The sequence below is a fragment of the Channa argus genome, chromosome 9, assembly GCF_033026475.1.
Source record: "Channa argus isolate prfri chromosome 9, Channa argus male v1.0, whole genome shotgun sequence".
Classification (NCBI taxonomy): Eukaryota; Metazoa; Chordata; class Actinopteri; order Anabantiformes; family Channidae; genus Channa; species Channa argus.
The window spans coordinates 36,768-180,946 of record NC_090205.1 but is presented as its reverse complement, the minus strand read 5'-3'; the positions used below and the strand labels follow the sequence as shown (position 1 = coordinate 180,946).

General features: G+C 41.6%; 4 protein-coding genes across 10 annotated transcripts; 3 read left to right on the top strand and 1 right to left on the bottom strand.

The window, feature by feature from the left end:
- The first annotated feature begins 38,816 nt into the window (after nt 1-38,816).
- On the top strand, nt 38,817-59,697 carry acvr2aa (activin A receptor type 2Aa). 3 transcript variants are annotated; one of them, XM_067515667.1, is made up of 12 exons: nt 38,819-39,756; nt 42,924-43,173; nt 46,033-46,154; nt 46,606-46,760; nt 47,880-47,903; nt 49,597-49,740; nt 51,704-51,847; nt 52,743-52,888; nt 55,989-56,103; nt 56,411-56,549; nt 58,879-59,009; nt 59,101-59,697. In XM_067515667.1, exons 1-12 carry the CDS (start codon nt 39,702-39,704, stop codon nt 59,293-59,295), a joined length of 1,620 nt encoding a protein of 539 aa, XP_067371768.1. In that variant the 5' UTR covers nt 38,819-39,701; the 3' UTR covers nt 59,296-59,697. The 3 variants fall into 3 exon arrangements, with proteins under 3 accessions (XP_067371770.1, XP_067371768.1, XP_067371769.1); XM_067515669.1 differs by lacking the exon at nt 59,101-59,697 and having other exon boundaries at nt 38,817-39,756; nt 58,749-58,885; XM_067515668.1 differs by lacking the exon at nt 47,880-47,903.
- A 16,521-nt stretch (nt 59,698-76,218) lies between these two features.
- epc2 (enhancer of polycomb homolog 2 (Drosophila)) lies at nt 76,219-91,979 on the top strand. Of its 4 annotated transcripts, none has more exons than XM_067515059.1 (14): nt 76,219-76,627; nt 78,865-79,024; nt 81,413-81,558; nt 81,650-81,856; nt 82,140-82,288; nt 83,276-83,357; nt 83,789-83,986; nt 84,104-84,187; nt 84,637-84,758; nt 85,233-85,537; nt 85,716-85,843; nt 86,856-87,000; nt 88,192-88,405; nt 91,388-91,979. In XM_067515059.1, exons 1-14 carry the CDS (start codon nt 76,451-76,453, stop codon nt 91,455-91,457), a joined length of 2,187 nt encoding a protein of 728 aa, XP_067371160.1. In that variant the 5' UTR covers nt 76,219-76,450; the 3' UTR covers nt 91,458-91,979. The 4 variants fall into 4 exon arrangements, with proteins under 4 accessions (XP_067371160.1, XP_067371159.1, XP_067371158.1 ...); XM_067515058.1 differs by having other exon boundaries at nt 83,276-83,405; nt 85,719-85,843; XM_067515057.1 differs by having other exon boundaries at nt 76,222-76,627; nt 83,276-83,405.
- A 133-nt stretch (nt 91,980-92,112) lies between these two features.
- LOC137132506 (kinesin heavy chain-like) lies at nt 92,113-117,387 on the top strand. Its single transcript, XM_067515056.1, has 26 exons — nt 92,113-92,799; nt 101,306-101,393; nt 102,052-102,125; nt 102,223-102,327; nt 103,170-103,218; nt 103,307-103,362; nt 104,694-104,781; nt 105,583-105,707; nt 105,958-106,062; nt 106,227-106,375; nt 107,879-108,027; nt 108,136-108,305; nt 108,387-108,455; nt 108,547-108,753; nt 108,895-109,041; nt 109,222-109,410; nt 111,243-111,360; nt 111,513-111,589; nt 111,777-111,886; nt 112,147-112,248; nt 112,589-112,649; nt 112,733-112,804; nt 112,978-113,082; nt 114,862-115,078; nt 115,341-115,496; nt 115,722-117,387. Exons 1-25 carry the CDS (start codon nt 92,656-92,658, stop codon nt 115,487-115,489), a joined length of 2,925 nt encoding a protein of 974 aa, XP_067371157.1. The 5' UTR covers nt 92,113-92,655; the 3' UTR covers nt 115,490-115,496; nt 115,722-117,387.
- Nucleotides 117,388-117,599: 212 nt separating this feature from the next.
- arhgap15 (Rho GTPase activating protein 15) lies at nt 117,600-130,241 on the bottom strand. 2 transcript variants are annotated; one of them, XM_067515062.1, is made up of 13 exons: nt 130,138-130,241; nt 126,604-126,775; nt 126,474-126,530; nt 124,119-124,262; nt 123,630-123,719; nt 123,037-123,135; nt 122,770-122,905; nt 121,310-121,444; nt 120,891-120,989; nt 120,725-120,802; nt 120,097-120,231; nt 119,142-119,247; nt 117,600-119,000 (listed from the first exon to the last, which is right to left on the bottom strand). In XM_067515062.1, the coding sequence occupies exons 1-13, from the start codon at nt 130,167-130,169 to the stop codon at nt 118,817-118,819; spliced, it is 1,467 nt and encodes a 488-aa protein (XP_067371163.1). In that variant the 5' UTR covers nt 130,170-130,241; the 3' UTR covers nt 117,600-118,816. The 2 variants fall into 2 exon arrangements, with proteins under 2 accessions (XP_067371163.1, XP_067371164.1); XM_067515063.1 differs by lacking the exon at nt 126,474-126,530.
- Between the last annotated feature and the right edge of the window lie 13,938 nt (nt 130,242-144,179).

Below are 144,179 nucleotides of genomic sequence, written 5' to 3'. Positions count from 1 at the left end.
TGTCACAAAGGACAGAAAGTAAAATTTAATTTAATTGTGTGTTAACTGCCTTTACCAACAGTGACCTTTGACCCTTAGATTTTATTAGGTGTAAGGTTTTCCTTCACCCTCACTGACCCTATGACACACAGAGAAGAGTGGTGGCTGTCCAGGGTTGTCCTCAGGTTCTGTAGTGAGCATGTGTGGATCATGTCCATGTCCAACCCCCGTTAGACCTAGAGGAGACAATGAAGAAATTGCATCAGACACAGATAAATAAAAGGCTCAGAGTCTTTCACACAGAACCAAATCTGCATTCATGGAATCAAGACATTTAGTGGTGGACCACCCGAATGGTCAGGTCCTCTGTCACACAACCACTGACTGGTCAGCTCCTCCGTGATGATGTTGTCACCCATCTGAACACCTAGACGTGTCATCATCACATGTATGGGAAAAAGAGGCAAAACAATATGGAAATACAAAGGAGACGTCCCTCAGACTTGAACAAATTTGACCCGCTTTCTCATCTACAGTTTATAATTTGAAGGGGACTAAAATCCTTTAGAAATGATCATGTTTTTATTTAAAGTGGCTTTACCCAGATTATGTACGTTTATTTTTCTGAGTTAGAGCTAAACTTTCAGCTTTGTTTCAGTTTCTTCATGTTCAGCTCTCATGTCTTCAGGTGAAATTTCTGGTTTATTCAGATTCAGGTCTATATGACTTTGGGTGAATTGTATCAAAAGAGCTTTTCCTGTGATTTTGGCACTCTGAACAAAACTTTTATTGTCTTCTTCACCAATCACAGAAAAGAGGTTCAGTATCCCTTAAACTAACCCTGAACTTTTGACAGGAACTGTTTTATTTTGACATTTCTGGGCTTGTGTACAGTAACAGCATTTTTAACCCTGAGTTTTGGCTCCTGACTTTGAGTTGTGATTGTGGTAGCAGACTAAAAATATCTCCATAAACTGCTAACAAACCTCTGGCATACTTTCCCTTGCTCCCTGCTCATCGTCTGTCAGGAGGAGGGCAGCAGTGGTGACGGGACAGCAGCACTGCAGCGTGGGAGAGGAGTGCGGGGGAGGCGTAAAGCTTGGACTGTTATAAAAACATTGATGGGCCCTGAGCGATATCGTCAGCACATCTGAAGAGCACCTTGGGGGTCAGGACTTCCTGTGTGAACGGTGGGAAGCTGCTCTTGTCTCATCTGTTTGACCTTTACAGTCTGATTTCACAGAAGCAGGGTTTCAAAAAGAAATTCTTGTCATGAAACAACACTTCAGGCCCCAGCAAGGGTGGTTTCCTCCTCTAATGACCCTCTGATGGTTTTTTAAAGGAGAGAATATGACTGTGTGTACTGGATACACTCACAAAATGATAGAGGAAAATATAAAAAATTAAGACTCTGGTAAAAAGAAAATGCACAAACTGAAAACCTACATAAGCAATGGATACTGTGCCAAATAAAACCTTCAATCCAACGAATTGAGATAACTTCTAATCAAAAATTAGTTTAGGAAGTACAGATGTTAAAATGTTAGTTAGTTACAAAATAAACAATGAAGATAAAGTTACAGACCCAAATACATTTTAAAATATATAAAAACTGGGTAAAAATTAAAGATTTAAGTAAAAAAAAAAAAAGACACCAGAAAGACACCAAAAAATGTTTGACTCTTCTAAATTTAAAGTAGGACTAACCCTTCACCTAAATATTTTGGTGAAGTTGTGAAAATCTTGATCCAACTCTGTGAATGACATGATATGTGTTGCATGAACCAAATAATCAAATCCAACAAAACCTGGAAGAAAACTGTAAATAAGCTCTAAGACTTGTGTTTGCTTTTCACCAGGACACACTCAGGTTTGTTTTCTCCACAGTAGTCCCCGAGTATCTCTGGATGAGCAGACTTCAGCAGGGCCCACTTCCCCTGGGGGGCCCCAGTGAGCAGGACTTATTACTATTCAGGCTGCAGATCTGATCTGAATCCTTCACTGAGATTTGTTAATGTGCAGACAAATGTAAATAAAGGAAATTATGTTTATTTTCCTCACGCTCATTTCAGACCTGCTGACATGTTACACATTTACATAGTATTTCAATCTGATGAAATACTGTCTTCAGATCATAATTTATCATTTAATGACTTCAGATTATAATCATGTACACCGAGCAGGCATACCATTAGGACCAGCTGTACAATCTAATCCAATCCAATACAGCAGCTCCACCATAAATTCGACTTTTACAAGGTTATAATTTTTCAGTTTTAAGGTTGACACTGTCAGAAAGGTGATAATTCTACTCTCTGTAGAATTAGAGAGTAGTAGTAGTAGTATCGAGGTTAAAGTGGGTGGTGGAGTTGTGGTGGAGTACAGTATAAGAAGAATGTTCTGGCCACCCTATTTAAAATGAAGGAGGGGGGCCAAAACATTAGAATTATCACTCTTCTGACAGTTTAATAATCTCACAATAGTATATATGATTACGATCTGAAGAAAGTATTTCATCAGATGTAAATGTGCAACATGTCAGCAGGTCTGACACGTTGCAGATGAGCGTGAGCAAAATAAATATATTTGTCTGGAAATTAACAAACCTCAGTGAAGGATTCAAATCAGACCTGCAGCCTGAATAGTAATGAGTCCTGCTCACTAGGGCCCCCAGGGGATGTGGGCCCCACTGAAGTCTGATAATTCAACTGTTTTGGCCACCTCATTCATTTTAAATAGGGTGGCCATATTATAACCTCTTCTTATAATGCACTCCACCACAACTCCACCACCCACTTTAACCTCGATAATAAACATAGAGTAGAATTATCACTTTTCTGACAGTTTCAACCTAAAAACTGAGAAATTATAACCTTGTAAAAGTTGAATTCATGATGGAGCTGCAGCATTGGATTGGATTAGATTGTATGGGTGGTCATAATGTAATGCCTGATCGGTGTATATGTTTGTATGCGTTTTCAGATTATGATTTTATGATATAATGTAGTTATATTAGATTACAATTCAGTAACATGAAGTAGTCAAAATACAATTGTATCGTGTTCCAACACTGACAAACATCAGACTTAGTGTTTGTACTGAACTCTGCAGCTCTATTAGCTAATGCTGTTGCTTTGAACAAACTCATAGCTCCTCAGAAATATGTGGACCCATGCAGACCTGTGGTGTGGGGTTAAATACTGTAAAATTCTTTTTGTTATAACTTCATGTTTCAGTGTATGTCAGAACTGGACATCCTGGACTCCACACTGGGGGAGGAAAAATAAATACAGGAACGCAGAAAACGCGTCTGGGATCTGAGGCAGGAATGCAACGAGGGCATGGGAACAACACTTCCCCAGAGTCCAAGTGCACACATCTACACAACAGCACATCAACACACATCTATGCACATCTGCACAGAACACAGACGTACAACACAGTCATTAATAACCACACTTATTATAAAATGTCACACACAACCCCCCACAGCCATCTTGAGAAAAAGTGTGTGGGCGAAACTTTGGTTTATATGTTTGTGTGTTCAGGGACCGTGGTATAGTTACACCCCAATCACACGAACACACACACACACAGTTCTGTCCAACAGCAGTGAGGGCTTGAGAGTCAGACCTGCAATACACAGTTATTGTGCTAAGCTAGGCTAACAGTTTCCCTGTACTTCCAGAGTTCAAGATAAGCTAGGCTAACAGTTTACTACTGCTTCCAGACTTTGTGATAAGCTAGGGTAACAGTTTCTGACTGCTTTCAGGTATTGTGCTAAGCTAGCGTAACAGTTGCCTTGTACTTAACGACTTTGTGCTAAGCTAGGCTAACAGTTTCCCTGTGCTTCCAGACATTGCTTTAGCTAGGCTAGTAGTTATTCCCCTACTTTCAGACTTCGTGCTAAACTAGGCTAACAGTTTCCTCCTGCTTCCAGACTTTGTGCTAAGCTATGCTAGCAGTTTCCCCCTGGTTCCAGTTATTGTGCTAAGCTATGCTAGCAATTTCCCCCACATTCCAGTTATTGTGCTAAGCTAGCTATCAGTTTCCCACTACTTCCAGCACTAAGCTAGGCTAACAGTATCGTCCTGCTTCCAGACTTTGTTTTAGCTAGGCTAACAGTTTTGTGCTAAGCTATGCTAGCAGATTCCCCCAACTTCCAGTTATTGTGCTAAGCTAGGGTATCAGTTTCCCACTACTTCTAGCTCAGTTTAGCACAGTGGAAGTAGTCTGGATGAATGGTAACCTAACTGAGGGAAATCTAACTAGCATCAGAATCCAATTCATAACAGGGTCAAAACACTACGTAACATTAATGATTTTTCTGACTCTCAGTTTTTCCTTCATGTTGATCGTAATGTAAAGGGCAATAACTGAGAGTTCTTCTAAAACTTCAGCTCTAATGAAATTAAAAGCTTTGGTTGTCGTCATCAGAACACAATGTGATGAGAAGCTGTGAGTCAAACAGCAGATCGTTAAACCAGGTGAAATCAGACAGTCAGTTGATAATGATCCTTCTCATGATTATGTTACTAACCTTCCTCAAACACAGCCAGCTAATTCACTGTTTGATGTGTCAGCCTTGTTCAGCAGGAACTCCACATCTTATCATCCTCCCATCATCCAACATCGAAGCATTCATAGACACAAGCAGAAAATCGGTTTGAGCCACAGTGTATAGATTCTGGTCTGACAGGAAACACATTTCTATTATAGACAAAAAAATTAAATATTTGAGACTTTTCTCAATAAAATTTCAGTTGTGGATTCAAAGCTGTTTAAAGACCTTTTGGGACCTACAGAGCCACCCATCATCCCCATCACCACTGTTTGTGTCACATCTCTCTCTCCCAGCTCAGACTCTCCGGGGGGAACGTTGCCCCAATTTCCTAAACTGATTTCTCTGAAGCTCGTCTGTAGGAACGCCTTCGCTTTAATTTCACCGTTTGTGTCTGAGATCACCTCCAATACACACACTGTTTTTATCACGAGACAATCTGGAACCACAGCAAACACATCTTCTCTGTTTGTTTCTCTCACAATCCAAAACAATAGAAACACCTATGGTTTTCCTGGAGGACAGGATGAGGACAATGAAGCAGACAAATGTAACAGTTCTTTGTCAGTGAGTTAAACACTTAAGGACACAATGAAGTGATGAACATTTCCACACTGAAGCTGAACACAAAGAGAAAAAAATAAAACTATACCATATGTCCTTTACTGTGTGAAGTTTAGATTTGAGGAGACACCTGAAGCTGGAAATTAAAACAAAGACACTAGTCAGCCAAAAGTAAACAGACAGCTGAATGTCACTTATAACTAAAATAATATTCAATGATTTCTGGCTTTATAGCCTTTATATACAGTTTTGAATAACATCTTCAAATCAAGTTATTTAGATGAATCTATAACATGGTCCAAACTATCTGGACACATGACATTTTTTCTGAATGCTATTATATGATGTTTGTGACCACATATTTTTGGCCACATATTGTATTATACTTAAACAAGATTTAGTTTATTCTACAAAGTTAGTTCATTGTAATCCACAACATGTACATAAATAAGTATGTTAAAAAAGTTTGCAGACGACACAATTGTTACCATCCGAGATGATGATGAGACTGGGTACTGATGGGAGGTTGATCAGCTGGAGCTAAACATGCTCATGACAGTGGATTTTTGTAGCTGTAATTGTCATATTGTCTTTATTTGTCACTACTTCTGGCAATATTTAGTGGATTCAGCAGAAATTCTCTTATTCCAACAAACTACATGGCCTGTAGTTTTTGTACAGCTTCAATTACAGCCATGTGCATAACTTTGAATCCAAAGTAATGCAAATGGGAAAGTTATGCAAACATTGTCCAGCCTTATCACACTGACTCAGTTATGTCCTCGGTTCCACTATGCAGCATGTCTGATGTGTGACATTATTCGATATAATTAAACTGCTGTGGAGCAGATAGAACAATAGATGCAGACGAATCAAACGTGACATGTATCATCCCTGCTGGTGGATTTTCCCATCATGCCCCTGTTTGTTTGGCTCTCGATGGCATCATCAGGTGAACGCTGGCAGCAGATTGTTGTTTTTACCTTTTAAGTCGGGTATTAGTATAAAAATAAAAGCCTCTTACAGGCTGAAATCCTCTGAATGTTTGAGCTGCAGCCAACAGTCTGTGTTCAGGTATCAGTTCAGTTTCAGCCCCACGGGCCACGACGCCAATGATGAAACATCCTTCCCCCTCCTGCGGTTTGGACACAGCGTCTTGGCACGCTCACTAATTAATTAAAGACTTTACGTGGGAGAGCTGAGCGGGGCGCTGCAGGCGCCACTCTGCTGTAGGTGGTTATTTTTCCATGAGGATGTGCGGACGCAGATAAACCCTGATCCTGTCATCTCTTCATCCACTCGGACAAATGTATCAAATATATCAGAGAGCAGGTCTGCGAGTGCAGAGGTGAGCTCACGCAGAGCGGCTTAAAGCTGAAATCCTCGGTGAGTGGGAGCACTGTGCAGTGGCGGAGGCATAAAAAGAGGAAGTGGACGCAGGAGGCGAGGTGACTGCATTAAGAGCCCGTTAATAGTAGGGAAGCAGTTAAGCTTCAACAGATGTGTCTGGGTGTTGACATTGTTTGGATCTGCAATCTGATAGATCAAAATGTTTCACTGCTAATAGGCTTTTATTTTGGGACATTTTGGATTACAGCTCCCACCCTGTCCCCACAACCCCACCCAGTGTGGATGTAAAGCCTTACTGAACTCGGTTTACAGGCCACACATTGGCCTGTCTGTGAAAAGCCAGCTCAAGATCAGGACTCAAAAAACTGGCTAAAAATCTTGAGAGAGAGTCAGAAACTGTCTGAGACTCGAAACCACCAGAGATACTCAGAAACTGTCAGACACTCAAAACCTCTTTCATAACCCCTTCATATCTATGAGAGCTGGTTTTTACTCTGCCCACTTCACCTCATATTAGCATTATTAAGGTATCAGAAAACAGGTTTACCCAAAACAAGGACGGTGGATTGTGTCTCCACTAAAGAGCTTCCGAAAGGCTTCTGAAAATTCCGTCCTGTTGTCCTTGAAAAGGAGGGAAATGATTTCCAGGAAACAGGCCAGTTTTCATCATCCAGAATCAGCAGTGTGTGTTTTATGTGCAGCCTTTAAGGAGCAGTTTCGTATTGTGGCTTTTAAGAAATTAGACCCTGAACACGTTCAATCCAATCTGTTGTCAGCCTTGGCCTCTAGAGTCCATCACTGTCTGCCTGCAGTCACGTCAAGGTTAATAAAAAAGTCCTGTGTGTTGAAACTGGTCTGACCTTTGACCCCTGTGCTGTGTAAAGACTTGAGGACACCAATTCGTCTCCTGAGGTTTTCAACGTTTGCCCTGTGGAATCACATGACATGTTTGGGGGTTTCCACTTAGTCTGGTTTAAAAAAGGAAGATGAATCGATGAGTCATTGGAGCTTCACACTGAAAGTTTCCTGGAACAGGAACCAAAAGGTTCTACAAGACGTGATCAGGATTTCAAATCGTCTGGAAGAAACTGTTCAACAAAAGTAGCCTAACAATGTGAAATGGTTCCATGTTGTAATGGGGAGCACTCTGGGCTTTGAATCCAGTGATCTGAGTACAAATCTCGGTGGAACCTACCGCTGGCTAGTTGTAGGTTTTTTTGCCCCAATGAGTGACTCAGTTACTCCACCAACTGGGAGACACACAGTGGCATTGTCAACGAGCTCATCTTGTTCCAGAGACATAGAGTACTTTGTGCAATCAACACTCATGGCAAGTGTTTAAAGAACTAATACAGGGAGAGAGATGAGGCAAAGGTTGCACAATGGTTTACGATAGACACACTCTTAAGTAAATATCCTTGCGGATCTCATTCAGATAATGCTAAAAACACATTTTGGGCATGAAGTGCGATCCCAGACACAATCCCAAATTCCTAATTTATAACCCTACCCCTCGTTTTCAAGTGCTTCCCTATTTTTGTGTTTCACACCAAACAGATTCATAAGGTCTAGTAGTTGAAATATCTCCCTGTGAAATGCAATAAGCCTTGAAACCCCAGTCAAGCATCTGAGTGTTCAGGACTGCTCAGTAATCATCACAGATAGACAGCAGGAGCTTTTCCCACTGTGCTGCTGGTTCAAATAAAAACCTGTATAACAAGGAAAATTGGCTTAAAGTGTTCACAGTGCACTTTAATATAATACAACACCAAACAAGTATCAGTTAACAGTCATCTAGGAGAGCACATATTCAAAACCAAGCAGCATTATGTGTTTTCTCAGGTTGTCAAAAGTGTATTTTAAACATTATGTGTTTGTTGTTGGCTTCATGTACATTTTTTCGATATGAGGCTGATGATTATCTTTCATCTTTGCTCCAACAACAGGTTGACAGTTTGCCTCCCTCCTCTCCATTAGTCAGTGCTTGATTGTCCAGCTGCAGCAGCAGGTAGTTGCAATAATTGTTGTTGTTGTAGATAATTTTGTTGCCGTGGGAACATGTGGAAGGTGGAACTGGACGCAAATGATGTTAATGTCTTCCTCTAATTAAGTGAAGCAGCAGAGCGCATATACTCTGCCTGGATGTAAATGAGCAGCTCCCTCTCCTTGTCCCCGTCGCTCTAATAAGCCTCATTCCATCAAATCTGTTCCAGTTGTTTCACTTAATGGACAGTTTCCTCTGAGAAGACCCCCCCTCACTGATTCCTGTACCTGTCAACACGCTCTTACTGAATGTGAATCAACATGAATCTTTCATCCGGCCGACTGCTACATTCATGAGTCTGTCGCTTTGATCCCAGACAGTTGAAGAGCTGCAGCATTGCTCCCTATATCAGTCCAGCCTGATCCTCTGGTTTTATGCACACAGCCTTCAGTATCAAAACTGCCATGTTAAAAGACTTACTTTGTCTGTAATTCTGATGTTGTTTTCCTGTGGAGAATGAATGTATTTCATTACAGGTAAATTATTAAGCAAATTTCAACAACCACCAGATGATTCTTCCTGCTTTACATCCAGTCACTGAGAAATGTAAAAATACTCCATGCATGAGGATAAAAATATGAATATAATCAATGTCTTGGGATTTTAGAAACATCGATTTGTTATTTAATGATATCTGTGAATCCCATAGAATGCATGGTGAATCCTAAATTAAAGATAGTTAAACCCTGAAATGTACAAATTTTTTTGTTCATTTCATCATCATTTTTTACAGTAAAATTACAGAATCCTGAATTCTGAAACTTTTCATTAAATGTAGAGCTGACAATCATATTCAGAGTAAATCTGTCAATATCTGCAGTGAAACAGAAGCTCCTTCACTAAATTTCTTCTCAGATGTTGTTGCAGGTGTTATCTGAGGAAACTTTGTGTTAGTACAGCAGCAGATTATCTGTGCTCATCAGCACATGTGTGTGAGAATAAAAATGTTTGCTGGGATGTGGGTGAGGAGGCCTCAGGGCTCCTCAGTCAGAGGAGGAGAATTGGGGGGGGGGGGGGGGGGGGGGGGGGGGGGGGTCTCAGCTGCTTGAAGATTCCTGCACTACCTGCAGAACAGCAGCTAATCTGCTTACAGAGACACTGTGGGATAGTGGGCGTGAGCAGAAACATTTGACGCTGGAGACGATACTGTCCCCGTTTTTTCTTCCTGCTTCTCTGTGGCTTCTTCCAAACCAAACACCTCAATCTGTGTAAAGCAGAAATATCACTCCTTTTTGGATAACTTGTTTTTAGTTTCTATCAGTGGACATGGCAAAAAATGTGGGACTGGTTGGACGAGACAATCTCCATTGCTCTGAACTGTTGACCCTACGTAATTAAAGTCCTGCACCTTCATCACCTCTGCTCCCTGTAACCTCACTGTTCCGTTTGGGGCCTCCTCATTGACACGCATGTTTTCTGTCTTAGTGCGGCTAAGCTTCATTCCTCTGAGCAGACCTTCACCTCTCTAGATTTTCCTCCACCTGCTCCCTGCTCTCACTACAGATCACAATGTCATCTGCAAACATCAAAGTCCATTGAGATTTCTGTCTAACCCCACCTGTCATCCTGTCCATCACCAGAGCAAACAAGAAGGGACTCCAGCTGATCCTTGATGCAGACCCACCTCCACCTTGAACTCCTCTGTCACACCTACAGCACACCTCACTGCGGTCTTATAGCTCTCATACGTCCTGCACCACTCTAACATACTTCTCTGCCACTCCAGACTTCCTCATACAATACTACAGCTCCTCTCTATGCACCCTGTCATACACTTTCTAAAAGGCAAGTTACGGTAAAATTATGAGAACGAACACATCCTCCTTAATAAAATAAGGAATACATTTCATTTTGTACTGGCCAAATGTTCAGTAAATATTATTTTATAATGTAAAAATATCATTATTTTAAGGTTTGCAATAGACTGTGGACTGTAGGTATTTATGCTAAACACAGGAAAAAACGTCTCAAACCGGACAGGCTAGACACCTGTCTTCTGATGCTCTTGTCTGATGTGGACAAACTTACACAAAGCCACATGTATTTAAAGTAGCAAAGACCAATATCAGCTATTGTTTCTGCTGTAGCTTGGTATGAGGAGGTCAGTGTCGATTCTTTGTCTCAGTATGCAAGATCTGCTGAACACAATGTTGGGACAGTGACAAGTCCAACAGGGCGGACACTGAGGTGTCATGTCACCTGAGGAATGAGTACATTGCAACTGCCAGTGTTTCACTCCCTCAAAAGAAGTACAAGTGCTTACTTACCTGATGAAGCAGTAATCACTGTATTTCAACATTACTGTTTTGACCTGTTGGATGTGTATGTCCCTGACAGCGCCCTGCAGGCCCCCCCTCCCTGAGGTCAGGATCAGGGCCCCTCAGTGTGTTGGGGGAACAGGGCGGCATTGATACTGGGACACATCTGGACTCTGCGTCAACAAGCAGCTCAGTGTGATCAGATCCTCTGTCACTTTATGAAATCAAACGCACATTCATATCCAGCCTCAGCTCCTCTGTCCCCCCAAGCTCCCTTTCATGCCACATGGGCTCCTGGGGGTGGGTGTGTGTGTGGGGGGGTGCTGGGGTGGGGGGGGCACAGGGATCAAGTCTTTATCTGTTTGCTGCTAAAAAACATGTTTGTTTGTCTCCTGTGGATGTCTGTCTGTCTGTGCTGAAGACGGAGAGCTGACGACAACGAGGCTGTGTGAGCATCGGGAGAGCTGAAAGAGGGGTTACAGTTTACTCACAGGATAGGGGAGCTGCTGCAGAGTTCTTACTGCTGCTTTAAAACACTAAGACTAGCTCTGGGTCAGGGTCTCTGGTCCTTCAATAGTGGTAAACTCTGAAATCTCTGAAACGGTCTAAATTTAAACTCATTACTGTCTTAAATAATAATTTTACAGTTGATATTATTTCTCTAATGGCCCATCGGACTGTAGTTGTCTCTCGCTTGTTTTCACACTGAAACAAAAACTGAACTGAACTAAGGTTTGGACTCTTTGAGGGGGTTGGAAGATGATGGGGGGGTCATTTAGTTAGTGAGAGAAACCCGGAGGGTTCATGTGTTCGACTTCTCTGCTGAGATCAGACCTCAGCCATGTTGTCACATGCTCCAACTGTACCGCTGCTCTGATATGACAATTACATCAGTTTGTTCCTTAATCATCAGCATGTGGACAGAACCACGAGAAGGCTAAGTCATCCCGGATCACTAAATCCAGTTTTTCTGAGCCACTTCTTAACTGACAGAGTCAGATAATCCAGGACTGGAACATCCACCATTACTTGTCTGATCCTGGATCTGTTGAGTGACAGTAACCAGCAGACATGTAGACATGCGATCAGACCTCCACCTGAGATCAGACGCTGAAGAGCCAAATTCCTGTCTTCTTCTGCTGATTTCAGAGACAACATGGTCGAGCTCAGTAGGACAAACCTGAAAACCAGAATTCAATTCAATTCAAGTTTATTTATATAGGGCCAATATACAACAAAGTCATCAACAATTCCAACAATTCCCCCTTGAGCAAGCCCTAGGCAACAGTGGAGAGGAAAAACTTTAACGGAAGAAACCTCCAGCAGAACCAGACTCAGGGTGGGTGGCCTTCTGCCTTGACCGGTTGGGGTGAGTGGAAAGTGGAGAGAAATATCACCACCGTCTTGAACACCTTTCCTTTCATTCTCGCTGATACTCTTTTATCACACAACACACCTGAAACTTTTCTCCACCCGTTCCAACCTGCCTGCACTCGCCTCTTCCCCCCTTTTCTCAATCACCGTTGCTCTGAACCGTTGACCCTAAGTACTTAAAGTCCTGCACTTTCTTCATCTTTGCTCCCTGTTACCTCATCGTTCCCCCTGGGTCCCCCTCATTGACACACATGTATTCTGTCTTGCTGCGGCTAAGCTTCATTCCTCTGTTTTCCAGAGCAGACCTCCACCACCTCTAAATTTTCCTCCACCTGCTCTCTGCTCTCACTACAAATCACGTCATCTGCAAATATCATAGTCCATGGAGATTCTTGTCTAACCTCATCTGTCAGTCTGTCCATCACCAGAGCAAACAATAAGGGGCTCAGAGCCGATCCTTGATGCAGACCCACCTCCACCTTGAACTCCTCTGTCACACCTACAGCACACCTCACCACTGTCTTACAGCTCTCATACATGTCCTACACCACTCTAACATACTTCTCTGCCACTCCAGACGTCCTCATACAATACCACAGTTCCTCTCTCGGCACCCTGTCATACACTTTTTCTAAATCTACGAAGACAATGCAACTCCCTATGACCCTCTCTGTACTTCTCCATCAGCATCCTCAAAGCAAATACTGCATCTGTCTTACTCTTTCTAGGCATGAAACCATATTGCTGCTCACAAATGCTCACCTCTGCCCTTAGCCTAGCTTCCACTACTCTTTCCCACAACTTCATTGTGTGGCTCATCAGGTTTATTCCTCTGTAGTTGCCACAGCTCTGCACATCTCCCTTGTTCTTAAAAATTGGTACCAGTACACTTCTCCTCCAGTCCTCTGACATCCTCTCACTCTCCAAGATCTTGTTAAACAAACTAGTCAGAAACTCTACTGCCACCTCTCCTAGACACTTCCATACCTCCACAGGTATGTCATCAGGACCAACTGCCTTTCCACTCTTCATCCTCTTCAACGCCCTCCTCACTTCACTCTTACTAATCTTTGCTACTTCCTGCTCCACACCAGTCACCTCTTCTACTCTTCGTTCCCTTTCATTTTCCTCGTTCATCAACTCTTCAAAGTTCTCCTTCCATCTTCCCATCACACTCCTGGCACCTGTCAATTAATTTCCATCCTTACCTTTAATCACCCTAACCTGCTGCACATCCTTCCCATCTCTATCTCTTTGTCTGGCCAACCTGTACAAATCCACCTCTCCCTCTTTAGTGTCCAACCTAGCATACAAGTCCTCATATGCTCTTTGTTTGGCCTTTGCCACCTCTACCTTCACCTTACGCTGTATATCCCTGTACTCCTGTCTACTCTCTTCAGTCCTCTCAGTGTCCCACTTCTTCTTAGCTAACCTCTTTCTCTGTATACACTCCTGAACTTCCTCGTTCCACCACCAAGTCTCCTTGTCTGCTTTCCTCTTTCCAGATGACACACCGAGTACCCTGCTACCTGTCTCCCTGATCAAATTAGCTGTAGTAGTCCAGTCATCTGGAAGCAACTCCAAACCACCCAGATTCTGTCTCAGCTCCTACCTGAAAACTACACAACATTCTTACTTTTTCAACTTCCACCACTTCATCCTCTGCTCTGCCTTAGTCCTCTTCATCTTCCTCACCACCAGCATCATTTTGCACACCACCATCCTGTGTTGTCTGGCTACACTCTCAACTACCAATACTTTACAGTCACTGATCTCTTTCAGATTACAACATCTACACAAGATGTAGTCTATCTGAGTGCTTCTACCTCCGCTCTTGTACGTCACCCTATGTTCCTGCCTCTTCTGAAAGAAAGTGTTTACTACAGCCATTTCCATCCTCTTTGCAAAGTCAACCACCATCTGACCTTCTGCATTCCTGTCCTGAACACCAAACCTGCCCATAACAGTCTCATCACCTCTGTTCCCTTCACCTACATGCCCACTGAAATATGCACCAATGACCACTCTCTCACCTCTGGGGATGCTCTGCATCACTTCATCTAACTCACTCCAGAATTTCTCCTTCTCTTCTAACTCACATCCTACCTGTGGGGCATAACCACTCACAACATTGAACATCACCCCTTCAACTTCCAGCTTCAGACTCATGAACCTGTCTGATACTCTTTTCACCTCTAGAACATTCCTCACAAAATCCTCTTTCAGGATAACTCCTACTCCATTTCTCTTTCTATCTGACCTATGGTAGAACAACTTGAACCCTGCTCCTAAGCTTCTAGCCTTGCTACCTTTCCACCTGGTCTCCTGGACACACAGTATGTCCACCTTCCTTCTCTGCATCATGTCGATCAACTCTCTAGCCTTCCCTGTCATAGTACCAACATTCAAAGTCCCTACTGTCAGTCCTACATTCCTCTTTTCTCTCTGCCTACGAACTTACCTTCCTCCTCCTCTTCTTCGTCTTCGACCAACAGTAGTCCAATTTCCACCAGTACCCTGTAGGTCAACAGTACCGGTGGCGGTCGTTGTTAACCCGGGCCCCGACCGATCCGTTATTGAAGTCTTTGTAACGATTCGCATGTTTGACTTGGCATGTGTTTTACGTCGGATGCCCTTCCTGCCACAACCCTCTGCATTTATCCAGACTTGGGACTGGCAAAAGAAGACACTAGCTTGTGCCCCCTTGCGGTTGCATTAAAGAGTTAATGTCATACAGTGGTGACAATTGTGGGGTGAGAGGAGAGGAGAGAGGGACAAGGGAGGAAAGGAGCTCAGTGCATCGGCAGGTGGCTCCCCCAGCAGTCTAAGGCTGTAGCAGCATAACTATAACTAACTATAAGCTTTATTAAAGAGGAAGGTTTTAAGCCTAGTAGAGAGGGTGCCAATCTGAACTGGGAGCTGGTTCCACAGGAGAGGAGCTTGATAGCTAAAGGCCTCTCATTCTACCTTTGGAAATTCTGGGAACCACAAGTAGGCCTGCATTCTGAGATCAAAGTGGTCTACTGGGATGATATGGTGCTATGAGGTCTTTTATATATGATGGAGTCTGAGCATTCATAGCTTTATATGTAATAAGAAGGGTTTTAAATTCTATTCTAAATTTCATGGGAAGCAATGGAGAGAAGCTTGTGAAGGGGAAATATGATGTCTCTTCCTAGTTCCAGTCAGTAATCTTGCTGCAGTATTTAGCAGGCTTTTTAGGGAGTTACTGGGGCACCTCAAAGGGAGAGAATTACAGTAGTCCAACCTAGAAGTAACAAATACATGGACTAGTTTTTCGGCATCACTTTGAGACAGGATGCTCCTAATTTTGATAATGTTCCGTAGGTGAAAGAAGGCTGTTGTAGAGATTTGTTTTATATGTGAGGTAAAGGACAAATCCTGGTCAAAAATAACTCCAAGGTTCCTTGCAGTAGTACTGGAGGCCAAACTTATGCCATCTAGAGTAACGATATGGTTGGACAGCATACTTCTGAGATTTTTGGGCCCAAATACTGTGACTTCAGTTTTGTCTGAGTTTAGAAGTAAAACATTGCGGGACATCTTGGGTTTATGTCTTGTAGGCATGCTTAAAGCTTGATTAACTAATTTTTTTCATCTGGATATAGCTGGGTATCATCAGCATAGCAATGGAAATTTATGGAATGTTGCCTAAAGCAGACATATATAAAGTAAAAAGTATTGGTCCTAACACAGAGCCTTGTGGAACTCCATAGCTAACCTTTGTGTGCATGGAGGATTCATCATTAACATGAACAAATTGAAATCTATCAGATAGATAAGATTTAAATCAACCTAGTGCAGTTCCTTTAATCCCAATTTCATGTTTCAGTCTCTGTAATAAAATGTTGTGATCAATGGTGTTGAAGGCAACATTAAGATCTAACAGAACAAGTATAGAGACGAGTCCATTATCTGATGCCATGAGAAGATCATTGGTGACTTTTACCAGTGCTGTTTCTGTACTATGATGAACCCTAAATCCTGACTAAAAGTCTTCATACAAATTATTCCTTTACAGGTGGTTGCATGATTGCTTTGCATCTACGTTTTCAAGGATTTTAGAAATAAAGGGGAGATAAGATATTGGTCTGTAATTGACTAAAACACCTGGGTCAATACAGGGTTTTTTAAGTAGTGGTTTGATTACAGCTACCTTATAGGCCTGTGGTACATAGCTTGTTTCTAAAGATAGATTGATGATATTTAATACGAATGCGTCTATTAAGGGTAAAGGTTCCTTGAGCAATTTAGTTGGAATAGGGTCTAGCAGACAGGTTGTTGGTTTAGATGAGGTAATAATTAAGTTTGCTCAGTGAGATCTATGGGTAAAAGGCAGTCTAAGAGGCATAGGGGCCTTATTGATAATTCTAGCAGTGTTGTACATGAAGATCTGTCTGTAATATTTCGGGCGAGGATCTGGTGAATTCTTTCTCTAATAGCTACAATTTTATTCATAAAGAAAGTCATGAAGTCATTGCAGCTCAGAGTTAAGGGAATAGTAGGCTCAACAGAACTATGGTTCTTAGTCCGCCTGGCTACAGTGCTGAACAGAAACCGGGTTGTTCTTGTTTTCTTCTATTAATGATGAATAATATGCTGTTCTGGCATCACAGAGAGCTTCTTTGTACATTTTTAAACAGTTTTTCCAGGCTTAATGAGATTCTTCTAAATTTCTTGAACCCCACTTCCTTTTTATCTTTGGTGTTGCCTGTTTTAAGTTGCGTGTTCGCGATCTATACCATGGAGGTTGCCCTCCTCTGGTTTACTGTTTTCTTTTTCAGAGGGGCAACACTATTAAGTGTTGTACGTAGTGAGGCTGCAGAATTGTCAACAGGATAATCAACTTGTGCAGGAGTAACATTAAGGTAGCAACTTTTTATTGTATTGAAATATGGTGAACCAAACGATGAAAGAATAATTTATTTAAATTTGTTGACAGCTTTTTCACTTAAGCATCTGCTATAGTGGAATTTTTCCCTAACTGCTGTATAGTCTGTTATTGTAAATTCAAATGTTATTAGAAAATGGTCAGACAGAAGAGAGTTGTGAGGAGATATTGTTACATAATTTGTTTCAATGCCATACGTAAGGACAAGGTCTAAGGTGTGACTAAAACAGTGAGTGGGTTTGTTTACATTTTGGGAAAAAAATATTGAATCTAATAAAGAATTAAACGAAGTGCTGAGGCAGGTACCGTCAGCATCTACATGAATGTTAAAGTCCCCCACTATAATAACGGTGCTGAACACTGAATCAGATGGAAAATCAGAAAATGCAATCAAAAACTCTGAATAAGGGACTGGAGGATGGTACAAGATAACAAATAGAAGTTTTTGTTTTTTGTTTTTTCCAGTTTGAGTGTGAAAAGCTAAGAGTAAGGTTAGTAATACCTTACTCTTAGCCTTACATAGTTATAATTCAAATGAGTTATAACTATGTTTAGGTTTAGGGTTTATTGGTAAGCTTGAGTGGAAGATTGCTGCTACTCCTCCAACTCGCTTCTAGGAATATGATAATTAATATGATTTGGGGGGGGTCTGACTCATTTAGACTAACATATTGTTCCTACTGCAAAGAACTTTCAGTAAGACAAAATAAATCAAATTGATGATTGCTTATTAAGTCATTTACTAGCAGAGAGTTAGAAGAGAAAGATCTGATATTTAATAATCCACATTTAATAGTTTTGGGGCTTTGCTCTTTAAGTCTACAGTTTCAAAGTTGAAGCTATAACTTAAAAAAAGTTTTAATCAAGACAATTTTCATAATGCAGCTTCTGTGACCCAGACTGTGTTTGACTAATCAGAGGAGATAACGTGACGTCATGGAGGTGCACAGGGTCAGTTCTTGGCCCCAGGTGGGTCAGTCCTTTTTACTCGGCACAATCCAGAACTGGAAAAGCTGAGTGAAGGTAAAGAAAAAACATCCCCCAAGTCAGAGCATAGATCGGCGTTTGGAGGCTTAGAGTCTTCACACTGTCTCAGCTTCTTGTGATGACTGTCTGTGTTTGTGCCCTGTCCCCCGTCCACGTCTCTGATTTATTGCCTCTGACCAGGAGTTTTCCTTACAGGCATCTTCTTCATCACAGCACTGTCAGTGTCCACACAGCTGTAACCAACACTCTCCATCCGAGGATGCTCTAAACATGCTACAGTTACAGGGTGGAGCATCTGAGTTCAGATTTTTAGGTGGATCTGCAGTTCCTGTTGTGTTAGGACAGACATACTGACACAGATGCAACAGGAAAATGAAAAACTAAACACTACCATCCGAATTGTGGGTTATTTTATACACAGATCTGTCTATTTCTATACCGTGTCCATTCAGTCAAGTTTTACAGTTAGACTCCAGTTTCTTCCAGAGACTTAATGGGATGAACCTGGGGCCACAGCAATGTCAAAATCCTTTAGAAATAACAGAAATTACTTTATTTTCTTAGTAGGTCGGGGTTTAAACATGGTAAATGTGTCCATTGGAAATGATGTCCACAGTCTATGTAGATACAGACAAGTAGTGAAGGCTGCTAGTGTGATGTTGAGATGTGTGTGTGTGTGTGTGTGTGTGTGTGTGTGTGTGTGTGTGTGTGTGTGTGTGTGTGTGCGTGTGTGTGTGTGTGTGTGTGTGTGTGTGTTTACAGATTATCTCTGCTGGATTAACCCCCAGTGACTGTGTTTGAAATTAACACGGTGATGAAGACAATAAGAGCCACAGAGCTCTTTGTCTCAGCGTGTTTATGCCTGAGGAAGAGTTCGAGGACTGATGGAGGAGGAGGACACCATCACATGAGGGGACAAAGACAAAGACAGGATGAGACCAACAACAAACACACACAGGAACAATATACCCGCATAATTCCAACATTCACACTGAGAGTCTGCTGATGGACTTAATCCAGAGACAGCAAACAATGTGGAGGCCTCACAGATCAAACCCACACACGGCGAGCAGCCAACGCATCACTGCGCATCACCGATTAGTCCAGTTCAACAATATTCGGATAACGCCTGTTCACAACAAAATCATCTGAAGGCAGTTACAGTACATAACAAGGAGGTTTAAAACCCAACAGCACTGAAGCAGTCTCAAAGTCACCAATCATGTAACAGGAGGTGGAGCCTTGTGTGGTGGCTCAGCATGCAGCATCACAAAGGAGCAGATCATAGCAGAAGCTTATCTCAGTTCAGGAAGTTAAGTTTGTTTTTGATCTTTCTGGGGTAATGTGGACATAGCTTTAACTGAAGAACACAGAGTTGGGAGAGGCCCATGGTTTGGTGAATGATCTGTACCTAGACCAGCTCCACCTCTTGATGCCCTGATAGACGACACCTGGTAGACGACAACTGTCTTCACCAGAGTGAGATGGACACAAAGTAAAGGACAGTGCAGTGATACAGGGCTGTGCTAGTGTGAATAAACTAATTAAATACTAATTGTCTAGGTTCAGGTGTCTCACAGCTGCTGGGACTTAATGGAGGACGTCATGTTCTTGTTTTAGTTGGTCATGTTCTGATTGCTTCTCATCCTAGTTTGAGACTCATGTCTGTTTTGTCCATCTCTGTTTAGTTTGTCTGCTCACTTTCTCTCGCTGTTTTTGACACTAAATATGAGCATGAACACTTGTGACACAGGTAACAGCTTGTGTCACACCGAGAGGGGAAAATCAGAGCTTCTACTTTGAGACTGGTCAGAGTTTGTTCACTCTGAATGAAACATGTACACAATGACAAGAAACTATGACTCACCATGGGAACGTTTCCGTTTCAGTGTAGTTGTTAGAAATACCCATGTGTGACATTAGTGCACTTTTATCTTTTAAAAGCAACAGCAGAGTCAATGAGTGAACTCAGTGTAATGTTTTAACTCTAATCTGAACGGGGAAAAAAACTTTCGGCCGCACACAGCGGTATTAATCATTTGACACAGAGATTTCCAGACTAGTCTGACCTTATAATAATGGAAAGGTGATGGTACAGCCTGGTAAAAAGTGATGTGTGTTTTTCACTTATGAAATTACGTTTTTCTCCTGCCAAAACAACCCCCTTTGACTTCGCCTATGCTCCCAGCTGTCAATCAAACTCCACTGTGTCTCTGTTCACATTAAAATCTAAAAACATATTTGAAGTTGTTTTCACAGTCAGCCAGACTGAAACATCCAGCGTGTGCATGTTAAATCCCAGTTAAAATTTGATCATGCACAGAAATCTGGCCCAGATTTCTGCTCAGACATGGCTCAGAGCGCAGCAGCATGTTTTTGTTCTGTCAGGCTGAAGTTACCAATATGAATTCATCAACCGTTTATGATCCACACTCTCTTCAACCAGAGTCTAGTCTTAGAGGATTCAGCTCATCTGCTATAGTCTGGAAAGGTTCAAATGTGAAGTCCAGAGTAAACAACTGCTCAGTGCCATGAGTTGCTGTTTAGTTTTTACCTTTTTTATTTCCTCACAGCACCCCCTTTGCAATTTAAAGCATCACAGCGTGAATCAGCTTTTTAAAAAAAAAATTTAAATGGGGGCGGCGAAATCAAAGATTTTTAGGCCAGACACTGGAGACCCATCCAGGGGTGTATACATCACTGTTTGCTCATGTATAGCAGACAGAGTTTTATGGGAGGGGGGCAAAGACAAAAAGTCCAGGTTAACAGTCAGCTAGAGTTTGTCAGAGAACCTTTGGTCTGAGACCATTGTTGAGCCAGATGCAGTCTGCAAGTCTGGAGAAAAGATTTGTTTTCCAGCAGTGGTTATAAGAGAAGAAGGTTAATATTCTAAGCCAGTCCAACCCAGTCCAGCCCAACTGGAGTGTCTAGACCAGCAGGAGCTCCTACTGCTCCTACTGTGAGTGCTGCCTCCACCTCTCACATTGTTGTTGGGGAAGAGGAGGAGGAGGTGGGGGAGAAGCTAGCTGCTGGTTGGGTAACAGCTGTTTGACTCACCCTGTCTGTGCTGCATGTTTCATCACTGCTGGGTCTGTTTATAGGTAACGCTGGCCCTCAGCAACTTCCCCTCAAGCCAGTTTCATCGCAGCACAAAGAGGAAGATGTTGACCTGCAACTTTGCTGACCTGTAGATGTGTCTTCCACCCACACTGTGCTTCAGTCCACCCCTCCCTGCTGACCAGAGAAATGTCATATGAATCATTTTTCATTAGTGCTGGGAGCTGATGTTTTAGGAGGGGGACACACTAACATAAAGAGAGAGACTGGAAAAGACCACAGAGACCCCCTGTCTGTGGCTCTTACTGAGGTTTCCTCCACTTTTCTTCATTAAAGGGATTAGGGGGAGTTTCTTCTTAGTCAATCTGAGGGTTTAAGCAGAGGGGGTGTTGTTGTGGAGACTGTAAAATCGTAGGACATCCTAGGACTATTTTTGTTGGTTTTCATCAACGAGTCTCCATACCGTCCAACCCAACCCGTTGTGATGCTTGCTGCAACTCTAGAGGTTTGTGTCCCGACAGCAGCAGCAGCTGGATGGGAGAAATCTGTGTGCAGCCACCAGGCCTTTCTACCTACCACCAAAAGGCCCACAGGGACCAGGCTGAGCCCACAGCTCCCCGGATGTAGGAGCCAAGGCGGAGCAGCTTTGACAGACATGTTGGCTGGTGTCATGTGGATCCACCCTGCAGCAGAGGCCATGCCATGGGATATGTAAATCAATCCGTGACACATACAAAACAAAACAAAACAAAATCCAGTGGATCCACTGGAGTCAAATAACAATGTATTTATTTTGAGTTATAAAAATGAATAGACACTAGTTGTTAAAGTATTCATGTTATACTGTAGTAATATTAAATGCGGTGCTCAGCCTCCATCAGTCCTGGTGCTGTTAAATGCACAAAAGTTCTTCAGGGAACTGTGAGCTGAAAGTTAAACACGTCTTCATATCTTTGTTTCTTTTCTTTGTTTGTTCTTCAGTTCTTCATTATTTCCCTGATATGCAAATGGCTGTGAACTTTTCCCCAACAGACATGACTGATTTATTGACATACTCTGTAGTGCCGACTTATGTCCTGGAAACTGATCCACATCCTCAGTTTGTAGTGTGGTGCTCTCACAGTGGAAATGTCCTCAGTCTGAGAGGATGTCTAATGGAAGTTTGGCTTTGGTTGTATCACAGAGAGTAAAGTCACTGTGGACCAGAGTGCGTCTTGTCCTCACATTGGACCAGAGTATGCCTGCGCATCCCAGTGGACCAGCGTACGTCTTTACGTCACAGTGGACGAGAGTACACCTGTACTTTACATTGGAACAGAATATGTCTGTGCGTCTGTATGTCACAGTGGATAAGAGTATGCCTGTGTGTCACTTTGGGCCAAAGTACGTGGCAAATGGAGGTAGAGTGGTTGTCCACCACTCCCGCAGTTGTTGGTTCAATCCCCGGCTCCTCTGGTCACATTTCGAAGTGTCCTTGAGCAAGACACTAAACCCCATCTTAGTTTCTCCAAGTGAGTGTTGGGCAACTGTATAACAGCTCCCCTATCGGTGTGTGATTGTGATTGTGAGTGCGAATGGGTAAATAAGAAGCAGTGTAAAGCAATTTGAGTGCCAATAGGTAGAAAAGCGCTATATAAGTGCAGACCATTTACGTCTGTGTGTCACTGTGGACCAGAGTATGCCTGTATTGTTTTTACCCCCAAATTGTAGGAAAGGTGATAATTCTACTATTTCAAAGTGTTGATTACTCACAATATTAAGAGGTAGTTCTAATGTCCCTCAATAATTTATATATAATATTAATTATTAATTTATACCATTAGAACTGCTAATTGAAAGAGAAACTCTAACTTTGTAAAAGTAGAATTTCAAGCAGAGCTGTCTTGTTGGACTGTATTAGACTATACAGGTGTACCTAATGAAATGTACTGCTGTGTACTGAGTGTATTGCTGAACTGGATTCAGGGATTAGCTGTTCCAGGAAGGAGGAGGTTGTTGGCTCAATCTGTCCCCTAGACAATCCCAGGAATGAGCAACAACAGTGCCCCCCCATCTCTGTTTGCCTTTGATTGTCTGTCTCCAATGTTGGTTTCACCAATGTTGGTTTGCAGAGAGATGGCAGGCGACCACAGCCTGGGACCAGCTCCGTATGTAGGATCAACGTTGCCAGAGAAACAACTGAAAAGTGAGGAATAATAAAACAAAAAATACAAAAAACAATTTTAGCAAAATGTTCAGGCAATTCATTAAAAAACTTAAATTCAAATGTGTTAATATGAACTTAAACTGTGTCCTAAAATTTTAATTTGTTGTTTTAAAATTAACAAACTTAATACAAATACAATGATGAAAACTAAACTTTGGAAGGAATTCATTCTAATTTGCAGTAGAATTGTTTCAGCTTTGTGAACACTGGATGTGTTCAATAAAGACATGAAACATCATGACTGTGTTTTATCAGATTAGAAATGTGTACTTTGTTGATCTTTGTCAATTTGATGAATGTCAAATCGTGTGCGATGACCAGTTTTTCCAGAAACCAGGAAATTGCAGGCAGTGGCATGACTTGTAGAGTTGAGGGTTGCACCAGTGTGGTGACTAGTCAAAAACAGGGTGTTGTAGAGGAGATGGAGGAGTTTCCTGTGGAGAACAGTTCCTCTCATAGGACAAATAGGACAGACACATTCAAAATTATGTTTATAAAAACATCTCCACAAAAAGCTGAAGTTCAGCCTAAAAAATCTGTGGAAACTCCCTCAATCCCTCAACAACCACTGACCAGCTCCAAACTTTTTATATGCTGTCAGGACTTCAGCAACATGGAAACCATTGATGATTCTCAGAAACAGGAAAATAAAATTAGAGCTGTTCAAAAAAATCCTGTAGAGGTCTGGGACAACATTGTATGGTCAGATATGGATGATTATTCTGTTACTGTGCTGATGATATCTCACACCTTGTTCCAGTTTAGTACTAGTGTAGTACTACTATACTGCAGTTCAGGTTATATAATAACTAGTGGATAATCTGCAGCTGCACCTGCATGTTGCATGTCTCTAAACCCTAAAAACTAAAAGAGGACTGTTTATGTTCCCATGATGCCATTAACCCTAAACCTAGCAGTAAGAATCGGTGAGGAGGAGAAAATCTGTGTTAATCTGATAAAAGGGTCAGATTAGGTGGAAAAAAAACATTTGGAGCTACTGGATTAGGACATTGTTATTGCTGAGATCATGACGGGGGGTGAGAAGTGATGGTGGAGGGGGGCTCTTACACAGAACTGGAGTTAATACAGAGGTGAAACAGACGTTGTCCTGCAGTTGGAGACCCAGTCAGTTTCTTAAGGGGTGGGGGGCACTCAGATGCTAACCACCACATTAAACCTGCTGCTTCCTTCTCTCATGTTTATAGCTTCATTCCATACTACACAGACCCAAGTCCTCACTCTAATTAACACCTTCCTGTGCCACAGCTAAAAGTGAAAAATTTATTTATTGGATCTTCACCACTTCCTCCCACATCCAGAAACAGGAGAGCACAGAAAGGTGTAGCGATGGTGAAGAGAAACAAAACTTCAATAAACCTATCAGAAATATCAGGTCCATTTAAAGCAAACATTTCCATTCTCTTTTCCATAGTTTTGCTCATAATTGAACAGTCCAAAGCAGATCCCCAACAGAACATGCTGCCCTACAGGAAGTTCAGACGGTTAAAGCCAGAACAAACGAGCAGCTGCTGACATTTAAATGTCTTCTCTGATTGGTCAGTGGTTTTCTTCACGAAGAATAATCTTATGGTGAGTTAAACCCTGCTGTCCTGTCAGCCTGCAGATAAAAACACTGCTTCGTTTCACTTTCGTTTATTGAGGTGCTGAGCGTGATTATGGTGTGATTTCTGCTTCGCTAGCAAATCCCTCTGAAGCTGGCTCCAGCACACAAATGGAGTTTGTCCCGAGTCCATTTGATTCTCTGGGACTTAGATCTTAAATCACGAGACCTTGGTAAAAACATCTTCTTACGGCTCACATCTCTACATGGTCAGTGTCTGAATTCTTACACTTTAATTTCCAAAGTTTTACTTGTTGAATTCTGGTAACTGCCTCACTTCAGTGTTTCATTTCAGACCCTGACCCTGGCTTCATCAGATTTTGAACTGGTGCTCAACTTCAGCCACCTACTTGTTGATTTCTAGCTCTGAGGTTTTAACAGCTCTGACGTGTGATGTTAAACAGTCGACACAGACATCATCAGCTTCTCGCTGAGCTCTAAGAGATAGAATTGACCAAACAGAGATCAAATGTGCTCTTCGGACCCAACAGGAGATGGTTTAATCTCAGAGTGTCCGAAGTTAACAGCAGCTTTCAGTTCATCAGAGCCATGGTCTCTTTGAGTCTGAAGGGGTAATGACATGTTGTCAGGGCCTCCCGCAGGCATCCCGCAGGGTAAAATCACCCATCACTCTCTAACTGGCAGCCTGTAATTCATGGTCAGCCTTAAGCACCCCCCCACATGATTGTCCGACTGTCAGTGTTTGTAGTTAATAAACTCCGACATGACAAGTGCTGATACACAGAGAAGATAATGTTTAGCTTTGTACTCCACAGCAAACGCAGCCTTATGCTGCTCCCATTGCTGCCTCCATCACCGACAGTAAGTGTTGGACTGGAGACAAACCCCGAATTGAGGAGCCACTCGGGTCACGGACCTGAGCAGAAAAACAGGAATTAATGCAGACACATTGTCCACATGCTGCTGTAACCCTGCTGTGAAATCAGGGTGGAGGAACAGATGAGGGGTGATGTATTGTAGTATCATGAACATAACATACTGCAGATTATCATGCAGAGAATGTGAAGTCTGAAGTCAGGCCTCAGTGACCTTCAGTTTGACGGAAGACATCTCTGTTTATAATCAAGTAAATAGGATGGGAAGAAGAATTATAAAGTGTGGTTTATCCTCCCACTTCGGTTTTTAATACCGAGTCAGCTTTTATATGCTGATCATGATAAAAAGTAATCACTTCAATCATGTTTAGTTTTTACTGTGTCTCAGTTTAATCACCACAAAAAACTTCCCTGGCATTAAACACAGATTTTATGGTAAATGCACCCTAGTGAGATGTTGTACAGAAACCTGAACCAGACCTGAACAATACTGCACCCTGACATATTTGTGTAATGTACACATCATTACAGAGTGTCCTACTAGTTGATTAAGCACAGACTAAAAAAAAGAGGTTTAGTTTAGCCAAGGTCTTGGTAAGGTGATCCAACCAGATGTTGCTCCACCAAGAGCTTCAGAACTCAGAAGGAGCCGTGCATCTGCTTGATGTTTATAATAGTTTTTGGACACCAGAGGTCCACAAATGCTGTTGTGTTTACACTCAAATGGGTCAAAGCCTCCTGCAGACTGTGGCAAAGGCCTGTAGCCACTTCTGTAAACCACACTGGTTCCTACTTCTGCCCTTTAGGCTGAGCCCTGACCAGCTGCTCCAACACGACGCGTACCCACCTAGAACTTTATCATCCAGTCATGATCCAGATCCACACGAACACACCTACCGCCCCAACCTCTGATCAAGTCCCACAGACTTTGATTTAAAAGTTATTATTTCTGATGATGGCTGAGAGACAAATGAATCTTCATCCTGTCGTCACCCTGACTACAGTCTGACTGTATAACAGACATCAGCTCGTCCCACAGGAAAACAGACAGATCCACATTACACATAAAGTTTATTTTTGTCTCAACATCTTCTGTAGGTCTCCTGGAGAGCTGCAGACCCCCAAACATCAGAGGAGTTATCTTTTATCATTCCTTTATCTAAGTTTTATCATTATTATCAATAAGGCTTGAACATATCTCAACGTATAGTCCCAACATCCACCTCTTTTTAGAGATATGGGCACATTGTTTGTGCTTTTATGAGCTGTTAATGTGTAAACACAGTGCACTAGAAAAGTAGAAGTGATGGGATGACAGCTCTGTAACCCCCCTAAATCTTCCTCTAAATAGCAGACAAACCCTTAACAATGTCCCTGTTAATCCAGGAAGCTTTCTGTATGTGTGTCAGTGTGTGTGATCCACAGGTGTGAGTGTGAGCAAATAGCAGGTAAAAGGCTCAGCAGTTTCTAAAAGTTGAAATATATACAAAACATATAAATATATAAAGTATATATAGCAGTTTTTCCTGTGGTTACTGTTTATATTTTGATATTTTTAAATACTTGTAAATTTTAATTCTGTGAGGCCTTGCAATGAAATTTTGTTCTGTGTACACTGTGTTTTTTAATGACAAAGTCTGCCTAAGTCTAATATAAGGAGCAAAGATGGAGGGGCAGCAAGCAGCTATGTGTTCAATGCTGCTGTGTGGATGGAGGAGCAGGGCTGAGCTTCACCAACACATTTACTTCGGGAGAGCAGGAATTTTCATGTGGTTTCTCTCTTTTTGTGTGGGTTCTGTTCGAACCCTGAAGTAACAGCCCAACTGATGAGGCTGTGATGTAACAGAGCTAGAGTGACACATGGAGGACCAGACTAACCCCTGCCTCTCCTCAAGGTGTCTGTCTATGTCAAAACAGGAATGTAACTCAATGCATTTATAACCCCAGTTCAAAAGAAGTTTGGAGAATGTAAAAACATAAATAAAAACAGAATGATTTGCCAATCTCATTAACCCATTTTTTAATGTCAATAGAATACAAACATATATAACAACTAATACATCTTACCAATAAATATTAAATATTAGCTTATTTTGTCTGAGACTGATTGTTTTAACTCCAATCAGTTACAAACTTATGAATTGTTCCTCTTAACTGTATGATCTTAAATATATGACAAACCATTAACTCACACTTTATTTATGATTTGTAAAAGACTATGACCATTCTCTCTGAAAGCTTTTAAAAATGGCTGACCTGGCATGTTTGTTGCACTATTAGAAAGGAATTACACATTCCTGAGACTGCAGCTGTATACCAACAAAGATATTCTGCAGTCTGTCTGCAGATGGAGAAAGGCTCCCTAGAAGAGCTGCTGAATGTGTCCTCCGTGAAGTCCCAGCAACTGTGAGACAACCAATTAGTGTTATACCCCTCTTAGTTAAATTACTTCGCTCGTTCACTGTTTAGGTTTGGTCTTTTATAATTCTGTTAACTTCTGCCCTGTTTTTTTTTCTATATGTTTTCCTCTCCTGTTACTCCGGCCCCTGAGAGATAAGTTGCTTCACTTTCCCTCACGTCCTTATCTAGGTTGGTGTTAATGTTTTTCATTGTTTGTTTTCCTGTACTCCATTTGGAGACATTTTGCTTGCCTTTGCTAATAAAACCCTCATTTACCATAACACTTCCTCTCACCATCTCCTCACTTGGATCCTAATATAAATACAAATATGCACAAACGTGTGACAAAACTCTTCAGCTCTGTGGTCCCACGATGGTGGAACAAGCTACAAACTGCACACTCTGCAGCCTCACTGCCAAGTGCAAAAACAGACCTTCCTATGCACTTAAATGTTAAAAATAAAATCACAAAGCTCCTAAAACAGGAACACTTCTTACCATAGCACTTTGCTTTAATGTTGTCTTCTTGACTTAGATTTGCATTGGGTCATCTGGACATGGTTGAGGTGGAGACATGTTAAATCTGAGCGAGAGGCAGAACATTACAAAAAGAGGATTCTTCTCCCATGCTAGTTTTATACTTGAAGTACATTCTAAATGATGGGCTAAGTACTTCAGTTTGGGTAAAGAAATGCAGCACTTTTCACACAGAACAGACAATGGAGGCATCTTAGGACAGAAAACAGGAAAACATAAACTCAAGAAATAGTAAATTTTATCATATTTAAGTCAATATTTTGTACATTTAAGGACATTAAATGTCAAATGTGTCAGAGACTTCACTCCTCACTGTTCCTGTTTTTCTAACTGAGCTGACCAGTTTCCTCAACACGGATCTGTGTGGCCCAGACATTTGGTATTTCCAAATGTTTTACTGCTCTGCTTGTGTCCTCAGTGTCTCTCAGAGCAGTTTCTGTTAATCCCTCTGCAGACTGAACGGTCCTGTTGTTGAGATCTCTGTGTTTCTGTGAAGTTGGTGCTGGTCAAAAGAACTGGTGCATCATTGGACATTTATCAGCTCAGGCAGCCTGTTGTCTAGGGGCTTCAACTCACTCTGAGTCTTTGTAGCCTCTCATCGTTGGTGAAGTGATGTCTACAGAGCTGTCCTCAGTCTGCAGCTTCACACAGTCCATCATTTGACTGCAGTGTCCTCAAGAAGTCCCCCCCCCCCCCCCCCCCCCCCACTGTCAGGGAGTGTTGTTAATGTGGAATCCTTTTGAAACTCAGGACCTCTGCCTGATGTGTCTACTGATGCTCTCACGTTTTCATTATAAAAACTCTGATCTCTGATTGGACGGAGCCAAAACGAGTGGCTCATCCTGCAGTAATGAGGCTCAGATCCACATCAGCACAGAACAAAGGCTGTGTGAAGGGGGAGGTCAGCAGGTCATCGATAAAGGCCCTCGTGTCCATGAGGTTCAGGAGGTTATCAGCATGTCTCAGACAAAGCTTGACCTTGGAGACGTCTCTGTCCTCTGGTTCAGCAGGAACCTGCAGCAATTTGTCTCTGATGACAAGCTGATTGGGAGCGAGTGTCACACTGGTCCCGCTCTGATTTCAGCTGCTTTTCTTTAAATGAGGCCCAGACTGCTGCACTGAACGACTGCTCTCTCACAGTACTGGAAATTAACTACGTACATGTATTTAAGTACAATTTTGAGGTGTTTCTACTTTCTCCCACTACTAGGTAAACTGGATTCCAGCTAACACTAGCTGAGAATTGTGGTCTTTCTCATTGGCAGTGGAGTAAGAATGAACAGATTAGCTCTAGAGAATGACAGTGAGTAAGCTTCCCACCAACCTCCCTCATAAATCCTCATGTCCACTGGTGCTTGGATCCTGACAGCTACACTGACTACTGAGCCTGAAAGACTTCACTTCCTTTACTTAGACTGAAGGAACCCTCACTGTGAAAGGGGTTATCGTGTTCATGGATTCATCCACACAGGGGGACAGTGTGAGGGAGCGGGACCTGGACACAATAGTCAGACTTTCCTGTGAAGCTCAGCAGCTACTCAGCAGTACAGTAAAGTAATTCACAGTTCTGGATTCAAAACATTACACACAACAATGCACTAAAGACACTTTTAGTGGACACAGAGCTCTGCAGAGACCTGCTGCTGAAAACTGCTTTCGTCCCTTACAGTGTACTTCATCATTGGACTCCTGACCCCTGCAGACTGCTGTGGACACTGTCTTTCTTCTGAAGCAAACATTAAACCAACAGGAGGAGGATGTTTGACAGGCAGGGACAAAGCCAGCAGCAGAAAGAGGACAATTGTGTTGTCTCAGTGTGCAGCTCTCTGACTCTGGACTAGTTGTCCACTGGGGACAAAGACCCCACATGACATGCTATCACTGCCAGCTCTGCTTAACAGACACCAGGTCACTTCTCTTCTCCTGACCGGAGGACAGTGTCTGCAGCTGAAAGCTCACTAAAGGTCCCCCTCGGTGTCTGGAAGCAGAAACAGGAAGCGGCTCGGAAACAACAATCGGTGTTTGCAGAGCCCTCTGGTGCATTTGCTGTTAACGTTGGCTGCAGAGCAGGCAGCCAGCAGGGAGGAGACGCTTGCTGAGCCGAGCCACCGTCACTTAGCAACCCCACCTTTTAGCTGGATGAAGGCCGGATGAAAGCTCAGGAAAGATGGACTGGACCACAACAGAGAGTGTGGTCCAATAGTAATGTCAGAACATATAAACAGCACTTCACTCCTGCTCCAACCAGGTGAGCCTAAACTAACCTAAGCTCCAACAAACAATGTAATTTATGGTAAAATAACTATAAATAATGTTTGGGTTGTCAAGTTTGTGTTCATCCTCTCGGTTTAATTTCTGAATACATTCTCTCTGGTTTCTATCATCTGGGCTGAACTTAAACACTGATGACAAGCTTTAAGCATCACTTCTGCAGCTGTGCAGCTTCAGAACTATTGATATTATGATAGACAAACATGTTCTTAGAACCTTAACAATAGTTTCTTGTTCATGGTAATGCAGCCTCGGCTCTGTCAGCCTCCTGACATTGGTCTCTGTGTGTGGATAAAGAAGGACGGACGGATGATCGATGAGGACTGAGGAGCAGTTTAAAACTCTGGCTGAAGCAGCTGAGCCGTCTCCGCACTGCACCAACACTTCAGCTCTTTAAATAAACCCAACATGAATAAATAACAAAATAATAGTCTCCCAGTGGTTCCCATGATGCACTGTGTCATAATGTTGGCACCTTTAGACGGTTCCATTCATCTGACCTCTGATCAATGTGAGATTCACAGCCGGACACTTCCTGTTCTTACATCAAGCAAACATCATTAAAACACCAGATCTGGACAAGAGCCAGGCTTTTATTTTGATAAAGCAGTAAGATGTGGGCTCTTATTTGTTAAAAGAAAAGACAGATCCGGACAGATCAAGATCAGGACAGATCAGGTTTACTGTTTGGTGGGACTGAACCAACAATGGTCTCAGTGAGACTTTAGGGCACAGCAAAGTACAATCTGTCAACTGGTCCATGCTGTCTGTGGGACATGTGGACAGCAGAGATGCTCCAGCTTTTCCTTTCACACAGGCTCCAGATGTGGATCCAGTTCCTTTCGTCTCTATCACGTCTCTCTCTGAGGAGGATGAGGTTCTGTTACTGATAGTTTTAATGGGCTCATGATGATCTTTTATCATCTCTTCCTCACAAACAGGGTTATTAACATACACCCTTCATCTTTTCCTCATCATGTCTATTTAATTTTGGACTAAAACCACCATCGAACCCTTGACTTTGGCTAAAGCACACTTTTGTCCAAAGCAGCTTACAAGTTAGGTAAAATCAGCAACACATTAAAGTCAAAAAGAAAATGTTAAAGCACAAATGGGACAGATAGGAAAAGAGTAGACAGGAAGTTCTGTTTTCATCATTTTTTGGAATATTGGCAGTAAGGTGCTCAGCGTGCAGAGTTTGGTCGCCTGTTCCACCATCGTGGGACCACTGTTTTGAACAGGTCTTCTGTGTGGTAGTGGCACCACCAGAGGGCATGAGGGACTTAAGACCCTGATGAGAGAGTTCATCTTTCTGTGTAGGTTAGAGTCAGACTGCCGCACTAAAACTGAGACCGTTTCTGTTACTTCAGGCTAAAAACACAAATAAATACAGAATAATTACGGTGAAACTAAATGGTTGGCAGCTGGAGTCACAAAAAGTCAAAAACAACAAAAAATAAGTCAACAAATAAATTAGTAAACATCAACTCTTCCTGTCTCCAGATCAGTATCCTCTCCCATCCTCTCCTCCGTCCTCCTTCTTCCTCTCTTGTCCTCCTTTAATCTCACCCTACAGAATATTGATCAATGAACATGTGAATATGCCCTAAAGCTCAACCCACATCAGCTGAAGCAGAGTGCTGTGGTGTCCTCTGGTGCACAATCAGCAGAATTACACTCTGATCTGCCGCTGCAGAGACACAGAATCCAGAACTCCACGTGGAGACAGAGGCAGGAAATAAAATGTTTAATCATTAAACAGTAAAATCAACAGTGGTTTAGTAAGATGTTATGTAAAATTTAAAGTGGTTTATTAAAATGTTATGGTGGATTGTAGTTAAGTGGTCCCCTTGTGCTCTTTGAGGAGGTTCTAGGTTTCCGGTATCTCTTTTATCTCTAAACGTGCATCGACGTGTCGCAAGTTGGGCTAAAAATTAGTGTGCGGATTTAATGATTATGGATTAACAAGAGCACGAAAATATAAATATTTGTGTTCTGAAATCACCGGATATGAATTCTTCAAGACACCACAGAGGTTAGCAAATAATAAAACATACTTGTAGAGCAGCTTCTTCTCTAAGTGTGAGTGAGAACAAAGCTCAGCCAAGTGTCTGCAGCAAAGAGGGAACAGACAATTCAGATAAAGTCAAAGTTAATCCTAACTCCACCAGATAATATCAGTGCTCGTACAGGTATAAGAGTAAATTATCAAACCATTGCTCTTATTTTGTTTGCTCTTATTTTTATTTTATTTGTATTTTATTTTATTTCTATTTTTTGTCAATTCTCATTTTACTTACTGTGTGACATTCAGAGTGGAGGGCAAAGTAAGAATTTCATTGTACAGGGAAACATGCGTTCTATCTGTGCATATGACAATAAACACTTTGAATCTTGAATCATCAGAAATGTGCAGAAAAGCGATAATTTCATCTGTGACTGCAATTCCCCATCCACTGTCATGTGTTTACCACAAAAAGCTTGTTGGTCAGTTTACATCCATTAGTTTACATCCACCTAAAGCTGGAAGTTATAAAAAGTTGGATGTGCTGCACTTAATGCACCAACTGTTCAACCTAATGTGCCACAGGTTCTGGTGGACACTGAAACAGTCACAGCCCCAAACCAGGCAGGACCCTGTAGCTGTAAGCAGAGGCCCCATCAGCAGCAGACAGAGGAGGACAGGGATCAGTGATAGTGAATGATTTCATGTTCATTCATCTATTGTGTTACAATATTTAAACTAAAGTAAACTGAGGAAATGTAGATGCACCACATACCTTTAACTTGAATGGAACAAGTTCTTACTTTAATTATATTGTGGAGAGACTTCATATTAGTCTGTATAACACAGATTACCAGTTAAGACTGGCCTATTTTGGGGTGGAGGAATAATCCCCAGCAGTGCATACTTTGAATTATTATATTGAAATATGAATGATTGATGAATTAATTTTTTTAGTAAATTAATTGTGATGTTATTATATTATTATATATTATTATATATTAATAATAAAATTTAAAAAAGCTTAATGGGAAAATAATCAATAGATTTAAAAAATTATCGTTAGGTGCAGGCCTACTTTTAACCAAAGGCTTATGATAAAAATGAAGTTTGGTTTCTAAAAACAGAACCTCCCATGGTCTATACAGATCAATTAAAAACCTGAGCAATGAGGTGTTGAGGACACAGCCTCCTGTTTATCAGGATGTGATCATCAGTGAGGGTCCAGCAGGGGGCATCAGCTGATCACATTCATTCCACCTGTAGCGCTCTGGTTTAATCTGTGATGCAACATTTAGCAACTATGTTTGTGCTGAAAGACACAAAGTTGCAGAACAAACTCTGCTGGAATGACAGAGAACAGACGAGCAAGGTTAGGAAGAAAGAAATAAAGCTCAGGAGGTAGACCAGGTCCATCCAGGTCCTCCTGTCCATATATTCAGGGACAGGGGTGCCTGCAAAGATAACCCAATTCCTCAAAAGTGGCATCTATGGTGCTTGAGTTGGAGAGTGGTGGAGTGTTTGCAGCCTTCAGTGAAACATGGTATCAGGGTTTGGGGTTTCTGTGTGAAGTGATGGGATCATGACGGTCCATACCTGCTTAATTCATCATGCTAGTCTTTCTGGAAAGAAATAAACAACAGCCGATAAAACAGTAACATTCATGGACTGAAGTTAGAAGAAAGTGGTGTGTTTTTGGACTCTACAAATTGTGTTTTATTATTATTATTTTTGATGTTTTGGATTTTTTTAGACTCTCTGATCACGGCACTTAAGACTTGATCATTGGCCTGTGGCCTGAGATCAGTTGACTTTATGGTTCTTTAAAGGTGCAGCCCAGCCTGGCGGTATTGACCCCCAACACAATAAATTAAAAACTTGTTAGCCAATTTGTGTCTCTGAAGTTCCCAAACTGTACAATAATACAGTACTGTCCTATTGAGAGCAGATAAACACAGACAACCAGTTAAATGGTCTGCATTTATATAGTGCTTTTCTACCTATTGACACTCAAAGTGCTTTACACTGCTTCTTATTGATCCATTTGCACACCGATGGAGGAGCTGCTATGCAGCTGGCCAATGCTCACCGGTAGCAACTAAGTTGGGGTTCAGTGAACCAACTGTGAGATTGGTGGACAAATGCTATTCTTTCCTGCGCCACAGTTGCCCAACAGTTGAATCGATGAAATACTAGCATGCAGACAGAACAAACAAAGAGTCTTTAAAATGCTGCGATCTAGCAACATTAGCTTTGTGGCTCTGGTGGCACCATTTAGTACAGTGTCTCGTTTACTGTAAAAATGTGCTGGTCCCAGTTCTCTCTGAGACAAAATCACATTTACACATTTTTTCACTACTTCCACTGCTGCAGTACAAAGGTTCACTGAACACTAGTTGCAATAGCAGCAGTAATGTGAGTGTGTGGAGGGAGGGGGTGTCCCAATAGAGTGAACAGCTGGAGATTGGGTGGAGGGGGGAGAAGATGTGAGCTTAATCATCCACTCAGCTGCAGACATGCCCCCCTCCCCAAGAGATACAGGAGGATTTAATGTGTGAGGAGCAGAGATCAGATGTTTTGTGACACACAGCACATGCTGATAATGTGTTATCAGAGATTTGACAGACACTCATCACTTTCTGACTTTAAACCAGCTTTTTGAATTAGCCCATGAATGTCTGTGTGAGTCCAGCTTTACACTCGGTGCTGATTCAGTCCTGGAGCAGACCTGGATGAAGCCAGTCGGTTTTTCTGCTGCAGCCTGTTCTACATGTGTGTTCCTAAATTGCTGTCTTGCCATCAAAATCTTCTCTGACAGTTAATTCCCCGTAGAGGAAGAATGTTTACCGATGGAAACATCTTCATCCTTACATATATCCCATAATTATCCTGTCAGTGTTGCGTTAATGATGTCACACTCTGAGCTTCGGGCACTTTGTTCTACTTTTTCTACGAGCTCTGAAAGCGTGAATTATGTGAAGCGTACTCACTGCTGCCCATCTGTTACTGTGTGTGGGTGGAGCGGCTGCAGCTCTGCTCATTTTTCTACTAAACCATCAGGGGCGTAGGAGGTGGATGCTCACACACTTCTCTGTCTGACATTCACAGAAACCATGCTCACACTGTTAATACTACTGCTACTGGTGGTACTGATATTCTATCATAAACTATTTCTAACATGAAATCAATGTTTTAGCATGGAACTCTCCTGACTTTCTGACTTGTTCGAGTGGTTCTGGTTGCAGCACACAGCCCCTGTTCAACCAGATAGACATAAGACATAGAGGATAGACATAATGAATGCCATCCTCAAAGGGCTAATTCTTCAGGATCAACTGGTCTTCACTTGGACCTCAGTACATCTTGCAGGAATGTAGGAGGTTCTTTCGTCTCTCTGGAGGTACCCACAACCACAGAGGAGGTCTGTGACATTATTTAGACTAAGGAGATTTTAAGCATTGTTAAGATAATTCTAGTGGTCTATCACAAAGATTCAATAGATTATTGTAGGGCTCTTTTAGTCTTCTTCTTCTATTCCTTTCGGCTGTTGCCTTCTTCCACCTATGGAACATTGCCAAAATTAGGAGCATCCTGTCTCAAAGTGATGCCGAAAAACTGGTCCATATATTTGTTACCTCTTGGTTGAACTACTGTAATTCCCTAGTTTCAGGATGCCCCAGTAACTCCCTAAAGAGCCTGCAATTGATCCAAAATGCTGCAGCAAGAGTGCTGACTGGAACTAGTAAGAGAGATCATATTTCACCTTCACTAGCTTCTCTCCATTGGCTTCCCATTAAATCTAGAATAGAATTTAAAACCCTGCTTCTTACATATAAAGCTCTGAATAGTCAGGCTCCATCATATATAGAAGACCTCATAGCACCATATCATCCCAGAGGACCACTTCGTTCTCAGAATGCAGTCCAACTTGTGGTTCTCAGAATTTCCAAAGGTAGAATGGGAGGTAGAGCCTTTAGCTATCAAGGTCCTCTCCTGTGGAACCAGCTCCCAGTTCAGATTTGGGAAGCAGACACCCTCTCTACTTTTAAGTCTAGGCTTAAAACCTTCCTCTTTAATAAAGCATATAGTTAGTTATAGTTATGCTGCTATAGGCTTAGACTGCTGGGGGACCCACCCCCGATGCACTGAGCTCCTTTCCTCATCTTGACCCTCTCTCCTCTCCTCTCACCCCGCAATTGTCACCACTGTATGTCATTAACGCTGTGTGTTTTCTCCTGTAGTTGTCTTTGTCCTTCTCTGTCCCCCTCTCTCTGTCCCTTTCTGCAGGTGTCCCCGGCTTTGAAGCTGTGTGTCTTCCAGCGTGCAGCTACTGGTCCTACCAATCTGCTCGATGTTTTGTTGTTGCATTTGTTGCTCTGTTCTTTTCTCTCTCCCCTTTCCTCTCACCTCAACCGGTCAAGGCAGATGGCCGTCCACCCTGAGCCTGGTTCTGCTGGAGGTTTTTTCCATTAAAGGGAGTTTTCCCTCTCCACTGTTGCCTATGCCTTGCTCCAGGGGGAATTGTGGAGTTCTCTCTATACATCTTTATAATCTTGACTTTATTCTGTAATGTGCCCTGGGATGACTTTGTTTTGAATTGGCGCTATATAAATAAAGTTGAATTGAATTGAATTACATCCATAAATCTCCTCTTTGGTTTTCCTGTAGACCTCCTGTCTGCCAAACCACCTCAATCTGGCCTCTCTGACTTAATCTCCAAAACATCTAACATGAGCTGTCCCTCTGATGTATTAATTCCTGGTCCTGTCCATCCTCGTCACTCCCAAAGAGAACCTCAACATCTTAAGCTCTGCTACCTCCAGCTCTGCCTCATGTCTTTTCTTCAGTGCCACTGTCTTTAAGCATCTCTTAGGAAGATTGCAAGGTTCTTTATGTGAGTATTTTTTCACTGAGGACTTTGTAATGTTTAAACAGCATGACAATAAGTAAAAAAAAAACAGCTAGAGGAGTAAACATAAATGAAATAAAACCATACTATTTGTGCATTTCGGCCATTTACTCTCCCTCCCTTTTACAGAAGGATCTCCTGTGGTGTTCTGTGGAGCACTTGACTGTGATCAGTGTCACGCTGAAAGCGCTCCTTTGTGCAGTCAGCACGCAGTGGAGTGGGTAGGAGGGATTGTCCAGGATTGAGAGGAGTTTGGACAACATTCTCCCCTCAGCCACAACATGCAGAGGGTCCAGCTTCTCCCCCAGAACAGAACCAGCCCTCCTTATTAGTTTGTCCAGTCTGCCACCTAATATTGCTGCCCCAGCAAACCACAGCATAGAAGATGGAGCTGGCTAAAATGGACTCATAAAACATCTGCACTGTCTAAAATCATCCCCTGCTCACTCTATAGTGTTTTTGCTGTTTTGTAGTAGTGGCTGAATGTCGAGTATGTAAATCTATCAACTAGGTAGTACACTAAAAGTAACAAGTGTGCACAGCATGTAAACAATACAATACTACCCGTTTCAGAGATGAGAAAGTTAATAACAGCTGTTAGTGATGGTGGAGTTAGTAATTGTCAAAGGTCAATTCACTGCATTGACTGAACTACTTCGTTAACATTTTATAGGGAGTAAGTAATGAATGCGAAGAGGGTGATTACGAACACAGCCATTGTGTGGCCTAGTGGTTAGTCTGATGTTTTTTTTCTATGTTTTCATCCACTCATTAATTGTGTGAATATTGGTGTGAAAGCATCCGGAGCAGCGAATCTGACAGGGGGCGGACCTTCGCTGACATTCCAACCGTCCTGCGTCAGAAAGCCGATCAGGATTGGTTGAGGAAAACGGGCGTAGCTCCCCACTGGTTACCGCTGCTTTCAGTTACGCCGGTGTGACAGACGACTGTGGAAGAAGGTGAAAAAACCCCAAAACAATCGGAGCTGGCGGCCATCTTTCCTGTGTTCGCTCTAGCAAGGAGAGAGTGGAGCTAAACCGGAGCACTCGCTCCAGGGGAGGTTCATGTCCTGGGCACTGTGGGAGAATTTCCACGACAGGTCAGCCGCAGCACAGACAGAATCCACTTGCTTGTTTTTGCGGTCTGTGGTTTTCCTTTTCGGTTTCCAGAGAGGAAACACGCTCCCATCAAACCAGTCGAACTACTTGAGGAGCTAAGCTAACAGCTAGGCGGGCCAGCTAGCTGTTCGATGCCCGAGCTGTGCTCACCAGTGAGGGACAGCGCGGCCGCTCGTGTAGGCTGCTCCCAGGCGTGTACTCTGATCCCTGATCACAGCACCAGGACGTTGTTCGTAGCAGTCTGCCAAATGCTTGTTTTACATAATAACAGGTTGAACCTTTACTTCTATGAGACGGCTTGTCCCGAGAACAGTGATAGATTTTGTAAATCAAAGCAGGGGTTTGAGCGACTTCACCGTCAGCCAACTGTTAGCCGGAGCTCCACTGAGTTGTCGGTCGATGACAATGCCGGAGAAAAGCTTGTTTCCCAGCTTCTATGCCACTGGTATTCCTGTATATACCCCGTGAATTGTTGACTGTTTGATACCGATGAAGGGCTCTGTAAACCACATATTATTAACTAGCGTGTCGCTGGTGCAACCTTCTCTGTGACCGGGCCTGCCCTCGGAAAAATGAATTACATCTGACCCGGACTGTGTCACACGTGTGAACCGGGATATGGTACCGGTTTTCAGTGGCTATCGCTAGAGCTAGTTAAAAGGGACGTTATCCAGGTTCTCTTCGGGATTCTAACTTAAATACAGGATCCACAATGGGTCCAACCACTAAACTGGCCTTCACTGTTTTCCTCATCTCCTGTTCCTCAGGTGAGTTTTCTGACGTCACCTGCAACACCTGTGACATCTGTAAAAGTTTTGTGTAAAACACTAACTCAGACATAAGATTTTAAGAAAAAAAATATTTTACAGTTTTTATTCCACATCAGAACCTCCTTAGGCCAGATCCAAATCAGACACTTGTCTGAGACAATGTAATCAAGCACTTAAAAACAATTTCAGATTTGTAACACATCCACACCATCTTGACATGGTCTAAATCTAAATATCAGCACAGCAGGCTGACGCTATGACTCTGCCCCTTATTAAAGTACAAGTTCTTCACAATAAAAGTGCTGCAGATCTGACTTTTAATGTGACCGAATGTGAATGTGTCGGGTCTCAGTAAAACTTCTAGACAAGTGATGTTGCTGTAGGACAAACATCTGGAGTAGCTTCTTATCCACAGTCAGATGTCATGCTGTGTGGTGGATTATAAATGTTTTAAATGTTAATGCTGTGTGTGTGTATGTGTGTGTGAGAGAGAGAGCTAGTAAATGTCAAAATGTCAGTTCACAAGAACATTACATTGTTTTATTTCTCTGTTCATCAGTGTTAGTTTGAAGGCTCTCCTTCAAGTGGAGGTGTGGCAGATGCCTTGCTTTTGTTTTCAAAAGACTTGCTTTAAAATCATGGGTGACTCATCTGTATAGAGAACATCTGTCAGGTGAACAGTAGAAACAATCCTTAAGTTGGCTTCTGATTTACAGAACCTGATTCTGGAGTGATGGGGGAAGGGAAGTTTTGCAGCTTGTTCTTGATCAAGGAGAGAAAATACAGTATAAAATGAGTGCAGTGGTGTCTGAAGTGGTCTAAATAAGCACTCACTGGTCAGTTATTTAGGTACACCTGTACAATCTAATGCAATCCAATCCAGCAGCTCTGCCATGAATTGTAGGTTGTAATGTCATAGGTGGTGGTAGAGTTGTTCTGAAGTGAATTAGCTGCTCCTGACTTTTCAGCACTAGCAGCAGTAACAGATTGCTATTATTGAAACTCTATTTCTGGTGATCAGGGCACAGTGCATGCCAGTTTTGTGCCCAACTTGCTCTGATGTTCCGCACACAGAGGCAACTGTAACCCTGTGAGATTGACATGGATGCAGTTTTTCACCAACAACTGTAAATAATAAAAAAATAGGATGGAGCCACAAACAAAAAGCAGAAAGTATGAGCAGAGCACAAACTACCCAAAGCAGAAGAATAGCTTAATAAGGCTAATTAGTTAAATAGTTAGTCAGAAATCACAAAGAATAAAACATTTTAAATGGAAAAGTCTTACTTTATTTATTTCGAACTGGACAAAAAACTAGCCTTTATTCTCCTGTAAAATTAAGAAGCTTTAAGATTTAAAAATTAAAATTGTTATTTATTTGTAGTTGATCAATAAATTTAGTGTGTTCTTTTGTAAAACCTGAACACAATCCAATATAGCAGCTCTGCCTTGGATTGTACGTTTACAATGTTATAGTTTCTCAGTTTTAGGTTGAAACCGTCAGAAAGGTGATAATTCTTATTATTGAGATCGTAGTGGTAATGGACTCCAGCTAAAACATTAGAACCACCTCCAGGTCTCTAATGTTTTAGCTCCCTCATTCATTTTAAATAGGGTGTAATAAACCAAAACTTCAATTGTGACCAAGTTTCTGACAGAAAATTATATTTAAATCAAATGCAGGCCTATATCATCTTCACATATACCTTAACATTAAAAATGAACTATTAAGCATGACAAAATAGTTTAATTTAGTTTATGTCCTGATATATATTAGTTTCAACTGATTTGAAAACATTTTTGTAATAAGATTTTTTCCATATCGCCCAGCCTCGCTTAAAATGTCAGTCCTCAGGTGTGTGCTACCTCCAGACTGTCAGAGATTAGAAATCTTAGACAGCTGGTGGAAACAGTGTTCCAGTGTGAAGGGTTAAGTTTTTGAAGGGTTGAGTTTTTGAAAGTCTTAGTTAGTCTTCAGGTGTGTCTCCACTGCAGAGTCCTTACAGTCTGGAAGTAGCACACAAGTATGGTTGAGTAAACTGTGCGCAATACCACAAAAGACAGTTCAGGAAGGCCTGGAAGTCCTAGAGATGGATACACCCACAAATACCACAGGAGTGGAATAATATGGTGGCAAGTGAGAACTTTGACTTTTTACTTGGCATTTTGTATATAAAGGTACAAAAATGAATACATGCAGTAAAATCGTAGATAGAAAGGTGAGAACAATGCAAACTATAGAGCCTACAGATGAAAATTTAGGTAAAAAAACAACAACACTGGGGCGGCAGTGACTCAGTTTAGTAGAGTGGCCGCCCACCAAACACAGGGTCGGCAGTTTGCGCCCAGCTCTTCCCGATAATGTGTCAAAGTGATCCGCTGTGGCGATCCTGAACTTACAGGATAAGATACAAGGACAAAAAAAAAAATTATATAGCACTAACTGGAGGTAAAGCTGTAGGTCAGGTCTCCCTGAGTTTTCATGTTATTGGTTGAAAATACTGGTAGTAAACATTGAACATGTATTTCTTTTGGCAATTGAATATGGCCACTGGGTCTTAAGAATAAAACTAGAATTGTGACACAATTGATGATGGTGCCTGCCGACTGTCAGCACCAGCTGAGCCAAACAGGCCAAGACCAGGGCCAAGTTGGTCTGACCAGTTGTCATATCTAAATTACATTCATAATTGGCTGTACAGTTGTGTGAGTGTTCTATAGTGTGGGCCTGCCTTTAACTGTGCAGTCGATTGATGTGAATTTTACTGTCCAGCAAGTAATACTAGAAGCAAAACAGTTTAGAACTTCAGATAATAAAGTGATAAACTTTAGATAAACAGTGATGGTGAGATAAAACTTTATGAAACATTGAAGCTTTTCATCAAATTGGTTCATTCAAGGGCACAGCTTTGAGGCTTCATTTTCTCTACTAAGCCATCTACTGGACAAAAAGAATTAAACGGGTCAAGTTTTTACTGTGACATTCACTGTTATTGTGATATAGTGTATGGATACTTTTTGAAGTAAATTGAATAAATGTCCTTTCCATGATTAAGAGGTTCAACATGTATGTATGTTTGCATAAAAATATAAAATGCATCTCCTTGACTGTGTAGGTATGCTCAAACTGACTCACCTATGACTCTCTTTTTTTGTTTTTTTAGGTGCCATCCTGGGTCGCTCAGACACTCAGAAGTGTGTCCACTACAGCTACAGCCCTTCACCCTCTTCCTCCTCCTTCTCATCATCATTATCATCAGTAGGTGAGGGTCGGGGAAACATCAGCAGAGTGGAGACTTGTTATGGAGAGAAGGACAAGAGGCTGCACTGTTTCGCCACCTGGAAGAATGTGTCAGGGGTGGTTCGGGTGGTGAAACAGGGCTGCTGGCTGGATGATGTCAACTGCTATGACAGGTAACCACTATCTCAGGTGACTGCTACCTAGAGCTGGGTATCGAACTTCAATACTTTTAGAGCTCTGACAGAACTTATTTGAATTAATCCAGTACATGTTCAAATAGCGCCAATTTGAATCAAAGTCATCTCAAGGTTTTTTACATTACAAAAAGTAAAGACTAAAGATGTATAGAGAAAACCCAACAACCCCCCTAGGCCAAGTCCTAGGCATCGGTGCAGAGGGAAGAACTCCCTTTAATGGATGAGGCCTCCAGGACAACCAGGCTCAGGGTAGGTGGCCATCTGCCTTGATCGGTTGGATTGAGTGGAAAGCGGAGAGAGAAAAGAAAAGAGCAACAAAAAGAAACAACAAAACATCGGGCAGGTTGGTTGGACCAGTAGCTGAACACTGTAAAACATACAGCTCCAATGCCAGAGACACCTGCAGAATGAGAGAGGGAGACAGACAACTACGGAAGAAAGAAGACACATGGTTAATGTCATACAGTGGGGAAGAGGAAGATCTATCTGTAATATTTGGGGGGAGCATCTGGTGAATTCTGTCTCTAATGGCTAAGATGGTATTCATAAAAAAAAGTCATGAAGTCATTGCTGCTCAGAGTGCCAGAAATGTACGTGCATTAGGAATACTGACTGAATTTTAAAAATGTATTAGCACTTGAAGAAAGCAGTGAGTGAAATTAGCAGATCTGAAAATATCTAGCTCAACACTGCACACTCATACACACAGTGGACATTGCAGGTCAGTAGGAGAACAAAGCCCAGCTGAGGGGAGATGCTCAGTTTGACAATGTCTAATGTTTTGTTTGTCTCTGTATGCTCAGAATAATCTCAGCAAATACAAGCCCATTACAATAGTTTATTGAAACAACTTCTAAACAAGCAAAAACCTGCAGCAAAGCAAACATTTCAGCTTTCCTCGTGGTCTCCGATCCACTGTCAGTATGTGTTAACCTCTATCAGACACAGATTCTGACACATCCTGGTTCTATTGCTGGTGTTAAAAACTGGACACAAACCTTTGAGGTGTCTTCTATAGCTTAAGTGTACCCAACCCTCTTTAGTGTGTTTGTAGCACGGTGAGCATGGCAGCCACTGCCGTGTGTCTGTGTGTCTGTGTGAATGGGAATCAACATTGTAAAGTGCTTTGGATAAAAGTGCTATATAAGTGGCCATTTAAACCTGGTAAACAGGAGCTAATCATGTGAACTGATCATGTCACTGCTTTGAAGTGTGGGCTGCTTTCTTGTAGACACATTTCTTTATTTCTGGTTTTGGGTGTTTAAAAAGGACAAAAAAAACTTTGTAATAGCTGGACATCACAACTCATGTAGCGGAATATATGAAAATTGAATATTTTCAACATGTACTGGGTTGTTCTCTGTGGGATGTAGTAGATTAGTATATAAGCTACCAGCATTGGTCTTACTTGCATTTTTTCCTTCCCTCCCCCTTGTAGACTCCTGCTCTCATTTTGCTCTATATATTCTGGGAGCACTCTGTTTTGGAACATTATATCTCCACATCAGGATCAATCCTGTATACATGATGAAATTATCAATCACCCTTTCACATGAGTTACATGAGATTGAAAATGAATGCACCAAGCAAAACTCTTCACCGCAATAACCCCACAATCGTGGAAAGAGCTTCCAAACTCTGCACGCTCAGCAAAGTCACTCCCAATATTCCAAAAACTGCTGAAAACATAACTCTTCCGCATCTTCCTATGCACTTAAATCTATTCAAAAAAACAACTGCTTTTCTGGTCTTTCTCGCACTTGCATCTCGTGAAATGTGAACACTTTTCTGATAGGACTTTGCTTTGATGTTTTCTCCATGACTTGGATTCTGCGTTGTACCTCACTTGTAAGTCGCTTTGGATAAAGGCGTCTGCTAAATGGCTAAATGTAAATGAATACTGCTGTCATGCTAGTCTTAAAAGCAGTTTTTGTTAGCTTGACATTATCTCCACAGCTTCTAACCTGTATCATCATGATGCATTGTTGGATTTTTAAAACAGTGGTGTTGTATATTTTGGAGTGAATGGATGAGGAGACAGAATAGGGGGTGAAATTCAGGGTGCTGCATAAAAGAAGTAACTTAAAGACGGGAAACAGAAAAGACGTGTTTTTAACGGGGTGATTGCAGTTGTGATAACTTAACTAACTTGTAAACTTAAATGACAGTTTCAGTTCTGATTAGGCAAGCACCAGGCTGTAGTGACATAGTAACAGTTTCTTGGTTTGAATAAATACAGTTTTGATCAATTTAAGTTGACAGGAAACCACTACTGATTATAAACATGTTTTAATGCAGACATGTCACAGAGACTATTGGAATCCTCGTAATCATGTGATAGTATGCATAAAAGGGTTACATTTAGCTTTACTAAAATGCTTTACAGGAGATTTAAAAAATTCGGTGTAGCCTAAAAATATTGTAATATTATTTATAGGTCACATTGCCTGGGCCGTGGAGAAGAGCAAGTAATGTTTCAGGTGTGCTGTCGTAATTGAGTGATAGAAACACACAAATTTCTCACTTTTAAACCTTCTAACAATTGGGACACGGTGTTGTGAGCTCACGCACATACAGTACCAGACCCTTGTACCAGAGAGCTGGTAGGATAAAGTTCATATAATGTGGGGAGCGTCTCATTCAGACATTTGCATTCTCACATACAGTCCCTACTGACAATGTCAGTACAATATCAGAATTCCAGTGCATGTGTCAAAGAGGTTTCTGACATGTTAAAGTCCTCTCCAGAGAATGAGGACTAAGACTCTGACATGGTGAGTATGTGTGTAGGACTGAGATTCTGTGGTAACTATGTGTGTGTTGTCATGTCAACAGGAGCCAGTGTGTGGAAAAGAAAGATACTCCTGAAGTGTTCTTCTGCTGCTGTGAAGGAAGTATGTGCAACGATAAGTTCTTCTACAGTCCAGACAGCAGCAGCAGCCAGCTGCAGATACCCAGTAAGTCTTCCCTGGACTCACGTGTTTACCTGTGTGTGGACACATCAGCTCTAGTAGAGTGACTTCCTTTTAGAGTGGAGTTGTTTCTGCTGTTTTCTCTCAGATTTGTTTGACTCACAGTTGGATGATTAGTTTTACACCTCTCAGCTTCACTTTATACTCAACCAATAAATGGTAAATAAAAAAGATAGATAGTAAAATAAAAAAACTCCTTAGAGAAGCAAAAACCTTTATATTATATTTATTATTATATTACTAAAGTTGTTCACTTACCACTGAAGTTTGAGATATTTGAACATTTGAGACAAAACTTTGTGAAAAGACTCTAGTTTTATCTTGTGCTCATCATTAGTTTACACAAGTAGGTGATTAGTCATCTTATTAATAATTTTTCAGTGTCAGTGTGACTTTATAAATTGACTTTATTAATTGTCCCTGTGTGTTTCCGTAGCAACGAACAAACCAGTATCAGCGAATCCTCCAGTACTGACAACTCTGATGTACTCACTGGTTCCCATTATGGCCATCACTGCTATCATCCTCCTCTCCTTCTGGCTGTACCGACACCACAAACTGGTGTACCCACCAGTGCTGGTTCCCACACAGGTGAGAAACATTTCTTCTGTACTGTTTGTGTGGGAGTTACTAAAAGACAGGACAGGAAAATAACTGCTAAATGTACTGGCGGCTGACCAGAGAGTGTAGAACGTGCTTCAAGTAAATAAAATATTTGCCACTCACGTTCACTTTCTTAAGTTGCAAAAGCATTCACTGAAAAAGTGTGTTTGAATTAAATGGCACATCTATGCAGAATACTGATTATGCAACTGATTTCAGTGCACAAAACACGTTAGCAGGTGAGTATTGATTGCTCTTCTGTAGTGATTTGGAAGGGGGAAATAACATAGTTTAATACATTTGTTAACTGACCATGAAAACACTGTTAACAAAGTAACTGTTTTTAGTCAATGTTGTCCTTTCTGTTGCTGATCAAGACTGATTGTTGTTGGGGGTTTGCTGTGCTCGCAGACCCTACACGTGCATCAGATAATCCTTAAAATAGTTTTGTTTGACAGATTTCTCTTGTAAATAAGTCATGGTAAAGGAGAACTAAGTGAGTTTTCATTTTGTATCAAACAGAACTAACGATATGTAGCGTGTTTTAATTAATTTAATTAATTTGCCTCACGTACTGCAATATGAAAATTGTGCATGTGCACATCTCCGTAATGTTGAGAAATACGTCGTGCAGCCTTTTTTGTCTTCATCTCTTTCTATCTGCATCAAATTTGAATAATTTAAACAACTTAATAATCATCCATTTATTAGTCCACCTGTAGGTTTAATATCAATAGTGAGGCTGTGTTTGATCACTTTTCAATAATGATGAAAACTCTGGATGTATAATGGTACTTTGGATGTTTAATAGCAAATGTGACTCTAATCCAGACTTTATATGAGTTGGTGTGGATATAAACTGCAGATGTTACAGGTCCTTGTTTTAACAGAACAGTGTCTCGGACATGACACCAGCATGACACGGTAACACTTGTTTAGTTATCAGAGGTTTATGTTTAAAGCTTATAATCTAGGGGTCTGACATATGAACGAGACTCTGACCCCCACTCCTGATGTCCAAATATTAGTCTGAGATACAGAGGTGCTAAGGGTAACAACATGTTGTATTGGTCATTCTAAGTCTGCCTCTGTCTCTCTCTCTCTCAGCATGCCTTTCATATAATGATCGAGGTAAGAAGATCAAATGCCTTTTCCCTTTCACTGGCTTTATGTGATTTTCTGTGGGTTTAATTGTGTATCTGTTTTGTCATCCAGCTTGACACAGCTTTTCTTTTGGAAACGCTTGTGTATTTGTTTCTGTTTGTAATTGTGCTCTGTAATGGTGACTGACTGAGCACTGATGGACGGATGTATGCATGAACCATATGAGTTTGTCCAAAACCCTGAGCATGGTGTCAGTACGAGACTGTACATTCTCAAAGCAGTCTTATCTCTAGTTTAGACAGAGACCAGTGAACCGGGTTTAGTGCTGGCACTTTATTAGGAATTTAGGCTTTATTTGAACGTGACAGTTACAGGTTAAGATAGTAGTAACCTGTTGAAAGTAAAAACAATCTCAACAGAAGACAAAAGAACTGGTAGAGCAGTGTTGACATTGTATCTGAGCCTGTAGGCAAAGCTCATACTTAGTTTATGTTCTAACCCTCACCTGTAGTCCTGAGCTCTGGGTAGTGACTAAAAGCTTTAGATCATTATTTGAGTTGAAGTGAATTTTGTCTGTAGGGTGGCCAGGCTCAGCTACTGGTTGATGTAGACAGAAACATTTGGGGCAGTTCAGTATCCTCCTGGGGTCCTTCCATTGGAGGTTTCCTGGGTATATGAAACTGGTAGAATGGTGGAAGACAATGGAGAGATTATACACTACTCACAAAAAGTTAGGGATATTCGACCTTCAGGTGAAATTTATGGAAAGAGTTTGTGCTAACGTGATATTATATCATGAAAGTAGGGCACTTAAGTAGAAGCACGCAATGGTCCTTTCTTTATCTCAAACAATTTATTGAAACAAAAGCTAAGCCAACAACAGTGGTGGGTTTACCACAACAAAAAATGTCAGTGTCTCAATAACTTGTCAGTTGTTAAGTGTCGTCTTGGTCTCATGATGTGAAAATGTGAACAGCATGATAAAGAGGACTCTTTAAATACAAATAGTCGTTGAACCAGAACATTTAGTTGTTTGATCAGACACTGTGATTTTTGTGCTTAATCTCCTTGTTAGAGAACAGCATGGTATGGAATAATTACTGAAACAGTTGGTCGTGTGCATTCAAAAGCTTAGAGAAGGTCAAATTAACTTCACCTCTAAAGGCTATAGTGCATTTTAGGTGCATTCTGAAATTTCACCCAAAAGTTGAATATCCCTAACTTTTTGTGAGTAGTTTATATGTCATGTGCTCAGGGAATGTCTGGTCCTTGCAAAAGGAACTGGAAAACGTGGTTGGGGTGAGGGATGTCTGAACTACTACTCCAGCCTGTCTTCAGAAAAGCAGCAGGAAGAGGACAACAGTGACCAGATAACAGTGCCACTGAAGCAGGAAACAGTTTGGGTTTGTTGTGTTTATATTAAGCTACATTTTTTTGTACAGGACTTTAGGGGTGATACCCCAAAGCTGCTCCATGTTTTTCTGGACTCACCAGGAGAAATGTTAGTTTCTGAAACAACAGTCTAGAAAAGAATGACTTTTTCATTTTAGATTTTCAGTCAGATGTAAAATCTCTTCTTTCCTAGTTTTCGAAAGTGAATGGGATCAATTCCTATATGGTGGATATATAGTCTAGATTTATCCAGGAGCAGATAATGCAGCAGGAGAAGAGTCTCTGCACTCCTACACTCTGTTGTTGTTGTTTGTTGTGTTTCCTCCAGGACCCTGGTCCGCTGCCCCTGTCCCACATCCTGGGCCAGAAGTCCCTGCAGCTGTTGGAGATCAAAGCCAGGGGGCGCTTTGGCTGTGTGTGGAAGGCTCAGCTGCTCAATGAATACGTGGCTGTCAAAATCTTCCCTACGCAGGTCTGTCTTCTGCTGCCTGATACACATAACAACATCTCCATCATTAGCTGTTACACAGACACAGAAAGATAGGTGTAAAAACTAGAGAAGATTTACATTTAGCATCATCAGATACTTTTAGGAGGAATGCAGCAAATCTCTGTCTGACATGAGGACAAACTGCAGCATCTCCAGAAAGGTAGGGTCTGATCTTTCTGATGTTGTAGAGTAAGAATCTGCTGCCTGAGAGAAGGAGATGTGCTCAGTAAAGCTTAGTGATGACCCTCAGACTGTCACTGAGTTACTGAGAACATCAGGTTCTGCTGCCTCCTGTTTTCTCCATGGCAAAGTCGGGAACTCTCGTGTCACTGAGATCCGCTTGCGTCAGTCCACCTGGGCTCGTGTTTACTGACCGGAGTTTTGTTTTTACAGAAATCACTAACTGCACAATCAGTGTTTAGCTTCTCTATGAATAATTTACTTCCTGTATGTCTCTGTCTGGTCCTGATTCTGGGATGGGTGGCCTTTAACTCATGTTTCAAATACTGGTTCAGGTACAATTGAACTGGTTCCAGTACACACTAGGGTTGGGAATCACAGGTTAACTGTCAAGCTGCCTTAAACATAAAAAAGCACTGTCAGAGAGGAAATATATATATAGCAATGGAAGGTAACATCAATAAAATGATCACATAAGACTCCGTGGCTGTTCACACCCATGCGTTGTAGGCATCTCCCACAGCAGCTTCGAGTGCATTATCTACCTTCTCTCTCGTCTGTTGTACAGAGCTAGAACCGTTATTTGGGTGAAATATTTTTGACTCTGGATTTTCAACCCTGGTTCCTGTGTTTTCAGTATTTGGTGAAAACTTTCATTTTCCACTACGTTGTAAGGCCAAGTCCATCACCCTTGGCAATGAAAAAGGAAGATTTGTACCTGTAACCGTGAAAGTGTTGCAGCATTAAAGTTCATTGTTTTCTCACACAAATCAGGATGATGGAGAGAAAGATGGACATGCATGTTGGTCGTGTTGCCATTGTACTTAAGTTTTTCAAGACAGTTCTTGCAGATTACAGTTTTTAGCAACCTTTTTTGGCAACTTTGCTTAAAATTTTAAGTGGATCCAAACGAATAATTTAAACAATGCAGATGCGTCAGTCATCAGCGCCGCTCTGGTAAGCCCAAATGGCAAACAGCCTCAATGTGGGGGTGTCAATTTAATAAGTGACGTCAGAGTATCGATATAGTCTTGTTGGAATATCACGAGAAATCAACAATCGATTTTTATTTTTATTTATTGATTTTTTTATTTTTTTTTTGGTCCCACCCCTAGTACAGAACCAGCTGTAAAGCACCCCCTACCCTCATACTGTCAGAGCATGTTCAGACTTTAAGCTCTGAGCTTTAATCCCCTCCGTGCTGACCATGTATTTCAACAACTTTACAGACATGAACTGGTACTGAGAGTTATGTGATCATTTAGTTTTGTCTCCAGCAGCTTAGTGTTACCATTTCAGTGCAGTTCAACCCCTGGTTTAGTATGTGGCAGCATTATGTCTTTAACTTTTGTATGTAAATGTAACTAGAAACATTTAATGTGTACGAAGGAAAGTGCAGCTGTAGAGACACCAGATACAGTGTCTTGGGCTGCTGCAGGTTCAGTTCTACTCATTTCTGAGCCGCTGAAGAATCAAACCCTGATCCTGCTCCACACAGTATTTGTGCGGACTCAACATTATGAAAAAGACAGTGTGTAACTTGATCAGATGAAAACGTGCGCACATACACAGAAGACACAGTAACTCAGTCCCTGGAAAATATAATTTTTCTGTTTATGGTCCTGCTAATATTGACATGTACAAGCACAAAGAGTGAATAATACATTTTTTGAGGGAGTAACTCTAAATTCTTATCCTGCATGTTTCAGTCTTCTTTAGCTAATTCTGCCCATTTTCCATCATAAACACTTACTTGTGCCTTCAGGATAAGCAGTCATGGCAGAATGAGTACGAGATCTACAACCTGAAAGGGATGAGACACGAAAACCTGCTGCAGTTCATTGGAGCAGAGAAGAGAGGAAGTCACCTGGAAATGGAGCTGTGGCTCATCACAGCCTACCATGAGAAGGTAACTCTGCCCCCTGTTGGGGGTGACCAGCATCTCACAGATACTGAACAAAGATTTAAATTAAAATCCGAATCATTAAAGATAAATTAAAAAAAAACTCAAATTAATGAAAAACATATTAGATAAATAATGCTATGGTTCTAATCTGTCTGTAATGTCCAGAGGTGATAAAAGTACACAATATTCAAATAAATGTGCAAGTATTTGCCTAATGTGTACTATGTAAATTGTTTACGTTACACATTTTTTGTCATTTTTATGTTTATATGTCAAATTTCTTATGCACAATTTCCTACTCGTGCATAGAGAATCTGGGACGAAGTAATTTCCTCTGTGCGATTAATAATGTATTTTTGATTCTGATTAATAATATTCCAAAATATTTGAACTTTTTTCTTTTTTTCAGCTTATGCCATAAGTTTAGAGTTGCCATTCTGCTTCAATTTTTTTACTCAAGTTGAAGTACAAAAATACATAATCTAAGTGCATTAGTCCTTTAAGAAATAGATCAGTAGATTAGAATACTGTTGCTGTATTTAACATGTACTATGTACAAAGTTAATTGGGAAAAGAAAAACTATAGTAAAAATAAGGGCCAAATGGGACTGCATCTAGTAATATTTAAACGGTTTTTAAGCAGTGTATGCCCCAACCAGTAGAAGCTGAAGCTGTAAATTAAATTTCTTCAGAATAGTAGTAGAGTTAAATTAAAAGTAGCCTAAAATGGAAATACTCCAGCAAGCTCAGGAAAATTGAACCTAAATACAGTAGCAAACGTACTTAGTTTCATAACTCAAACCTTTTGTTATTTTTGAACAGAAATTATTGTAATAACATGTTAAAATGTTAAAACATATTAAATATAATTCATCAATAACATGTTTTCTATGATCAGGGTTCTCTGATGGACTACCTGAAGGCCAGCGTTCTGTCCTGGACAGAACTCTGTGTCATAGCTCAGTCCATGTCCCGAGGTCTTGCCTACCTGCATGAAGACATACCTGGAAACATGAATGGACAGAAACCCGCAGTTGCACACAGGTACACACACCCCCAAACACCATGTTTCTATATATATATTTAAAAAATGCAACCACAAGGGGGCACAACCAGTGTCTTCTTGTGCCAGTCCCAAGTCTGGATAAATGCAGAGGGTTGTTTCAGGAAGGGCGTCCGACGTAAAACACATGCCTAATTAAAAATGCGAATCGTGACAATGACTTCCATACCGGATCGGTCTGGGCACGGGTTAACAACGACTGCCACCGGTGCTGTTGACCTACGGGGTACCGGTGGAAATTGGACTACTGTTGGTCGAAGTCGAAGAAGGAGAGGTGGAAGGTGTGTTTGTAGGCAGAAAGAGAAGAGAAAAGCTAAAACAGTAGGGACTTTGAATGTTGGGACTATGACAGGGAAGGCTAGAGAGTTGATTGACATGATGCAGAGAAGGAAGGTGGATATACTGTGTGTCCAGGAGACCAGGTGGAAAGGTAGCAAGGCTAGAAGCTTAGGAGCAGGATTCAAGTTGTTCTACCATGGATCAGATAGGAAGAGAAATTGAGTAGGAGTTATCCTGAACAAGGAGTTTGTGAGGAACATTCTAGAGGTGAAAAGTGTATCAGACAGGTTGATGAGTCTGAAGCTGGAAATTGAAGGAGTGATGTTCAATGTTGTTAGTGGTTATGCCCCACAGGTAGGATGTCAGAATAGAAGAAGAAATTCTGGAGTGAGTTAGATGAAGTGATGCAGAGCATCCCCAGTGGTGAGAGAGTGGTGATTGGAGCAGATTTCAAGTGGCATCTAGGTGAAGGGAACAGAGGTGATGAGAATGTGATGGGCAGATTTGGTAATCAGGACATGAATGCAGAAGGACAGATGGTGGTAGGCTTTGCAAAGAGGATGGAAATGGCTGTAGTGAACACTTTCTTCCAGAAGAGGCAGGAACATAGGGTGACATATAAGAGTGGAGGTAGAAGCACTCAGTTGGACTACATCTTGTGTAGACATTGAAATCTGAAAGAGATCAGTGACTGTAAAGTATTGGTAGGGGGGAGTAGCCAGACAACACAGGATAGTTGTATGTAAAATAACTCTGGTTAGGAAGATGAAAACGACAAAGGCAGAACAGAGGACGAAGTGGTGGAAAAAGGAAGAATGCTGTGTAGTTTTCAAGGAGGAGCTGAGACAGGCTCTGGGTGGTCAGGAGGTGCTTTCAGATGACTGGACCACTACAGCTAATGTGTTCAGGGAGACAGGTAGGAGGGTACTCGGTGTGTCATCTGGAAAGAGAAAAGTGGACAAGCAGACTTGGTGGTGGAACGAGGAAGTTCAGGAGTGTATACAGAAAGAGGTTAGCTAAGAAGAAGTGGGACTCTTAGAGGACTGAAGAGAGTAGACAGGAGTATGGGGAGATGCAGCGTAAGGTGAAGGTAGAGGTGGCAAAGGCCAAACAAAGAGCATATGAGGACTTGTATGGTAGGTTGGACACTAAAGAGGGAGAGGTGAATTTGTACAGGTTGGCCAGACAAAGAGATAGAGATGGGAAGAATGTGCAGCAGGTTAGTGTGATTAAAGATAAGGATGGAAATGTATTGACAGGTGCCAGATGTGTGATGGGAAGATGGAAGGAGAACTTTGAAGAGTTGATGAATGAGGAAAATGAAAGGGAACGAAGAGTAGAAGAGGTGACTGGTGTGGAGCAAAGATAGCAAAGATTAGTAAGAGTGAAGTTAAGAGGACGTTGAGGAGGATGAAGAGTGGAAAAGCAGTTGGTCCTGATGACATACCTGTGGCGGTATGGAAGTGTCTAGGAAAGGTGGCAGTAGAGTTTCTGACTAGTTTGTTTAACAAGATCTTGGAGAGTGAGAGGATGCCCGAGGAGAAGTGTACTGGTGCCCACGTTTAAGAACAAGGGAGATGTGCAGAGCTGTGGCAACTACAGAGGAATAAAGTTGATGAGCCAAACAATGAAGTTGTGAGAAAGCGTAGTGGATGCTATGCTAAGGGCAGAGGTGAACATTTGTGAGCAGCAATATGGTTTCATGCCTAGAAAGAGTTCAACAGATGCAGTATATGCTTTGAGGATGCTGATGGAGAAGTACAGAGAAGGTCAGAGGGAGTTGCATTGTGTCTTCATAGATTTAGAGAAAGCATATGACAGGGTGCCGAGAGAGGAGGTGTGGTATTGTATGAGGAAATGTGGAGTGGCAAAGAAATTATATTAGAGTGGTGCAGGACATGAATAAGAGCTTTAAGACAAGGGTGAGGTGTGCTGTAGGTGTGACAGAGGATCAAGGTGGAGGTGGGTCAACATCAAGGATCGGCTCTGAGCCCCTTGTTGTTTGTTCTGGTGATGGACATGCTGACAGATGAGGTTAGACAGGAATCTCCTTGGACTATGAGGTTTGCGGATGACATTGTGATTTGTAGTGAGAGCAGGGATATGGTGGAGGAAAATCTAGAGAGAGATGCAGGTCTTCTCTGGAAAACAGAGGAATGAAGCTTAGCCGCGGTAAGACAGAATACATGTATGTGAATGAGGGGGACCCAGGGGGAACGGTGAGGTTACAGGGAGCAGAGGTGAAGAAGGTACAGGACTTTAAGTACTTAGGGTCAATGTTTCAGAGCAACGGAGAGTGTGGAGAAGAGGTGAAGAGGCGAGTGCAAGCAGGTTAGAATTGGTGGAGAAAAGTGTCAGGTGTGTTGTGTGATAAGAGTATCAGCGAGAATGAAAGGAAAGGTGTTCAAGACGGTGGTGAGACCAGCGATGTTGGTCGGCTTAGAGACAGTGGCACTGAAGAAAAGACAGGAGGCAGAGATGGAGGTAGCAGAGCTTAAGATGTTGAGGTTCTCTTTGGGAGTGACGAGGATGGAATGGATAAGGAATGAGGACATCAGAGGGACAGCTCATGTTAGATGTTTCGGAGATAAAGTCAGAGAGGCCAGATTGAGGCGTTTTGGACATGTTCAGAGGAGAAGCTGTGAATAACACTAACATGAAGTTAGTTGGTGTGAGAGAAGAGGAAGCAGAAGATAATGTTAGATGGAGGCACATGATTCGCTGTGGTGACCCATATATATATATATATATAAAATTTGTTTTTTTAATAATAGCTTTTTAAAAACTTTTTCTCCCCCCCAGAGACTTTAAGAGTAAGAATGTCCTGCTGAAGTCTGATCTGACTGCATGCATTGCTGACTTTGGACTCGCTCTCAGGTTTGAGGCTGGAAAGTCTCCAGGAGACACACACGGACAGGTGAGTCCACCTGGAAAAAGAAAAAAAAAATTCAGCAGAACGACTTTAGACACATTTAAACTCCTTGTAAATACATGGGGTCAGTCAGATTAATTTAGGATAGTAATACAGTATGGTGGAGCAAAATTATAAATTGATTTAATGTTAAGTTATAAAAGTACTGATGTTTTAAAATATTTAGTTGTACATGTGTACAGTAGTTGAGTAATGTAGGTAGTGTGAAGCTCTTTTTAAATTCTGCACAGTCACTAATCCAATCTGACGGTCCCTATTGTTTCATACATGTCCCTGCCTGTGTATGTGTCAGGTAGGGACCAGAAGGTACATGGCTCCAGAGGTCCTGGAGGGGGCCATAAATTTCCAGAGAGATGCCTTCCTTAGGATAGACATGTACGCCGTGGGTCTGGTTCTGTGGGAGCTGGCATCCCGCTGCACAGCTGCAGACGGTAAGAAATGCAGACCATCAGGTCTGGTATCAGGCATTGTCTGAGACTAAGAGCAGCTGCAACTACAAAGCCTCTCTGATTTAACGCAGTACTAGTATTATAATAAAAATTATGTATCATCGTACTTTCTTTTATTTCTTGTCTGGGCCTGATAGATATGTGGCTTATTCTATTCTTAGAAGTACACAGAGGTATTTCTCAAACATTCTCTTACACAAGTATGAAACCAGCTTAAAAGTAATGCTAAATACAGTATGTTTTCCTTTAAATCAAGGTATGCAAGTATTAAAATATCTGATCATTCACAATTTTCATAGTTCTCTATGATCTAGTTTTAATGGGTGCTACAAATCCAGTCTTTTAATCTGCTTGATTCTTTCAAACCAAATACTTCCAAACTGTAGACAGTGCAACCACAGGGGGGCACAAGCCAGTGTCTTCTTGTGCCAGTTTTCTTGTGCCAGAGATCGGTGACTCTAAAGTATTGGTAGGGGATAGTGTAGCCAGGATAGTTGTTTGTAAAATAACTCTGGTGAGGATAATGAAGAGGACAAAGGCAGAGCGGAGGACGAAGTGGTGGAAGTTGAAAAAGGAAAAATGCTGTGTAGTTTTCAAGGAGGAGCTGAGAGAGGTTCTGGGTGGTTTGGAGGTGCTTCCAGATGACTGGACCACTACAGCTAATGTGATCAGGGAGATAGGTAGGAGGGTACTCGGTGTGTCATGTGGAAAGAGGAAAGTGGACAAGGAGACTTGGTGGTGGAACGAGGAAGTTCAGGAGTGTATACAGAAAGAGGTTAGCTAAGAAGAAGTGGGACACTGAGAGGACTGAAGAGAGTAGAAAGGAGTACAGGGAGATGCAGCATAAGGTGAAGGTAGAGGTGGCAAAGGCCAAACAAAGAGCATATGAGGACTTGTATGGTAGGTTGGACACTAAAGAGGGAGAGGTGAATTTGTACAGTTTGGCCAGACAAAGATATAGAGATGGGAAGGATGTGCAGCAGGTTAGTGTGATTAAATACAAGGATGGAAATGTATTGACAGGTGCCATGAGTGTGATGGGAAGATGGAAGGAGTAATTTGAAGAGTTAATGAATGGGGAAAAATATAAGGGAACGAAGAGTAGAAGAGGAGACTGGTGTGGAGCAGGAAGTAGCAAAGATTAGTAAGAGTGAAGTGAGGAAGACATTGAAGAAGGTGAGCATTTGTGAAAAGCAATATGGTTTCATGCCTAGAAAGAGTACAACAGATGCAGTATTTGCTTTGAGGATGCTGATGGAGAAGTACAGAGAAGGTCATAGGGAGTTGCATTGTATCTTCATAGATTTAGAGAAAGCGTATGACAGGGTGCAGAGAGAGGAGCTGTGGTATTGTATGAGGACGTCTGGAGTGGCAGAGAAGTATGTTAGAGTGGTGCAGAACATGTATGAGAGCTGTAAGACAGTGGTGAGGTGTGCTGCAGGTGTGACAGGAGTTCAAGTTGGAGGTGGGTCAAGGATCTGCTCTGAGCCTATTCTTGTTTGCTCTGGTGATGGACAGGCTGACAGATGAGGTTAGATAGGAATCTCCATGGATTATGATATTTGCAGATGACATTGGGATTTGTAGTGGGAGCAGGTTTAGAGAGATGGAGGTCTGCTCTCGAAAACAGAGGAATGAAGGTTAGCTGCAGCAAGACAGAATACGCGTGTCAATGACTTCTCAGCGGAGAGCCTGTGAATATATTGGTAGATGGATTCTGAGGTTAAAGCTGCCAGGCAGGAGGTCTAGAGGAAGACCAAAGAGATTTATGGATGTAATGAGAGAGGAGATGAAGTTAGTTGGTATGAGAGAAGAGGATGCAGAAGATGGGGAACAGACGAAAGGAAAGGAAGAAGAACACTTCTAAACTGTAGACATAGTCCCTGTCTTGGGTGCAGCTACCCAACATGCCGTTCAATGCAGTCCCCGGAAAGAGGTGCTGCAGGGTCCTGTACTACTTGTGTGCATCAAGCTCTTATAGATATAAGATGGAACATTCATTAATTTCTGACATAAAGTTATCGTGAAAACAAGCTACTTTAAGATTCTGAGGAGTTTTAGCTAATTTTAGCTGGAGCTTACTTTCCTAGTCATTTTTCACCTTTTTAGATGTTTTCTGCCCACTTAACATGCCAAGCACAACTAATTACACTGACACAATGTCCTCTCTTTCTGATCCAGGTCTCCATGTGTCAGAAGTTGACTTTGACCATCCCCCTTCTCTTATCCAGGTCCAGTGTGCCTGTAGTCAATTGTGACTGTCCCCTCTCTAAGTATTGGACTCTGACCATCCCCCCTCTTTCTGATCCAGGTCCGGTGGATGAGTACCTGCTGCCATTTGAGGAGGAGGTGGGTCAGCATCCATCCCTGGAGGACATGCAGGATGTGGTGGTCCACAAGAAACAAAGACCAGTTCTCAGAGAGTGCTGGCAGAAACACGCAGTGAGTCAGGCTGCATTACCCATGACACACTGCTCTCCCTAATACCAACACATCCAACTACCCATAATACACTTGTTTTATATCTGTGCAGGGCCTGGCCCTGCTGTGTGAGACCATCGAGGACTGCTGGGACCATGAGGCAGAGGCCCGGCTGTCAGCTGGCTGCGTGGCAGAGCGGGTTGTCCAGATGCAGAGACAGACCAACATCACGGCAACTGACAACATTGTCACAGTCGTCACCATGGTAACAAACACAGAGTACCCCCCAAAAGAGTCAAGTCTATGACAAGGACCAATCAGGATGCACCAGGAACTCCCACCTTGAGAACAACCCTGATGGAGGTGTGTCCTGATGTGATCTCTCAAATGAGTTTCAGACTGATTCCCTGTGACCTTGACAACAACATGAGACTTAACCCAAGAGACAACATGCAGAGAGTCTCCCTGTCTGACATCACTTCCATTTTTTAACTACAAAATAAGACTTTTTGTAAGATAATGAGATTTCAGTATAAGTCTAGTTTCTAAAGGTCTGTCACTGCTGCACATTTACACATTATAATTGTGTATCACATGTATACATAGAGATTAATTTCCATGGTGACTGAGGTATTGAGCAAAACGCTTTTGTGTTGTTTAACACCTGACAAGTCGATTCAGTCAGAGTAATAAAAAGAAACCAAACTGAGCAGAGAGCCTTCATTTTTGGTTTATTTATTAAAGAGTTATTAAACGCCCTCACCACAAAACACTGTGTATGGGTATGTATTTGTTATTTAAATGGAATTTTACAAAGAAACTGCCCTCTACAGGTTGATACCTGGCTCTTGCAGCAATCATTTTATATAGGGCTGATCTGCTGGCAGGTAAAGTATTGGTGCAAGCTTTCCTCACCAACCAAAGTTTGGACTCAGCGTCCAGACTCATGAGGACATAGGGTTATTTTAGTTGGAGCAGCAGCTGATGATTCCACTCATTCACAACTGTACAGTGACAAAAAGTCTGTGAAGATTTTCAGTCGTCCACCTAATGGTTGTCACAGAGGAGCTTTTCAATGCCCACTGGACTTGGTTGTGGTTCTTGAAGATGTTACATTTTTAATTAGAAAGGCTGCATCTGTTCTGAACAACTGAAAGAAAGGTGGGCAATAATCTCCAGGGAGTTGTTGCTTTGGGGATTGTTGACCCACACAGCTGATGGTGATTTTAGTAAAAATAAACTTGTTACCTACAGGCTGTATTATTGTAGACCTGTTTTTTTTTTAATGCAGGCCAAGTACACTGGAAGTACACTGTACTGCTTCTGTTCTTTTTCATTTATCGGACTGTATGTCTGTATGTCTTTATGTATTTCTAATTTGCTGATTCCTGAAAAGGACTTTATTCCGAATCTCTTATTACACCCCAGCTTTCATCTTCCAGAATCACTTAAAACAGAAATAAAATGATACACAAAACACTGAGCTGGACTAAAGGCCATTGACAGAAAGGTTCTCATGGTACTGAAACTGCTAAGTTAAATTTACAGACTTTGACCTTATCGTAGAAGCATTTAGTTACTCTAACAGAGCTTTAGTTTTATTTCATACTAACAGCTTCATTTGCTGGATACAGGCTGTTTATAAAAATGAATCATGACTGTGAAACTAAGTGCTTATTGTAATGAAAGCAGTGTCCTGGTAGTTGCTGTCATTCTGCTGCACGAGACTCCATTCAGAAGTCTCAGCTGTTCTGCTGCAGTGTGACTGATACACTGGAGTTTGTTAATTGCAGCAGCTGCTGTGAAAATAATCACAACGTACAAAATCTGCTGCTGTCTTACTTTATTTGATTAACAGTCAGAAAGAGTAGAAACATGTTTTTTTTTTTTTTAATCACTGTCATTTCTGTTTGTGAGGAACCAGTAAATAAATAATCAGATCTTGAACATAAAACAAATTGACAGAAATGGAAAAATGTTCTGTATTGAAGCACATTGCATTCATCCACACATCTATCCATTATCCTAACCTCCTATCCTGTTCAGGGTCTTGGGGGGCTGGAGTCTATCCCAGCTGTCATCGGGTGAGAGGTAGGGTCCACCCTGGACACCATAGTGCACGTGCATTGCATTCACTAAAATAAATTTATATGACTTCATTTCATGTAAATGTGATGTTTTATTTCCTAATAATGATCTCATAATAATGTATAATAGAATAGGCAACAATGGAATAGCTTTTTCTAATTCAGCACATTTAATATTCCAAAACCAAACATATGGGCTAAGAACTTCTGTGTTCATAACAACACAACACTTAGTGTTTCTGTTCAAACAAGTGAAGACTATCCACATTTAGAGTTTATTTCTCAAAAATGTCAGTGGGATCTGGAGATCAGGATTTGTTGAAAGGTCATCCAGTGAGTGTGTGCTGAGATGACTCTGAGATAAGTGGCACCATGCACTACCTGATTCAATTCTCCACCCTACACATGCTCTTAACATACCATCTTGAATATCAATAGTCATGTTTATTACAACACAGTATTTTGGTAAATGTGACATAAACGTTTAAAAGTCAAAACAGATTTATGCAGGAAACAGGAAGTATGTTGCCATTAATATAGAGTTATGCTTTAGGTGGTAAATTCAGCCTAATTTTAGTCCAGTTGTTTAATTTTTGGAAAGTTCACCTGCTGACAGTTCAGTTTTGCTTTGGATTATTAGAAGTACTGACATTTGTGACTGAACTACTGTGGAACTGAAGACTCCTGATTATCCTCTGCGTCTGAAGCATTCACTATCCCTAAGCATTGCACTATTATTCTTTTACATTATTATACAACCCCAATTAAAATAATCATTGGGACGATGTATAAAATGTAAATAAAAACAGAATGCAATGCTTTACAAATCCCATCAACCCATATTTTATTCACAATAGAACATAAACAACATATTAGATGTTAAAACAGAGACATTTTACCATTTCGTGAGAAATATTAGGTCATATTAAATTTGATGGCAGCAACACATCTCAAAAAAGTTGGGACATGGTGATGTTTACCAATGTGTTGCATCCCCTCTTATACCAACTGTCTTTAAATGTCTGAGAATTCGAGGAGGCCAGTTGCTGGAGAGGAATGTTGTCCCATTCTTGTGTGATGCTAGATGCTTAACAGTTCTGGACTTTTGTTGCCAGATTTTTTGTTTTATGATGCACCAAATGTTTTCTATTGGCAAAAGGTCTGGAGTGCAGGCAGGCCAGTTCAGTACACGGACTCTTCTCCTGTGAAGCCATGCTGTTGTGATGGATGCAGTATGTGGTTTAGCTTCGTCTTGCTGAAATATGCAAGGCCTTCCCTGAAAGAGAAGTTGGATGGGAGCCTATGTTGTTCTAAAACCTCTATGTACTTTTAAGCACTGATGGTGCCTTTCCAAATGTGTGAGCTGCCCACACCTTAGGCACTAATGCACCCCCATACTATCAGAGATGCAAGGTTTGAACTATCTGCTAATAACAAGCTGGAAGGTCTTACTTTTAATGCCCAGTAATGAGTCAAATGTAATAAATTGCTTTTGATCAGTAACATAATTCATATAACTTATATCTTTGTGTTACTAGCAGAATTCTTTTCATTTCTTAAAACAGGTTGTGAAATGCTACTTTTTATACAAATTTATGATGTCTGTGTAACTCGTTGCATAAACTCAGTGTAAGTAATGAACCGTGATACTGTCAAAAAAGAAAAACATGACACCCCCTTTTTATTAATAAAGATTTTTAATTAAATGACATTGGAAATAAAAACTTTGTACACATAATCCAAAAGCATGACAGACATGTAAACAGTCTAGATAAGGATAAAAGACGTCTTTTCTCCAGTATCAGTAGTGGGTCACTGTGTTGTCTTCAGGCTGAAAATCAGTAATACCGTCAGACCGAGTGGATGGGTGCTGGAGTGCTTCATTAGGTTACTGTGATAACCTGTACAACAACAGAAAAAAAAAAAAACTCACTGCAGGCACTGGTCATATCTTGTCCTGTTGACAGGGCTGCCAGCAGCACAATTACACCTCCCAGATGACACGTCTCATTTATAATCAGCCAAAAGGGACACACGTCCCACCACTGTTCAGATCTTTGCACTCCTCATGTTCAAAGCTCTCACCTTGCTCGACTCACCAGCACCTTCCTACCTGAATCCCTCCCACTGTCCTCTGTCTGGTGGTCCCAGCACCAAACAGAAGGTCCCAAGCAAACCTTTTCAGCTCAGTTATCCCACAATAGTGAATATTTAAATAATGATTTGACTATAAAAAAAAAACAAATAAAATATAAATGCTTTGTGGAATAAATGTGGAACTCTTACATGTAAAGTACCTGTCTCTAAGTGATTTCAGTTGTTCTTCTTTTAGTTTCAGAGCAGATCTGTGGAGGGAGATTCAACAGAAGAAGAATATGTTGACTCATCACATGAGTCAAAGTTTCTGAGAGTCAGCAGCGTTCAGAAAGTGTTTACCTCATCTCTTCCAGTTTCTGTTTGTAAAATGTGTCCATCTCAGCCTAACTGATAAAAACATAAACACACTGGATTTTCATTAAAACCATTCATTTATTATTATCTATTATTGGATGATCTGAATGATAGATCACTCAGAAGGAACGATGCAAAGTAAGGACCCCAAGGAAATGGTACTGGCAAAGGTATTAGGCAAATTGTGTTCAACACCCACAGACCAAAATTAGGGGTCACATGGACTAGGACAACCACATGACAGCTGCTGTTGAGGGAGGCTCCATGGAACTACACCTACAAGAATGTAGCAGTGCAGCTGGATTGGGCATTAATACCTGAATATATCTTTGATAAATAGTGCACATGATGAACCAGGACACAATGGCTTTGGAAAAGGGACAACCTCGTCCTTCTGGTGTGAAACTGACAAAGATCTGGTCAAAGTACCTGAGATCCTCACTGCAACATATCTACTCCGCTAAGACACAGACCAGTCTACTGTCCTACCTATTCTACAGAAAGCGTTCAAGATTCAAGATTCAAAGTGGTATTGTCATATGCACAGACAGAAAGCGTGTTTCCCTGCACAATGAAATTCTTACTTTGCCGTCAACACTAAATGTCATACAGTAAGTAAAAGAAAAATAGAAATAAATAAAATACAATACAAATAAAATAAAAAATAAGAGCAAAAATAATAGGCAATAAAGGTGAGGTAGTGCAGTTCTTAATAAGGCAATGAAAAGTGAGGTAGTGCAGTTCTGAATAAAGCAATAAATTGAAGTAGTGCCGTTCTCGGTGAGGTAGTGCAGTTCTGAAAAAATGAATGTGCAAATGCAAAATGTGATTCAATGTAAACAGTTATGTCCATGTAAACAGTTGTGTCCATGTAAACAGTTATGTTATGTTCATGGTTGCACACTCCTGTCAGCTGTTTAGGAGTCTGATGATAAAGGGGAAGAAAGAGTTCTTCAGTCTTGAGGTTCTGCATTTCACACTTCTGTTCCTCCGTCCTGAGGTTAGAAGTTTGAACAGTCCATGCTGGCGGTGGGAGGGGTCTTTGAGGATGGAAGCAGCTCTCCTCTGGACTCTGCGGTGGTAGATGATCTGCTGAGAGGGCAGTGGAGTCCTGATGATCTTCTGTGCAGTCTTCACCACTCTCTGCAGTTAGTCAGGACACTCTTGATGACGCAGCTGTAGAAGTTGCTGAGGATCTTAGGCGAAATTCCAAACTTCCTCAGCCTCCTCAGAAAATACAGCCGCTGTTGGGCCTTCTTGACCAGCTGCATGACGTGAGGTGTCCAAGTGAGGTCCTCACTGATGTGGACACCCAGGTATTTAAAGTTGCTCACCCTCTCCGCTCTCAAGCTCCCGGATGAACAGTGGCTGATGTGTTCTCCTCTCCTTTCTCAAGTCCACTATCATTTTCTTCGTCTTGTCCGTGTTGAGGGTGAGGTTGTTGTCTCCACAGCATGACACCAGACTGGCCACCTCCCTCCTGTAGGCTGCCTCGTCACCGCCAGCAATGCGTCCTATCACTGCGATGTCGTCCGCGAACTTTAGGATGATGTTGTCCTTGTGGGAGGCGACACAGTCATAAGTGAACAGGGTGTAGAGGATGGGGCTAAGTAAAAAGTGTGTCACCTTATGCTCAGTAGACCGTGCCAGGTCTGACAGGACCTTAGGTCAGGTGATTGTTTTCTATACCCACTGTAGCTAACTTATCCTCCCATTAGAAAAAATAGCAAACAAGAACACAGGTAAGGTAAGCTATGTGGAAGTAAAGGGTTTCAAGTCAGGTGGCAAACCACTCTACAGGTCTAATGGCCTGCTTCATGCATCTCAATGGACACAGATATTTGTTGAGGCCCCTGAAAACCAAAATTGCTCAGAGCCCTGTTTATCACTTGGGGACCATAAAGTACCAGGAGAAGACCTGTTGCCGTTTGTCTGGGCATCAGCTTTCCCATGAAGGACCCGCCTACAAACAGGACACAAATCATGTGTTACATTAAATATTTAATTTTGGGTACAATCTGCATCCAAAGAAAAAAAAGTCCAGTCACCCTGCAACTACATCGAAGTCTTTTCTTCATGAAGCCTCGTGATCAGATGTCCCTCTTGGACTCAAGGAATGATAGATGTCTGTGCATATATGTAAAAAGGCTGTTTACCATTGGGAATAGAGGAGATACAGTCAGTAAACCAGTTTTGAAATGCAGAAAGATTAGCATTGGTGTATTTGTATGCGTGCCTATCAGATACAAATATTATGACAATATAATGGATATGTATAGTTGTGTAGGCATTACTGTTACTCTATGAAGCAATGGCTAGAAACTCAATTTAATATTACAGGATTTCTGATAATTTCTCTGGATAAACTAATATGGTACAATCCACAGAATAACCAAGTGTCCCCTCTTTCATTATAATAACTTGGTTTATGCCAAATTAAAAGAAAATATCTGAGTCATAAAGTCACATGTTGTTAATATTTTTCAGTCAGTGAGGTCTGAGTGACAGTTTTCTTAGTGTGGAAATATGACGTTTTTTGATTACAACATTTTGGATGTAATATTAACTGTGCTGGGCGACATGTTTGCAAAGACTCAGTGATGAGTTAACGGCCATAAAAGCTGCAATAACCACGATGACTAAACAGTATGAGCTAAAAACCCATGAGTTGCACAACAGATGACGATCATGTTCTAAAAACCAGTAAAGTTGCCGGTCTGTGGGGATTCTCAGTCATCCAGGTCATGGTTATCCCAAAGTGCTGTTCAGTGGAAACTGGACTTGTGCTTGTAGTTCTCCATAACGTTTTCTCTCTCCTCTGAAAGGCTTGTTCAAGCAAAAGTGCAGTAGCCACTGAACAGCACTTTTAGGAGTAAAGTTAGTTCACACTGAAGTTAGCTCACTGTTAGCTACAGCTAGTGTAGCTAACAGTGAACAAACAGTTAGTTAGCTCACACTGTTTGTTCACTGTTGGCTACTTTACCTGCCTGTATCAGTTAACGTTTTCTGCTGTAACTATAAGTACAGAAACACTAGAAACGCTTTTTGGCTGAGCAGGAGAAAGTCAAGAGCATAACACCACAGCCAACTCAGGGACAGGTAAACTTGGTTGCAGCAGGAAGAATATGTCAGTCTAAATGAGTCAACCCCCCCAAGTCATATTAATTATCATGTTCCTAGAAGCACAGGCCGAGGTGGAGGAGTAGCAGCAATCTTTCACTCAAGCTTACCAATAAACCCTAATCCTAGACATAGTTATAACTCATTTGAGAGCCTTACTCTTAGCCTTTCACACCCCAACTGGAAAACTCAAAAACCACTATCATTTATTATCGTGTACCATCCTCCAGGCCCTATCCAATTTAATGCTTAGTCCAGATAAAGCCATTATAGTGGGTGACTTTTTTCCCAAAATGTAAATAAACCCACTCAATTTTTTAGTCACACTCTAGACCTTGTCCTTACGTATGGCATTGAAACTGATAATTTAACAATATTACCTCACAACTCTCTTCTGTCTGACCATTTTCTAATAAAATTTGAATTTACAATAACAGACAATACAGCAGTTAGGGAACAATTCCACTATAACAGGTGTTTAAGTCAAAAAGCTGTAAACAAATTTAAATAAATTATTTCATCATTTGCTTCACCATTTGTCAATACAATAAAAAGTAGCCACCTTAATGTTAGTCCTGCACAAGTTGATTATATTGTTGACAATTCTGCAGCCTCAATACGTACAATACTCGATAGTGTTGACCCTCTGAAAAAGAAGGCAGTAAACCAGAAGAGGTGATCTCCCTGGTATAGATCGCAAACAAGCAACTTAAAACAGCCAACACGAAAGTTAGAAACAAAGTGGCGTTCTAGAAATGTAGAAGAATTTCATTTGGCCTGGAAAAACAGTTTAAAATTTACAAAAAAGGTCTCCGTGATGCCAGAACAACATATTATTAATCATTAATAGAAGAAAACAAGAACAATGCCCAGTTTCTGTTCAGCACTGTAGCCAGGCTGACTAAGAGCCATAGTTCTGTTAAGCCTAGTATTTCCTTAACTCTGAGCAGCAATGACTTCATGACTTTCTTTATGAATAAAATTGTAGCTATTAGAGAAAGAATTCACCAGATCATCCCCCCAGTTTTTACATAGAGATATTCACGTGCAACAGTGCTAGAATCATCAATAAGGCCCCTACCCCACTTAGACTGCTTTTTACCCATAGATCTCGCTGAGCTAACTTCAATTATTACCTCATCTAAACTAACAACTTGTCTGCTAGACTCTATTCCAACTAGACTGCTCAAGGAAGCTTTACCCTTAATAGATACATTCGTATTAGATATCATCAATCTATCTTTAGAAACAGGCTATGTACCACAGGCCTATAAGGTAGCTGTAATTAAACCATTACTTAAAAAACCCTGTCTTGACCCAGGTGTTTTAGCCAATAACAGACCAATGTGCAATTTCCCCTTTATTTCTAAAATCCTTAAAAAAGTTGTTGCAAAACAATTATGTAACCACCTGTACAGGAATAATTTGTATGAAGGCTTTCAGTCAGGATTTAGAGTTCATCATAGTACAGAAACAGCACTGGTAAAAGTCACCAACGATCTGCTCTTGGCCTCAGATAATGGGCTAGTCTCTATACTTGTTCTGTTAGATCTTAGTGCTGCATTCTATATCATTGATCGAAACATTTTATTACAGAGACTGGAACATAAAATTGGGATTAAAGGAACTGTACTAGATTGGTTTAAATCTTATCTATCTGATCGACTTCAATTTGTCCATGTAAATGATGAATCCTCCACGCACACAAAGGTTAGCTATGGAGTTCCACAAGGCTCTGTGTTAGGACCAAAACTTTTTACTTTATATATGTCTCCTTTGGGCAACATTATTAGAAAACATTCCATACATTTCCATTGCTATGCTCATGATACCCAGCTATATCTATCTATGGAACCAGATGAAAATAATCAGATAATCAAGCTTCAAGACATAAAGGCCTGGAAGTCCCATAATATTTTACTCCTAAACTCAGTTGAAACTTAAGTCATAGTATTTGGGCCCAAAAATCTCAGAAATATGATGTCCAGCCATATCGTTACTGAAGATGGCATAAGTACTACTGCAAGAACCCTCGGAGTTATTTTTGACCAGGATTGGTTCTTTACCTCACTTATAAAATAAATCTCTACAACAGCCTTCTTCTAACTACAGAACAGCACCTTAGGAGCATCCTGTCTCAAAGGAATGCCAAAAAACTAGTCCATGCATTTGTTAATTCTAGGTTGGACTACTGTAATTGCCTACTTTCAGGATGCCCCAGTAACTCCCTGACGAGCCTGCAATTAATCCAAAATACTGCAGCAAGAGTGCTGACTGGAATTAGCAAGAGAGATCATATTTCATCTTCACTAGCTTCCCTCCATTGGCTTCCCATTAAATATAGAATAGAATTTAAAACCCTGCTTCTTACATATAAAGCTCTAAACATTCAGGCTCCATCATGTATAGAAGCCCTCACAGTACTATATCATCCTAGTAGACCACTTCGATCTCAGAATGCAGGCCTACTTGTTCTTCCCAGAATTTCCAAAGGTAGAATGGGAGGCAGAGCCTTTAGTTATCCAGCTCCTCTCCTGTGGAACCAGCTCCCAGTTCAGATTTGGGAAGCAGACACCCTCTCTACTTTTAAGTCTAGGCTTAAAACCTTCCTCTTTAATAAAGCCTATAGTTAGTTATAGTTATGCTGCTATAGGCTTAGACTGCAGGGGGACCCAGCCCCCAATGCACTGAGCTCCTTTCCTCCTCTTGTCCCTCTCTTCTCTCACCCCACAATTGTCACCACTGTATGCCATTAACTCTGTGTGTTTTCTCCCATAGTTATCTTTCTCATTCTCTGTCTCCCTCTTTCAGTCCCTTTCTGCAGGTGTCCCGGGCTTTGAAGCTGTGTGTCTTCCAGCGTGCAGCTACTGGTCCTACCACCTTCCTGATATTTTGTCGTTGCTCTTGTTGCTCTTTTCTTTTTCTTTTGTTACTCTGCATGTCAATAAAAGTCTTATTACGTTTATAAATACACAATGAAGTGATCAAGTCATTAAAAGATCAGAAAGTATTTATGTTGTCTCTTCGAGTGTCTGTTTGTAAAATGTTTCCATCTCAGAAAAACTTTTAAAAATATGAATACGTTTGTCACAACACTTCAGAAGTCAGAGTTGTAGTACAAAAACCTACAGTTACTGAACATTCATCACTTTTTATATTTTGCGTCGGGTCAAATTTTTATAGATTACAACATTGTAGAAATCAGACTTTCTCTAATTTCTAATTTTATTCATACTGCTGGCAGCAGAGTGCTTACTGCTGCAGCCTCACAGCATCAAGGTCCCTGTTTCAAGGCCAGCTGCAGTCTTTCTGTGTGGAGTTTGCATGTTCCCCCTGTGCTTGTGTGGGTTTCCTCCCACAACACATGCATGTTAGGTCAATTGGTGGCTCTAAATTGACTGTGTGAATGTGAATAGTTGTCTCTGTGTTGGCCCTGTGACAGACTGGAGATGTGTCCAGGGTGGACCCAGCTGTGATAGGGCAACCCGGGATAAACAACAGATATTATATTAAGAAATTTTAGCTTATTACATGTACAACATGTATTAGAATGTATCACCTTTCTTTGATTAGATTTAATGATCCTGTGTCTTTTGTTTTTTCATCTTGTGTCTGTACGTGTCCCCACAGTTCTCCTCCCTGCCAGATGAGGCTTCCCAGTCAGTTCCACCCCAGTCTGTCTCCAGTCCCTTTTGGCTTTCCGTTCCAGGCACCAGTCTGGTACCAGTCAACACACCTGTTTCACATCATCCAGTTATTCTTGTTTTATAAGGACTTGCATCCCTAGTGTTTGTTGCTAGTGTGTCTCCATGTGTCCTGTTTTCCTGACCACCAGCTTTAGAAACCTTCCTAGTGTGTTAGTCAGTCTTGACGTTTAAGTTCTAAGTCAGTTATCATAGTAAGTTAGTCTCGGTATTGTTTGGTCAGTTTTGTTTTCCAAATTGTTTGTTAGTTCCTCCTGCCTTCGGCAGTGAGCGTTTTCTGTTTGTTTTGTTTCCTTTGCCTGGCTGCTGTAAGTTAATTTTATATTGTTTGATAATAAATTTTCTGATGCACTCCCTGTCCAGAGTTTACTCTTGCGCTTGAATCCCAGTGTGTGTTGGAATCTCATAGCATGTATATCTCCATCTCACCCAAACTTAAACATTATCATAAATTCTATTGTTACAGCACTTCAGAATAATAGTCAACTGGACTTTACATCTTGTTTCTTACTGTTAAAAAGAAATGCTTTTACATTTTGATATAATTTCTGAAGTTAAGTTCTGTATGAACTGCAGCAGTAGAGCAGTGACTTCAAACACTTGCATATGTATTAAATTGCTGCCAGCATAGTGAAAAACTTCACATATAAAAAAATGGCAGGTGGTGTTTTCCACACTACCTGTTTTACACAAGGTAGCCATTTGAAATATTCAAGCTTAAATTCCACATGTGTATTTTGTACAACATACATGCAGCTAGAAACATTGTTCACTAGAGTCTCTTATTTGAGACTAGTCATTTTGAATGTCAATGAGAGTGAAAAACTGTTCTCCACAGGCTCCCGATGGTGTTCTTAAAAGTGTGCATCGTGTGCATTTATAGTGCTCGAAATGTTACAGTTCTGATCTACAGTTATGGAAATAAGTTGTCAAAAATTAGATTTTTGTTTATTCTTGGGAACCATAAAAAAGGTACAGCAACATTTTCTTTACCACAAATGGCATCACCTACTGTATAACATCAACTTGTGGCCAGAGGTTTTCAGAAAGACTGCCAGATTTGTGCAGTGTGACAGACTGAAGTGAAACTGGTCTATTAAATTGATATGAATATAAGAGTAGTCATAATGCTGTACATAGGTAGCAGCAGCAGAAGCAGTGATAGTAGTAGTTTTAAGTTCTGTTACTCTGCTTTGTAACGTGGTGTTGAATTATTGAGTAGAAGGAAATTAATGTTTTATCTACTAATGTTGGACACTCCACTATGTGTAACAAGTGTGACTACAAGAAGGCCATGTAAACCAGTCACACGCCAGTGACACTTTCACTACTACAGTTTTATTACTACCATGTTTTGTCTGTTTATATGTTGAAATTTTGTACATTTGTTTAATGACATTTCCTGTTATTATGTACAGCTCTCCACCCAGTATCATTGTTGTGGTACTGAAGGGACTGGAAGGAGCTGATGGAGTAGGATGAGTTCTGTCCAGTTTGTTGAAGGTCAGTTGTGTTGGAATGTATTTTACGGGTGTTTCATTAAAAGTTCAGAAAGAATTTAACTTGTATCATGAAGTTTCTGTTTGTAGAACATATCCATCGCAGCCAAACTGTTTATAAGAAGCATACATTAGTGAAACTACAACACTTCAGAGCACTCATTCTGTTCACACCGCTAACAGCTGGATTTTACTCCTTTTTCTTAACGTAAACGTTGGCTGCATGAAAAAAAAGACAATTGTCTTTTTGCTGTTGTTGGGGTGTAGTGACTACTTGAATAAGTATCATTGTTGTTTTAAAATGTTAATAAAACAAACCTTTGTTCATTTCTAGACTCTGGACTTAAAGCTCCATGGGATCTTCCTTTACCTTGCTTAAAAGTCCCCCTTAAAGAAAAGACAAACTAAATTAATTTTCCTGTTTTTCCTCAAATCTTCTAGAAGACATGATTGGTTATGTAAACATAATAAGTAAATAAGTAAATAAAGGTATAAGTAAATTGACCAGGGTATTTTCTGGTATTTACTGAGGGAGTAAAGTGGTCCACCCTACGGACAAAACACCCACATATAAGCAAAGCAATGCAGAATTTGCAACCTGTTTTACAATCCCTCTCTGAATCCCCTATCTGTCCCATCACCACTTTGTCACCATTTGTCTACCTTGCCTAAGTTTAATCTGGAAGATTCTCTTTTTTTGCTTGGATCTTAAAGAGGTTTTTAACAAAACAAATACCAACTCACTTCACCCTCATTGGCCCTATCACTGTGTCACAGACTAACTCCCGGGTACCATGCCCCAACATGGGAAGCTCTTTTCCTTGTCAGCTCCTGAAGGAGCAGCTATACAAACCTACTTTGATTAAGATTAGTTGGGTGGTCTCATCAGACCCTCATTTTCTCATGTGGGTGCTGACTTCTTCTTTGTGGGGAAGAAGGATAGCGGCCTTTGTCCATGCAACGATTACATTTACATTTACATTTAGCAGACGCTTTTATCCAAAGCAATGTACAAGTGAGGTAGCACTATTAGCAGGGCCTGAACCAAAACATCTGGTTTTTATGACTGGAAAACCGCTTTTAAATTTTTTTTGCCCCCCCCCCGGGGGGTTAGGGTTAGGGTCAGTGATTAACAAATTAATCTTTGTTTACCTAGACGACCTCTGAGACTGAACACGTGCAGTGTGTCTGGATGGTCTGGGACATCGTTTTTCAGTTTCACCCTTTTCCTCAGGCAGGCTCAGAAAGGCTCCCTGTGGCCATCCAGAAGACTATAGTCCTGCATGAGAAATGAATCTCTTTTACCTTTGGTGGAGAGGTATCTGGTTCTAATTCTGACTTTTATTTCTTTTGGGTAATCTTTTAACTTTTTTCCCTTTTCAGTGGATGTGGAAATATTTAATGTTCAAGAACTTGAACATTATCCTCTCATTATTTGATTTGTACATTTTCTCCTGTGTTTAAAATCCACCACCTTTATGTACACAAGATAGCATTCTTGAGGTAGGCATTGAGTAAGGTTAGATATATATGTAAGATTTTATATATATATATATATATATATATATATATATATATATATATATATATATATATATATATATATATATATATATATATATATATATATGTATGTATGTATATATAGAAAGAGAGAGGAAGAGAGAGGGGAAATGCCCCAGTTACATCAGAATATTGTTTCACAGAAAATTACATTAAATGTTTTAACAAAATCTATAAAACTTGGTATATGTTCTTTAGAATCCATACATTTACACTTTACTTTATCCTTAAGACCTTTTAAATATCAGATTTTAAAATGAACAAGTCCAGCAATTCATTATGCTACCTTCCAACCAGAAATCCCCCTGAAACATTTCAAATTTGAGCTGCTCACTGCTTGGGGCCAACCCCAAAGTGAATCTCAAACAGCAACTGATGCAGAGTCAGCTGACACTCAGGTTGATCCCCAATCAGTGATAATGGTTGTCTGTAGCTCACTGACACCATCAAAATGGCTCAAAATGCCTGGATTTTGTGGGTTATGAGAAGGAGATAAAGACAGAGAGACTATTTCGAGAGATTTATTTAAAAAATAAAAGGAGCAAGAAAGACAAATGGGTCACTTTGATTTGGTGCAACCCCACTTAGTGAAATGCATTTGGGATCTGTACAATCTTACTAGAAATATGTCTCATTCCCTGCAACATGTGTTTACTGTGACATAATATTCTCCAGTGCAGTGGTTTAATCAAAAGGATAAACTAATTAAATCCCAAAACAAAACAAATTGCTTTTTCTCAATAGAATTCCTGAGAACAAACAGGCTATTTTATATATTTTTTCTTCTAAAATGTGTAGTTCATTCCCAAATTAAAGTTTAGCATGTGCTTATAAATAATGACATGTGATCAAATATAAATAATGTATATCGATTGTTACATTCCCGTTTAGTCATTTGGCAGACCCGTTTATCCAAAGCGAGTTACAAGTTTTTTTAAATAATATTTTTTAAGATTTAAGTGCATGAGAATGTGCAGAAGATTTCTGTTTTCAGCAGTTTTTTAAATATTAGGAGTGAGGCTGCCGAGCGTGCACAGTTTGGTAGCTCATTCAGTTTATTCACACCGAAGGTTATTCTGAAAATGACTGGAACAATGATGACACGGTGGTGATCCCATTTTAGAAGACCTTAGCATGCTGCACCCACAAGGTCCTGGGCAAGGGACATCTGTACCCCTTGACTCCCCCTTATGGCGGGTTGCACTCACCAGAAACTCAGATCCTGTTGACTCACAAACAGCAAACTGAAGAATTGAGGAATGTGCAAACAGTGAAGTGCTGAACATTACCATATTCACAGTAATGATATCCTAATCCCAAACACCGTTCAAACTTTAAAATGTTCTGCTTTTTAAGGACATGTGTGCAGCTTTTTAATATCTTTTATACTTTTTTAAATATTCAGCTTTTTTCAGCATTTTGTTCTGATTCAAATGAATGGAGAGATTCTTCAGCTCCTCTTCTGTTTGTCCTCTTTCAGCTTTAACTAGTCAGGCATACTTAAGCCTAGAGAAACCATTAAAATGTTCAGCAAGTCACAAGAATTTCAGTTTTAAGCCTTTTCTTCCACTTTTTAATATAATTTAGGGTTTTTGAATAATCACAGTTTTAGTTTGAGGTACTTTTTGGTGAATTTTCAACTTTAGTGTGTATTGCAGAATGTTTGCCCAGCTACAATGGGTGACATCACACACACCCTAGCTTCTAGCTTTTCTACTTTTTCTGGTTGTGTTTAGTCAACTTTCATCTTTCCTCAACAAATGATACATTAAAAGGTAGGTATTTTTGTGTTCTTTCAGATAATGTAACGGTCATAGTGACAGGATTTACGGTTATGTTAGTATTTCGCCAAACGCAGAGAGACCGCCATCTGAAACTTCCATCAGAGCCCATTATAACAGGTCCAGAAATTCTCCTCCAAATCACAAATGTGGGCTGTTTAAAACCATTGCCCTGACTTCCTTTTATTGAGTATCTTCAAATAAAGTATATCACTATTTTCGTCAAAGCCTTCTGCCCCTAACAGTTTTTTATTTTTGTTAATAGGACTAATACTTTTTCACATTTTGCAAGCCTTTTGGATAGTTTTTTCAAATTTTTAGCATTTAAATGGTTAAATTAGTTTCTAGTGAAGTATACCTGCAGTGGACACACAAGCCATTTTGATACTTTTTTCAAGTTCAGCTTTTTTCAGCTTTGCTTGGAAAATCCTTTCAGCACTGAAACATTCACAGTGCATTTTAGTTTTTGGAAATGCTTTTTCAGCTATTATCATTATCTACATAATCTTTCTACATCTTTATCTTGCTAAATTTTTATTATTATTATTATTATTAGTAGTAGTAGTATGACTTCCATCTTCTATATATTTATTATTTCGGCATACTTTCAGCTAGAAACACTATTCAAAACTCAACGTTCAGCTTATAAAAGGACGTTATTTCTTGTATACAACTTTTAAACTATCTTTTATTATTTAAGATTTGTATAAATTTATTTACAAAAATCGCATATTGATGACGTCGTCGATAACATCATCAGTAATCGCATAATTGCCTTTGAAGTTTTAAGAAAAACTATCTTTTAAGTTTGCATAACCAGTATATAAGACAGCCACATTTCGTTTCAGCTTTTACATCAAAATCAAATCTTTCATCTCTTTCAGCTATTTCAGCAAAAACAGTTCAGCAGTTCCTTTTAATGCTACAAAATTCACAGTGCATTTTCTTTTTTGGAAATGCTTTTTCTAGAATATTTTTCTTGATATAAGTGTCCTCCAGAGCGCGCACCTTCATTTCTCGCGCGGGCCGCGGTGGCTGCTGGGATAGCTCCGCCGCTGTGTGGACATGTCCGCCATGTTTTCAAAGGTGCAGGGAGCTGAGCCGCTCCGACGAACGGCCCCCTTATCACGGTAAACTCGCATAGTGATGACACTACCCGTCGGTTACTGGGGTAGGGGACACCAATGAGGACTACAGCGGCGGTCACAGTCGCGTCCGTAGCGGATTCTAGTTGGTATTGGTGCAGGTTTTTGGTGGATGGTACCTTCTTGTGCGCAAACAATGAGTAAACTCTCGTTCAGGGCGCGGGCGCTAGACGCCGCCAAACCGCTCCCGGTTTACCGCAACAGAGACCTGCCGGACCTGAACGACTGCATGTCCATCAACCGGGCCGTCCCACAGATGCCCACCGGGATGGAGAAAGAAGAAGAGCTGGTACGGAAATGCTTTTATTTCAACTTTAGCTGTTAGCATTGATCTGCGCTGCGGCGCCATTCATGACGTGTTTACGTACAGATAATTACTTGGGCTGTAGAGAAAGAGCGTGTCGGACTCGAGTCTACGGAGGTTACGTAAACACTACGTTGAGTGTATGCTTTAATGTAGCGCCAAAGAGGTTTTTAAGTCTGTGACGAGTTACCTGTGCACGTAGTTGTTATAGCAACTGATGACGCAGAGCTAGCGAGAGCTATATCTATATATACAGATATCTATCTATCTATCCATCTATATATAGAGAGAGATAAATCTCTTTATATCTACATATATAAATGTCTGTGTATCTCTCTCTCTCTCTCTTTCTCTCCTTATATACAGGAAGAGAGAGAGAGAGAGAGAGAGATAGATAGATAGATAGATAGATAGATAGATAGATAGAACTACCCATCGATATCTATATATAGATAGATATAAAATGATAATAATCAAAGAATGTGTAAGCAAGACAATATTTTGCAACTTTAGACCATTGTAATGTTGTTGAACTTTTTAAAAGGAGTATTTTATCTTATCAATTTTGCCTAAAAGTAACTGAATTAAGCAGAACTAGTTTATATTTGATTATTCACAGATGACGCTCAATGTAATTTGTCAAAAAGGAAGGAGATGATTTGATGCCTGTTGTTTAACCTTCAAAGTCTTATTCAGGTACTACTACTACTCTCCTTTCGGCTTATCCCGTGAGTTCGGGGTCGCCACAGCGGATCATTGTCCGCATGTTGATTTGGCACAGTTTTTACGCCGGATGCCCTTCCTGACGCAACCCTCCCCAATTTCTACCGGGCTTGGACCGGCACTGCATCGCTGGGGAGGGGGAATGGGCTGTTAGGGGTTCAGGGTCTTGCCCAGGGACACTTCGACATATAGCCAGGGCCGGGGATCGAACCACTCACCCTGTGGTCCGTAAGCAACTGCCTTTACCAACTGAGCTATAGCGCTGAGCTATAGCGCCCCCCCAAAGCGCCCCCCAAAGTCTTATTCAGGTAAACGTACATTAATATATAAAAAATAAACAGAATAAAACGTTTTTAAAAGACAAAAACGTCACTATTTTCTATCAGTCACGTTTGCACAAGTTTGGAGGATCTCTGAAGAGATCAAAGAACCCGACACAAGGATAAACATGTCAGTAACACTCATCAATCAGACCTTTTTATATGGTGGTTACACAGGAGCCACAGCCTGTTTGGAGTTGTCAAAAAACATTTAAAGGAGTGAGAGTTTAAAGTTTAAACATTTAAAGTTTTTTTAGTTGAGTTACATTTATATAGTACCAAAGCAAACCACAGAGTTATCATAAGTCTAAGGTCACCCTTTTTAGCAAGTACTAGTTGATGGAGAGGAAAACTCTATTGGCAGAAACCGCCAACAGAACCAGGCTCACAGAGGCAGACATACAGGCCTGATTCTATAGTGCTTGGAGAAAAACAGGTTAATTGGTAAATGGGCTGAACTTATATAGCACTTTTCTACCTTACTGGTACCCAAGGCGCTCTACAATGCTTCTCATTCACCCATTCGCACTTACAATCACACACACACACACACACACCAATGGGAGACCTGCTATGCGTCTGCCCAACACTCATTGGGAGCAGCTAAGTTGGGGTCCAGTGTCTGGTTTAACATGTGACCAGAGCAGGTGGGGATTGAACCAACAACCATGGGGTTGGTAAACTCCACCTTCTGAGCCACAGTCACACCCATAGAAGATGCCCTAATTTTTAGTCAAGTACAATATTCTTATCTTGTTAGCAGGACTACAAGGACTATACTGTACATACTGGGTTTATTAATTGTATTTGATAGTGAAACCAACACACAAACCAGGAATTGGTATCAGGTACTATGTCTGTAAGTAAGGCAATGAGAAAACACAAAAGACAAGAAACACAATACAGTGATCATAAACACAGTATAGTGGTCTGGGGGTTCACCCCTTAGGCTTATATATAGAATGTAGCACCTATATGGCACCATAATAGTGGGCTAAAGCATGTGTCAGAGGGGAACATGTTTTTTTCTGATGAGGCATACAGTCTTCCCTGAATGCTTCAGGGTCATGAAGTCATTATTAATTACCAGCCTGCTACCCTATATCGATCCAGAAATGTCTCCACTCTGAACACCATCAGGGTCTATACGGGTGGTGTTGACATGTGCTTGTGTTTCAGGAGCACCACCTGCAGAGAGTGATCTCAGCTCAGCAGGTGTTCAGGGAGAAGAAGGAGAACATGGTGATCCCTGTACCTGAAGCAGAGACTAATGCCACTTACTACGACCGCCTGTACAAGGGAGAGGTCCGAGTTCCAAAACAGCTCATCCACATACAGCGTGAGTTCTCCACATACCACACTAGTACTATACCTGTCCTACGACTGATTCTGCTGAATTAACTCATTCAGGCTTCACTTGGAATAAGTCAGGTGTGACTTACTACAGACTAGAGGTAAAGGATATATAATTACATTTCAAGGCCAGCAACTTCATTTTTATAGTCCCAGTTCACAACTGTCATTTCAAGTTTTTTTTCATAATAAGCCTACACAGATTAATTGAGCAGACTCAACAGATCAACAGCAAGCACCAAGGCAATGGTGAAGAGTAAATACTAGGCATAGGGTGGGTGGCCATCTCACTTGACCAACTGGGGTAAGCGGAGAGAGAAAAGCTTGCCTTGTACCTCACTTGTAAGTCACTTTGGATAAAAGCGTCTGCTAAATGACTAAATGAAAAGAGAAGTAACAAACAAAACATTGATCAGGTTGGTAAGGCCAATTAAAGCACATTGGAAAGACACAGCTCCAATGTCGGAACATGCATTGCTAGAGAAAGGTACAGAGAGGCTGACAGAACCCTCTATCGAACATTCCCTAAAATCCTGAAATTCTCAGGAGGCAGTGTATGCTAGAAGACAGCACATAAAGCATCACTGTTCTGTCCCAAATTTTCTGGAGTATTTAAAGTAAGTAATTGGGCATATTGACTTTTCGGTCAGTTGACTACCACGTGTGTCTTACTTTTTTCAGGGGTTGGATGTGCTGTAAACAATACATTGACTGATTGTGTTTGCAGGAAATTCTGTCATGTTGTGCCCCCTGTATGCACTGAACTCTCACTGAAATCAAGCAGTTTCACCAGTGAGAAAACTTCTGACACGGATGGTCTCCTGCTGTGAACCACAACTTAGGACAATGTCCAGAGCTGATTTTTCTGAACCTTGTCAAGAACTCATATATGAAGAAGCAGCACAACTACTGGTGAAAGAAGACACAAAGTTAATGTCATGCAGAGGGCAGCAGCTGTTTGATTATTTCAGTAATTAAGTATGTCATTGATTATTTCATCAAATAATCATCTAAGGAGATAAGATGAATATATTGCTTTATTAAAGAGAAATAATATATTTAATTCGTTGGCATAATAAACAGACAGGTGTTTTATCATATTTATAGCATTAGTGTTTAGAAAACATTATTATGGGTAACACTTTCACATGATCACTGTGGGGAGAGTTGAATTTACCATTTCACATCTATCCTTATTTGAGGGGTGTTTTAATGGACTGCCTATTTTGGCTTATTGCTTGCCATGGTGTATTTGCGTGTCCGAAGATACAGTTAAAGTTGTCTACCTGAGTGCCTAATCCAAGCTGAAATCTGTTTACGAGGTTGTGTGGGTGTAGGAGCTGCCCACCCTTCACAAATTGTACAGAAACCACATCAGAAACACTACAGCTATAACTTCACATCTGTTAATCTCATTTGATGCACTCTAGAATAGCATTCCTACTCAGTGACTCTCCCCGTCAGCTCTGCACAGGTACCAACACTGGGTCATCCTACCGAAACTCACGTTAATGGCATTAAAAGAATTAGTGCCAGTAAAAGGAATTTGAGTTAATGTGTTATCACAACATTTACAGCCCTTTAATATACTGTTAAATATAATTTACTGATGCCCATGGGGAAATTGTTGTTGGATGATTGTCCGAAGGTTGAATTTTACCAACTGTCAACTGCAGATTCTTCAGAAAAAGCTGCTTTGATAAATAGCGAAACATTTCAACCAAGAAGAAATAATAATAGCTTACATGATTCAGCCGTCAACTACAATTTGACCTTTCGACAAACAAACCTGGACTGAGAATCTTCACCAACAGTAGATGAATGTGGGACAAAGGTTCTTTAGACTTTTGTCCAAGGTTGCTTCAGCAATGTGACCAGGGTAAGTGAGAAAGGAACCACCAACCCTGCAGATAGTTGCACTTCAAACTGAGCCATAGCCACCCAAAACATGAGAAGTAGCAAAGGGCAGAGATCGTTTGTGCTTGATGAACATGAGTTAATTAATTTATTTCACACTTTCACACTCCTTCCCCACCAACTCCCAAAAGTCAGTTTTGGTCAGCTTAATAACAAGTTTTACTTAATCTAGGTTTTACTGCAAAATGCATATCATTGCTCTTACTGAATGTTTATTCCAGTCCTGCACAGACTGCCTTCTGCTTCCAGTTAAAGTTAGTGATAAACAGGCAGTGTCAGAGTGGACTAAGTCTTTCTGTAGACACAACCTCAGTGAGACATCTTCTCTTATAAAAATGTTAGCCTCCGGTAAAATTTGATTCACTTGACTGGATTTCCGTAAATCAATCAGATCAACCCTTGATCATTCTGTGTACTGACGTCAGTCAACATCAGTGTACCATATGTGTACCTTCAGCTCTGGGTCTTGACCAGGAGCAGCCAGATTACGACATGGACTCAGAGGACGAGACACTGCTGAACCGACTAAATAGAAAGATGGAGATTAAACCTCTGCAATTTGAGACCATGGTGGACCGATTAGAGAAGGCCAGCATGCAGCAGGTAACCCACCTAAACACACATGGTAGTTCTGAACACAGCAGCTGAACACACCTGAAACCGATTACTGGTCCTGCTGTGTTTCGGGTTTCAGCTAGTGACTCTGTCAGAGGCGAAGCTGCTGCTGAATGAAGATGACTACCTGCTGAAGGCGGTCTATGATTACTGGGTGAGGAAGAGGAAGAACTGTCGGGGTCCAACCCTTATTCCTCAGGTGAAACAGGAGAAGCGGGATGGTTCCACCAATAACGATGCATACGTGGCCTTCAGACGGAGGACGGAGAAGATGCAGACCAGGAAGGTGGGTGCCATTTTTTCTGAGCTAGTTTTACCCCCTGGTGTCAATAATATGGAAGAATCTGTTTGCTGCCAGGTGATTGAGCTTGATCCACATTTTATCCTTTGTTCAACGAAACCACAAACACTGAGAGAGAGCAGAGACCAGTTAACTGTAATCTGACACTTTTTAGCTCTGTTTTTTTAGTCTGTTTCTGGTCTGGTGGTCTGTATCCTGACAGTTGTGTGATTGATTATTCATTCATTCATTCATTCATTCATTCATTCATTTATTTAAATTGTTCCAGAACCGCAAGAATGATGAGGCATCCTACGAGAAGATGCTGAGACTAAGGAGAGACTTCAGTCGGACTGTCACAATCCTGGAGATGATCAAGAGGAGGGAAAAGTCCAAGAGGGAGCTGCTGCACCTGACACTGGAGGTGGTGGAGAAAAGGTAGGGACGGGGTAGCAGGGGATGATACCATAGTTGGTGTTAACTGTCCACCATGAAACTGGGTCAGCTGTCACTGGCAGGTTATTGGTTCTTATCGTCAACCTTTTTGAGACCATTCATGAAAGTTTTCTTTTTAATTATTAATAATAATAATAATAATAATAATAATAATAATAATAATAATAATTTTATTTATAAAGCACTTTACATTTGTTAACAAATCTCAAAGTCATTCTGTGGTTTAAGGCTTCTCACATTATTAACAAATCACTTTATAGTATATAAACTATAAACTCTACATCAGTTTATAGTATGTTACAATAGTATTAGTTTCCATATTAACCTAGTATTTGCCATTTTCGCCTGATACCAGTATAGACAGTATACTTGCATACTTGGTAAACTTAACAGTTCTAAGGGGGAAAATACAGACATGCTAAACTGGATGTAGCAGAGATGTCAGTCAGACTCCTTTGGAGAGGTGTGGCTCAGTTTAGCTCAGAACCCCGTGGTTGGTTGTTTGATTCCCAGTTTCGCCTGGCCGTCTTGTTCTGTTGTTCTGGACACAACAATGTTACTCCTGTAGTACTGTCATTAAATATGTGCAGCTGTCCAACAACATTTTGAAGATTTAGATGTCTGCAAAGTCTGTCACAATCTACATCAGTTGATGGATTTATGCATGTTTTCAGGTATAAAAAACAATTTATGGCCTGCAGCTTGAGGTGGACTAGCAGCCTGGGGGAGGGAAACTGGATAGGTCCATAAGATAAACTGAATCTAGTCTCTAATCTAAATCTAAAATCCTTTTTGTGTTTTACTGAGTCTGGAGTCACCTGGAGGGTGAAGGTTGCTGTTTCTTTTGGTGACTCTAAATTCCCTGTAGGTGTGACCCTAAACAGGATAAGTGGTTACAGTTAATGGATGGATGGACCTGTTCTATGGCTGTGCAAGTGTAAGTAAATCATGGTGTTCCCTTTTGTGCAGATATCAGATGGAAGACTATAGTGGTGATGTCCTGAAAGATGTTTCCCAGCCTCTGTTGGAGAAACGAGTCAACAGCGTCGCTGTGAGTCTGACCAACAGCACCAGACACAGAACTGACGACAGGCTCAAGGTACCCGCTCTTTACATTTATGAGTCTGACGTGTTAAGTTTGTGACTTTTTTTTTTTTTTAACTATGTATTTTAGTTCACTATCTTGTTTATTTTTTTACAACCATGGGCAGTGGTGTGTTAAAGTAAAATTTTCCCACTGAAAACAGACACACCCAGCATGTATCATAAAGGGCCATTATTAAAGTAAATAAACTTAAGCTAACGACAGCTGATCAGACTGGCGGACATTACCTTGCAACAATAAAGATCAGTAAAATGTAAAACTGCTAGTTTTAGCTTGCACTGAGCTTTGCTAACAGGAGAGCAGCTGCTGGAGTGGACTCTCAGTCGCTGCAGTAAAAGAGAAGATCAATCTGTTGTTTAGGTCTGGTTCTGTTTCAGACCCAAAAGAAGTTGCAGTCCATTGGAGACGAACTCACGTTCCATCTGATCAGACCTAAGAAGAACTGCATCAGACGGGACAGACCGTGTCTTCGACAGAGACATCCCGGCCGACCCCCTGGTTTCTACACAATCTACCAGGCTGACATCAAACAGTATGACTTCCACAGCTCTGGAGAGGATGACTGTCCTCCACTGGTCAGTGTCTGATCATCATGTGGTTCTATTAAAGAATTCTGTATGAACACTGGAACAGTTTTTTTTTTTACAAAGACAGACCCATCTTTATCTCTGACTGTGTCGCTGTCTCTCCAGTCTCCTCCCTCTTCGCCAGATGAGGAGAATAATCCTGATGGATTGTTTGTTTTCCGGAGAAGAGCTGGATGTCAGTACTTGTCTGTGAGTTGTTTTTTTCAACCTCAGTCATCCTCCAACGACACATCAGTAGGCACTATACACATATCTGTTCGCCTCTGCGGAGATTGTAGCTCAGTTGGTCCATGAACCACAAATCCCTAGTGTCTGCTGCTTAGTTGTAATTCGCTTTGGTCTATAGCATCTGCTAAATGACTAATTGTAGTTGTACATGTGTGAAGCTCTGAAAAAGTTATGATCCTTGGCCTCATTGGTATAGGGCTCATCAACACGAGTGTCTCAGAGTAGGAATCCTGATTTATTCTCACGATTTTATCTGCATAAAAGTGCATAGTTGCGAATTTATACTGCATCTGGTGTTAATGGTTCAGTTTCTCCGCTGTCTGACAGTTTGTCTAACGGATGACAGGGCAGGCCTTGTGATAGCAGGGGTGATGATATTAAACCTGTTCTCTGTGCGTTGGTTTCTTCAGCTTCGAACAGAACAGAAAGGTGGAGACGACTTCCCTTTGCGGAGCCATCATTCTCTGGCTGAACTGTCGCTGCCTCCTTATTGGATGGGGCTGAGCCGCCGAAGGATGGGACGGGGGGGCAGGTGATCTCTTAACTCCATCACAGCTCCACCTCCAATTCCTGTTTTTATAGGGGGGTCATTTTTGATACGGCTGGCGAAAAGTCTCTGCTCAGCAGAAAACATCTCTCCAAATTTTTGTTCATCCTCTAATCTGAGACTTTTGGACTGACATCTCTTGGAGGTGTAGATGTTTTGACTAGGTTTCTACCATACAGCTTCTGTTAATCATCGTTTTAATTATTTTTCTTTTTGATCTTCTTTTTATAAAATGGTATAAAGCATATCTTCTAATTGTTTGGTGAGAAACAGCAGTTCAAGTATAGTTTAGTTTAAGCCACAGTATACCATAGTCTCTACATTATCTTTATTCTTTCTTTTTATTGTGTCCTCACAGCTCCCACACAATATTTTACAGTAATGGTGGGAAAACGAATTCTTGTCCAAGCAGAAGATGGATCCACAAAAACTAACTTTTCTCTTTCTCTCTGTGATAAGGATCATACTGGATCGGGCCTCTTCTGGTCTGGATCCAGAAGAGGATCTGAATCAAACAGACTCGGTCACACGTCCAGTTGTCAGGACCAAAACCCGTACCTGTGTCCACTTGGACCAGAAACATCCTTTGAACTCAGGAACCACCCTCCATTCCCTGACTGATATTCTGAACAACATCCAGAGGCTGAGGAGGTTCTGCTTCAGACCCAGACTACCTCTGGACCAGAGGGAGGAGGGAAACATTTCCACAGGGACGAGAGTGGATAACCACAAACTCCCCTGCCTGTCAACTGACCACAGCTGTGGTGAGTTCTCAGATGGGTCTTGAAACCTGGAGTACTGATCATTTAGATCCAGATCAGGTTTTCACTTATTCCTGATCTGAGTCCTTTAATATCTCATTCCTGAGTCTAAACTTGCAGAGTTTAGTAGTAGAGTAGAGTAGCTGTTTGATGTGAAGTGTGTTCTTCCTGTGTGGACCAGCAGGGGGCATCACAGAGGAGCAGTACCACAGTCATCAGCAGCAGCTGGTCCAGATGCATAAACAACAGCTGGAACAGCTTCACAACAACCCAGATGTAAACAGTCTCACAGTTCAGCACACAGCACAGGTAAGAGCACATTTACACGGATAATAAACATTGTATGAACCTGCTGTATAACTATAGACATGCAATGTACATAGCACATACTGCACACAGTCAGGGCATTTAAATGTACTAAACAACAAAGTTACAGTTGGCTTTCTCAGTGAAGGTGATTCTTGTACACAGGAAAGCTGGTTTTGAAAACCGGATTGGGGATTAGAGAAACTTGATTTCTCCACATAGATTTATTCCAGAGAAAGTTGAAAGTTGCAGACAGGGTAGTTAATGATTTTTCCCTTATTTAGTCTTTAACAGAGCAATGTCGGCTCACTTTTAAATCAACGTCTGCACAAAGTTCAACTAATGAAAAACCCCTTATAGCAGTGTAAGGAAGTCGTCTGCACCATAGATCAATGCAGGCAGTTAGTGCTGTGTATTATCCAGGTACGTTTCTTCCCCCTCTTTTCCTCTCTCTCCCCCTGCCCTGTAACTCTGTAGTGACACAAAGACAGCAAAGAAATAAAGTAAGAAAGCAGTGTTTTCTGTCACTATACTGTCATAAATCTGTGAGCCAGGGCTCGGAAATAAGGCAGAGGTAGAGGTGAAATCATGCGTGTTTAAGCAGATTTCCCAAAAGTATGTTTCTTAAGTATATACAAACATCACTCCCCAATTACCTGAGAGAGTGGATTTCTCCAAAAAAACTGGTTCCTTAAATGCATGTCAGTGCAGTATAGACAGTAACACACTAACATACAGTGTATCATACACAGAAACACTAACACAGAACCTGCAGGTTCCACGTGATTTCTGAGATTTTTTTCTTGTTAATTTTCTTTGTTAATTGTTCTGTTTCATTCATGTTTGTATTTTATGTACATAGTGTAACTCGGTTAAAATTAAATCTGTTTAACGTTAGGCAGAGTAACTTTCATCAGATGCAGTGAACGTTTGTATCACAGTGTGTCCAATCTGTCTGATCTCTGTATTTATGTTCTCTGGCTTTAAACCTTTCCTGGTCTCTCCTGGTCTGTAGTCCACCTGGTATGGTAAGCCCCGTCCAAAGACTCTGGACTCAGCCAGCGTTCGGTTTGCTGCATCAGCTGTGGTCAGCGCTTCTTCAGTTTCTCATGGTGAGAACAAAACCTACAGAACCAGTGTGAATGGAGTCCATTTTTCAGGTGAGTTGCTGACCTACTGGAGCCTTGATTGTCAACACAGGTTCAACTTTAATTAATTTAATTTGTGTACATAACCTTAGCCTTTATACAGCAGAATAACACAGAATACCGATCCAGCTCATCTGAAATTGGGCACAATCTACACATTTCCTGTATAGATAAAACTTCACATGTGTTAAATCATGATGTGTAAGAAAACACTGAGAAAAGTTCTCACTGATGTTACTGTTGTTAGCAAAGCTTTATGCAGGAAATCAGCCGGCTCCTGTTTTTATTGTTGATTCCAGTTAATAAAAAAATCTACTTAATTGGTTAAAGCATAGCCAAACTAAAATTTGCATCAAAGGTGGTTTAACCAGGTAGGAGACATCCTTCTCCAGCACCTCTAAACAAGCATGAGTGTTTTTGTAATTTAAATAAGAGTGGGATGTCCCTCTTGTAAAATCATCGTATGATCCCAAGTAAAATTCAGCAAATAGAACCTCCCAGTTATAAACCTTCATTCTTATCATTTAAATCAGCTAAGCAAGTCAGCAGTTAGTTCCGAATCAGGACCTTTAGGTTTTACATCAGAAAGCCATTGGAAAATGACGTCAATTAGGTTGGTGTGTGTGTTCATGTGTAAAAAAAAAATATATATATAAAATTTTGATTTGTCTTGTATGATTATATACACTAGGTGTAAATATCTCCCTTCAAATGATTTGACACAAAATCAATTCACCTTCACCTGATACAATACAGTACGATTGAAGGCTATGCCCATTAAATTCAGCCGATATTTTTTTATTCAGCTTATGTTAAACGCTACGCATTTTAAAATAGGTTTGCTCTTCATAGTGGTGGAAGTACACTTGCTCAAGTACTACCCTTAACTATAGTTTTTAAAAAAGTCATAGTATTTTCATTTGGCACAACTACAGTTTGGAATGGAATATTGTACTATACCCAGTTCATACTTTCCACTTCTGAGTGTGTGTATCATGACATGTTTTGTCATGAGTCCATGTGTGTCCTGAGAGACTATTGACGACTGCATGCAGTCTACAAATTTGTGTCTACACGCAGGGTCCACAGCCCTACTGAACTGATTGCACACATGGCAAAAAAGGAAACTAGCAGCTTATTAAACATTATTATTTTTTTGTTTTGTATTTATATTACTCATAAAACCATGTGTTTCTGTTTCAGGCCCCTCCAGGCCTCCATACTCCTCCACGTATCTCAGCAGGTCATGGTCCTCCTACTCTCCTCAGTCCCTGTGCAACCAGAGGAGTGAGGTGGAAACAATCTCGCCACCCCACCACCACACTGCTCGACCCTTTAGTCCCCCAACATCTGCCTTAAGGCTAGCCACTGTTTCTGCCTCAAGCCTTGACCACATGCGCAAAGTCTCCACCCCCAGGTAAATGCGCGCACACACACACACACACACACCACATTTATAGTATGACATTAAGGGAGCAAGTAGCCCATACCAAAATCACTGACATGACCCAATTTCTATTTCAGAGAAAGAAACAAACCTATGTAATTAAAGTATTTTAGCATCTTTATTCCATACCTACAGCAAAAATTGAATGGGGAACAGAATTGTTATTAAAAAAAAAATAAATCAGTTTTTATTCTAATTACAGGTATGCTGGTTCTTATTGATTTTCTGTTTCAGTTCTGAAATGGGTAAAAACTATTTTTTTAAAACTTGAAAATGTTAGGGCTATATCAATGTTTATATTACAATATTTGATTTTATTGTTCTTGTTGCAAATTTGTTTATTATTACCACCACTACCGTCTTACCATTTGGAAAGACTGTAAGGGGCATTAGGGAGCAAATCTGCAGCAGAATGAGAAGAGGATGCAGCATTTGAAACACACTTTGACAGGTTAAGTTTTTTTGCATAACTGAATGATTTTAAACATTGTGGTTCACTTTTGAAAGAGATAGAACTTTTAAGAGTAGTGGCTGAGGGCTTTGAAGTGCAAAGCCTTTTAGATTTACCAGACTTTCAGCTAACTAGCGTGCCACATACATTGCACCGTCTAATTTTCTTTAAAGCCACTGAAGTCACTTTTTTAAGATGTAACAATGTGACCACGCTTTTCTCTTCCTGACTGCGCTGTCTTGTGTGGGCAGTCCTTTTACCATTTCTGGCAGGAAGTCATAACTGTGTTGGTTTCTCCTTCTGTGATATAAGTTGATGGATTCAGAATACAAAATCAATGATTTAGAAGATGGGCATTATTTTTGCAAAACTATTAATTAGATACATGGCACATTAAAGGCACTAAAAACATGGTTGTTGATGGTAGGTACAATGATCTTTGGGTAGTGACTTTTCTTTCCTTTGGATGTATTGATTAGCATTTAGGCCAGTGGGGTCAATTTTGGTCTGATCTGACCATAGCACCTTTGCCCTCACAAACTTCTTGGTGCTGTATGCCCAGGAAAAACATAGCTAGGTGTGATGTTGAGTGATGTTGAATTGGTGTGGCCCATCTTGATTGGCAGTTCAACTTAGTGAAGAAGAATAATAACAATGGCAGTACAATTAATTCAATTCAATTCAACTTTATTTATATAGCGCCAATTCACAACAAAGTCATCTCAGGGCACTTTACAGAATAAAGTCAAGATTATAAAGATATATAAAGAGAACCCAACAATTCCCCCTGGAGCAAGCCATAGGCAACAGTGGAGAGAAAAAACTCCCTTTAACGGAAGAAACCTCCAGCAGAACCAGGCTCAGGGTGGACGGCCATCTGCCTCGACCGGTTGGGGTGAGTGGAAAGGGGAGAGAGAAAAGAACAGAGCAACAAAAGCAACAACAAAACACCTGGCAGATTGGTAGGATCAGTAGCTTCACGCTGGAAGACACACGGCTTCAAAGCCGGGGGACACCTGCAGAAAGGGACAGAGAGAGGGGGACAGAGGAGGACAAAGACAACTACGGGAGAGAACATACAGAGTTAATGACATACAGTGGTGACAGTTGCTGGATGAGAGGAGAGGAGAGATGGTCAAGAGGAGGAAAGGAGCTCAGTGCATTGGGGGGTGGGTCCCCCAGCAGTGTAAGCCTATGGCAGCATAACTATAACTAACTATATGCTTTATTAAAAAGGAAGGTTTTAAGCCTAGACTTAAAAGTAGAGAGGGTGTCTGCTTCCCGAATCTGAACTGGGAGCTGGTTCCACAGGAGAGGAGCTTGATAGCTAAAGGCTCTACCTCCCATTCTACTTTTGGAAATTCTGGGAACCACAAGTAGGCCTGCATTCTGAGAGCGAAGTGGTCTACTGGGATGATATGGTGCTATGAGGTCTTCTAAATATGATGGAGCCTGACCATTCAGAGCTTTATATGTAAGAAGCAGGGTTTTAAATTCTATTCTACATTTAATGGAAAGCCAATGGAGAGAAGCTAGTGAAGGTGAAATATGATCTCTCTTGCTAGTTCCAGTCAGCACTCTTGCTGCAGCATTTTGGATTAATTGCAGGCTCTTTAGGGAGTTACTGGGGCATCCTGAAAGTAGGGAATTACAGTAGTCCAACCTAGAAGTAACAAATGCATGGACCAGTTTTTCGGCATCACTTTGAGACAGGATGCTCCTAATTTTGGCAATGTTCCGTAGGTGGAAGAAGGCTGTTCTAGAGACTTGTTTTATATGTGAGTTAAAGGATAGATCCTGATCAAAAATAACTCCAAGGTTCCTTGCAGTAGTACTGGAGGCCAGACTTATGCCATCTAGTGTGACAATATGGTTGGACATCATATCTCTGAGATTTTTGGGCCCAAATACTATGACTTCAGTTTTGTCTGAGTTTAAAAGTAAAAAATTGTGGGAAAGTAAAAAATTGTGGGAGAAAGTAAAAAAATGTGGGATTACTGGTTTCTTATCTATTGGATTTGAAATGGAAAAACCAACAGAACATGAGAAACTAAAACAAAACTGAACTATTATTGGTTGCAAAATACTAGCTAAAATAACATTATAAAAAACAAAAATAATTGTCATTATTGTTCTTTATAATGTTTGATTCAAGACATTGGAATTGCTGGGTTCCTCGCTCACCACGGCTGCAGGGTTTTCTACAGACTCTGCTAGACGCTAGATGGCGACATAGTGCTCCAGAAACGAAATTCAGGTCCTAATAATTGAAGAACATAGGACACGATGTCACAGTAAAATCATGAGAGATTTGTGTGGGACTATTTGAAATGATTGGTGAAACTGATCTTTCAGGATGAAAAGCATACCAACTACACTAGTGTTTTTTTATACTACAGATGAGGAGTCATTGTTCTGTAACAGGAGACTCTTTCATTAGGGTTTTTATGATTTAACTCCTCTTGGCATTTGTTACTTCATAACCGATGTGTTTTTCTCAGAGACTCAAATGAACCAGAGCGACTCCTGAGTGGACTGTCGGAGACCACGCTGCCTATGGAGGTCACATAGCCCTGCTCACAGCAGCCCCCGCTCCTCCCATCAGCCACTGTTGCTCTTCGGTGATGGGAGAACGTGACAGCATTGACTTCCGAAAGAATCGAAACATTTCACTGAGTGTGAATATTCTCAATGTTGTAATAATCAATGTACAATTTGTAAATGTTATTTCATCATGTGACTGCAGCATCAAGTCTGACTGGTCCACAGTATCTTCACTCTGATTGGCCCATGATGAATCTGTCTTCAACTGATTATTTATTTTATGTTTACATTTTGTATTTTTCCACAGATTTATTTTTCTTTGACATATTCTGTTACGTCTGCGTCTGCATTCAGTTTTAATATTTTAAATGTGAAACAATCTTTTTGACCTTCTCATTGACCCATTCAAATAAAAATATGCAGCCTGTAAAAACAGATGTGGATCTGCAGCTGTAACAGAGTTCTTTATATTTTTAAAGGTCAGACAAGTGACAGTTAATCATGTACAGAAGAAATTTGCTTCAGAGAAATAAAACCACATGGACTCAGTCTGACTGCTTTTCAGCATTGTTTTGATTTAGTCTGTGAACACTGTATTAAAAAAAAAAAAAAAAAAAAAAAGGGCGGTGCCGACCCTGTGATCATTTTCTTAATACTTTTAGACTTTTGGGCGGCTTCAATTCCCTGTCCCTCCTGGCTATGTATCGATGTGTTCTTGAACAAGACACAGCCCAAATAGCTCCCCGTGGGTTAGGTAAGCACCTTGCATGGTGTTAATGGGTGAAGAAGAAACATTCTAAAGTGCTTTGGCTAAACTTTTATTTCAGTAATATTTTGAATGCCAGACTAACAGATTTTCTACTGTCATGCTAGTACTGTATCTGCAGTTGCATCAGACATGTCTGTAAAGTAATTATGCTGACCAAAGTAATCAGTTTATTCTGTTCCTGGTAATTGTGTTACATGAAGGACTCAATCTCCCACAGTGCCCCGCGGCTGGCTCGGTGGTCCAGGGTGAACCTGTATGAGGTGGAGTGATCAGTCATCATCTACCGGAGACAGACCTGTGGTTTACTGGCAGGACTCAGGTTATTGTCGCTGGAGGAGGAAATTTGTAGGTCTCTTCCTTGTTGATCTGGACCGTGTGGAGCTACAGTGAACCAGGGCTGTAGCTGCGCTCTCTTTCCTGGCGTATTTCTGCAGATTTCCGTCTGTTTAACGGAATATGTCGGTGATGGTGGACGCGGCGGAGTGCGGGGTGTGTGGAGTGAAGGTGATGTGCCGCTTCAGGCCGCTGAACGACGCAGAGCGGAGCCGCGGAGACAAAGACGTCCCTAAGTTTAACGGAGAGGACACGGTGGTGGTGGCGGTGAGTGTCTCTGTGGTTTGAAGGTACCGTAGGTACACCGCGGTTTCCACCGTCACACCCTCTGTCCGTCAGCGGCAATAAAAGCAACGGAAGCATTATCAGAAAATCCTCGGGACATCAATGTTTCCTATTTCAATCAAAACTCAGTTTAATATAAAATCTAAATTCGTCTCCCATTTAAGATAAATATTCTCGTGCAGATTCATTTCTACACATCCGTCTCTGCTTTCTATTAATAATAACCGATTTCATGATTTTGTTTCACGTAAATCACACAAAACAACGTTTTTTTATGAGTTCCTTGTTTCAAACAATATAATTTAGATTCAGCTGCTCTGAGAGAGCTCTCATGGAAAATCCTTTTATCTCCATAACAACCACCAGCTGAAGGCCAACACGGGGTCACAATGAGGTTTGTGGTCCACAGTTTAAACCCTGAACTTTGATTTTCTTAGAGCAGAAGAAGACACTTTTAGTTTCTCTGGACCCAAAAATAAAGAAAAAAGATCTAAATACACTTAAAGAATTCTGACTGGAACCAATTTTGATTACTTAAACTAAGGCCTGTGTATGACATCTCATATACAGTATATTAAAGAATTATAAATGTTTACACTTCCTGTTTCAGTGAAAAACCGTAAGCCTGAAGAGAGCCTGTGTTTCATGCATCTCTCAGCAGCAATCATCTGTCTTGTATCTGATTGGTTTATTCATCTCCCAGTAGGATCCAGTTACCTTGGCAGGAGTCATTTTATTGAAGAGGCATCCCTGTTATACATGTGATAAATTACAGTTACGCATTACGCATACAGTTTGTTTATATACAGTTACGTGTGTTACAGACATGTAGATATCAGATTATTATTAGTGTCACATACAGTATTGTAGCAACCCACGGTTTATGGGAGCTAACTGTGGGAGGCGATGAAGCTAAAGCCAAGGCTAACCCTAACTGACTTAACTAACCTAATCGGCTAGCTTGGGTGCTAGCAAGCTAACATCAACGAACAGTTCAAAATGGCAGGCGGAAGGGAGAACACTTGCGCCCCATACACCGCACGACCCCAAGTGCCTCGAGCTATTTGACATAACCAATCACAACACAACTCTTGCCTTTTTACAGCTACCTCTCACAACAGAGATAGCTGAGCTTTATTTTGAACACACCCACAGGTAGCCAATCACCCTGAGGGCCATTCATACACCCATCACCTTCCCTCACGGTGCCGGCTAACACATACACTTTACATAACAAACCAAACATGTGAACACACCTAATAACACTAACTGTAACGTAATCATTTAACATTTAAGCAATTAAAGCACAGAACTATTCAGAGTTCACTATTTACCCATAATTCCCTCGGGGCAGATTGCATCCGCCCCCACACTAACCCACTTGCTGGGCCGTTACACTGCCCCCCCCCCCAAGAGGGTTCAGTATCCCCACAACCCTCAGTCACTCAGTCCCACAACAAAGTCTCTTAACTGTCCCGGCAGACGTCGAGCACGCGCCGGTCTTTGTAGCGGCCCACTCACCGTACCAGGCTCAGCCCCAAGTCCACCATTGTTCATGCTGGCACTGGGAGTGGCCAACAAAAGACTGTCCTCCGGTTCTGTCACCGGATTAGGAGCCAGAGGATGATATGGCGCCAGCCGATCCCTGTGCAACACCACCCTCCGCCCCCTTCCCGGCATGCGAACCCGATACACCGCGTCAGAGATCCGGTCCAGGATCTCTCCGGGCCCCTGCCAGTGGCTGGTGAGTTTTGGCGAGAGCCCCCGCTTCCTCACAGGGCAGTACACCCAGACATTGTCCCCAACTGAAAAAGGGTGTCCATGGCACCGTCCATCATATGCCCGCTTTTGTCGGGCCCCAGCATCCCCTTGGGATTCCCGAGCCAACTGATGGACCACACTAAGGCGCTCCTTGAGCCGCCTGAGGTAATCCAACTCTGGGCCCCCCGTAATTTCAGGCTCCGGGGGTGGCCCAAAAACCAAGTCCACTGGTGTCCGGAGCTCCCTCCCAAACATCAGTGTGGCTGGGGTACATTGGCTGGACTCCTGGACAGCAGTCCGGTAAGCCCACAGGAACAGGGGTAGGTGCTGGTCCCAGTCCTTCTGATGCCGGCTGGTTAGAATGGCAAGCTGAGTTGCGAGGGTGCGATTAAACCGCTCCACCAGTCCATCGCTCTGAGGGTGGAGTGGTGTGGTCCGAGTCTTTCTCACCCCGAGCCGCTGGCACACCTCAGCAAACAGCCGGCTCTCAAAGTTCCGCCCCTGGTCGCTGTGCAGTTCCTCCGGTACCACAAACCGGGAGAACATGTCCTCCACCAGTCGCTGGGCAGCTGTGGTGGCAGTCTGGTCCGGAAATGCATATGCCTCAAGCCACTTGGTGAAGTAGTCCATTGCGACCAAGATGTAGCGATTGCCAGCCTCGGTAGTGGGAAAAGGGCCCAGGATATCCACGCCGACCCTCTCCATAGGCGCACCGACCAGGTACTGCTGCAGAGGCCCTCGGGAGCGTTGGGTGGGTCCTTTTTGAGCTGTACAGTCATCACAGCAGTGGACGTGAAGCTCCACGTCCTGACGACAGCCTGGCCAGTAGAAACGCTGTCGCAAACGGCGCACCGTCTTGGAGTTTCCAAAGTGGCCAGCCCCGGCAGATCCATGGACCCACCGGAGTACCTCCGTCCGAAGAGCACTGGGGACCAAGAGTTGCAGGCGGTCAGCCCCCCCACCTGGTGCCCGCCACCGCCGGTAGAGGATACCGTCACAGAGCTCCAGGCTGCCCCACTGTGAGTGAAGCAGCTTGATCTCTGGCCCTCTGGCTGAAATGGCCGGCCATTCCGGTCGTTGTTGAGTCTCCAGCCAGCTCCGAACCTCAGCCAGCACCGGATCCATCTCCTGATGCTGCTGCAGCTGTTCTCTGCTGAATGGCTCTCCCTCCCCGGTGGTGACTGCAGCTGCTGATGGCCCCAGCTCTCGTTCCTCATGGCGGCGACAGTAGTGGCACTCGTCCAGAAGACAGGGGCTTCGTGAGAGGGCATCCGCATTGCCATGCTGTCGCCCTGGCCGGTGCTGGATATCAAAATCATACTCCTGGAGGATCTCCAGCCACCTTGCCACCTGGCCCTCGGGCTGCTTGAAGTTGAGCAGCCAGGTGAGAGAGGTGTGGTTGGTCCTCAAAGTGAACCTAGTGCCAAGGAGATATGGTCTAAAGTGTCTTACAGCCAGGACCACCGCCAACAGTTCTCGCCTAGTCACACAATAGTTGCGTTCAGGGCGGCTCAGACTGCAGCTGTAGTAGGCCACCACTCGTTCTCCTGTCTCCCCCCCTTGAGAGAGTACCGCTCCAATTCCCACTCCACTGGCATCTGTGTCCACAATGAACGGCTGCTGGGGGTCAGGGTACGCCAAGACAGGAGCCTCCGAGAGGTCCACCTTCAAACGTTGGAAAGCCCTTGAGCAGGCCTCAAACCACTCGAACCGCCGGCCCTTCTCAGTCACTCGGTGGAGGGGACTGGCAATGGTGGCAAAGTCTTTTAGAAACCTCCGGTAATAGGAGGCTAGGCCAAGGAAACTCCTCAGCTCACTGGTGGTGGTTGGCTGGGGCCACTCCTTAATTGCAGCCACCTTGGCCCGGTCCGTGGTTACCCCATGCTCGTTGACCACGTGACCCAGAAACTGAGTCTCTCTCGCCAGCAAGTGGCATTTCGCTGGGTTAAGCCGCAGTCCAGCCTGATGAATGGCCATGAACACGCCTGCAAGGTTATTGATGGCGTCCTCGAAGCCCTTGGCGTGCACCAGCAGGTCGTCCAGGTAGACAACACAGCGGCTCCGTGGAATGTCCTTAAGAACACGCTCCATCAACCGTTCAAAGGTGGCAGGAGCATTGCAAAGTCCAAAAGGCATTACTTTAAACTGCCACAGTCCTTGCCCGATGGTGAAAGCAGTCTTTGAGCGGGGCTCTGGTGCCAGCTCTACTTGCCAGTACCCGCTACGCAAGTCAAAAGAGCTGAACCAACAGGATCCAGCAACATAGTCCAGGGCATCGTCGATGCGGGGCAGCGGGTAAGAGTCTTTCTTAGTTACTGCGTTTAAACGCCTATAATCCACACAGGGGCGCCATTTTCCCGTTTTTTTTCGCACCATCACCATTGGTGCAGCCCACGGGCTGTCCGAGGGCTCGATGATGTCATTGGCCACCATGCTCTCGATCAGTTCCTGTGCGGCTTGGCGTTTCACCAACGGCAGTCTATGGGGCCGCAAGCGGATGGGAGGCGCATCGCCAGTGTCAATGTGTTGCTGCACCAGGCCCGTCCTAGTGCAGTCCTCGTCCCTGGCAGCAAAAATGTCTATGAAGTCCTGCAGCAGCCTGTTCAGCTGCTGCCGCTGCGCTGCGTCAAGGTGTCCACCGCTCCGCTGCGCTAGCTCCGCAACAGCGGCAGCAGTCTCATCAGAGGGAGGAGCATAGGCACGGGGGGGTGGCTGTTGGGGTTCGCTGGCCCTGGCTGTGCGGCTCCCACGGTGTCTCCGTTGACCCTCCTGCCCGGCCTGGGCTGGAGAGCGATGGTCTCGATGAGGCGGCTGGGGTGCACTGGCCCTGGTGGTGCAGCTCCCGCGGTGTCTCCGTTGCCCCTCCTGCCCGGCCTGGGCTGGAGAACGATGGTCTCGATGAGGCTGCTGGGGTACGCTGGCCCTGGTGGTGCAGCTACCGCGGCGTCTCCGTTGCCTCTCTTGCCCGGCCTGGGCTGGAGAGCGATGGTCTCGATGAGGCGGCTGGGGTGCACTGGCCCTGGCTGTGCAGCTCCCACGACGTCTCTGGGATTCTCCAGCAGCACTCCGACCTGACCGGAGGGGTATGGTCTCTGCACCGAGACAGATAGCAGACCCCGGCACGTCGACACAAGCTCCCCAGCGGGCCAGCAGATCCAGACCCACAATGCAGTCGTCTCTAATGTCTGCAAGCCAAAACTCATGGCTTATCTGTTGCGCCCCCACCACCACAGGCAACAGTTTCTTGTCTGGCATAACTGTCTTTTCTCCCGTCACCGTAAGCAGTTCAGTGGTGGTGGGAGTCCAGTCTGCGGGGAGAGGACCAGCGGTCCCCGGCAGTATCCCCCGTGGCAACAGGCAGATGGTGGATCCTGTATCCACTAGCGCCCTGCAAAGCTGCCCTGCGATGACACAGTTTATGTACAACCCCATAGCGGCTCCACAGCGTCCCACTGTGGGGCAGTCTATTTGGAGGAGTGGTTGGAAGTGGGATGAGGGGTCCCTCACTGCCTTATCCCGTATCCGTTTCCCGTCAGTGACTCAGCTCTGGGGCGAGGGCTCGCAGCTAGGCAGTCCCTGGCGAAATGCCCTGGCTCCCCACAGCGGTGGCAGCGATCGTCCCTCGGTCATCGTTGTGTGACAGCTGGCTGGGCCCGGCTGGTTACCTCTCCCTCTAGGCACTCCCCGGTGGCCTCCCGGCTGGCTGCCCTGACTGGGCTGTGCCAGTACGGGGATCGGCCCGGTGCTGAACCAGCCCCCAACACCTCCTCTGCACGCTCGGCTTCCCTCAGGGCCTCTTCCAGTGAGCGGGGTGTGGACAGGCAGACATGTTGGCGAAGTCGCTCTGGTGCTAGCCCCCGCAGAAAGGAGTGGAGGCTCAGTTCCTCTTGGGCTGCAACCGGAAAGGTGGGTTAGCCGCGTTGGGTGTAGAGCTGTACATCAGCGGCGAAAGCCCCCAAGCTCTCTCCGTCATGTCTGTAGCGGCCAGCTAGCTGCTTTCTGCTCTGCTCGACGGAGGTTCTCTGCCCGAAGCGCCGTTGGAGAGCGGCAGTGATGGCTTGGAGCTCCCGACGATCCTCTGGGAGTAGGTCAGCAAGCACCTGCAAGGCAGGACCTTCCAGGGCCAGGGCCAGGTGAGTAGCCGTTTCCTCACCGCTCCATCCCCCATGGAGGCCAGCCAACTCGACCTGGGCGAGGTAAGGTCCAGTGGAGTCAGCCCACTGTAACGTGGTAGCTTTACTGGCGTTATGGGTAGCGGTCCGCGTCTCCCGTGGTCAGGGTTGCAGTGTGTAGACCGGCCCACACTGGTGCCGTCGGGTCGGTATGACTCGCTAGCCTTTCGCCGTGCCCCCAGCTTGAGGTGCTCCAGCAGCACGCTGCTCTCTAGGACTGCACGCTCTAACTCGCCTATGCTTCGCTCCATTATGGCGTCTACTAGACGATAAATCCCACTTGCTGATACCAATGTAGCAACCCACGGTTTATGGGAGCTAACTGTGGGAGGCGATGAAGCTAAAGCTAAGGCTAACCCTAACTGACTTAACTAACCTAATCGGCTAGCTTGGGTGCTAGCAAGCTAACGTCAACGAACAGTTCAAAATGGCAGGCGGAAGGGAGAACACTTGCGCCCCATACACCGCACGACCCCAAGTGCCTCGAGCTGTTTGACATAAGCAATCACAACACAACTCTTGCCTTTTTACAGCTACCTCTCACAACAGAGATAGCTGAGCTTTATTTTGAACACACCCACAAGTAGCCGATCACCGTGAGGGCCATTCATACACCCATCACCTTCCCTCACGGTGCCGGCTAACACATACACTTTACATAACAAACCTAAACATGTGAACACACCTAATAATACTAACTGTAACATAATCATTTAACAACATTTAACATTTAAGCAATTAAAGCACAGAACTATTCAGAACACATTTACCCATAATTCCCTCGGGGCAGATTGCATCCGCCCCCACACTAACCCACTTGCTGGGCCGTTAGAGTATATACATTTATAATCCACTGTATACAACGGGGGGGGGGGGGGGGGGGGAATCTTTACATTTAAATTTAGTCATTTAGCTGACGCTTTTATTCAAAGCGACTTACAACTGAGGTACAATGCAAGCAAAACTCTAAGTCAAGGAGAAAACATCAAAGCAAAGTCCTATCAGAAGAGTGTTCACAGTTCGCGAGATGCAAGTGCGAGAGAGCAGAAATGATTTTGTATTTTTTTTAAATAGATTTAAGTGCATAGGAAGATGCGGAAGAGTCACTTTTTCAGCAGTTTTTTGAATATTGGGAGAGAGACTGTTGAGCGCGCAGAGTTTGGTAGCTCGTTTCCACCATCGTGGGATCATTCCGCTAAAAAGTTTTGCTTGGTTTCTTCTGTGCGGTGCTCTTTATTCAGTTCTGAATCTGTATCCGTGAATAGCTATCAGTGAATATAGTTTGATGTGTTGATCTTATGATGCTGTGCTCAATGCTGGGGCCTGTATCTGATCTTTGAATAAAACGATCCAGTTTCCAAGTGTGTTAGAGCCATGGACTGCCCCTTTAGAAACCCAAAGTCCAGCTGTGACGTGAAACCTTCTTCTACTTGACTTCATGGTCTCTGACATGCCAAACTCTAGCTAATGCGATTGGGGATGAACCAAATTACAGTTGTCTTTCCCGTCTTTCCCACCTCAGCTGCTAAAGCTCATTCAGATAGGTCATAGGTGTCTTGGTGGCCTCCTCTCCTTTTTGCACAGTGAAGTTTTCTAGTCAACCTGCTCTGGCTGCACCAATGATGATTTAGGTGGGTTTTTAATTACCTTAAAAAGGGTGACGACACATACATTAATTTACATAATATTTAATCAGTGTATAAAAAATATTATCAGGTAAAAACCTCATGTAGGGGTTTAATAATTTTTACAAGCAATACATGACAACAATTACAGATTTAATATGACCCCAGTACACACCCACTGGAAATTCATCATATGGTTTATGTACTCTTAGTCAATAGTCACATTTCTAGATATCTGGCTCTGCCCTTTATGTTCGACAGAACAGCCTGTCCAGAGTCTCTCTCGTTCAGTACTGCTACTTAAATAACTCTTCTTGAACTTGATATAAAGTTAATAATAATGATCCAATGTTAGTCTCTATCTGTCCTTCATCATTACTAACTTAAATCTTCTATGAAGCATTAGTGAAAAGTTCAGTCTGCTCAGCAGCTTTCTATACTATGACCAAGGCTGTTAGATTGTTGATATATATTATGTTAAGTTATTTGCTAAAAATTGTCCACACCAAGTTATTGTGTTACAAACATCAGGAAGTAAAGTTATTGAACAAACAAATCCGTATTTCTTAGCATGCCTTCCTCCTTTGTGACTTGGCAAGATTGAAATCAAGTAAAATAAGTAGTAGACTGAATTTATGTTTGTAATAAAGCTTAATGAGGACAAAAAACATTATGTTCTATGAGTCAAACCTGTCGATGTTAAACTCAAGGTGAGAAAGTGATTCATGTAGCTATCACAAGTGAAGTAAGGATGTTTGAATAGGCCAAACAAAGCTTTGCTACAGAATTCATCTGTAGCTTAAGGAGACCAGGGTGTGTTTCTTTTGAACTCTCTCACAGCACCGGTGGGTGGTGTGTTACTACATTACAGTGATGAAACAATTCACAAACTAGAGCCTTTATTTTGACAAATTGTTTCGTGTGTTGCAGGGAAAGCCGTATGCATTTGACCGGGTTTTTCCTCCGAACACGGAACAAGTTCAGGTGTACGACACCTGTGCCAAGCAGATTGTCACAGGTGAGTTCACCTGGCAATTAACCCTTTATTTCCATTATGTAAATAGATTAAAAGTGATTAATAACATTTTACTTTGATATTGTATGTTTTTATTAGGGCTGTAATAATCCAGTTTTACTGTGATTATTCATAAATAATCAGGTCTTGTGGTTCAGATAACAGGTCTATATTTAAAAAAGAAAACAGAGGAAAATGGTGGCCAAGCCTCCACTTTGCTAGTCAGAGTTGAGATATAACAGATAATGAATAATCCTGTTAGATCTGATGAGGGCACAATGGTCATCATGACCGTGAGTTCTACAAATATTAATGGCTGCCCTGTAATCTATGCCCTGGATAGGATTCCCCCTTTAAATTAAGCCAGCTATTGACAAAGGCCAGGCCTAATAATGTACATGTGAAGCCAATTACAAACGAGATGTGAGACAGAATTATTTTCTTTGGTATCTTGTCCAATAATCAAAATGTCACTTTTGAGCCACACTGTCACTGATTTCTGAAATCAAATCATCAGACAAAGCACAGATGTGGAGCTGTGTGTCATTTGTGTCACCGTGTCTGCAGGTGGTTAAACCTAATGGCAGCATACACAAACAAGGCTGCACAAAGCGTTTGTTTCACATATAACCTAAAGCTGAATGCACTCGTGTGATTTCAGACGTACTGGGCGGATACAACGGGACGATCTTTGCATATGGACAGACGTCATCAGGAAAGACTCACACCATGGAGGTCAGATTTTAGTTCAACTTCCGCGTGAGTGTGTTGCTGTGTTAAAGCTTTTGTTGTTTTACTTGAAGAACTTTTTATGTTTGAAAATATTTTTTAGGGGAACCTTCACGACTCTCGTCTAATGGGCATAATACCTCGAATTGCTCAAGACATTTTTGACCACATTTACTCAATGGACGAAAACCTGGAGTTTCACATTAAGGTGATGTCATCTCTCATAAATACAAAGTTTTGTTAAATTAGGAATAGAAATGTAAAACTGATTTATTGAACTGAGGCACTGGACATTGTTGTTTATGATATTTAGGAGTTAAATCTGATCAGAGGTGGGGTTTTTTCTAAAGAGGTAAATCTGAACCAGGCTTTAAAGTTACATATCAATTGGAGTGAATTTAATAAAGACTTAAATCTATAATCCATTCGTATAGAGTTTGATCTAGCATGAGATAAATTCTACTGGATCTCATTTCTTAGAGTTAAATCTGATTTGAAAGTCACTTAACAGTTTTACACTTGTTCCATGTCATTAGTCATTTTATGAGGAGTTAAATAACCGATGGGACAATAACCGGTGATTTGATCAATGACCTACCTGTTCTCCATATATTTACTGTTTGCCTACTGCTTCCTTTTTTCTAAATTACAGTGAGCAGAGTTCAGATGAATTCACATTATTACACCTTGGACAGGTCACCAGTCTCCAATCTCAGGGATTTGTGCTTGAAAATATGTTTTTTATGACATTTATGACCTAGCCTGCCAAACTCCTGACTCTACAGGTTGTGTGTCAACAGGGAGATTTAATAAAGGGTTTTACTTATATAAAGCTTAAAGTAGACTGGATAATAATTCTTATAGATTGAGTTTGGTGTCCTGGTCTCGTATTTTCCTCACTAACCTGTGAAAAAACTTTGTGCTGTCTTTGTGCTGTCTTTGATTCTGTTTTAAGTATTTTCTATTAGTCACATACTATAGTTGTTCTGTCATACTGCTATTTTGTTATATTAGTACATATTGAATGTAAATCTGTTTATCTCTTGGCAGGTCTCTTATTTTGAAATCTACCTGGACAAAATCCGAGACTTGCTTGATGGTGAAGATCTTTAATATTTAACGTAATATTTATATACCATGTTTCAGTTTTTTAAAATGTTCTGCACATTGATTTCTTCATGTTTCAGTGTCAAAGACAAACTTGGCAGTTCACGAAGATAAAAACAGAGTTCCCTTCGTGAAGGTACTTTAATGTCTGATGAATAGTGACTTGGTTATATCAGATTTTACCTGGTACCAGTACTACAGCATCAATATATCTACAGAATCTGTACTTCAGTATCTACAGTATCAGTTCTGCAGTATGTACAGTCTGAACATGTCATATTTCAGTTTAATTTTATTTTTAGTGTAGATTATACAGTGAGGATGCTGCATTGATGCTTTTATTTGTACATGTACTCTAGAATCATTACTAAAGTATGTACTCAACTCAACTTTATTTATAGAGCACTTTAATGTAACCAAAGTTGACCAAAGTGCTGTACATAGTCAAATAATAACACAAACACATAAACAAACAATACATAATAATAATAATAAAAACAAACAATAAATAAAGACAACAGAGTCTCATGCTGGGTTGAAAGCCAAGGAATGTAAATGGGTTTTCAGATCAGTTTTAAAAATGGACAATGAAAGGGCCTGCCTAATGTGCAGAGGTAGAGCATTCCATAATTTAGGTGCAGCAACAGCAAAGGCTATGTCCCCTCTGAGCTTCTGCTTGGACCTTGGTACTTTCAAGAGTAGCTGATCAGCTGACCTGAGGTTCCTGGAAGGTTTGAAGGGAAAAAGAAGCTCAGCGAGGTAATGAAGGGACCAGACCGTTTCAAAACTTAAAAACAAATAAAAGGATATTAAAGTGAACTCCAAAATGCATTGGCAGCCAGTGGAAAGGATAGGAGTTATGTGCTCCACCTTGCGCGCTCCAATCAGGAGACGAGCTGCAGCGTTCTGAACCAATTGGAGACGTGCAAGGGAAGACTGGCAAACTCCAAAATACAGTGCGTTACAGTAATCCAGCCGAGATGTAATAAAGGCACGGATTACTGTTTCAAAATCCTGCAGTGTAAGAAAGGGCTTTACTTTGGCTAGCTGCCTAAGGTGGATAAAACTAGACTTCACAACTGCGCTGATTTGTCGGTCCAATTTAAAATCACAGTCCATCTTAAAACCCAGATATAAAACTGTAAGCCTCTCATACAGGACCGAAGGGCCTAAGTCAACCAGGGAGGGTTTACTGCAGCCATTTGGATCAAACACCATCACTTCTGTTTTATTTTCATTAAACTTTAAAAAGCTTAAGGCTAGCCAGTCAGTCAATGTCATCAAGGCATAACAGAAGGGATTTAATAGACAAAGCATAATTTTTCTTCAGTGGCATATAGATCAGGCTGTCATCTGCGTAACAAAAAAATACCATACTTTTTGAGGATGGAGCCCAGGGGAAGTTGGTAGAGAGAGAAAAGGAGAGTGTGTACAGTATTACACTCTGAGTACTGTGTTTTCTGTCAGGGCTGTACAGAGCGTTTTGTCTCAAGTCCTGAGGAGGTGATGGATGTTATTGATGAGGGAAAAGCAAACAGACACGTCGCCGTCACCAGTGAGTATTTAAATGTAACTCTGAGATTACTTTACCACCCTTACTACCCCACTACTGTAATACTGCTACTAACTGCAACTGAAGCCCTCAAAACACAGTATCAGCTCAACTAGATCAGACCCACCTTTTATGCTTTTGCATCATTAACTCTGTTGAAGTTATATCTCCAGGCTGAGCCGATGTTGCAGAATGCTGATTCATCAGAGCAGAGCATCATTATCACTATGTCCACAGTCTTCCCCATTGTTTTAACTAAATTCTAAATAAGTTTTAACACAACTTGCTTCTTTGTGATTTGCCCCTTCAGCCTGTTATGGCAAACTAAAGTGAGTAAAGTAGAATAGAGAAAAGTTCTATTTCAGTCTGCACTGCTTCATTCATTAATTCATTTATTTATTATCCAAAAAGTGTTGTCAGCCTTGCTGGCATTCATAAGAATAATCAGAATAATTGTACAGTTACTTCTTAACTTCTACCACACCATTAAACCTATTACTACTGTTACTACCACTATGGCAGTACAGTAATTACTGTTAGCACACACTACTTCCACAAAACTCTGTTCAGATTTTCATCCAATAAACAACCTTTTGCATTGGAACTACTCCACCATCTTGGCCATTGCACCATCATCAGGACAAATTCAGTTTTGTTTGTTCACGTTACAGATGTAATTAGTGCTGCAGCCTTGAGGAGCTGCTAATGACCCCTTAGTTCTTCTCTGAGCTACATAGATGAGATTTTCTTCTCTGTGCTTTGTGTCAGTATAATAACTGTGTGTTTCCTGTTTTCTCTCTGCAGACATGAATGAGCACAGCTCTCGCTCTCACAGCATTTTTTTGATCAGCATCAAGCAGGAGAATGTGGAGACAGAGACGAAGCTGTCTGGCAAACTTTACCTGGTCGACTTGGCAGGCAGTGAAAAGGTCACTCTGCTTCACTTTTTTCATGACGTGTCACATAGTAACAACAGCGCTTCTAGATGATTTTATGAAATCTTCTTTCTTTTGTAAGAGCGGTCCAGCACACCACAAAACACTCAGTTGATGAATGATGAACGAATTAATAAAAGCACAGACATTGACAGTTTAACGACAGACTTTTTATGTAGCAGCTAACTATGGATGTAGTTTTTTTTATAAACTCTATACTGATGATGATAATGATGATTTTCAGGTGAGTAAGACAGGAGCAGAAGGTGCTGTTTTGGATGAAGCCAAGAACATCAACAAGTCTCTATCAGCTCTGGGGAACGTCATTGCTGCTCTGAGTGAAGGAACTGTGAGTCTTCGTGTCTCTGTGTCTCTGGTTTAACATTTTGTCTGACTTAAATGTTCAGGTTTTTAATTTATGGACGAGAAATTTCATCTTCCTAAATGTAGCAAAGCATGTTAATGTGAATAAATATTTACATTGCGTTTTTGTATCATAATGTTTGTGTGTAGAAAACCCATGTCCCGTACAGAGACAGTAAGATGACCCGAATCCTGCAGGACTCTTTGGGAGGAAACTGTCGAACCACCATCATCATCTGCTGCTCGCCGTCCGTTTACAATGAGGCAGAAACCAAGTCCACCCTCATGTTTGGACAGAGGTACAGGAACAGACCTGGCTTACTTATCACAATAACAGTTGGTTGTTGGTGGCTGTGACTCAGTACGTAGAGTGGTTGTCCACAGTTTGATCCCTACTCCTCCTGCCCCTCTGTGTGGCCTGTTGCTGTCATCAATGGTTAAATGAGGTGGGAAGCATTGAGAAGGGCAGACCATTTACCATTTATCAGTTTCACAGCATGATCCCACTGTCTTTAAGTCAGCCTATACAGTAACAAACAAAATTTTCATTTCACATATTTCATTTCATGTTTGTCTAACACGTTAATCTGTGATACCTAGTTGATGTTTGTGACAAAGGTGTTGAAATTTGCTCCAGGTGTTTCTGAGCATTTGTATTAATGATAATGTAATGGATGTGAGGTCACACTGACTTTTGTCCTTTAACTTTCTATGGCTTTCACCAGCGTGGAGACATAACAACACTGAACTATTTGAACATCAATAAAGCTTCATGAGAAATCATCTCCATCAAGACTGGACTGAGATTAGCAATCTAACCAAATTAAATAAATAATACATTTTCAAAGGTATTGGGACAGCAAGTTTATCTCTACCGGTCTGTGGGTTAAAAACATTTGGGTTTACCATACCACAAGATTTAAACCCATCTTCTACAGTAAGAACTAGAAAATCAGGTTGGTACAGCAACAATCCAGAAACGTTCTGGAACAGAGTTCTGTGGACTAATGAGACCAAAATGAACCTCTCCGACAGACAAGAGAACAAAGTGAAAGACTTTGCTCGTGATCCAAACTATACAAGCTCAGCTGTGAGTAGAGGTGGTGTCATGGTTTGGGCTGCACGGCTGCTTCTGGAACAGTATCACTTATCTTTATTGAAGATGGAAGCAGCAGAATTCAGAGGTGAAAAGAAACATGTCATCTGCAAATTTACAGAGAAATGCATCACAACTAATGGGGAGGACCTTAATCATGCACAGTGATCCAAAAAACACTGTCCACTCAGGTTTTTGACTGGACAAGTTAATTATCAGGACTTATCATCAGAAGAAAAATAACAACAGTTTGATGTCACAGGGTTGATGCAGTTACTGCATCACAAAGCTTCATTAGCTTTGTAATAATAATAATAATAATACTCTGTTCCAATACTTCTTGAGGGAATACATCAGGCAAGACTTGATAAAATCTGTGATTCCTAGAAAATATTTAGATGTTAGACAGTTAGAGAGCCTTAGATTTTTTGTTAATACCACTTCCTGATTATCCAGTCTAATGTAACTTCATCCTTCATTTTAGATGTTTTCATGTAATTGGACACATTTCAGTGTTTTAGCAATTCAATAGATGTTTGTTGCTGTGCAATGACCCAAACGAAATAATGTTGTAAATGTTGAGTTTGTGTCACCTTATGTTTGTGTAATAGATAATTAAATGCAGTTTCATTGAGAATCGAGCTCTGCAGCTGGAGGACAGAGTTTGACAGTTAAAACCACTTCCTGCGCTATTTTTGTGTTTTAGAGCTAAAACCATTAAGAACACAGTGTCTGTGAATCTGGAGCTGACTGCTGAAGAGTGGAAGAAGAAGTACGAAAAGGAGAAAGAGAAGAACAAGAGTCTAAACATCGTAATGCAAAAGCTGGAGAATGAGCTGAAACGCTGGAGGAAAGGTAAATAGTAAAATACTCAGCAATGGGTTCACTCAAACACAGAAATCTCCAGGAGCCTGGGTGAACGTTTATCAAGTTCTTACAGAATCTGTTGTTTCTTTTTTTCAGGTGAGTCTGTACCTGTGGAAGAGCAGCTCAGCAGCAGGAACAAGAAGAGCAGCAGTGAGACCCCTGCAGGAATAGACAGTTTGACCCCGCTACCCATTCCTCTGTCTGATGAGGAGAAGATGCAGTATGAAACGCTGATCACTGACCTGTACCAGCAGCTGGACGACAAGGTGAGTCTCACCTGAGCCAGCTAAGACCTCAGGTTTGTGTCTAAACCTGTGGAAATTTAAAACAGTCTGTTGGTGCTTCAGGACGAAGAGATAAACCACCACAGTCAGACAGTGGAGAAACTCAAACAGCAACTGATTGACCAGGACGAGGTGAGTCTCACCTAAGGTTTACAGTCTGTCCCATATGTCCATGAGTCTCTTAATCAACCTTGCACCTGCTCGTGTCCTTCCACCAATCCAGCTCCTGGTTTCCAGCCATCAGGACTATGAGCGTCTGCAGGAGGAGCTGTCCCGTCTGCAGGGGGACAGCGACTCGGCCAAAGAGGAAGTGAAGGAGGTGCTGCAGGCGCTAGAGGAGCTTGCCGTCAACTATGACCACAAGAGCCAGGAAGTGGAGAACAAGAACCGCTGCAATGAGCAGCTGAATGAGGAGCTGGCCCAAAAAACTGTGAGTCCACAAACAGGAGTGGGAAATTTCTGTAGACCATACAAACTGACTTCACACACATACACACACACAGGAATAAGTACAAAACTGTTCAGTGGTTCAGACTGGTTCAGTGAGCAGCTCTTCTTTACTTGTTTCTAGGTGAATTTGGAGACCGTTCAGAGGGAGTTCTCCTCTCTGCAGGAGCTCATCTCTCACCATAGGAAGAGGTCTGCAGAAATTCTCAGTCTCCTGCTCAGAGATCTCAGTGACATTGGAAGTGTTCTTGGGACCACTGACCTAAAAGCTGTAAGAATCGAGCTGATCTTTGTTTTCTATGTTGATTTCTGTAAAGCTTCTCAGTTTATCAGAAACTGAGGTGAGCCCTGAGTGGACGGAGACACAGAGCATTACAGGAAGTCAACAACAGACAATGGGGACATGATCAGACTGAATCCACCTGTTCTGACTCAGTCCTTGTTTCTTCAGATGACGGAAATGAGCAGTGTGATGGAGGAGGAGTTCACCACAGCTCGCCTCTATATCAGTAAGATGAAGTCAGAGGTAAAGTCTCTGGTGAACCGCAGCAAACAGCTGGAGGTCAGCCTGACAGAGAACAGCAGCAGGATGGAGGCCAACGAGAAGGAGCTCAACAGCTGCCAGTTGCTTGTCTCACAGGTACACAAAGTTTTCACTTTTACTACTTGTTGAGTACTTTACTGTTTAAACCTCACAACAGGAAATCTGAGCTGAATCACACAGTTTAACTTAAAGAACAAGCTTGAGAAATAAACGCGTGCCGACGTTGGAGTTATGACACACCAAGCTGTCAGCCCATCAGGGATGTGCGTTCTTCTTTTCAGGTAATGGCTTGTACCTGGAGCTCTTGACATCATTCTAACTCTGTTTGCATCAGCGCATTGGCATTGAACAGTGCACATGAAAATATGGTTCTATTTCAAGAGTATAAATTTAACTTTATTCTTATAAACATTGAACTACATCTTGCAAAACTCAATAGGTTAAACATGTTTAACTTTTACTATATAAACAGTTACACAAAGGAAATATTGAAAAAGCTGGACAACATATCACAGAGAGTCTGGAAAGTCTGGAAAGATACATAAAGAAAACCTAACAAACCCCCGTTGAACAAGCCCTGGGCAACAGTTGAGAGGTAAAACCCTTAAAAGGGTTAAAAAAATTTAACAGAAGAAACCTCCAGCAGAACCAGGCTCAGGGTGGGTGGCCATCTGCCTTGTCTGGTTGGAGTGAGTGGAAAGTGGAGAAAAAAAGAAAAGCAACAAAAAGCAACAAAACATTGGGCAGGTTGTTAAGGCCAGTAGCTGCATACTGGAAAACACACATCTCCAAAGCCAGGGGCAGCTGCAGAAAGGGACAGAGAGAGGGAGACCGTCACGGTTCCGGTTCTTGGACTTCAGTTTTCTTTAGTTTAACCCCTGGCTTTTATTTTGTAGTCCCTCAGTACCATTTCTTAGTTAGTTTCTTTAACTTCTTTTCTTTGTAAACCCTGATTGTTTTCACCTGTGCCCCCATGTACTTATACCCAGCTGTCCCCGCTAGATCGTGTCTCCTTTCCTCCTCCCCGAACCGTGAACATTTCTATGGACAGTCGATACTTTTGGACATCATTCTCCCCGTTGTCTGTTCTCCCTCAGTGCTCAGCCTGATCCCCATGTTTGAACTATCTCCCCTTACGTTTTGGTCTGAGGCTTGGTTTCCTGTTTGTTTCATTCTGTTACTATATGTAGGTTAAGTTTTTTGTTATCCCCACTTGTTTGGCCCCGGTTTTATGTTTGGGTATTCATTTGTCTCCTTCTGTCAGTATGCATTTTATGTTTGGCTTGTTCATTTATTTTTCCCTGTTTGCTCGATTTTAGTTACTATTAGGTTCCCTTGCTTCCCCAGCACAGTTATAATTTAGTTTATCCTCTCCCTCCAGCGCGTTTAAGTTCATGTTCTGTCTTTCTTTTGTTTAGGTATTACTATGTGTGTTTTCCTGCATTCCTCATGGAGTGATTTTCAGTTTTCCTTTTTTTTTTAAATAAACCCTGTTTTGGGTCCTACTAAGTTAAATATACACAGTAGTGAGACAGAGAAGGAGGGACAACTACAGGGGCAAAAGACACAAAGTTTACAGTCTCCATCCAGGTGTACAGGCAGCACCACTTCTTATTACTGTTATGATAGAAATCAAGTTTAGTTGACTGTTAGCCCTTCCTACCAACCAGACCAAATTACAAATATTGTTACTGTCCAGCGGCACTTCTTTATCTTTAGTTATCTGGGTGGTTTGCAGTGTGGACATGAACTGGGATATGTGCTGCTCTATATGCATCAATTATAGTTTCAGTCTCTGTCAGTATCCACACATCTGTTTTCTATCATCACTTTAAATTGTTACATCACTGTCCACTGCAGAGGCTGATGTTAAGTGATGTACTCGCTAGATGTTAATGTTATGAATATTTGTATTGTTGTTGCTGCAGTTGCAGGCGAAGCTGTCATCTCTGAGCAATGACCTGCAGAAGGTGGAGCAGAAGAAACGGCAGCTGGAGGAGAGCCAGGACGCTCTGATGGAGGAGGTTGCTAAACTCCGTGCTCAAGGTGAGACTGTGTCACCATGGTTACAGGAATCCCTGTTGTGATTGGTTGGCAGCTGTTAGTGTCAATCACAGCTCAATAGATCAGAGATGAATACAAAAGTTAAAAGTCTGAAAACAGCTTCAGGTCTTTATGATAAGTGCATGTGTGTGCAGGAAAGATGCACGAGGTGACGGTGATGGACAAAGAGAAGGAACACATGAGCAGACTTAAAGATGCTGTTGAGATGAAGGTAAAAGCTCACATTTTGTTGTTGAACTAGGCCTCAACTCCCCACCCGTACCAGGCGTGAGTCCGCCTGTGAGATGCACAATATTTAAAAGATGTCATGTGGGAAGCAAAGCAACAGCTATGTGCATTGGTAGGGGGGTTAAAGTACTCAATCCTCAGTGAATGAAAATGATGTTTGTGTTCTGCAGCAAACCCTGGAGGAACAGATGGAAAACCACAGAGAAGTTCACCAGAAACAGCTGAGTCGACTAAGAGATGAGATTGAGCAGAAACACAGAGACATGGAGCAGCTCAAAGAGTGCACAATTAATAATTGTTTTTCTGATTATTACGTCTAACGTAGCTTCATCCTATATTTCAAATAGTTTTCTTTCATTGAACATGTTTAGTTTCAGGGTTTTAATGACTCATGTTTGTTGCTGTGAGACAACGCACATAATGTGTATCTTCAGTTTGTGTCACTTCATGATATTTGTGCCCTTGTAGTTTTAAAGTCTTCAGAGCCTTCTGAGACTGTAGCTGTTCAGGGAACTGATGGATGGTTAAATGCTGTTTCAGTGACAATCGAGCTCTACAGCTGGAGAACAGGAAGCTTCAGTCAGACTTTGACAAGCTGAGAGATGAGGATCACAAGAAAGACCAGAAACTTCAGAAACTCGTGTAAGTTTGTCCCTCTGTGCTCAGCATGACGCACGTAAAAATGCTGCTGCTGTGTTTCTTTATGTTACACAAATCAGTGTAAATATGGTTTCCTGTTTTGGATCAAACCAAAGTAAACCAGAGTCAGTTAGGAGAATTTTAAACATCACACCAAGACATGAAACTAAAAGACGTGTTTCATTGTCTGAGCTTTAACTGCAGCTCTTTAGTGATGTTTCCAAACCTGCCTGCTTTTTGTGGAACTTTGTTTTCCTCTTTGATATGGAGTCCAGATAAGCAGTCAGCTTCTCTGCTTTGTTTTGCACCAGCTTTGATAATAACAGTGTTTTTGTTATTACAGATTCCTGAATGAAAAGAGAGAACAGGCCAAAGAGGACCTCAAGGGTCTGGAGGAGACCGTGGTATGCAGATAATGTTTTACATTTGTCACATCTTTATGTCCAGCTCTGATGGATCTGAGCTGAGTTTATGTTTAATTCCATAGGCCAAAGAGCTGCAGATGCTGAACAACCTTCGTAAAATCTTCATCCAGGACATCGGTGCTCGGGTCAAGAACGTAAGAAGCAATGAGTCAGATCTGAACTGATGAGGCTTTAAACTAGTCTGGTGTAACCGATCCATGTCTTGTTAGGTCAAGTTAGATTTATTTCTTTTCTTTTCTTTTCTTTTCTTTTCTTTTTACCCTCAAAGTCCAGCAGGATGCTTCTAGTCTGTTTCTTTTTTGAATAGAGCTCGGAGAACGACAGTGATGAAGCAGGTGGCAGCCTGGCTCAGAGACAGAGGATTGTCTTCTTAGAAAATAATCTGGAACAGCTCAGCAAGGTCCACAAACAGGTCGGTGATTAACCCACACCTGGTTACAGTGTGCTGGTCCTGGACAGGCTTCATGTTCTGAGCAATTTACTAACGCTGAGAAATCAGATTCATGGAGCCTTTGTTCATTGAGTACATGTTGCCAAGGTTACTGAATTCATCCAAGCTGCAGACTGTAGTTTTCAGTTGCTGTTAGCAAAACAGCATAGCTGTCCAGACCTAGAGCAGAACCCAACATACCGTTGAGCTTTTATTCAGTTTTGGCAGAGATTACATTTCGAGCTGTGACTCTTTTCTGACGTTGTTTCTACACCAACAGCAACAGGGACATCCTACCTGTCTCTGATTGGCCAGTACTCCAGGCATGAGGACTGAGATTGGTCAAGGTGGGAATGTCAGCCAATCACATGCAGAGTAGGGCAGGCCTTTACTGAATAGTGACAGGGAGAGAAAAATAATAAGTGAGTGAGAAGACAAGTTCAATTAAATTCAACTCAACTTTATTTATATACTGCCAATTCACAACAAAGTAATTTCAAGGCACACAATAAAGTCTATGAAGATACATAGAGAAAACTATCAATTCCACCTTGAGCAAGCCCTAGGCAACAGTGGAGAGGGAAAAACTCCTACAGCAGAACCAGGCTCAGCGTGGGCGGCCATCTGCCTTGACCAGTTGGGTTGAGTAGAAAGTGGAGAGGAAAAGGAAAAGAGCAACAACAAAACATTGGGCAGGCTGTTAGGACCATTAACTACACTCTGGAAAACACAGCTCCAAAGCTGGGGACACCTGCACAAAGGGACAGAGAGAGGGAGGCAGAGAAGGACAACTACGGGAAAAAGATGACACATAATTAATGTCATACAGTGGTGACAATTGTGGGTGAGTGGGACAAGAGGAGGAAAGGAGCTCAGTGCATTGGGCGGTGGGTGCCCCCGCAGTCTAAGCCTATAGCAGTATAACTATAACTAACTATAAGCTTTATCAAAGAGGAAGGTTTTATGCCTAAACTTAAAAATAGAGAGGGTGTCTGGTTACCGAATCCAAACTGGGAGCTGGTTCCACAGGAGAGGAGCTTGATGGCTCAGGCCTCTGCCTCCCATTCTACCTTTGGGAATTCTGGGAACCACAAGTAGGCCTGCATTCTGAGATTGAAATGGTCTACTGGGATGATGTGGAACTAGGAGGTCTTTTCTATATATGATGGATCCTGAATTGTTAAAATGGCATTGACTTATAGCTTTCACAGTGTACATGCTGTTACAAAGACAATACTACTAAAATATATAAATGAACTGTAATGTATAAATAAATTAGAATGCAATTTAAACATGATGATGCTGTGGACACATGAGGACATTTATATGGACCTCCTTAAATCATAATTGACCCTGTCATAGATCAATAATGCTATTGTTCTCCTTATGTTGGTTGGATGCTTGTGGTGATAAAGACCAATAATCTGCTTCTAAAAATCCTTACTATTTCACGCCTTCCCTCGTATAACTAATTTATAGTACCCTCAACAAACAGAATAACAGAGTTATTACAGATAATAATGTGTTCTTTTTTGTGGGAAGGTTACCAACAGTTTCATGATCTAATACTTAACCTTTGAAATTCCATATGTGCATAGTAGTATAGCAGTATAATAGTATGACTTTGAATGTAAAAAAAAGAAATTATAATCTCAATGAGAAGTAATTACATAAATAAATAAAAAATAACCACACAGCATCAGTTTGAGGCAGAGCACAGACTCAGAGTTGGCAACAACCTTTTTCCTTTGTGTTCGTCAGCTGGTGCGAGACAATGCAGACCTTCGCTGTGAGCTGCCCAAGATAGAGAAGCGTCTGCGGGCTACAGCAGAGCGAGTGAAAGCTCTGGAAAGTGCCCTGAGGGATGCCAAGGAGTCAGCTCTGAGGGACCGTAAGCGCTACCAGCAGGAAGTGGACCGTATCAAGGAGGCTGTCCACTCCAAGAACCTGACCAGGAGAGGGCCCTCTGCTCAGATTGGTGAGGACATGTCCACTGCAGATTATTCAGTGTTAGCTTGAGGTTTGTCCTGAAGGGGGCCCTACAGGCAAGGTTTTCTTTGGTTATGGGTATGTAAACATTAACATGTTTTCTGGGGGAGCCTGCTGCAAGTCCCCTGGGGAGCTGATTCAGGACCTTTGGGGATGATGGTCTGCCTTTGAGATTTTAGTGTTAAGTTCTTCTCCAGAAGGAGGTGTTTCCGGGTGATCCTCTAAAAGCTGACTCACTTGTTTCCATGCAGCCAAGCCAATCAGAGCTGGACACCAGCACCACCAGCATCTGTCCTCCTCTCCATCCACCAGAGCAGCCATCAGAGGAGGGGCGGTGGCATCCACCCCACGTCATCATTCTCTCCGTCAGCAACATACCCATCAGAACCTCAGCCAGTAAGCTCTTGGTAAGAATAGTCTCTCAAGAAAAAATCGTAGAACTATCAGAACCCTCAAATCTGACACGCGGTAGCACAGTGGCAGGAAGGGAATCTGGCGCAAAAACAAACTTATGCCAAATCAATGTTCGGATAACATTCCGCTGTGGCGACCCCTGAAGTGACAAGCCAAAAGTTGTTGATCTTTAACATGAGTCAGTTTAAATAAAGTTTGTTTACTTCCTGTCTTCACAGGTAGCAGCCGACATTTGACCACTTTCTTTTTCTGTGGATCTTTTGGATTTCAGAACTTTACACTTTACACCACTCTGCCTTCACTGGGACCAGTTTCCTTGTTTCCACTTTCCTCCTTAACTGCCTTTTTACCTTAACAGCCAACAAGTGCTTTTTTCCTGCACTGACTATGATCTTTTATCTGACAAAGAATTACTCTTGTTTGAGTCTGTCTGATGGACAAACTTTCTTTCTGTTTCAAGTTTCCAAGGATTTGATTGATCATGAACTCCAATGTAAAACTAATGTTTAATTTTTACATTAAGTCTAAAAATGAAAACAAAGGTACAGGATTGATTACAAAGTATAAGGGAAATTAGCAAAGAATGGCGAGAATCTCTGTAAATAGGTTGGGGTTTAAAGTATTGAAATAAAATTGTTTTAGCATCAAATCATCTTGTAACAAAGACCCAAAAATGATTTCCTCCGCAGAATTAATTCACTAATAGCTTATAGTTAATCAGTGTTATACTGATGAATGTTTTACATGTGTCTGTAACAGTGATACAGAAATAAAATAATCTTTTCATTAATGTTTATAATTCTGAAACTGCAGGAAAATGAAAACACATTTAAGCATTATTTAAACATCTTTGATAAAATAACAATGAACATGAAGAACTTACGAATATAAAAAATCTGAAAATTAAAAATGTTTACAGTAAAGTCAGAATATACAGCCAAAAGTGTAGTTTTAAGATACTGGTATGGTCATAATTTTACAAAGAGATATAATTAGGAATAAACACAATTTGTCAAGAATCTGTGTGATTGGGATATGAAGTTGTATGTTAAAGCTTTTAAAATGTATTGTCTTGTAAAGTGAAACATTTCTTCTTTGTCCAGTCAAGTATTTTCATTTATCATTCCTAATGTTCCATAGTATTTAAAGTGTTTTTGAAATGACTGTTGCCAAACTTGACAGTTTGTTACATTTCATATTTATTACAAAACATTTTTATAGATGGAATTTATGGATTTTTACTTTGTTGGCAGGGTGTTGATCAGCTGTTTGTGTGCTCAGATTTCCTCAGTGTGATTCAGTGTTTGTCTATGGCCTCGTGTCAGTTGTTGTGGATCCTGCAGCATGTTAAATAAATTATAAAATCATGAAATGTTTAGATATTAACACGGAGGTAATACAATCCAGGTTAAAACAGATTCTGTTATTATTGTTAGTATCAGTAAGTTTATTGTCATGCCTGTTTTAAAGATCCTTCATTAGCTGTTTGTTAGTTGTAAGAAAATGTGACAGGAAGTTGATATTTCTGACATTGGTCAATTATTTAATCTGCAGTGTTTTTAGTTTAATACTCCTTTTAAATTGCTTCATGTGCCATCCATAAACACTTATAAACCTTTCATTAGAAGGTAACTAAGCAGTTAAAAGTATCGACTGCAGTAAAGAAATTTTACTGAAATCATTCACATTAATGAAGATAAAGAGAGGATCTAGTGAGTTAATATTCTGTTTCATAAAGGTGTGAAAACCCTCAAGATCATTTTATAAAAACAATGTGTTTGCTTTTTTTAATTCCAATCTTGTTGATACATGTGCACACACGCCGATAAATGTGAAGTTAAGGTGTTACTGTTGTTCCCTATGAAATAAACAGCTCTGTGTGAACATTATCTGAAGCCTTTAACTCTTACACAGCACAGGTCAAGTTTAGCAGTCTTAAGTTTTTGCTGAATTTTTGTTTGTCATTGTTCTCTAATAAACGGTTGAATCTTTCTCTTTTGTGGCTTTATTGTGAATCCACTTTTAAAACCTAAGAGCAGTGGTTTTCTGTACTTTGTTTTTGTCAATCAATCTCAAATTGACCAAAATCAACCATGAAGCATTTAAATTGCTTTATTCTCCTGTACCACCGAGCTTCATTGTTGTTCAGAAAGTATTGAACCACACAATTAAATATGGGGGCGTGTTTACATAAGTCATCATCTTGTACCTATAAACGATATTTCTGCATGAAAGTCCAGTAAAAACTGATTAAATTTACCAATATTAACCAAAAATGTGCATGAGAGTGGGCAAAGCTAAAAACATGGAGCTGGAAGCAAAGACGAGAAACTGCCAAAGGTTGATTTCCAGTGCAACTTTCATGACTATCAAAGTCAAACTTGTTCTTCTGGAACCTGTTTGTGGACATAAGAAAATTTAGGGCCCTGGATTCCAACACCACTGCAAACATGGGACACCCAGGCTGACATAGACTCATCAACTGACTTCAAAGGAATCCTACTATGATTATTGAAACAAAAACAACTAACTCCACAAGATGAGGGGGGACAAGGAAAAGCACTAATCTGGGTAAAATGTTCTTGTCTGTCTTTTGTGGGCAGGCTCCTGCTGGCTCAGCTACCCAAGCCTAACTTGACACTCTCACCCTGGTGTTGTGGAGTTCTGATAACCACCAGCTTGTGCTCCACAGGGTGTTGATAGTCAGACTAAACATTGATCTGTGTAGTTGGGTTTCCTCCATATTTCTACGAACTATATGTATGGCAAAATCCAAGAAGGCCCCACAGTTCCCTGTGGCATCCTTCTATGTGAACCTGATGTTTTGGTCCAATGCATGAATGCGTTTTGAGAAATGTCCATCTCCTTAGTTGTGATTGTGACCAACGTGTTCCCCATATACCTGAACCAGTGGCAGGGTGTAGCTCCTATTAGGAAGACTGACTACATGGAAGAAGCAGAGCCCTAGGTTATCAAAGGAAGTTCACCCAGTTACTGGTTCAGTCTGAACCTGGTGAGTGAGACACACATCTAATGAAAATCAAAAGCCTGTTTTTTTTTAAAATGAGGTTTGGCAGGTGACCATCGTGTTGACTCCATGCAAATCTTTGACGTAGGAAAGCCAGAACCATTGAGCCAATAAAGAATTGATTTGAGCTTTTAAAAATGTTTTTCTGATCGTAGTCCATATGTTACTTTTTTACAGTCCAGCACAAACCAGGCAATGCTTTAGCGTATCCAAGGTGACAAGGTTATTGTTTGCTTTCATGGGTAAAGTGAGCCCATCAGATGATCCAGTCCATGTCGGAACAGTTCAGTTCCTGTTCAGGTCAAAGATCTCTTGTGTTTCAATGAGGATGAACTCCACAATCTGGTTCTGGTAGACCATGTTTACTGCCATGTTTCCTGCATCCAGCTCAGGCCACATCAGTGTGGGGCCAAACACAATACCAATGCTCTGAGTGGACATTAGGTTCTGTCTGGAAAACTTCAGGAGTCTGAAAAACAGCAACAGAAAAAAATGAGTGAGCTTAAACATTTACTTCACCTTCTGAAACAGTGTCAGGTTACATCAGTGTACACACAATGTACACTATATAGGTGTGATTCAGACATAGCTGTGATGTACGTTGATGCACCTGTGTAGGTGGCTAAACAGCAACTTCATTGTGTCCTGGTTTGGTTTTGGCAGCTGCTGGATCAGTTTTTTCACAGCCTGCATTTTTTGTTTGGATTCTTTGATTTCTGAAACAACAAACACAGAAGTTTAATGTTTAAATACTGAAGTTTTCAGGAACAATGTGGAGCAGCTTCGCAGGAGCAGTTGAGAGTCATGGCCTTGTTAGAGGGCATCACAGTAATGCTGCTAAACAACCTAAACTGCCCAGTGGGTTGTTTGTGTTTTTGTAGTTTGTGTGTATCAATTGACTGGAAGATTAGCTCATTTGTGTTGATGGAAAAACATAGGGACATGATGTGAGTGCAAAGAAACTGAGATTCATCGATTATAACATGTTTGCATAGATATAATCTGATGTGATTATTACGTTTTAGGACTTTTTAGAATGTTTAGAAATGTCACCAAATAGATTTTATCCCTTTGAAATTTGCAGTACTTTCTGGTTATCTGTTCTGTGGATGTATACTCTTCAATGTGCGGTGTGGAGTGAGTGACCAGCGTTCCATTGTCCATTATTCAGGATATGCGGAATGTGACCGCTAATAATAGTTTACATATTTGTCTATTTGTAAAAGCCAGTTTGTAAAAGTCTATATAATGAAATTGAAAAAAAATTGAACTGTTGTCCAATCACATGGTATCATATTGACCTGAACTGTGCTGAATCAGACTGTGGTGAAATGCACACTGGTTGGGCTTGGAATTGTTCCATGGCACATGTGTAATGTATCAAATAGCTCACTGTAAAGTGTATAGAGTTTGTGTACTTCTGTAGCTTTTAAGCTGAAACTAATGAAATATTTCTGGTGGCATAGATTGTAGTGTAATAGTGTAGTGTAGTGTATGAATCTGAATCACCTGATAACAGGATAAACTTTCTGACAAAACTGGAACTGTATTGTGTTTTCACTCACTGACAGCCTCCACAAATGGTTGGAAGAACCTGAAGGGGAATAATGGTTCTGGCAGCTCACGGAAAAACATCTTCAGGGCTCCAGTGACAACATGGATGTCCTCCCACTGGTTGTTGTCTAAGTCCAGGTCCTCCTCTGGAGAGACAGATCAGAACAGAGTGTTTCAGTAATTGTTGTGCTGAGGATGTTGTTTTTGTGGTGAGCTGTTCTAGCATTTTGTTTATCCAATGAACTCATCTGTGTCACATCTAGCAGTGGTTTTATTAGAGCATCAATAATTACTAAAATCCTTTATATATTCTGTACATATTTAGTTGGCTGATATGTCTATGAAGCAGGTTTGACAGAATAAGTGTAAATATAATTTTTTGTAGAAAAGGTAAGCAACAACACTCTAAGCCAATTTAACATTTGTTAGGGACCAGAGTGTTAAATTTATCTTCAAGCATTTTAAAACATATTTAAAACATATTTACAGACAGCACCAGGAGCTCATTAAGAGTTTTTAAAGATTTATTTAAGACATCTTCAGTGTAAAATCTGTGTTTTAGTATTATTTAATGGTTTTCCTCTTCAAATAAAGGGTGTGTTTTAAGTTTCAAAGAAGACTGGTTTGCATTTGACTCACCTTGATCGACAAGGAAGCGAAGTTTCTGGATGGTGGCCAGATTCCCACTGACTCTGTAGATCCCGTCAACCTCAAGTCCTGACAGCCCAAACACAGTTCAAGAACAATAAATCAGAACCAACCAAACTAACCCTAATCGTTGTGAAGTATAAAGGTTTGAACGCACCTCGCTTGTCAACTGCCTCTACACAGACCCGAACAAATTTGGGCACTGTGGTTCCTTCTCGCTGGCAGAGAGTCAAGAGATGGCACCCGAACACTCGATCTGAGACACGTTGCAGCAGGTTTAAGTCAGATTTATCAGTAATGGTCAGTTTTACTGAAATCACTAAAGGGCTCAGAAATAGACTTGTTATACCCAGATTTGATACCATGGTGAGAATTATGGGACGATCCAAATTTACACTTTCTATGTAAATGTAATAGTGCACAAGAAGCATCTATCATACACTCTAAGAGATGATATTTCTTTCATGTGAGCTGCCTCAATACAAACATGAATATTTGCATGGAAAAGAAAAGAGAGTTGAACAACTTAAAGCTGCTAAAGGAAAAATGAGTTCCACTTAAAGATAAAGTAGAAACCTTTGATGAGGCCTTTCTCCTGCAGGGTCTTCATGGATGGACGTCTGATGATGAACTTCTTCAGTCTGTTTTTCACTCCATTCTTGTCTGCACTGTCCGATGCGCTGTGCTTGAGCTTGGAGCTGCCAAACATGTCTGGGAACAAAAGAAGAAATATTTGGTTTCAGCACCACAGGCTTGTAAAACCTGGTGCATAGTTTCTTTGTGTTTCAGTTACAGACCAATGACAGATTCAAAGTCACAAGACAAAGAAAAGTTTCCTGGTGATCTGCAAATATTGCTAATGACATGTAATGTGATCTTTAATGAAGTCAAATTATTGTAAAATACACCCATAATCTGAAGCTGTTTTTAGTGTTTATGCTCACAGTTGCTCCGAGTTGGACCAGTCAGCCTGAGGATCTTACAACAACAGGAAATGTGGATGTTTTTCTACACAAATTTATCATGCACCTTGCAAGTTAATTAATTGTAGGGTCATGTGTACTTTATCCTTTTGGTGACAAAAGACGCTTATCAGGAGAAGTGTTCTCTATTAACTTGACTGATTCATTCATTTGATTCATCAGTGATTAGTTTTAACAGAGTGACCATCTTTCATGATTGATTTGGCGTCCCTTTAACCAGGGCAAAGAAAGTATTGGTAATGTGCATACTTGTTACATTCGTGGATATATTGCTGTTAGACCTATTATCAATTGTCACATTTCTGCATAGATTTTAGCAAGCCTGCAGTCCAGCCAATGGGGTTTAAAACTACCTTGATTTATGAAAAATAATCAGTCTCAATGTCTAGTCAAAACCAGCCTTTCCTCCCAAAAATAGAGACCTGCATTGAGCTGGAGAGGGTCACAGAGGAATCTCAATGACTTTAGATATTCATCAGTCTACAGTTAGCTCTACTGTCTACAAATGGAAACTATTTGATTGACGGCGTGGCTGCTTTGAATAGAAGTGGGCCCAGCCAAGACCACTCTGAAAGCACAGTGTAGCATGTTCAATTAGGTAAAAATGAATCATAGAGTAACAGCTTAAGACTTGAAGGATTCTTCTGAGTTAACATCTCTGTCATTGAATTAACCACACACAAATCATGGCACAGCCATTGTTTTATTAGCAGAGCACAACAGAGGAATCCGTTGCTCTCCAAAAACACCATTGCATCACGTCTGAAGACCACGCTCCACAAGACTACAAGGGAAAATGTCCTGAGGACAGCACTACTCCTGGTGTAAAAACAAAACAACATGTCAACATGAAAAAATCATATCAACAAGTAAGTCCAGTGGAGAGATCATCATGATTCGGGGCTGCTTTGCTGCCTCTCTGCCATCACTCTGTGTATGTGTGTGTAATGGGTGTGTTCAATAAAGACATGAAAGATCATGACTGTGTATTATCAGACTGGTGAAGATCAGATCACAGGAAGCTAGAACACACTTTAATAATCAGCCACTTACTGATGGACCGTCTGTTGACTGGATTGCGTTGTTTGGCACTGGGGGAAGCTGAGCCATACCCAGGTAGGGAACTGTGTCTGGGGAGGTAGTCTGTACTGTTCGACTTTCGCAAAGGGAAACCCCCATCTGCTTTAGTCTGAAGATAAAAAAAGAGTAACAGCAGCTGACAAGATTATATTTTACTAATAATCTGGTCTGAAAATATGATGGACAAATAGATAAACCACACTTATAAAAGTAATGATCAGAAAGCACACAAGTTCTTACTGAAGAGTCGATGGCCTTTTTCACACCATCATACCATTTGTTGGCAGTGGAGTAATTGTCAGTCTGGAGGAGGTACTCACTTCCTGTGTTTGTGGTCACCTGAAGCAGGTGAAAATGATGGATTTAGTGGCATGAAGACTTAGGACAAACATATCTCAACTTGATCAGGCATAGATTACTTCACTCTTGTGTTTCTTCCATTCCAGGCCAAGACCCTTGAACAAGCAGTCTTTAATCAAAGATCAGATTTCCTTCTCTGATGTCAACCAGTTTGGCTTTAGGGGTCAGAATTGTACCTGAACTATCTGCAGCCTTTGACAGCGTAAGCAAGAAGTAGGAGTAAGACTACAGTAGTCATTGCCTTTTACATGTTTCCTAGGTCTCAGCTCTTTGGGCCTCATCTATACCACATCCCTAGGTTGTATCATTTGCTCACATTGTTTTTCCTATGAATTCCATGCAGATCACACATCAGGGACCATTTCTAACCCTAACCCAGCATGGCCAGTGTTTAGTGAAGACAATGAACCCCCATACGTCCAGACTGATGTGAACTCAGTAGTTCAAAGTCAGTAGTGGAAAGTGTTTGGTACCTGGAAGACATTTTTCCTGCTGGACTTCTCTGTTGTCCACTCAATCAGTGCTCCACACAGCTGGACCATGTCTATCTTGCCTCCTGGTTTCTGAAGACACACAAAGGATTTAAATTTAGACACGAAAGATTCACAGAAAATGTTCTGCAGGTTCACAGCATTTCACGTGATTTATTACATCTTTTACTGCAACAGTCAGAAAGTCCAACGATAATGGCATTTGTCATTGTTTATATAAATGTATAAAAAGAACTAGTAAGAAATTGAAGTTAGATGGATCTGGATCAGCAGCATAAAACAGATGGTATAGTCAATAACTTGTTTTGGTTTTTGCTAAAATTGACACTTTAAACTGATGAGCTATTTAGCTACTGCAGGTAATTTCTTAGATGAGTCAGAAGTTTACATACAGATACATTTTTAAGATGCAGACGGTCTCTCTTTCCCAAATGGATCAGACAGGAAATAAGTTAAAGGGCTTTTTTTTACCAGACTAGTTTCTTGTTGTCTGTCTTTGTAAAACAGCAGCTGGTCTGAAGTCAGCACAGTCCACATTGAAGTCCAGTTCTTCCTCTGCTTCTTCCCACTCTCTGAGATTTTGGCCACATTAAGATTTTCACCTTTGAGTTCCACCTTGACACACACACACACACACACACACACACACACACACAAACACACAAACACACACACACACACACACACACACACACACACACAAACACACACACACACACACACTGTATCAAGAGGGTGAGCGGGTTATCCAGTAACTGCAGGTAAGTAGTATGATCTTGTCTATGTGTTGAAGTACCCTCACACAGGATGCTGAACTGGTTGCTCCAGCATATGTGTTCACTGGTGGATTGATATGTACTGTATGTGTGTCTATATATATTTCTACACACTGTTGTATTTCTGTTATCTTTTGTTGGTTTTAGTCAATTAAACGTTTGAATATGGACCACAAAACACAAAAAACATTTTACATACATTTTTAAGCATATTTCAATAATGGTTAATGCAAATTTGCATGTTAAACTGTACTTTCAGCAACAATGGGCTGACAAATCTGTGGCTTTCCACTGATCAGTTTTCTAAATAATCCAGTACAGATGCTCTTAACTTGATCAAATCCATGGACAGTGGACTTCAGATGACTGGAACAAAGTCTTGTGGACTGATGAGTCAAAGTTTGAGGTGTTTGGATCCAAGTGAAGAACATAAGTCAGATGCAGAGCTCATGAAAAGATGATAGATGCCTGTCCAACATCATCAGTGAAGCCTGGAGGGTGAAATGTAATAATCTTGGGATGTTTTTGCAATGACAGAGTGGATGTTCTGTATCATGTTTAAGGCCTCAATCAGCTTGGATACCACTGCATACTGAAGAGGCACGTCATTCCCTGTGGATTATTTCATTTTTCAGCATGACAATGAGCCCAAGCCTTCTTCCTGGTTGTTTTAGAATGATCTGCAGCTGTTGAGATAATCTCAGTAATGACTTGGTCAGTTCTATGATAATGTGCAGCTACAGTATAGCTCAGCTGGTAAGGCAGTCTTCCATGGATCACAGGGTCAGTGGTTCAATTCCCGATTACCTTCATGGCTATGTGTTGAAGTGTCCTCGGGCAAGACACTGAACCCCAAGTTGCTCCTTTTGGGTCAGGTGAGCAACTTGCATGGCAGCCACTGCCATTGGTCTATGAATGGGTAAATGAGTATAAACATTGTAAAGTGGCCATTTACCATTTACCAAGTGTTAATGACCAGATCTGAATCCGATCAAGATGCTGTGAGGAAAGCACTGGCAAACCAGCACAGCAGACATTTGAGATGTTCTTCAGCAGGCCAAGGAAAATGCATCAGTAAAATGCCCAGTGTTTGCTAGGGGCCTTTTATTGGATGACCTTAAACTTTAACATACGCACTAAGTTATTAATGTTATTCAATGGGTGTGTATATGTGTGTTTGGATTGATCCACAAACCTACTTGAAACAAAAAGAAAGTTAATTGAAATGGTAAATGGTCTTCACTTATATAGTGCTTTTCTACCTATTGGAACTCAAAGTGCTTTACACTGCTTCTCATTCACCCATTTGCACTTTCAATCATACACACACTCCGATGAGGGAGCTGCTATGCTGCTGGACAAAACTCACCAGGAGCAACTAAGTTGGGATTTAGTGTCTTACTCAAGGACACTTCAACTTGTGTTGTGACCAGAGGAGCCAGTTAAACACATGTACACACACACACACAAACACACACTATATTGCCAAAAGTATTCGCTCACCCATCCAAGTAAATGAATTCAGGTGCACAAAGCAAGGTCCATAAAGACATGTATGAGTAAGTTTGGTGTGGAAGAATTTGACTGGCCTGCACAGAGTCTTGACCTCAACCAGATAGAACACCTTTGGGATGAATTAGAGCGAAGACTGCGAGCACTGTGTATTATGTATTTCATAAACTTACTCTAAACCTCATGGAAAGCCCTCCCAGAAGAGTTGAAGCTGTTATAGCTGCAAAGGGTGGGCCGACATCATATTAAACCCAATAGATTAAGAATGGGATGTCACTAAAGTAAATATGGGTCTAAAGGCAGGTGAGCGAATACTTTTGGCAATATAGTGTATATATATATATATACACACCCACACCAATCAGGCATAACATTATGACCACCTGTGAAAGGTAATGCAATGTCCCTCTACATATATTATGCATATGTAAAGAATATAAAAAAACTCAAAAAGAATATACATATGAAACAGGAAAACTGATAGGATGGAGATGTACTCTTCTGGGTTTCATGGTGAACTTATGAGCTGTGTACTCACAAATGGTTCCAACACAGCAACGTTGTGCTGAGACTGGTTCCTGCGATGCCGAGAGATCTACGACCAAAAGACCCTATTAGAAATGGATTAAGAAGAGCTGTATGTCAGAGGTCATTTGTGGTTTACGTACAGGTTTCTGAGGAAGGTCAGACTCCTGCAGCACCATGGACTTGGACTGGCTCAGTCGGTCTCCAGAGGTCTGTGAGGTCTTGATGCGCATTTGCACCGCTCCCTGCCCTGCTGTGGTCCGCTGTGGAGGCTGTAGCAGTGGGGGCTGCTTTACATTCTGTAGGTTTGTGATTCTGTGGACAAGCAAAAATTCATAAAAAGTAAAAAAAAAATTTTTGCTCAGTGTTGGAGTCTGTTTCTTTGCACACATTCTTTTTAATCGATTAATGTGTTTCAACATATCTCTGTGCCTATATCCAGCCTGCTGGTTGACCTGTACTTAGCTGTTTTTGAACTAGACTGGGTCACTGGGACAGTTTGCTGGAAGACTGCAACTCAGAATGAATGTTATTATATGATTCATATTTGACACAAGATTCATGGCAAAAACATAATGGCCTGTAGAACTACAGCATGATGGACTATAAACAAAATCAGTATTCTCATTTTTTAAATAAATGACGAAAAACACTTACAAAAAAAACATTTAAATTACATCAAAAATAAATTATTTGTTTCAGTTTTGTGTGTAACAATTCAGTTAAGTTTTACAACAGTGTGACTTTTTCCTGTTTGGCTTCCTGTTTGAAGCGGTAATTGCTTCACCCTGGTTACACAACTTTTGTCCTTCAGCTATCAAGTACAAGGAAAACCTCCAACAAAATACAGAAGTGTAAGAAATGGTCAGAGGTCCAAAATGAATAAATAACAGTGAATAAAAGTAAAGGAACACAAAAAGAGCCCAAATAGAACTGAATAAATAGTTTTAGACACTTGAAGTTGTTTATAAGCTTATCTGAAAACATGAAGATAAAAACAGATACTTTAAGAAAAGTAAGTGGAATTAGTTACAGTGTATCCTGGTCAATATTTCTATATATTTTTTTTTTAGTATTTTTAGTAATATTTAGTATTTGTTTGTCTATACTTTATTTTATTAGACAGGTTTGTATTATAAATGAGATTGTTGATGTCAGTGAGACTTCCCCCTTGTGAATAAAGTGCGAATTCCTAACTTAATGTCCTCCTCACTCCTTATTGATGTCATTATTTCTGTTTAAGTGGGAAAGACTAGTCAGTGTGTTTGTGTGTTATTGTGGGCCACACACTGGACAAGAACCAGAGGGAGTCTGACATCAGAAATACATTTACAGACGAACATGTCCAAGGGAAAGACTTTTGGACAGTATCCAAGTAAAATGACTTTCATACAACTACACCTGTAAATGTAAAGGTTAACATTCAAGGCTCTGCAGCTATGTTTCTTTTCAAACACCAAGAACTTCAGCAGGTGCAGAAGTCCCACTCAGAGCTACAGGAGTTGTTGCAGTGATTGTGTCCAAAGGCTGTGCAACAAAATATTTTTGCAGGTCATTTTACTGTCATTTATATATTTTTTAAATTCATCATGTCATTTCAGAGAGCATAGTAAGTTCTTCTGTGTTTGTGAACAAGACCTTTTTGTGTATTTTTTAAGCTCCTTGGAGTTACCTAAAATCAGACAAGAATAATTGTGAGCTCAGAGTCAAGTTTACCATCATGTGAACACCTACAGGATGTGTCAACATGGAACCATCACAGTGACCTTCTTTGTAAAAAATGAAAACAGGTTTGATGGAGAAGCTAGCAATAAGACCAGGGTATAGAGAGGCTGTCAGGCTATAATAAAGAGAGTCTGAACCCCAATCTTCAGTGAGATTTGAAGTCAAGGAAGTTATTTGAGCAAATGCAGATTTCCTAACGTACTTGCTTGACATTGGAAACACTGAAATAAGCACAGTCATGAAAACAGAGATGATATGAGGGAGTTATAGAAGTAGGAAAGAGATATTTAGCCCTTAAGAGGTCCTACAGACATTTGGGACATTCAGTTTTTTATATTCAAGCCATTTTACCTATTTGGAATGGATATAGCTCAAACTTTACAATTGTTGTCTCAGTTCCTTAAATTAGGTATTTGTCATTATACATACAAGGTGTAAAACAAAATTCTTTCAGATAATCAGATGCAGGGGTAGTCCCAAGCCACTGCGACTGAGTGGCTTGACCTAGTCCCTAAAACACATGTTTTTAGCAGTAGGGAAACCGGAGCACCCAGAGGAAAGGCAAACACGGGGAGAACATGCAAACTCCACACAAGAAGGCCCTGTGCAGCCCGGGGATTGAATGTTCTTGCTGTGAGACAAGAGTGCATTTGATCCTAAGCACAAAAAATGACCAATTGAAAACCATTGAAAATGCCATTTGTGAGCCCACATGTATTTTAACATAAACAAATGCATTCCTTTATGTCAAGATTTCATGTTGGACTACTAGATTTCAATTTGTAATTTTTATATTTGTCCACCAGATGGTGCTACTTTTTCCTATTCAACGCATGCAGCAAAATTTCACAGTTTTTACAGTTTTCTGCAAGGGTGTCTTGCTAATAAAATGATAAGTGTGTGTCACTAGATGATGGTGGTGATGTTAGATTTATAGTGTGTGTGTGTGTGTGTGTGTGTATGTTTGTGTGTATGTGTGTGTGTGTGTGTGTGTGTGTGTGTGTGTGTGTGTGCGTCCAACTTCATAAATGTTTTCTCTTAGAAGGCCATATTTGTTCTAATACAAAAAAAAACTGTGGAGTTATTCAAACATAATGGATAACATTTGATATGTATATTTCAGGCTAAAGTGGTTTCAGAAGATTGACTCATTTAAAGTGGAAAAAATATTATTACATAACATTTTTAGTAAGGTGACAGTATTTGTCTTTAGGATCAAATCTGGATTTTTAAGGACCTCTTAAGGGTTAAATTCGTAAAAGTTAGGAGATTTTTGGTCCCAGTGCAGTAGAAGAAGATGTAACATGAACTGAAAAATGAAAGTGTACAAATGTAAGTACTTAATGGAGAAATTCAAACATTGTATGAATCACCTAAGGAAAGTGATTAAAAGCGATGGACATGATCACACAACCACAGTGATATAAATGTTAGACAAGACTAAACAATAATTAAATGCCCCTAATTTGATATCAGAGTCAAACTGCCTCAGTTCTCTCAGTTGGCATGAGATTAAAGAACTGTACAGCTTCTGTATAACAGCCGTCATCACTCTCACCCTGAAACAGCACGATGACAAAAAGCTTCAGTGACAGGAAACAAGATTCAACTCTCCAAACAGCGGAAGCTGGACCTCAGTCATGCAGAAAGTCTCATTTTCACCTCTTCACATTAACATTACTATATATATTGTCTTAACCTCAACTTGACAATCAAGTTTCAACCTGAAGTTATGAAGTATTTTTGTAAAATATGCAGGAAACAAATAATTTCACTTTGGAATATGTACTGCAACAAATGTCATTGTTCTTCACCCAAAGGATGTAAGTGTGTGTAGGTGTAGAGCAACAAACAAATCCACATAAACGCTTCAAGAAGTATAGGAAGTCGCAATCCAACACCAATAAGATAAGACCATGATAAACCAGAGAGAAAAGTTACTGTGATCTTACCTCGTACCCGCCATCTCTCTGCCAGTGATCATCAAAAAATAGACGAGGCCTGACTGTAAGAGGAAGTAAGAGTCATCACGTGGTTTCTTCGAACCTGCTGCCTGTTACAGTGCAACTGCTGCAGCTGTTTATTTCCTGGAAAAAAACAGCCTGATCAGTTTGTCACAGTGTTTGTGCATTAGGATCATTCTTCTGTCTACACACTGTCCCCGTTAGATTATGTATGTGATTAATTTAAAGCTTTCAGACAGTTTTCACCCGTTCTGAGAAAGAAGCCCAGTGTTTCAGTGTTTCTTCTTAATGTAAATCTCACTTCTTTGAATAGTAAAAACAAGGAAATGAAGATTGTGTGGATCATCCATTATACCATTGCTGCCTTAATAAATAATAATGCCTTAATAAACCTAACAAGATAAAATATGTAGCAATATACGCAGAGACACAGACACGATTAACTACTAATGTTTACATTTCATGTGATATTTTTGGAAGGAACTCAAAGATAAATAGAATTAATTTCCAGTATGTCTGTCTGTTTATGTGGAACAGTGATTAGTGATAGTGGACTGCAGAGCGGTGTAACTTATTAACCACACTTTGCTAGGCCAACAACAATTGCCTTGGAGGATCAGAAAGTAGTGTAAGGCATGGTTGTGCACGGTCCCTCAGTGACATTGATTGACACTCTAGGATTTTTATAGTCGTCTACAATATGTTTTGTTCAATGTATTAATCCATTGTTTTTCTAGGAATTTTACTTCCCTTATGGACTAGAATCCATTACTTTGTAGGCCTGTAATGCTGAAGTGGGAGAGGCCACATTATAGAAAATGAGTTATAAAATTTTGGTTTGGACCTATTTTAACTCAAACTAAAATTCTAACAAATCAACTGTGATGTTTAACGTCACCCTTTGCAAGCTTTAAAAGTTTTAAAACTTGTAAATTAATTAATATGACCCGTTGGTTTTGATGTTGTGAAGGACAGGGAAGAACACATCCTCCGACCAATGTGCAGTTACACAGCCACATACACAGCAAGCTGGGATATATTATGTGTCCTACCACCTGTCCATAATAGCCTAATGTTTTTCCTGGCTGACCTCTGTCCACCACAACATTAGAAAGATTAGGTTCACTGAGCATTGTGGCCAATTAGTCTATAAGGCAGGGCTGAACAATATACTGTATGTCCACCAGATGTGAACTGTGTACTACTATGTAAATGGTCTGCACTTGTATAGCGCTTTTCTAACTATTGGCACTCAAAGAACTTTACACTGCTTCTCATTCACCCATTCTCACTCACAATCACACACCAATGGGGGAGCTGTTAAGCAGCTGGCCAACACTCACCAGGAGCAACTAAGTTGGGGTCCAGTGTCTTGCTCAAGAACACTTTGACATGTGGCGGAGGAGGAGCCGGGGATTGAACCAACAACTGCAAGATTTGTGGACAATAGCTCTACCTTTCTGCACCACAGTCGCCACATGATGTGCCAATGATGCACTCAAATCACTAAAATTTTTGTAGGAATTCTCCTTTCACGCCATTGTTGATGGTAAGCAAAGTGCACACATATTATTACACTGGCCAAGAACTTAATTCAATATTCATGTGTAAACTTTTCAAAACCGAGATTTACATAATGTCTTTTGTTAAACACTGTTAAGACTTAGGCTAGCACCCCCTCAGTTTACAGCTTCAAGCTTTAGTAGCCATGGGCTAAGAGTCAGGGAAAAACCACCATGAAGACATTTCTTTTGCAATGAAATCTTCAAAAATTCTTTTGTAGGCAATCTGTGAACTGCAGATATTGATTGCACAATTTTGCCAAAAAATATGGGAAAAGTATTTCACATACCTACCAGCTTAAACCTCACTAGAATGATAACCAAGATGAATCAATTAAGAAACAGCAGGACAATCAAAGGACTAGAAAAATTAAAACAAAAGCAATAAATTGGTAACAAAGTCAATAGCAATGTACTGCAACCGCAAGGGGGCACAAGCCAGTGTCTTCTTGTGCCAGTCCCAAATCTGGATAAATGCAGAGGGTTGTGGCAGGAAGGGTATCTGACGTAAAACACATGCCAAATTAAACATGCGAATCGTGACAATGACTTCCATACCGGATCGGTTGGGGCCCGGCTTAACGACTGCCACCGGTGCTGTTGACCTACAGGGTACCGGTGGAAATTGGACTACTGTTGGTCGAAGAGGAAGAAGGAGAGGAGGAAGGTGTGTTCGTAGGCAGAGAGAGAAGACGAAAGCTAAGAATGTAGGACTGACAGTAGGGACTTTGAATGTTGGTACTGTGACAGGGAAGGCTAGAGAGTTGATTGACATGATGCAGAGAATGAAGGTGGACATACTGTGTGTCCAGGAGACCAGGTGGAAAGGTAGCAAGGCTAGAAGCTTAGGAGCAGGGTTCAAGTTGTTCTACCATGGGTCAGATAGGAGGAGAAATGGAGTAGGAGTTATCCTAAAAGAGGAGTTTGTGAGGAATGTTCTAGAGGTGAAAAGAGAATCAGACAGGTTGATGAGTCTGAAGCTGGAAATTGAAGGGGTGATGTTCAATGTTGTGAGTGGTTATGCCCCACAGGTAGGATGTGAGTTAGAAGAGAAGGAGAAATTCTGGAGTGAGTTAGATGAAGTGATGCAGAGCATCCCCAGAGGTGAGAGAGTGGTCATTGGTGCATATTTCAATGGGCATGTAGGTGAAGGGAACAGAGGTGATGAGACTGTTATGGGCAGGTTTGGTATTCAGGACAGGAACGCAGAAGGACAGATGGTGGTAGACTTTGCAAAGAGGATGGAAATGGCTGTAGTGAACACATTCTTCCAGAAGAGGCAGGAACATAGGGTAACGTACAAGAGCGCAGGTAGAAGCACTCAGGTGGACGACATCTTGTGTAGACGTTGTAATCTCAAAGAAATCAGTGACAGACAACCATACAACACAGTATGGTGGTGTGTAAAATGATGCTGGTGGTGAGGAAGATGAAGAGGACAAAGGCAGAGCAGAGGACGAAGTGGTGGAAGTTGAAAAAGGAAGAATGTCGTGTAGTTTTCAGGGAGGAGCTGAGACAGACTTTGGGTTGTTTGGAGGTGCTTCCAGATGACCGGACCACTACAGCTAATTTGTTAAGGGAGACAGGTAGGAGGGTACACGGTGTGTCATCTGGAAAGAGGAAAGTGGACAAGGAGACTTGGTGGTGGAATGAGGAAGTTCAGGAGTGTATACAGGGAAAGAGGTCAGCTAAGAAGAAGTGGGACACAGAGAACTGAAGAGAGTAGACAGGAGTACAGGGAGATGCAGCGTAAGGTGAAGGCATAGGTGGCAAAGGCCAAACAAAGAGCATATGAGGACTTGTATGCTAGTTTGGACACTAAAGAGGGAGAGGTGGATTTGTACAGGTTAGCCAGACAAAGAGATAGAGATGGGAAGGATGTGCAGCAGGTTAGGGTGATTAAAGATAAGGATGGAAATGTATTGACAGGTGCCAGGAGTGTGATAGGAAGATGGAAGGAGTACTTTGATGAATGAGGAAAATGAAAGGGAACGAAGAATAGAAGAGGTGACTGGTGTGGAGCATGAAGTAGCAAACATTAGTAAGAGTGAAGTAAGGAGGACGTTGAAAAGGATGAAGAGTGGAAAGGCAGTTGGTCCTGATGACATACCTGTGGAGGTATAAAAGTGTCTAGGAGAGATGGCAGTAGAGTTTCTGACTAGGTTGTTTAACAAGATCTTGGAATGTGAAAGGATGCCCGAGGACTGGTGGAGAAGTGTACTGGTGCCAATTTTTAAGAACAAGGGAGTACAGAGCTGGGGCAACTACAGAGGAATAAAGCTGATGACCCACACGGTGAAGTTGTGGGAAAGAGTAGTGGAAGTTAGGCTAATGGCAGATGTGAGCATTTGTGAACAGCAATATGGTTTCATGCCTAGAAAGTGTACAACAGATGCAGTATTTGCTTTGAGGATGCTGATGGAGAAGTACAGAGAGAGTCATAGGGATTTGCATTGTGTCTTTGTAGATTTAGAGAAACCGTATGACAGGGTGCTGAGAGAGGAGCTGTGGTATTGTATGAGGACGTCTGGAGTGGCAGAGAAGTATGTTAGAGTGGTGCAGGACATGTATGAGAGCTGTAAGACCGTGGTGAGGTGAGCTGTAAGTGTGACAAAGGAGTTCAAGGTGGAGATGGGTCTGCATCAAGGATCGGCTCTGAGCCCCTTCTTGTTTGCTCTGGTGATGGACAGGCTGACAGATGAGGTTAGACAGGAATCTCTATGGACTATTATGTCTGCAGATGACATTGTGATTAGTAGTGAGAGCAGAGAGCAGGTGGAGGAAAATCTAGAGGGGTGGAGGTCTGCTCTGGAAAACAGAGGAATGAAGCTTAGCCGCAGTAAAACAGAATACATGTGTGTAAATGAGAGGGACCCAGGTGGAACGGTGAGGTTACTGGGAGCAGAGGTGAAGAAGGTGCAGGACTTTAAGTACTTAGGGTCAACGGTTCAGAGCAATGGAGAGTGTGGCGAAGAGGTGAGTGCAAGCAGTTTGGAATGGGTGGAGAAAACTGTCAGGTGTGTTGTGTGACAAAAGAGTATCAGCAAGAATGAAAGGAAAGGTGTTTTTAACCTTGTTCGGGTTAGAGACAGTGGCACTGAAGAAAAGACAGGAGGCAGAGCTGGAGGTAGCAAAGCTTAAGATGTTGAGGTTCTCTTTGGGAGTGATGAGAATGGACAGGATCAGGAATGAGTACATCAGAGGGACAGCTCATGTTAGATGTTTCGGAGATAAAGTCAGAGAGGCCAGATTGAGGTGGTTTGGACATGTTCAGAGGAAAACTGTGAATATATCGGTAGAAGGATGCTGAGTTTGGAGCTGTCAGGCATGAGGTCTAGAGGAAGACCAAAGAGGAGATTTATGGATGTAGTGAGAGAGGACATGAAGTTAGTTGGTGTGAGTGAAGAGGATGCAGAGGACAGGGTTAGATGGAGGCACATGATTCGCTGTGGCGACCCCTGAAAGGGAACAGCTGAAAGGAAAAGAAGAAGAAAGTCAATGTAGATCAACAAACGTATTTTAAATTGGTGCCCTGTTCTTTAGAGAGGTAATGATTTGAGAGATCAGGAGTGTCAGAAATGTTGTTGTATCCTGAATCTGTTCATCATTATCACAAACCACAACCAACACCACAACACAGTGTCACTGTAAGGATATACACTGTTTTCACTATGACACCTTTGACATTATGGCTGTGAATTGCATCTTCCAATCATTTGCTTTATGTTCAGTGTAAGAGCAGCACCATAGTAAGCATAGGCCTTAAAAGAAAAACCTAATTTCCATTCACATACATGTACATGCGTGACATGTGACATGCCTGAAATGTAAATACAACAGTGTTTTGTTAGTTGGTTTGATACAAGAGGCCTTATATGAAGGGGGAAGAGACTGATACCTTTAAAACATGTTTAGAGGAAGCCTAATGCTGCATAAAAATGGCACTGTCAGTAAAGAACTGATGACTGAGGTGCAATTGATCTGCAGTTGTCAGTTTTCCTTGAAACAATAACACTGAGCCCTTGCCAGAGGATCATCAGTAGTTATGGTTTACTGAATTGTGTACACAGCAGAACAGTGTTGTGAATGCAGGGTGATGAAGCTAATCCTGAAAAAGAAATACAAAGTTGTAATATGTTGCAATTTAAAGCAAAACATGTTAAAAAAAATTAAACAATAATGATAATAATAATAATAATATTTCTTAAATAAGAAATATTTTTCTCAAGTGCCAATTCAAAATTATGTACAGCCCTGAGAATCTCCACAGCAAAGTTGAGGGGTCACAGTGGAGGAAGACTTGAAGGAAAACATTTTATGTTATACTTTGCACTACAACATACAAGACAGAAAATGTTGCACACAGTTGAACATTTACTTCAACAAGTGTAATTCTTTACACACCTGAACAGTGTAGACCACTGGTTGTACAGGTGGTAATAAGGACATATGAACTCAACCTGACAAGAGAAAACAGGAAGTTGTAATGTTGTACTAATGTGAAGTGTGTGAAACAAAACCACTACAAAATGTGAATTTCCCATTGGGATGAATAAAGACTGGCAGCAGAACCTAATACAAACTAATAAACCCAATGGATTGAATGAAGTTTAAGGAGAATCTGCAGGTGATTATTTTTGGTGCAGATTTAAGCCAGAGACGTAAATTGTGGAAAGCTGAGTAAGCCTGGTCCAGTCTACCATCGATGGTATTCTGGACCCTCCTTCTTTTTCAAAACTGAAACACTGTTAGTAATTTTCATAGAAGTGGAGGGAGAGAGCCTCCAAGCCCATGCTATACACTCTTCCGTTTGGACAGTCCCCTTTTTAAGCTTATATCTTTCCTCACCCTTAACCCCTAACCCTAATCACTCCGTCTTCGTGCTTAATCCCAACCAGTTGGAACCCACCAAGCGCGGACAGAAACACTCTTCTGGAAAAGGCTGAAAATCCTCCTCCCATCAGGGACATCCAAACGTCTACCAGCTCAACAAACAGCTGTCTCAGGGCCTCCTGGGGGCTGTCTTTAATCTTAAGCTTAACTCAAGAAAACATACCTCAACTTAAAGTCTATCTGACTCCAAATTAAAATAGACTCTCCATACAGCTGTCTCAGGGCCTCCTGGGGGCTGTCGTTAAACTTAACCACTGCAATTAGGGAATCGTCTTCACCGCGACAAAAATCTATCAGACTGCAAAAAAATCTCTCTCTCCATACAGCTGTCTTAGGGCCTCCTGGGGGCTGTCTTTAATTTTAATCTCAACCCAAAAAAATTTAAGTATTGTGAGGATGGAGTGATGTGCCCTCAACCATAATACAATGCCTGGATGGATTTTCTTCTCCTGTTTGACCTCCAACCACTGGAAATGGAAAAAAAAACAGGAAGTGAAACATCCCCGCTAAGACGCGGGTAACACCGCCCTTTTTTTAATTTTTACACAATTTCCCTATTTTCCTAAAGTTTCCCCAAGTCCAATACCCATGATATTGGTATCAAAAGACTTTTCTCAACCTCCCCTTTCTATTGATACCTATTTCACCCGTCAAGAAACAACTTAAAAAGATCGTGAATTGACAACATGAGCAAGAATGGTGCCCAAAAATGCAGGCTACCCAACCAAACACCTTGTGAAATCACCTTCACACTGTTCCTCAGATGCCTATATGGGACTGCCAGGAGCTCCAACAACCTCAAGCATCATCCAAGCTCCAGCTCCAGCTCCAGCTCCTTGACTGGTGAGAAGACTGTTAAACTTAATTATAGCCTAGCTTTGGGTAGGCAGACGGCCATTTAATTTAGACGGGAGCCTGGTTGAAGTCGTGGGGGCTTCTAGATTAGCTGGGGGTATGCTCCACCACCAGGAATACTCCTCGGGTTGGTTACTATAGGATGCGTTGTTAGAATGGGTGTTACCACCGCAAGATTACTAAAGGCTGGGGTAATCTTGCGGTGTTAACCAGCCTGAGGTCCACTGAGGCTTCCTTCCTCTAGGGTATGATGGAACGGCAGTCACTGCCTATCCTGGTAGTCCTCTGGGGGAAACACTCTGGGACAAGGATGGGGTGATCTTCCTGGGGGCCTGGAAGGCAGCAGCTCACTGCAGCTGGTCCTGGTCCCCCTGGGTGCCCCCCTCTTCCCCTAGAATCAGTAGAATGGGCACGGGGAATACCCCATTATTCCCTTGGGAGACCTGGGAAGGCCGCAGCTCGTTGCGGCTGCTCCTGGTCCTCCCTCAGAGGTGCTCAGGGAGGGGGTGGGTGAACATTTAGGTCAAGCCGGGAAGGCAGCAGCTCGCTGCGGCTGGTCCTGGAGCTCCCTGGATGTTTACTCCACCTCCATTTTACTGAAAGAAAAAGAGCAGGAGGAAGAAGAAGAGACCCAACTTCTTAATCTTTGCCTAGGCAGATTGGAGTAACCTAACGCTGCCAACAACCAATTTGTTAACCTGAGCAAGGTGCGACTGAGCGGTGCTCCACTTGGACACCGCACAGAATACAGGGAACCACAGCTTCAGGAATCCTAAACCAGGTCAGATCTTGTGGACAACAACAGATATGAAATTTTACATGCCATCTTATCTTGTCAAAATTATTCTTCTAAATGCCACAGTTTAAGAACTGTTAAACCTATCCTCCATCCCCTAGTCCAGGGTTAGGGTTAGAAGTTAAAAAAAATAAAAGCTAAAAGAGGATTAGGGTAAGGGAGTTAAGAATTAGGAAAAATAAAAGCTTAAAAGAGGGACTGACCAAACTAACAAGTCCATAGCATGGGCCCGCAGGCCCTCTCCCTCCAATTGCCAACGGTGAGACAGTTTTTTGAAAAAAAAGGGAAAAGAGGTCCAGAATACCATTAGCCTTCCACAACTCACAAGTCTCTGGCTTAAATCTGCACCAAAACCCATCATCATCTGCAGATCTTCCTTAAATTTCATTCAATACATTGGGTTTATTAGTTTGTAATTTTTTAATTCAACATGTTTCTGCTGCCAGTCTTTGAGCTGGTTGTTAGGGTTGTTAGGGTTAGGGTTAGGGTTAGGGGGTTAGGGTTAGGGTAGGGTTAGGGTTAGGACCAAATAGAAAAAAGACCAAAATTAGGGTTCGTGGCACTGGCCATGAGACTGTCCCTGATTCCCAGAGTGTGTCCCTCCCCCCAGACATAGGGTTAGGGTTAGGGTTAGGGGGGTTAGGGTTAGGGTTAGGGTTAGGACCAAATAGAAAAAAGACCCAAATTAGGGTTCGTGGCACTGGCCATGAGACTGTCCCTGATTCCCAGAGTGTGTCCCTCCCCCCAGACATCCCTGATCCCAAGTTTTGGGTTCCCCCTCCCTGAGAAAAAAAATAACAACAAAAAGGAAAATAAAAAATTAAATTAGGCTAGGGTTAGGGGTTAGGGTTAGGGTTAGGGTTAGGGTTAGGACCAAATAGAAAAAAGACCCAAATTAGGGTTCGTGGCACTGGCCATGAGACTGTCCCTGATTCCCAGAGTGTGTCCCTCCCCCCAGACATCCCTGATCCCAAGTTTTGGGTTCCCCCTCCCTGAGAAAAAAAATAAATAACAACAAATAAAAAATTAAATTAGGCTATTATCCAACACACCTTTAAAAAAAATAAAAACAAAAACAAAATAAACAATTAGGCTTCGAACACGGAATCCGGACAAATATTCATTTTAAATTGAAATTGGCATTTTGGCCTAAGCATGCTTGGGTTATTTTGCTCATGCCTCTGTTGCAACGTTTCGGAGGATGTTTCTCCTTCATCAGGCTGAGGCTGAGCTGCACTTCTGTGCCTCTGGGTCCCTGCTTTTATACGGTAGGTGGGTGGAGTCTTTTTGGACTTCCTTTTTTCTGTTTTTCACATTCCCAGTTTTGTCTAATTTGACTTTCTTTTCAGGTTTACAAGGTAAGTGGGTGGAGTCTTTTTGGACTTCCTTTTTACTTTTACACATTCCCAGTTTTGTCTGATTTTGACTTAATTTTTATTGTTTTTTGTCCCTTTTGCCTTTGTTTGTGCCTGTCAAATAAAATTGAATTTCAAAAGGTGTGTTGTTTCCTGTTTGTTTTTTCGGTTGGCCTTTGTTATTTATTAATAAAGCCTACCCGAGAGGGTTAGGGTTAGGCGATGGCCCCCCGAGATGGTTAGGGTTAGGGTTAGGGCCTTAGGGTCAGGGCAAAGGTCAGGACTCCTCGCTCAGGACTTCCACACAGCGGGTACGAGTGGAGGTCAGGACACACCCCAGGAACTTCCACGCAGCGGGAAACAGTTCAGGCACGGGCGGGTTAGGACCAAATAGAAAAAAGACCCAAATTAGGGTTCGTGGCACTGGCCATGAGACTGTCCCTGATTCCCAGAGTGTGTCCCTCCCCCCAGACATCCCTGATCCCAAGTTTTGGGTTCCCCCTCCCTGAGAAAAAAAATAAATAACAACAAATAAAAAATTAAATTAGGCTATTATCCAACACACCTTTAAAAAAAATAAAAACAAAAACAAAATAAACAATTAGGCTTCGAACACGGAATCCGGACAAATATTCATTTTAAATTGAAATTGGCCTTTTGGCCTAAGCATGCTTGGGTTATTTTGCTCATGCCTCTGTTGCAACGTTTCGGAGGATGTTTCTCCTTCATCAGGCTGAGGCTGAGCTGCACTTCTGTGCCTCTGGGTCCCTGCTTTTATACGGTAGGTGGGTGGAGTCTTTTTGGACTTCCTTTTTTCTGTTTTTCACATTCCCAGTTTTGTCTAATTTGACTTTCTTTTCAGGTTTACAAGGTAAGTGGGTGGAGTCTTTTTGGACTTCCTTTTTACTTTTACACATTCCCAGTTTTGTCTGATTTTGACTTAATTTTTATTGTTTTTTGTCCCTTTTGCCTTTGTTTGTGCCTGTCAAATAAAATTGAATTTCAAAAGGTGTGTTGTTTCCTGTTTGTTTTTTCGGTTGGCCTTTGTTATTTATTAATAAAGCCTACCCGAGAGGGTTAGGGTTAGGCGATGGCCCCCCGAGATGGTTAGGGTTAGGGTTAGGGCCTTAGGGTCAGGGCAAAGGTCAGGACTCCTCGCTCAGGACTTCCACACAGCGGGTACGAGTGGAGGTCAGGACACACCCCAGGAACTTCCACGCAGCGGGAAACAGTTCAGGCACGGGCGGGTTAGGACCAAATAGAAAAAAGACCCAAATTAGGGTTCGTGGCACTGGCCATGAGACTGTCCCTGATTCCCAGAGTGTGTCCCTCCCCCCAGACATCCCTGATCCCAGGTTAGGGTTAGGGTTAGGGTTGGGTTAGGGTTAGGGTTAGGGTTAGGGTTAGGGTTAGGGTTAGGGGGTTAGGGTTAGGGGTTAGGGTTAGGAACAAATTGAAAATAGACCCAAATTAGGGTTCGTGGCACAGGCCATGACACTGTCCCTGATTCCCAGAGTGCATCCCTCCCCCCAGACATCCCTGATCCCAAGTTTGGGTTCCCCCTCCCTGAAAACAATTTTTAAATTAACTTCCACTACACTTTGAGGCCAATTATAAATTAGGGTTCGGACACGGAATTCCAGACAAAAAATTGATTTTAGATTTAAGTGGCCATTTTGGCCTCAGCATGCTTGGGTTATATGCTCATGCCTCTGTTGCAACGTTTCGGACTTTTTTGTCCTTCTTCAGGCTGAGGCTGAGCTGCACTTCTGTGCCTCTAGGTCCCTGCTTTTATAAGGTAAGTGGGTGGAGTCTTTTTTGGACTTCCTTTTTTCTTCCCAGGTTTGTCTTATTGGACTTTATTTTCACAGGTAAGTGGGTGGAGTCTTTTTGGACTTCCTTTTATTAACATTCCCAGTTTAATCTGATTGGACTTTATTTTCCCTGTTTTTGTCTGTTATGCCTCTTGTTTTTCCCTTTTAATAAATTTGAATTTCAAAAGTGTGTGGTGTCCTTTGTTTATTTTTTATATTATGTTGGCCTTTGTTATTTATTAATAAAGCCTGCCCGAGATGGTTAGGGTTAGGGTTAGGCAATGGCCCCCCGAGATGGTTAGGGTTAGGGCCTTAGGGTCAGGGCAAAGGTCAGGAATCCTCGCCCAGGACTTCCACGCAGCGGGTACGAGTGGAGGTCAGGATACACTCCAGGAACTTCCACGCAGCGGGTAACAGGTCAGGCACGGGCGTGTTAGGAACAAATTGAAAATAGACCCAAATTAGGGTTCGTGGCACAGGCCATGACACTGTCCCTGATTCCCAGAGTGCATCCCTCCCCCCAGACATCCCTGATCCCAAGTTTGGGTTCCCCCTCCCTGAAAATAATTTTTAAATTAACTTCCACTACACTTTGAGGCCAATTATAAATTAGGGTTCGGACACGGAATTCCAGACAAAAAATTGATTTTAGATTTAAGTGGCCATTTTGGCCTCAGCATGCTTGGGTTATATGCTCATGCCTCTGTTGCAACGTTTCGGACTTTTTTGTCCTTCTTCAGGCTGAGGCTGAGCTGCACTTCTGTGCCTCTAGGTCCCTGCTTTTATAAGGTAAGTGGGTGGAGTCTTTTTTGGACTTCCTTTTTTCTTCCCAGGTTTGTCTTATTGGACTTTATTTTCACAGGTAAGTGGGTGGAGTCTTTTTGGACTTCCTTTTATTAACATTCCCAGTTTAATCTGATTGGACTTTATTTTCCCTGTTTTTGTCTGTTATGCCTCTTGTTTTTCCCTTTTAATAAATTTGAATTTCAAAAGTGTGTGGTGTCCTTTGTTTATTTTTTATATTATGTTGGCCTTTGTTATTTATTAATAAAGCCTGCCCGAGATGGTTAGGGTTAGGGTTAGGCAATGGCCCCCCGAGATGGTTAGGGTTAGGGCCTTAGGGTCAGGGCAAAGGTCAGGAATCCTCGCCCAGGACTTCCACGCAGCGGGTACGAGTGGAGGTCAGGATACACTCCAGGAACTTCCACGCAGCGGGTAACAGGTCAGGCACGGGCGTGTTAGGAACAAATTGAAAATAGACCCAAATTAGGGTTCGTGGCACAGGCCATGACACTGTCCCTGATTCCCAGAGTGCATCCCTCCCCCCAGACATCCCTGATCCCAAGTTTGGGTTCCCCCTCCCTGAAAACAATTTTTAAATTAACTTCCACTACACTTTGAGGCCAATTATAAATTAGGGTTCGGACACGGAATTCCAGACAAAAAATTGATTTTAGATTTAAGTGGCCATTTTGGCCTCAGCATGCTTGGGTTATATGCTCATGCCTCTGTTGCAACGTTTCGGACTTTTTTGTCCTTCTTCAGGCTGAGGCTGAGCTGCACTTCTGTGCCTCTAGGTCCCTGCTTTTATAAGGTAAGTGGGTGGAGTCTTTTTTGGACTTCCTTTTTTCTTCCCAGGTTTGTCTTATTGGACTTTATTTTCACAGGTAAGTGGGTGGAGTCTTTTTGGACTTCCTTTTATTAACATTCCCAGTTTAATCTGATTGGACTTTATTTTCCCTGTTTTTGTCTGTTATGCCTCTTGTTTTTCCCTTTTAATAAATTTGAATTTCAAAAGTGTGTGGTGTCCTTTGTTTATTTTTTATATTATGTTGGCCTTTGTTATTTATTAATAAAGCCTGCCCGAGATGGTTAGGGTTAGGGTTAGGCAATGGCCCCCCGAGATGGTTAGGGTTAGGGCCTTAGGGTCAGGGCAAAGGTCAGGAATCCTCGCCCAGGACTTCCACGCAGCGGGTACGAGTGGAGGTCAGGATACACTCCAGGAACTTCCACGCAGCGGGTAACAGGTCAGGCACGGGCGTGTTAGGAACAAATTGAAAATAGACCCAAATTAGGGTTCGTGGCACAGGCCATGACACTGTCCCTGATTCCCAGAGTGCATCCCTCCCCCCAGACATCCCTGATCCCAAGTTTGGGTTCCCCCTCCCTGAAAACAATTTTTAAATTAACTTCCACTACACTTTGAGGCCAATTATAAATTAGGGTTCGGACACGGAATTCCAGACAAAAAATTGATTTTAGATTTAAGTGGCCATTTTGGCCTCAGCATGCTTGGGTTATATGCTCATGCCTCTGTTGCAACGTTTCGGACTTTTTTGTCCTTCTTCAGGCTGAGGCTGAGCTGCACTTCTGTGCCTCTAGGTCCCTGCTTTTATAAGGTAAGTGGGTGGAGTCTTTTTTGGACTTCCTTTTTTCTTCCCAGGTTTGTCTTATTGGACTTTATTTTCACAGGTAAGTGGGTGGAGTCTTTTTGGACTTCCTTTTATTAACATTCCCAGTTTAATCTGATTGGACTTTATTTTCCCTGTTTTTGTCTGTTATGCCTCTTGTTTTTCCCTTTTAATAAATTTGAATTTCAAAAGTGTGTGGTGTCCTTTGTTTATTTTTTATATTATGTTGGCCTTTGTTATTTATTAATAAAGCCTGCCCGAGATGGTTAGGGTTAGGGTTAGGCAATGGCCCCCCGAGATGGTTAGGGTTAGGGCCTTAGGGTCAGGGCAAAGGTCAGGAATCC

Coding starts and splice junctions, on each gene's coding strand:
- acvr2aa (XM_067515667.1), top strand. CDS start 39,702: ATGGGTCCAACCACTAAACTGGCCTTCACTGTTTTCCTCATCTCCTGT. Junction 46,155..46,605: donor CAGCCAGCTGCAGATACCCA/GTAAGTCTTCCC, acceptor GTGTTTCCGTAG/CAACGAACAAACCAGTATCA. Junction 56,104..56,410: donor CAGGAGACACACACGGACAG/GTGAGTCCACCT, acceptor TGTATGTGTCAG/GTAGGGACCAGAAGGTACAT.
- epc2 (XM_067515057.1), top strand. CDS start 76,451: ATGGTACCTTCTTGTGCGCAAACAATGAGTAAACTCTCGTTCAGGGCG. Junction 84,188..84,636: donor CTGGATGTCAGTACTTGTCT/GTGAGTTGTTTT, acceptor TGGTTTCTTCAG/CTTCGAACAGAACAGAAAGG. Junction 84,759..85,232: donor AGGATGGGACGGGGGGGCAG/GTGATCTCTTAA, acceptor CTCTGTGATAAG/GATCATACTGGATCGGGCCT.
- LOC137132506 (XM_067515056.1), top strand. CDS start 92,656: ATGTCGGTGATGGTGGACGCGGCGGAGTGCGGGGTGTGTGGAGTGAAG. Junction 103,219..103,306: donor AATCCGAGACTTGCTTGATG/GTGAAGATCTTT, acceptor TTCATGTTTCAG/TGTCAAAGACAAACTTGGCA. Junction 112,249..112,588: donor CAGAAACTTCAGAAACTCGT/GTAAGTTTGTCC, acceptor TTGTTATTACAG/ATTCCTGAATGAAAAGAGAG.
- arhgap15 (XM_067515062.1), bottom strand. CDS start 130,169: ATGATCACTGGCAGAGAGATGGCGGGTACGAG. Junction 126,531..126,603: donor CTGACCTTCCTCAGAAACCT/GTACGTAAACCA, acceptor TTTTGGTCGTAG/ATCTCTCGGCATCGCAGGAA. Junction 120,803..120,890: donor AGAGGCAGTTGACAAGCGAG/GTGCGTTCAAAC, acceptor TTGGGCTGTCAG/GACTTGAGGTTGACGGGATC.